Source organism: Saccopteryx leptura, chromosome 3, assembly GCF_036850995.1.
Source record: "Saccopteryx leptura isolate mSacLep1 chromosome 3, mSacLep1_pri_phased_curated, whole genome shotgun sequence".
Taxonomy (NCBI): Eukaryota; Metazoa; Chordata; class Mammalia; order Chiroptera; family Emballonuridae; genus Saccopteryx; species Saccopteryx leptura.
In genome coordinates this window covers 29,988,104-30,132,282 of record NC_089505.1, presented here as the reverse complement: position 1 = coordinate 30,132,282, position 144,179 = coordinate 29,988,104, and the positions used below count along the sequence as shown (strand labels likewise).

General features: G+C 40.8%; 3 protein-coding genes and 1 long non-coding RNA gene across 6 annotated transcripts; 2 read left to right on the top strand and 2 right to left on the bottom strand.

Annotated features, from left to right (window-relative positions):
* The first annotated feature begins 10,408 nt into the window (after nucleotides 1-10,408).
* On the top strand, nucleotides 10,409-13,410 carry TCF21 (transcription factor 21). The gene is made up of 2 exons (XM_066371763.1): nucleotides 10,409-11,093; nucleotides 12,864-13,410. The coding sequence occupies exons 1-2, from the start codon at nucleotides 10,644-10,646 to the stop codon at nucleotides 12,951-12,953; spliced, it is 540 nt and encodes a 179-aa protein (XP_066227860.1). The 5' UTR covers nucleotides 10,409-10,643; the 3' UTR covers nucleotides 12,954-13,410.
* Nucleotides 13,411-42,301: 28,891 nt separating this feature from the next.
* On the bottom strand, nucleotides 42,302-49,322 carry LOC136398794 (uncharacterized). Its single transcript, XR_010750045.1, has 3 exons — nucleotides 49,248-49,322; nucleotides 43,071-43,239; nucleotides 42,302-42,675 (listed from the first exon to the last, which is right to left on the bottom strand). It is a non-coding gene; the product is annotated as an uncharacterized lncRNA (long non-coding RNA).
* A 102-nt stretch (nucleotides 49,323-49,424) lies between these two features.
* TBPL1 (TATA-box binding protein like 1) lies at nucleotides 49,425-84,695 on the top strand. 2 transcript variants are annotated; one of them, XM_066373182.1, is made up of 7 exons: nucleotides 49,425-49,676; nucleotides 71,560-71,632; nucleotides 72,923-73,005; nucleotides 73,168-73,231; nucleotides 74,673-74,776; nucleotides 74,878-74,972; nucleotides 84,161-84,695. In XM_066373182.1, the coding sequence occupies exons 1-7, from the start codon at nucleotides 49,555-49,557 to the stop codon at nucleotides 84,238-84,240; spliced, it is 621 nt and encodes a 206-aa protein (XP_066229279.1). In that variant the 5' UTR covers nucleotides 49,425-49,554; the 3' UTR covers nucleotides 84,241-84,695. The 2 variants fall into 2 exon arrangements, with proteins under 2 accessions (XP_066229279.1, XP_066229280.1); XM_066373183.1 differs by having other exon boundaries at nucleotides 49,538-49,676; nucleotides 71,454-71,632.
* On the bottom strand, nucleotides 64,433-143,824 carry SLC2A12 (solute carrier family 2 member 12). 2 transcript variants are annotated; one of them, XM_066373181.1, is made up of 5 exons: nucleotides 143,544-143,824; nucleotides 120,206-121,546; nucleotides 101,896-102,018; nucleotides 95,795-95,927; nucleotides 64,433-64,536 (listed from the first exon to the last, which is right to left on the bottom strand). In XM_066373181.1, the coding sequence occupies exons 1-5, from the start codon at nucleotides 143,656-143,658 to the stop codon at nucleotides 64,491-64,493; spliced, it is 1,758 nt and encodes a 585-aa protein (XP_066229278.1). In that variant the 5' UTR covers nucleotides 143,659-143,824; the 3' UTR covers nucleotides 64,433-64,490. The 2 variants fall into 2 exon arrangements, with proteins under 2 accessions (XP_066229278.1, XP_066229276.1); XM_066373179.1 differs by lacking the exon at nucleotides 64,433-64,536 and adding an exon at nucleotides 86,745-88,830.
* Nucleotides 143,825-144,179: the final 355 nt, after the last annotated feature.

Below are 144,179 nucleotides of genomic sequence, written 5' to 3'. Positions count from 1 at the left end.
TAAAGGTAAATATCAGGATAATATTTTCAACAATATGGTGATTATTATAATCACTACAATATTTCAATATAATAATGTTCTCTTACTTTCAGAAGACCCTTAAATTATTATTTTGTAAACTTTTAACAATGGAATCCTTGATTTGACTACAACTTTCTTTCATTTATAACACTTTGTAATTATTTGATTTACTTATTTTCAATTTTATAATTAATGACTACAAGAAACAAATATTCATTCTTTTTTTAATTTATATTTGTCAATTTAGAAGAAAATGTTATATACACAAAGGTTTGCTACATCTTGACAAAGAGGAGAAATCAGAGTTAACTGTCACCTACTGATTGGTGAGCTGGTTGTGTGAGCAGAGAGAGAACAGGACGGAGGAGGGCTGAGCAGCTGTCTGGAGTGACCAGGTCCTCCCTGGCTCCCACTTTCACCAACCAAACAACCAAACAATATGGATGCTTGCCTGTGCCCAGAACAAATTTTCATCAATTGTATCATATTTATGTCATGTTTTAAATTTAAAATTTGTTTAAAAATCTTAAAAGGAGTATATATTCTGGCCTTTTAGGGTATGTGTAGAAATAACAACACCAACTGAAAGAACCAAAAGAAATTTTAAAAGATATCTGTTTGATCAAGCTTCTTTTTCTTCTACAGCGAAAAGAGCATTTATTAATAGAATTGATCACTTTTTAAAAATCACAAAAAACTCAAAAGTGATGCTAACCTAATATCAATTTAAAAATAAATATGCCAAATACAAATAGTTGTATCTGTGTTTTAATCTTTGGTAATAGTTGTTGTTTTTTTCTTAAGTGAGAAGCAGGAAGCAGAGAAAGACTCCTGCATGTGCCCAGACCAGGATCCAGCAGGCATTGTTTTTAATGTGTAGTTATGAACATGGCAAAGAAAGTTGTTGTGATTTTTACCTCCAAGGTCAAGTCTTGGTGATATCAGTCACCGCTTGTGAGGCCCTTATGAAACATGCTATATTTTATTCTTCTATGATCAGGAATTCATAAATTTATTCTGAAGCAAAAAGATAATGATTATTAATGAAACAATCATATAAATCACCAGAAAGTGAGAGGAAAAACTAAAGTAGTTAGAGCTTAATCCTAAATAGTTTTTTAATTCTGTGATTGAGACCATGATTTGCCTCTCATCCAAAATAATAGGATTCTAGATTTGATTGAAGTTTCTTCTCTTTCTCCTACATTTTTTAGGGCTTAATTTTTACAAAAGGGGTTCCTTTTGTTTTTGTTGAAAGTCTTCTATTCTTTATAATCTTATACCACTCTAAAGTGAAACTCAGAAAAATATGTAAGGTTATTGTTACAAAGGGCTACAGAGATATAGTCAAAACAATAATCACTACAACAACAACCAATATTCATCAGTGCTTACTATATGTTAAACACCAAACTAAATCACTTTACATATGTTATCCCAATTAACACACCCAAAACACTATTGAACCTATTCCTGCTGTCACCATGTTAAACAGGAGAACACTGAGACCCAATGAAATTAAGGGACTTGTCCAAGTTCACACAACTAGTTAGTTGTATAAGCAGAACTTGGACCAAGTCCCTTGGTGTTCTACTATGCCATAACATCTTAAGAGAAAAATATAAAAACAAAAACCATAAATCTATTGAGCATTTTCATGTTTTATAACTTAATAGGATGTTGGGATGTGAGCATTATATTTTCCATTCAATATTCCTCTACTCAAGTCCATTTGAGAAGTGTTATGCCCTACCCTTTGGGGGCAGACTGCCTTGTTATGGCCAGTTTCAGCTGGGTTAAAAGAAAAAAGAACTTCCTTATTCATGTGAGAGGCAGATTAGTATCTCCCTAACATTCTCACTAAAAATAACATTGGCTTTATCAAAAATATGTCAGAGTGACCATTTAAAAAGACCCCAGGACAGTCAATCAACTGTTCATTTTGTTTATACACTAACCCAAAAAACGTTTGCCAAATTTTATTACCGAATTGATGTAACCCATGTATATTTCTGTGTGGGAGCCGAATGATATACTCAAATGCCCTGGATGAAGAATTCCTAAATTCTTTTTCTAATGAGTTCTTTAGAATTGATTTAGAGCTTCTAACTATAGAATGATCCTCCTTTCTCTCTTTCAGAAGATTGTCTTTTGCAAATTTTAGAAATGAGTACCAGATGACCCTTCTCATTATTGACCATGAATCTGGATATAAAGCTCTTCATGTATATCAATTCTGAAAGAAAGAAAGAAAGAAAGAAAGAAAGAAAGAAAGAAAGAAAGAAAGAAAGAAAGAGCCCAAAAACTGAACTTGTTTTTCTTATTGTTGTCATTGTCATTAATATAATGACTTTGGAATACAGTAAACCATCAAATGAAAGAAGAGTACTAGGCAAATTCTCTATACGTTGAAAACTGAAAATAATAATAAATAAGAAAAACTATTTTTGCAGTTATAATTTATAAAAATAAATGTTATAGAGTCTATAGCATTTAGACTATATCAAAAATATGTGGGGGACACTGATTTGTGTCCCCCACTCACTCCCAATTTATGTCGAAGCCCTCAACACAATATGACTGTACTTGGAGATAGGGCTCTTATGAGGTAATTAAGGTTAAATGAGATCATAGATTGAGATACAATAGGATTAGTGAGTGGCCTTAAAGAAGAAGAAAAAGAGATCTCTCTTTCTCCTGAAAGTAAAGAGAAGATTATCTGAGGACAGAGCAGAAAGGCAGCCAACTGCAAGTCAGGAATAGAGTTCTTACCAAAAACCAACCATGCTGATTGCATGATCTCTCTGACCGCCAGAACTGTGAGAAAATAAAGGTCTGTTGTTGAAGCCACCCAGTCAATGATATTTTGCTATAGCAACTCAAGAAAATAAACTATTATCAAACCTTGAAAATGTATTTAAAAAATGAAAACTCTAAAAATAACTTTCTACTTGCTCTAAATCAACCTTTATAAATATACTTGCAGCATGAGCAGATTGATAAAAATTAAATAAGAAACTTAGAGGACTTCGGTGAGGTTCTGTGTTTTGTGTTTTGTTTTGTTTTTTGGTAAATAGTTTAATAACCTGCATATTTTTACTGGTAATTCCTCAAAAACAGTAACTTTAATAAGTCATTTTATGGAGCGCAAATTAGTAACAATATTAGTTGAAATAGACCACATTGATGAGTGTTCTCAGATATGTAGTCAGAAGTAGGTTGTTCAATATTTTGCAATTAATTCTGAACTCAAGATCAGAAGTGAAGCCCACTGGTAATTATAAACTTCATAAAGAACTTGAGCTGTGCATTTTCTCTCAGGATCAAACAAAATATTCTACTCTCTATATAGCTCACTTGAGCCTTTATGCTACAAATACACTGGCAGAAACTGAACTTGGCTCCTTTCCTTTTTACTAATGGATCCCCAACTCTGAGTTTTAGCAGAGTATATTTAGAGACTCTATTTCCAAACTTTTCTTGTAACTAAAGAGGCCAATAGGATAGGAGCAGAAGTGATATGTGTAACTCCCATACCTCATTATTATAAGAAATCTGCCTGCCCTTCAGCCTCTTTTCCCCCTTCTTGCAGGCTGGTGAGGGTAAGCTGACTTCACTTATGTATGTGAAGGTACTTCCCAAAGGATGACAGAGAAACAAGATAGAAGAAACCTGGGTCCTTGGATGTCCTTGTATAAGAGACTCATCCATCTACTCTGGACCACCTACCTAGTCTTGCACTATAAGAAAGAGAAGTACATTTGTGGTTTATATGAGCCACTGTATTTTAGGTTATGCTGGTACTGTAAACAATGCATATCTTACAGTATTCAGTGTATCTTCCATATGCTAAAATGTAGAACATCCATACAGTTATTTAACTATTTATTAAGTGTATATTACATATCAGCCCTGCTCTAGGTTCTAGTCAAACAACTGAGCCAGGCATACAAAATCCCTTCACTAATAAACCTATCATAATAATAAGGGGTAAAGGACAATAACAAAGGAAACACAAACAAAATAATTTCTAAACAATAACAGTAGTTTAAAGTGAAGGCAATAGAGTCCAATTATTTGTGTTAAATCCAGGCTCTGTTATTTATTCATTTATTCACGTAGTAACCATCTTCTGAGAATGACACTCCTGCCACACACACACACACACACACACACACGCACACGCACACGCACACGCATGCAGAGCCATATCTCCTAGTATTCAGGCTCTTGTATAAGCCCCTCCTCTTAAATCTGGGTGGACCCCCTGACTCACTTTTGACCAATAGAATAAGATTGAAATAATATTGTGACTTTTGAGGCTGAGTCAGAAGAGGACTTTCAGCTTCCACCTTAGTCTTGTGTAATGCTCACTCAGAAGGTCAGCTACCATGTAAGCAGTTCAACTACCTAAGGCTGCCAGGCTGAGGAAGCCATGTGAAGAGGCTGTACAGAGAAAGATGCCCTGTCAGACCCTAGTTGCTCTAGCTGTCCTAGCTGAGACCTTGGGTGTGTGAATGAAGAAGTCATCTTTGATGTTAAGCCTGATTAAGCCTTCAGATGATTCTAGCTCCAGATGCCATTTGACAGCAACATGAAAGACCTCACATGAGAAACAACCAGCTGAGGCCAGTCAACCCACAGAACCAAGAGAAATAATACCTTAAATCACTCATTTGGACTATTACACAGCAGTCAACAACTGGAACCAATTTTGTGAATTAAACACATCTTAATCTCTCTGTACCTTGGTTTTCTTATCTGTAAGGTTCCTATCTCATAAAGTTGTTGTTAAAACAAAATGAGTTAATCTGGAAAGTGCTTACAACAGTGTCTGGTTTTGATAAACATTTAGAAAATGTTGGTTACTGTATATTTATTAGTAATAAATAAAATAAGATGATGATGAGACAGAGATATTCTTAAGTGGATGCTCAGGATAAAGATGGAGAAAGAGACAGAGATAGGGACAGACAGCCAGGAAGAGAGAGAGATGAGAAGCATCAATTTTTTGTTGCAGCTCCTTAGTTGTTTATTGATTGCTTTCTCATATGTGCCTTGACGTGAGAGCTCCAGTTGAGCCAGTGACCTTTTGTTCAGCCAGCAACTTTGGGCTCAAGCCAATTACCATGGGGTCGTGTCTACTATCCCATGCTCAAACCATTGACCCTCAGCTCAAACTGGTGAGCCCACACTCATGCCAGTAACATCAGGGATTCAAACCTGGGTCCTCTGTGTCCCAGGCTGATACTCCATGCACTGTGCCACAGCCTGGTCAGGCACTTTGAGCAGTTTTAAGCAGAATGACTTGGACCACTCCATTGAAAATGGACTTTAGAAAGGCAAGACTGGAAACAAAAAGATCTTTAAGATGACTTTTGTAGTCATCTGAGTAAAAGATTCTGTTTACCTGAACCAGTTTTACTGAGGACATGCAGATAAGAGGACAGATATGAAGATGTATTCATTGATCATATGGCCCTTGGGCTGCCTATTAGGCCCCCATGGTAGAGATAAAATTTTATTCTAACAATGTCATTCTGAAACTATATTACTTAAACCCCCTTAGACAGGATTCCAATCATTATACCCCAGGATGGCTCAAATCTACTTCATTTTATATAATTCTGGGTTCAGTTGTTACAGTTTCTTGTTATTATGTACAGGCTAACAAAATATAAATTATCATATACATTTCTTATTATTATCAAATAATAATAATTGACTTAGTGGAAGGAGTATTACAAGGCAAATCACATCACAGGTTCAAGTTACAATACTGTCACTAACAACTTTCTAACCTGCACAGAATTCTTGACCACTTAGGGCCTCCTTGTCTCTCATCCCCTTCCATTTCTGACCGTCTATTGCTTTGGGGTTCTCTTTAAAGTACTACCTCACCTAGAAATATTTCATGTTCCTAAAGTCAGAGTTAACACTCAGTACTTTCCTGCTGGTCCTAGGAGCAAAACTCCATGACTCTTGGCTCCTCAAGGCTAAAAGCACCTGCCACAAGGATATAATCACGAGATAATCACCAGTAAGAGTCTCTGATTCTAGTGCCCATCTTCTCCTAACCTGATGGGGAGGAAGCTGACAGCAAGTTTACCTGCATCTGTTTTCTAGCCATCAATTAACCACACTTAACATATAAGTGCTTTAGAAGTATCTTTCATTTAATCTACAGATTTATTCTTTTTAGGAAATCTTAGGAGGCTTTATTCTCAGACTTTACATTAAAATACAGAAAAGTCATCGCTCAAGCAAGTTTTTCTAAAACTTTGTTGTTATGGCGGAAGTCTCTGGCACACATTTCTATTAAAATTTTAGTTTCATATAGCAGCTTTTTCTGTAGTGGTAACAACAGAAAAGAGAGATTCTATATTTAATGAGAGAATGGGGACTTGTTCAATTTTTTCTCTTTTTTTTTCTAATATTAAGTGGGTCTAATAATAATCTCCTAGTATTAGAAGATAGGAGAACATTAAACTGGATTTGTAAAGTTTTTATTCTCACTGTCTGCCTGAGGTTCCTTCAGCTCACTTGCTCCCTGAGGTAAACTCAGTCCTTCTTGTGCACAGCCTTGCCTGCTTTCCAAGGTTGTATTATGGAGCTTGTAAGACTCAAGATTGCCTCTTGGATTTAAAGAAACATGGCGAGTCTTTCTTTAAACTGTTTGGTTGTTTGCTGGGTTTAAATCTTAGTGTTATGGCCTCTGACCTACAATTCATTGGGTTACATTTAAAAAGAGGGAGTTAAAGTACAGTGAGCACAAAGAAGATTTCTGATAAACTGAATGCATTTATGACCTGTTGATGATAAATGATACCAGGCAAAGATAACAGCAACACCTCATATCACCATTATTGACCTTCGTAGCTAGCCACTAATCTTATTCGCTAGTGCTGTATTCACTTTGGTGGCCAAAATAACCGACCAGCACCATTACAATTTGATACAGTAATGGGAGATAATGCTCACTTCGTAATAAAGTTAAAATTTAATAAAACGGAGTCAGATTTCAGCAGACTTATGAGCAGAAGATGAAAACCTATCAGACAGGAGCAAACCAAAGGGACAATGACAAGTCTGGGGAAAGAAGCACCAATTTGCATCCTAGGTCAGCATAACGTTGCAATGCTGGTGGCTACCATCAAATAAAGAGAATGACACATCAAGAAGAGTTCATTAGAAGTGGAGAAAAAAGAAGAAATGATCAGTTTTGCTAATTTGCAAGCCTGTGTGCCTGCTGGACAAATGATTAAAAGTATGAGAAAAAGATTAAAATTTGAATTCAAAGCATATTTTTTATCCCTGGGAAAGAGAATTCAATGGCACATGAAGTCAGTTCAAAAGAAGCCTATAATGTCTTCTCATAAAAAAGAAGGCAAATTACTCCATCCATGTGCAACTGAATCAAATTTGAACTTCCTGAAAATTTATCAGTTGATAAACGAGGATTTAAGTTCAAGGATACATTCCATGCCTAATCTTCATTTTACAACTTTAGGAGATAAATTTCCCTCTGCACTGAAATCTTTCTGAGATAGCCTTTCTTGAAAAACAAATTGTTAGAAGTGTGCAACAAATTGGCCAGATGTCTCTGGCACATGCACACTCTCTCAGAAGAAAGGTAAGATCTTCTAATGACTACCTTGTGCTTTCAGACCACTAGTTTTCCATCTAGTGCTTTGAAACAGTAATGTTCAAAATATTTCTCTTGTTATTGAAAGAGTTGATACACTTTCTCCAAAGTGCTTCTCTTCTCACAGAATACAGTTTATATTTTAGGAGAACTTGGCACTGCTTTAGTTACAACTTCACTGATTTTCTTAGTAGAATCCAACAGTAAGTCATTTCCCTCACCCATTTGTCCTTTAATGTTTATCAGCAGGAATAGACACAAAACGTCAAAAGCAAAAAAAGTATTACTCACAGTAATCTACTTTCTTCAAGACTTCACATCAAGATACCTAAATAACATCCTTCTTCACCTCTGACTCCCAAACTGGCAGCTATTCCTTAGGGAGTTTTTACAAATACCCAAAGTTCATTATTAATTTACTTACCCTGCCCTGCCCAAATGCATCACTACAGGATAAGTGTATTTAATTCTTGATTATCTAAAAAATAATAATAATTGCTAAGGACAAAAATCAGCATGTGGCATAAAGCTAATTTTGCTCCCTTCTAGAAATTGGTACCTTTAAGTTGCAGGCCTTGAAAAAATAGCAGATATCTATACAGTGGTATATATAACTATGATGGCTACTATTCCCCAAATAGCCTGGCCAGCCTACCAATTACAGTGTAGCAGACAAACATGCCCTCTCTCATTCCCCCAAAATCAGTGGTTCCAAGAATCAAAGTCCTTACAGCTCAATAGTCTGATGTATGGTAAGACCATTGTTCTGATTCTTCATCACGATCCCAGTCTGGAGCCCAACTAAATTATCTGTGGTTATTTTACATATATTACAGCAGTTACACACACACACACACTCACACATTTACAAAGTATTGGCCAATTGGCTAATGCCCATTTCACGTAGTTCTTTTAGTCTAAAAATAACTTTAACTTTCCGTCTTACCAAGATTGAGAAAAGGGAGGGCAAGTCAAGGAAAACTAGTTTGGGAATCAGTGGGGGAAAGTTTAATAGGCCTGCTGGGTGTTCTCTTAATGCCGTCTTGAGTCTCAGATTAAATTATTATGCTTTCTGCATTCTAGTACTGGGTCATTTGTGCATGAGGACAAAGGAAACTTCAACTTGATATTTCTGTCATTCCTGCTGTGGGAAGAGTCTTTTTCCTGGTTTATAACATCAATCACTCTTGCAATAAATCTTGGTGGTGGATATGGTCATTTAAATCTCCACCTGCACAAACAACAGAAAATAAGAGAGCTCATAAATCTCTGCACTGGTGATTAACAAATTTTGAATACTGGGCAAAGATATTATGGTGGTGAGGGGGGAGGTCTCACTAATTCATTAATAAAGACTGATTTGCTGACAATCTGTTTAGTTTACAGCATAGGGGGAAAGCAAACAAGACCCTGCTAACAAAACAAAACGTTAGGGGTTAGTGAATTCCCAGCTGAGCCCAGGATTAGAGATAGGATATCTTAATGTAAGAGAGGGGCGCAGACTGCCAGTCGAAAGCTCAGATGCCACTCTCACACTGTGCTTCAATACCTCTTCTTCATTCCTAATTGCAAGGAAAGAAAACCTGGCAAAAACTAGTCAGAGTGATTCAAGCATTCTGTCTCTGCAATTTTAGCTCATCAATTTCATTCTAGGCTTCCGTTTCTGGTTCTCTGCTTTTCTACTTACTCCCCAGATTTCATTCTCTCGGAAAGATGGTCTAGGCTGGTGTCAGGAATGGAAAAGAAACTTGCCCAAAGGGATGATACTGGTTAGTGTTTTTGGAATATCAGCTTTCCCTGAGGAACCCTCATCACTAGAGGATGGAAGGAGAAGGCAAAGACAGCAGGACTGGAGGGAGAAAACAAGAAGCCCCAGGCAAGGTCTGAGACATCTGAGAGCAACTAAGATTCTGAAGATAATATTAAATACATTGCCAGGAAAAAAAAAAAATGCAGGAAAAAGTTTTTAATTCCATTAAGAAAAGATTATCACCTAACTAACAAAATACTTTTCACACACTTATGTTACTCCACTTTATTACCCCTAATCCCACGACGTGTGCAGTTCCCTGTGAGTGTGCTTGGGTAATGGTGGTGTGTTTGTGTACACGCACACAGTTCCTTGATATCTTTCAAGTGAACAGATTCAGGTGAATTTTTTGGTACTCTCTCTGACATCACCCTAAAGATTCTATAAAGCACTTGTTTTCCTAAGTTACATCCGTTAAGGCTGGAAGATATCTTGGTAAGCCTGGAGTCCCATGGGGTGTTGGCAGGAGGTAGTTGATCTCCACCTGATTTTAATTGGTGTTTTCTTGGGAGAAAAGGAGGCCAGAGGGGTGCTTGCAGAATTTGTGGGTGGAAGGCCCAGAGAGAACAAAAAATATGATCGTTTTTTCTGAAGTTCGCTAGGTACAACCAGCTATGACCTCGTAAGAGCGCAAGCAGGCCTGGAGGTAGGCGATGGGTGAGCAGAGGAGAGAGGCTGTTGGTGAGTCCTGCTCCTTCTTGGCCCAGCCCGAAGTAGGAGAAGGTGACTGGTGTATTCGTGTTGCAGTTGAGTTGATTTACATTACAAGTTGGAAATCAGGGCCTGTGAGTGAGAGTTTCCCTCCGGTTGTGAAAGGGGTCTAAGAGCGCGGCTGGGGCCTGGCAGGCCCCTCCCCTGGGCTGCAAGGACCCGCCTCTCTATTCCCCAGATAAATTCCTAGTGTCCACCAAATTCCTCAGCGCTCTCTCACACTCCTCTACGGCCACGACTCCGGGGGTGGGGAAACAGAGCGTCGGTTTCCTTCCCAAAGAAGCCCAGGCGGCTCCTTCTCACAACTCTGCGAAGGGGAAAGGCGTGTGAGACCCAAGCAGAACCCCAACTCCAACTCCCAATACGAGGTGGCTGCTCCAACACCGCACACTAGGGGGGCCCATTGGTTTCGGGGTCTCTCTCTCTCCTCTCTCCCTTCCATCCTCTCCCGCAAACATGTCCACCGGCTCCCTCAGCGATGTGGAGGACCTCCAAGAAGTGGAGATGCTGGACTGCGACGGGCTGAAAATGGACTCGAACAAGGAGTTTGTGACCTCCAACGAGAGCACCGAGGAGAGCTCCAACTGCGAGACTGGGTCCCCCCAGAAGGGCCGCGGCGGCCTGGGCAAGAGGAGGAAGGCGCCCACCAAGAAGAGCCCCTTGAGCGGGGTCAGCCAGGAGGGGAAGCAGGTCCAGCGCAACGCGGCCAACGCGCGCGAGCGGGCCCGGATGCGGGTGCTGAGCAAGGCCTTCTCCAGGCTCAAGACCACCCTGCCCTGGGTGCCCCCGGACACCAAGCTCTCCAAGCTGGACACGCTCAGGCTGGCGTCCAGCTACATCGCCCACTTGAGGCAGATCCTGGCTAACGACAAATACGAGAACGGTTACATCCACCCGGTCAACCTGGTAAGTCGTCCGGCGCGGCGGTGGCGGTGCTGGCGCCCCGGCCCAGCGCGCCCGCGCTCCTGCCGGCGGGGTGAGTGTGCGCGCCGGGCTGGGACTTCCGCGGCTCGGCCCCCGCCGGCCAAGCGCCTCTAGGGACCCGTGGAGGAGATCCCCAGGCGGCCCTCGCTCTCTGCCCTACAAGCCGCAGGAGCAGGGATGATTTATGCGAGTGTTTGACGTGGCAGCCCAATTAAGAGTTTGTAAGTGTACTGAGCTGGCAAAGAGGAGGAGCCCTTGTGCCCGCGCCAGGAGGGCTGGAATGCGGGGACCGGCGCGGTACCGGGACCACTGACAAGATGCTGCGCGCCAAGGAGGCATGCTATTTATCCCTTTATTCTTCTTTTAGCTAAAGAGTAGAACTCGATTTTTCCCTCTAATCTTTGTAAATAAAACCACCAAACTGGTTTTTTTCCCCCTCAGGCATATACAAGACCGTGAGATAGGGACACGTCATGTGCCCCATAATTGTCATACAACTCCTCAATTACTTAAAACATTCTGCGCTTCGCCTATAGGTGGATTAACATTTTGAAGTCCCAGAATTTCTAGCAAATCTCAGTATAATCAGTATATTCTCACGAATATCCGTGTAATAAATAATATTTAAAAGGTCACTTTCATCGGAGATTTAAGATCACTTAAATTTTTTTTTATCTTACAACGGAATGCTCAGTGACTCTAATATTTTTCTCAAATGCATCTTACCGTTTAACAAATACATTTGATTCCTTTTTCATTTGATTTCATGTTAACGCAGGCTCTAAAGAAAAACAACTTACTAGCACCTCTGTTTATATATGATAAGGACGAGAGGTTTTCCTCTTAAAAGTCGTCTTATCTGCCGGCACGAGTGAGAGAGGTTTGAAGATTTGAATTCTCTTCTCACTGAGTTGGTTTGAGGAATTGGGGGGAGGGGTGCAAAACCACATTTTGCCTCAAAAAATATTTTTTTTCCCTCCAATTAGAAGTTTATTTTTCGAATGAGATGCGTAAATAGCTTTTCAAAAATCTGGAAGTCCAATGGGAATTGTGTCTCCGCTTATTGCTGCTGCCTTCATCTTTAAACAAGAAACTGAAGTGAGCTTTATTATAAACTTTCACGGAGAAGGGAAGAGGAGGTGACGTTTGCTCAGCCCAAGAGGAAGACGAGCTTAAATAAAATAGTCACGTTCATTCTTTCATTGGTCTTATCTTTTTTCCGTAAGAGGCAACGATTAGTTTAGAAACTGTGGTCAAAGCCCGCATCTGTGAGGAAAGAAACGAAAGTTGGCAGGGGGAGATGGATGGGGGTAAGAGCTGGAGGTCCAGGAAACCTGACCACGGCCTCAGAAAGGGGTAAAGAGGACGCTTCGCCTCCAGCCCGGTTCCTGGTTGGCCAGAGGTCCTTCTGGGTCACACTGATCAATTTCCCAGTGGCATCTGCCTCCTGGCTGTGCCCTGGCAGGAGCCACGTAGGGCTTCTTTCGAAGGGCCTCCTCTCCTGGGTTTCACTTCGAACCCAGTAAGCAGTCTCCTCTCTGCTCTGCCACCCTGAGCTGTGACTTGGCACCAATGCTACTTTTTGGCTTTAGCCAGCCTGGGGGCTCACCGGGACTCAGCGTAAATTGCAGAGATAATGGGTCTGTCTGTCCGATTCACTGCCTGTCCCTCTCCTTCCGTCTCAGCCTGGGAGCCCATCCCACCCCTTCTCTCCATAACCACTTACCTCCTCCACCCTCTTCTCTCCTGCAGACGTGGCCCTTTATGGTGGCCGGGAAACCCGAGAGCGACCTGAAGGAAGTGGTGACCGCGAGCCGCTTGTGTGGAACGACGGCGTCCTGACCTTGGAGGTGCGAGTCTGGGAACGGCGCGCGCCCGGGGGGAACGCGCCCCGGGAAGGCGACCCCTGCCCTCCCCGCTCTCTGTCTCTGCTTCCCCCTGCAAAGCTCCTCTCCCTGTCCCACCCTGCGAGAACACTTTACAGCGACGAGGAGATTCGTTTCCAAACCAGAGGAGACCAATTGTACTTACAAAGATTCCCATCTATTTAACTTTATTAATTTGTACCGTGAATGACTCCGCGAGCCTTGCTGGTCCAAGTGCAATATGTAATTATAAATATATGAATAGATGATAAGAGCCTATCAATGTGTATCTTTTGTACAATATGTTGTAAAGTGTAGATCATAGAATAGCTGACTTTGACAGTCACATTTATAAAGTAATTCACTCAAAGATATATTTTTTTCAAACAAGTTTTCTACTTTCGAAAATAAATCTTTCTTTATATTGCTAAAAAGCCCTGACATTGGTGTGATTTAAAAAAAAAAAATTATTTGTTAGAGCAAAAAAGGGAAGAAGTATGGGGAAGTTTGATTAAAAAAAAAAATGGTTCTTTTGAACCTTAATCCAAATTTCTAGAGATAGAAAAGGATTAAGAAAGAAAGAAAACCTCTGAACTCTCAGGTTTCCAGGCTACTTTTAAGACAATTCGAAATAATGTAGTTATAAGTAAAGAAAGATCAGGATTAAAGTTAATAGTTGCACAGTTCAAGAGATAAGCACACCGGGAAAGGAAAGTTTGATTTTCGTATATTCCATGGTATAATTACTGACACGAGCAGGAAGGTCAACTCCGCGTTTTAGAACTTGACGAGGGAGAGCATGAAAGCCACGGTGACAAACCAATGAAGAAATAACAGGAGCTATGAACAATGTAGATTCCAGAATTCTCAGGAGGTATTTTCCGATTTTCAAAGTGCTGCGGCATACATTGTGTCTTTCTCACTAATAATGAATTTTAGCAGCGCGTCTGCCTGCCTGCCTTTGGGTAAAGGTTAGCCAGTGCGCAGCCAGCTCCCCTCCGCGACTTCCGGCGGACCCGGCTGTAACTTAAACAGCGTCCAGGCTGCGGAACAGCTCGTTGGGGAAGATTAAGTTGAGATAAACAGAGAGGCGAGGCCCGGGAGCCTGGGCCCGGGTTCCCGCGCTGCCCCAGCGCCGCCCGCGGCGGCCGATGAGCCAGATGCCACCGGGGCTGTTTAATGTTCGGGGTTATGACCGCAGTGTTTACAAGACGTCTTCGGTTATTTATACTGTTATTCCTCGCAGAGGGCCTTGAAACTTCCGTTTCATTTGCTCTTTTTTTTTTTTTTTCGATTTATTTTTTTCTTTTTCTCGGCTCAGTGTGGTACCTAGAGTCAGAGCTCCCCCCGCTTCCCGCCTCGCACTTAGCTCCTACCGACCCCCAAGGCGGCTGAGGGGTGGGGTGCTCAACTGGGCCCCCGCGGAAAGAGCGTGTCAGGAAGAGGGAACCGCGGCGCCCCTGGGAGGTTCCCTGCCAGCGATCAGTCACCACCTGACCCAGAGCACTTCCCTCTCCGAAGGCTGGGGCCCCCGCGGTCCTCATCCACCTGCCCGGCCGGCCCCTGGTCGCCAGCCCCCTCAGGGTGTCCCCCCACCACTCCTCCACCCCACACTGGACCTTCAGGAGCGCTTTGCAAGCCTTGTCCGCCTCCTTGGTCCCCAAATTCTCGCGCTCCTCCGGTCACGCCTCCCACAGGACACTGCCCTCGCCTCCACTGGTCCGGAGTTCAAGTCAGCGATGAGTCCCAGAGGAATTCGACTTTGTATGTTTCAGTTCAGCAAATTTTCTAAGCTCCCGCTCACGTCTTTTACAATACAAACCAAAAGCCCAAAATTCTGAGCACGCGATGTAGATGGTCCAATATCAATGCAGAAGGCCCGAGAGAGAGAGAGAGAGAGAGAGAGAGAGAGAGAGAGAGAGAGAGAGAAAAGAGAAAAAAAACACCCTCCTGCTCATTCTCGGACGATCTCAAAAACTGCAAATGGGGTTGTTGTTGTTTTTAAGCTACCGTGCTTCCTACCTATAATTTGAAACCTTTGCTTTAAACTTGAGTTATGAGGCTATGAACATGAAACACGTGGGTTAAACCCCAGTTCTGTGTCCAGCATTTTCGTGAAAGGACGAGATCCTCGGTTTTCTCGCCTCTGTGGGAATAAAGGTGGCAATAATAATTTCTTCTTTTGCTTCCCTGAGCATTAATGGGGTTCAAATGGGATTTTATTTGTGCAGTTAATTTCGAAAGGCAAAAATACATGAACTTTTCTTCAGTGAAGGGTGGTGAGCTGTTAATGCTAGACCTGACCTGAAAGTGTCTCGAGCAGGAAGCTCAAAAGGGTGTATGTATACTTACAGGCGATGGTCTTTCTCTTGCACACATCGAAACATGGCCCTTGGGTGCTAAGAACCTCACAATTCTTTCTCCCTCCCCCTCCACACACACACACCTTTACCCTTCCCCAGTGTTCTCAGATGTGGCCATCGCTCTTTATACATGTGACTGTTTCTCAGAAATCTGGAATCCAGAAAATTCAGAGAACAAAAATCTGCTGTCGAACCAACAAATAGAAAGGCTACACAGGTGTCTGGCTGCTGGGAAGCCGCACCCCAAGGGGCCTCGGCTCTGGGACATGGGTGCGCTCTAGACTGCACGGTGCCACTGGAAACAAGCAACACAGTGGGAATTACTGCGCTGTGGCTGCCACCAGCTCCAAGTCTGAAAACGTGACCGCTCACACCACTTCACACAGTCATCCACAGTCTAAACATCTGTCCTTCCCCATGGGCCCTTCTCTTAAACTGGATCATCAGCACTTCCACAACCACCACAACCTTTACCCCCTGTCTATTGGCTTCCTGGAGTCAGTCCCGACAGGGTTCCACTGACAGCCCACCTGTACCCACCCCTGGTACTTGGTGTGTCTTGGTTTGAATAGGAGGGTAGGCTGCCCGAGAAGGAAAAGGGGACCTCCTTTGCCACCAGCCAATACAGTTAGCAGCGAGGGTGGGAGAGTTCTGTCTGTGACGTCTCGGTTATGCAAATTGTGTTAGAAGATGCTTTCAGAAGGAACCAGGAAAAGATCTCAAACAGGCTGTAGAAGCCTGGAAGGAGAATAAAGTGTTTCAAATTAGCATGCGTCTGGGAGTCCTCAGGAGGAGTGGACAGATATTGAAAATGGACTTGTTGCTGGGGAAGTTTCTCTCCATCTCTCTCTCTCTCTCTCTCTCTCTCTCTCTCTCTGCTTATATAACTTTTTACAAGTAACTCATCGGTCTAGCAGGTTTTCCAACTGTCAAATCAGAGACTTCTTTCTAAAATGAGATGTAGTAAACAAAGTCTGGAGCTGGCTGGTTTTGTTCAGTGATCAGTGGGAAACACTGCCCAAGCAGGCCGTGAGCCACCGGTTTTCCGGTGTGTATCACAATCACCTGGACGGCTGGTGCCAGTCGATTGTTGGGCTCCATCCACCTCAGTTCCAGATTCAAGAGATCTGGCTGGGGTTGGGGCTCCAGAATTCGTATTTCTAGCAAGTTCCCAAGGGCTGCTGCTGCTGCTGGTGGCCCCAGGACCACGCTTTGAAAATCACTGTTTTGGGATCTGTCTCATCAGAGAAACACAAGAAGTTAATTCAGAGGGAAAGAAATGTTTGGAATATTTTTCATAAGAGGGTGCATGCTCTGGGCTCCAGTTTCACTTACTTCGCTATTCACTCCACGATGGCATGCACCGTATTCTTACTGCTTAAAGGACAGTCGGGAAATCAAACCACCACCCATCCTTGGAAAACAAAAGGTCACTGCCACCCTGGTGTGCGGATGTGTGTATGGTCACGTTGGGCGCCCCAAGGCAGATTTCAGTCATCAGGTGACCAAGTGAATACCTGATGGGATTTGGGCCTGGCTGCTGTTGCCTCTGTTGCGACCCTAAAAGGGAGAGAAATCTGGACACCCGGTACTCAAGCCTCTTGCGACCCCTTAATTGCATAGAGAGTCTTTGGGTCAGGCCAGCAAAGGTTTCCCCTTCATCCCAGTGAGAGAAGGCGGCTTTTTTAATTTATTTATTTAATTTTATTTTTACTGGTTTGGGGCCCTTTACATCCAGCTCATTGGCAGAGAGTCTTTGGGTCAGGCCAGCAAAAGTTTCCCCTTCATCCCAGTGAGAGAAGGCGGCTTTATCTATCTATTTATTTGTTTTATTTATTTATTTATTTATTTATTTATTTATTTATTTATTTATTTATTTATTTATTTATTTATTTTTACTGGTTTGGGGCCCTTTACGCCCAGCTCATTGGCAGTCGGTCTGCGGCCGGGGCGCAGAGGCCCTGGAGGCAGAGCCAGCGAGGAGCCGGCGCAGGGTGGAGGGCGTGGGCAGGGAGGGACCCGAGCCTGGAGGCAGACACCCGAAGGACTCCTGCGGCTTTTCTGCTCCCCGCCGGCCCCCTGCCCCTCTCCCGAGGGGTTTATGGAAGCAGGCGGGGGGAAAGGGAAGCCGGCGCGGAGTTCCGAGCCCCAGCACCCCCCCACCCCACCCCCCCAGGGTCGCGGTCCCTCTCCCGGCGCGTGCGCTGCTGCGGACCCGGGAAGGTTCTGGGGCTCCGACCCCACACCTCCAGGGAGGGGATCCGCGGATCCCACGCAGTTGGCCAGCCCAACTCCCTTTCTTAGTTTTTCACCCTTTTCTCCAAATGCTGGCTGGGGTCCTGGACGCTCGCGTGGTGCCAGCGGCGTTTCTGAGATCCCATCTGGCTTCCTTCAGGGTCTTCCTCCACGTGCCTTTGATCCTCGGAGCTGCGCCGCGCCACCCCCTGGCCGGGTCACGGAAGGAGGAACCGCCCCGAGGAGCTGGCGTGAAGATCCCCTCCCGGGGCGGAGGGAGGAGACAGGGCAGGAGAGGGCGGAGAGAACAGCCGCTTAGAACGTTCCAGGAGTTGTGAGACTAGACTCCCGGGGAGCAAGCGGCATTACACCGTTTTTGGACCCATCACCCATCGTGGTACCTGACACCACAGTCAATGTGGAAGCGTTCACGCAGGCTGCGGTGGAGAAAGGAGATAACGGAGAGGCCAGCTGGAGCTAGGCATCGACCACGGGCTGCTGCTCTCCTAGAACTGAAACGGAACCTCTCTCGTCTTGAAATCTAGGTGCATATTTGAGAAAAGAATGAAGCAAATGTTCAGTAAAAATAATTTTTAAAAAAGAGTAAAGCAAACAGACATAATGGAGCTAGATACACGGCATCAACTGGAGGTGGCATGTTTGTATTCCCCTCCCTGATACTCAGCTGAAATGTGTTTTTTCCCTTTCCATTTCAAGATGGTATTTCTGGTTTTGAATTGTTATGGCCCTTAGGTCAGAATAATTCACTTAAAAGATGCTTTGAAGAGTAGAAATAACCCAAAACAGTATAAGAATAAAATGTCCACAGGAAATTATTTTTAAATTGATCCAGTGAGCCATAAGAAAGTAATTATTTTGCCTTTTAAAGATGTACAGTATTTTATACCTACAGCTAGTGAATGATACAGTGGAGAAAACTTTTGACTGAGTCCTTGGACAAGGTATATGACCTTTCAGGACCTTGTTTTTCTATCTATAAAATGGGTATAATAATGACTAGTTCAGTGAGATCATGTATGTGGTCAATGTCAGGTGCATAATAAGCATTAATTAATTTTGGTTTTCTTCCCTTCTTCTTTCTTCTTCTAGTCATTAGATTACCAAAGTGCCTGGAAGAATGATATGTATTTCTCCTAGATAGTTATCTAGTCAACAGTAAACAATTATTAAATTCCTGTGATAATCCAGTAGCTTCAGGTCATCTTAAGTGATTAAAACAAGTTATCATTCAGTCTTGTCTTTCTTCAGTGAGACCTTGCCACGTTATCTTCAGTGGATCCTGCTCCTAATTCTGGTTTTGTGTTTTTTTTTTCCCCCAGCATTTATCACCTTATCAATAGCAGGTCATTATTTTTTGTTTCTTTGTTTACAAAGTTTGTATCTTTTTTCACCCCCTCCATGACTGGCTGGTTAATCTTGGTTTCCCTAACACCAAGCACAGTAACAGGCACGTGGTAAGAGCTTGAAGAGAAATGAATGGATAAAGCTTATTAATGAGCTCCTTAGAGAAGCTAAGTAAGTTCATGTTGCATTGCTATAACCACAGGCTGGTTCAAATATATTGTCTAATTTTAGAATACAGTAATGAATACTTATTCTATAATAAATGAATCTATGATTTTAAAAATCACCATGAATTCTGTTGAAGGGAAATTAACTTAAAACATTGATTGTCACCACATGTGGATTCTTTATTCTTAGCACTAATTGTATCTTTCAAAATAATGTATATTTCCCTTCAGCATTCTTACTATTATTGGGGGACAGTTATCTCTAAACTTTCTCTTTGGTTCCTGGGGATATTCACTAATGAATCTCATTGAATATTTTTTTTTCTTGCACTCTATGTGAGCACCACCATCTTCTGCTACCTTCTAATGTTTTACTTTCAGGCATTCCTCACCCATTCAATACTTCCTTCTACCATTTTATTTCTTAACAATAATTCTTTCTCCCCCCACCCCCCACCAAGAACTAAAAAAATTTTTTTTTCATGATATCTCTAAAACCAGGGGGATTTTTCAAGCCAGCAGGGCTCATCTGGTTACAAGAAACAAAAATCCCTAGGGGAATAACTCATTAAAGATAATGCAAGGAATCTGACATATCCAGGCAGAAAACAAACAGGGAAAACCTGTTGGGAAACTGAAAGGCCCAAGGGAAAAGCTCTCTTTCTAAGGCTCTCTGAGCCCATTTCTCTGCCAGTCTTCTCTGCAGGTTCTCCTCTGCAATTGGACTTTCTGTACTGGCTCACTTTCTACTCCTGAACTTTCTATTTCTTATCAGGTTGGTTTTGTTAGGTTGCTAATTGTGGTCCCAATTCTACAAGAACATGCAGTTGCAGACTCCACTATCCAAAATCTTACTCTCCGCATCTCTTCATTTAAATCCTCAAAATAGAGACCATTATACACTTGTTCTAGGAGAGTCTGATTGAATTCTTCAGGTCAGTTGTATGTTTGCCTCTTGTCCTATCAGCTACAGTTGGCTGGGGATGAGCGACCAGGTTGGCTGCTGGCTGGGCAGACTTTTTGGAGATGGAGGGTCTGGGTACAACAAGAACCCCAGTTTGTTTTCTACAGATGTTATCTGTTGCAATCAGGGCTGGGCTGTCTGCATATGGGCCACCTGGTTTTATTCTGTGACAACAATGTTGAGCAACATGTGTTTGGGAAAAGGTCATATTCACAGGCTATTGTCTGAGATGGGGGAAGGAGTATGGAAAACAGCATGAAAATATATATCCATATAGCCTAAATGATCTGCTTTATGAAACAGCATAATTTTGTTGAAAAAATCACCACTACTCTTTAGCCAACAAAATGCAATTATTGGGCATATATAAGAAATACCAGCATAATTTAGCTCATTTAATTTTCTTTGTCATTTAAATTACAGAGAGCACATTCAGATTTCATCTTTAAAACAAGCCTAACTGGAACTAGATAGAAGGTGACAGAGGACAATCTAACTTTGGGTGATAGGTATGCAACATAATTGAACGACAAGATAACCTGGACATGATATCTTTGAATATATGATATGTATCTTGATTTATTGATGTTGCCCCATTAAAAAAATAAAATTATTAAAAAAAATAAAAAATAAAACAACCCTAACTGGGAATATAATCATCATCTCTTTTCACATAGGGCAACTCAAGGAAGTAAACCTTGAAAAATTATATGGTGAATAAGTAGCAGAAATCTGAGTACAGAATTATTGTATATTTTTTCTTTTTTATTGAATTTATTGAGGTGACATTAATAAAATTATATAGGTCTCAGGTGGACATCACTATTTATCCCCTGGGACCCTGTCATTCTCCCCCAACTCTCCCTTTCCCTCTGGCAAACACACTGCTGTTTGTGTCTATGAGTCTACTCTCTCTCCCTCTCTCTCCTTTTTTTGCTTAATTTTTTTACCCCATTCATCCAGCCCTGCAACTCCCATTTCCATCTGACAGCTGTCAGTCTGTTCTCTACCTTTGAGTCTTTTGCTTTTCTGCTTGGTTTTTGTTGTTGTTGTTCATTAGATACTGCCTATGAGTGAAATCATGTACTTGTCTTTCTCTGAATGGCTTATGTCACTTAGCATAATGCTCTCCATGTCCATCCATGCTGTCACAAAGAGTGCGATTTCCTTCTTTTTTATGGCCAAGTAGTATTCCACTGTGTAAATGGACATCAGCTTTTTTATCTACTCTTCTACTGATGAATACTTGGGTTGCTTCCAAATCTTGTCTATCGTAAATAACTCTGCAGTAAATGGAGGGGTGCATATATTTTTCAAATTAGTATTTCAGGTTTCTTTAGATATATTCCCAGAAGTGGAACTGTTAGGTCATAAGGCAGTTTCCCTTTTAATTTTTAGAATTAACTCCATACTGCTTTCAACAGTGGCTGCACCAATCTGCATTCCCACCAAGAGTGCATGAGGGTTCCCTTTTCTCCACATCCTTGACATCACTTGTTTGTTGCTTTATTGATAATAGTCATTCTGACAAGCATGAGGTGATATCTCATTGGGATTTTAATTTTTGTTTCTCTGATGATTAGTGACATCTTCTCATCTATCTACTGGCCATCTGTATGTCCTCTTTGAAGAAGTGTCTATTCAGGTCCTTTGCCAATCTTTGGTGTTGATTTTATAAATTATTCATAAATTTTTTATATTAAGCCCTTATCAGATATATCATTGGTCAATATGTTCTTCCATTCAGTAGGTTGTATTTTCATTTTGTTGATGGTGTCCTTTGCTCTGCAAAGGTTTTTTAGTTTGTTTTAGTCTGTTTGCTTATTTTTCTTTTGTTTCCCTTACTGAAGGAGATATAGCAAAAAAAATATATTGCTGTGAGAAATATCCAAAATTTACTGCCTATATTTTCATCTCATATTTTTATGGTTTTGAGTCTAATATTTAAGTCTTTAATCTATTTAGAGTTTATTCTTGTGTATTGTGTAAGAAGGAGGTCTGGTTTCTTTTTTTTTTTTTTTTTTTGCATGCAGCTGTCCAATTCTCCCAATACCATTTATTGAATAGATTGACAGCATTGTATATTTTTGCCTCCTTTGTCAAATATTAATTGACCATAAAGATTTGGGTTTATTTCCAGGCTTTATATTCTGGTCATTGATGTCTGTTTTTATGTTGTTTTGATTCCTATGGCCTTGTAGTATAGTTTGTAATGAGGTAACATAATTCTTCCAACTTTGTGCTTCTTTCTCAAGATTTCTATAACTATTTGGGGTCTTTTGTGGTTCCGTATAAAGTTTTGGAATATTTTTTCGGGTTCTGTGAAATATGCCATTGGGATCTTCATAGAAATAGTGTTGAATCTACAAATTGTTTTGGATAGTATGGACATTTAATGATGTTAACTTTACCTATCCATGAATACGGTGTATGCTCCCACTTGTTTGTGTTGGGTATGAGGCCACTCAGCAAATGTCACCAGGTATACCAAGTCTAGCTGACACCTTTGTGTTGGGGTAGAGGTCTCATGGAATTTTCAGGATGAGGCCAGCAGAGTTTATCAGGTCTAAACTAACCAAGATTTGCCCATGTGAAGAAAGGGCTCTGCTCTGGTCATGCATATGAGAGAAAAAATGGCCCCTGTCATAAAGTCACACAACTCAGTCTGTCCCAGATTCTGCTAGGAAGAGACAGAGCTCAGCAGGATGGAGTTGTTGGAAGTCAGGAGGATGGGGCTAGTGTATCTTCCATGAAAGGGAGGTGCGATTAGGCTTCAAGGAAGGTGGGAAGTGTGGGTCCCACTCCAGAGCCACACAATTCAATCTGTCCCAGATTTTGCCCTGCCCTTGGCAAGGCAGAGATACTAGGAGTTAAGGGTAGAGCTTCTGGAGCCCAGAGTGTGGTTCTGGCAGATCTCCCAAGAGGGGAAAGTGCCAGTCAGTTTCATAAGAAAGTGGGGGAAATGGCCCCCATGCAAAGTCACACAACTAAGGCACTGACAGCTCTTGAATCTGTCCAGATCTCTGCACCCTGGCCAAGGCAGCTGACTCCTCAGCAGCGTATAAGCTCTGCAGCATGGATGAGAGGGAGTCCAGAGGATGGAGCTATTGTTTTCCGTAGGCTGATGCCACATGGAAGGAAGTCCTCCACCCAAGAAAGATGGCATCTGTGGCATGGGAGTATGACTCAACACAGACATCCTGGTGACTGTCCCTTCAGTTCTCTCCCCAGAACCACAAACCCCTAACTCTCCTCACACAACTCTAACCTGCTCTACCCTGTCTCCGCTGGAGCCCAGAGTGAGTGGCCACCAAAAACTTTTGTGCATTGGCCCATTAAGAGAGTATCTGTATCTCTAGTAGAATTCTGTTTCTTCCTTTCAAACAGAAATCCTGTTGCTTTTCACACAGCCAGATATTATGTGTGAGCCTCTTCCCAACTCTGGTGCTCTGGGCTGAAGAGCCTGGCTTGGGGTTTAGTCACCCACAGCTGAGATATCCCTCTGAAACCTCAGCCACCGCCTGTGGGAGCAGCGCCAGTCTTTTTCACATCTCTGCCCTTCCTACCAGTCTCCATGGAGCTTCTTTTATAAATCCTTGGGTATAAGACTTCTCTTCAGCTAGTTTTCAGTTGGTTGATCAGGATGATTATTCTATAATTTAGCTGTAATTCTAGGTTGGGCCTGCGAAAAGGTGAGTGTAGCTTCCACCTACTCTGCCATCATCTTGGACTCCCTCCAGAATTGTTGTATTTCATTAAAACTGAAACGGGTTCCTGCCTTAAACATAGGTTAGTCCTCAGGATAAAAGAAATAAAAGATGATTAGAACCCTAAAAAAGAAACAAATATTTCCCAAAAAGCATAACATCATGCTTATTTTTTCAATTAGAATTTTTATTTTGCATTTATTTAAAGATCTCTTCTAGACTTATCTTCTATCACCATTAAGGATTTAAAAAATAAAAAGAAGAAGAAGAAAAAGAAAAAGAAGAAATTATAAGCAAAATAAACTAGTTAAAATATTCTGAACACTGTTTCATATTCAGAGTCCAATTCATTCCAAGTTATTTATTCACTCTGGAATTAAAATCTGGTGATTTTCCACCATCAAGTATCAGTTGGTTTTTGACATATGATAAACCATTCCTGAACCTAATGGCTTAAAATAATAAACATTTGTTATTGCTCATGAGTCTGAGATCAAGTTGGCCAGCTCTGATGATCTGGGATGACCTCTGTTGTTCTCATTGGAGTTAGTTATATCTCTGTGGTCAGCTGATGATTATAAGACTTCTCTTATATTTGTCTGAGAGTTAGCTAGTCATGGATGGCCTCACTCATATGTCCGGTAGCTGAATAGCCATTGACTGGAATGAGGAAGGTGACTGATCCACATGTTTCTCACCATCCAGTAGGCTAGCTTGTACTTGTTCTCAGGGAGTCTCAGGAGGGAACAGAAGTTCATAAGGCCTCTTAGACTTAGCTTCAGAACTGGCATAGCATTACTTTAGCTGTGTTTTATTGGCTAATGCCAGTCACAAGGGCTTCCTATATTCAAGGGATGGGGAAATAGGTTTTACCTTTGATGGGAGAAGCTGCAAAGTCACATTGAGTAAAGTGTGGGTACAGAAAAGGTGGAGATTTGGGGCCATTTTATAATTTATTGGCCATATTAAGATTTCCCTCTAACTTCTTCCTACTGAGAGTCTAGCCTTTGAGAATCATTTTTCACTTTGAATTGTCAGTATCTAGTAATTAAGTACCCAATTTTGTTCTCTGGGTTATTAAGAACATTTTTTTTTATCAGAGTTCTCCCCTATTGTCACTGTAATTTTTTTCCAAGACACTGATACTTATTCTGTCCTTTCTTGATTTTGTTAGATGGGAACATGAAAGAAATACCAACATAAATCAGTCACCCAAACCTGTTTTTCACCTCTTCTTAGAAGTTTGGAGGCTTTTCAAACTCTAGTTCTGTTGCTTCTCATGTGTAGTGGGCTGAATGGTGGACCTAAAGATATCAGATCTTAATCCCTGGAAACTGTAAATGTTACATTATTTGGAAAAGGGGCCCTTGCACATGTGATTAAGTCAAGGATGTTGAGATGGAGAGATGATTCTTGATTATTTGTGTGGTCACTAGATGTCATTACAAATGTTCTTGTAAGAGAAAGGAAGAGGAAGATTCAATATACAGGAAAGAGAAAGGTGATGTGACGACAGAGGTAGAGATTGGAGTGACACAACCACCAGAGGCTAGAAGAGGTGAGCAATGGATTCTCTTCAAGAATCTCCAAACGGAGTTAGGCTGTAGCTACACCTTGATTCTGATGCAGTGCAACTGATGTTGAACTTATGGTCAACTAAGAAATAATAAGTTTCTGCCTTGCTAAGGCACAACGTGTGCGGTCATTTGTTATGGCCATCCTACAAAACTTAAACAGCATGTGATAGGTAATCCTTTGCACATATCTCAGTAACAAAATGTAACAGGGTCATCTATTTATAGTTTACTTCCTTTCTTAATTCTGTAAAGCATTTTAATGTTACTTTCTAAGAAAATGCAAAATTATAGATATTCCTTCAGTGATGAGTGCCTTTGTTCCAACACACTATTTTTCTACTCCCTGCTTTTCTGTGTATAACAGAATAACATTTAATATCAATTATTTATATAACGAAATAAGATTTTTTTCCCAATACTGAATCATAGTGTAATCTTTTAAAAGAAAATTTTAAGGACAACTAAACCCAGCATGGGTAATACCAAAAATCTAAATAATTCAAACAAAGAGACCAATGTTGAGATGCATCCCAATTTTAGAAAAATGTAAATGTGAGAAACAGTGCTTCTGAGAATGGTGATATACAATAGTTCATCCCAGGCATCATCACTGAGTATACATAGCATGTAGGACCCTGTGCACTGGAAACGGATGAATAAGATGATACCCTTCTGACCTCCAGCTTGGATCTTCCTCTCCAGAAATTGCAGAATCTCTTCTATGCAAGGACCTGGAAGGGTAGGGCAACCTTGTATTCTGAAGAACACCAAGTGTACCAGTTTCCAGAAAGGCGGGCTACCAGGATGAGCTGCTTGTCCCTGCCACACTCTGTTCACCAGGCTACAGGCACCTCAGCCTGCCATTTATGAAGCTAGTCCAACATGGAGAGCTTCCAGCTGCCTCTACCCCAGACCAACTCATCTCCCAGTAGTGAGGAAGTAGCTGGGGAAGTTCCTTTCCACAGCTAAGGGACGCTTTTATTTTCCTAAGGCAAAAATTAAATCTCAGGCCGTTTGGAAATGTGCTAAGTATGGTGGGCCACAATTTTGCTAGACTGATATAGCCAGCCATTTTACAAATATATGCTATCAATTCTAAGAAAAAAATAGTATATGTTGGTGCATTAGCAAAAACGTATCTTTACTACTGGAAAATCCACACCAAAATTATAAACGATAGATCATCAGAGTCTGCCATGCTCAGGGATAACTGAGCATATCTTTTCATTTCTCACCTGCTGAGCCTTCTGCATCATCTCAGAGACCTTCCCCTCAAACAATCTATAAACTTTCCAGATCATTTGTCTCCAGAATCTATTTTTTGCTTTTCCTTCTTAAGCCAACTCACAAATTACATATCCCTGAATTTCACTATCTTTCTCAATTTTTCATATTTGGTACATTCTAATTTATTAGAATAAAAATTTTAAAAAGTGATATTTTCCAAAGTTTATAGACAGGCCTGGGTTGGGGGGGCTTCGCCACACATTGCACTGACCCCAAGTTAATTATTTCATCTCCCTGTGTTTTGGTTTCTTCTCCAGGAAGAAGATTTCTAAGTTCTTCCTAGCATTAAAAAAAAAAAAAGTCATGACTCTAGAGAAAACTTCCTGTGGTTTTTAAGCCAGACTGCTGGTACTCGGCCAGATAAATGCCCGCCCATGTCAGTTGGATGTTGCTGGAATTCCCAGAAATGTTGGTGCCGTGACGTGTTTGGGAACCTCTGCTAGCCCTGACTATTAAAACCAAGAAAAATACAAACAATTTTTCTAAAACTCTTTTATTAGAATGATTTCCTTTTTTCACCAGTTACATACTATTTAGAGAAAATTCAAATAATGTGTTTGTATCTATTTAGTTTCCATTCTTAACTGAATCTGGGGTTCATTTCCACCAATGGCTGGAGAAGTAAAAATAAGAGCATGGCCCAAAGGCATGCCATTCTCTGAAGATTTATTAAACCTTCAAAAGATTTAATATTTTTTCATGTTTTGTTTATCCCACCCACAGTCTAGCTAACTATTCCATGTTTTTAAACATTCAGACTGTGCTTGACCATGCACTGTTTCACTTTAGGCTATGACGCCCATCTTGGATCTTTGCCTGCATCTTCCAAAAGTAGAATTCTGGGCCAATGGATGGGACCAATTTTAGATTTTTTAAATATACTACCAAATTGCTTCTCATTTACACCTCACCAGCAAGTTCCCAGAACTCTACTTAAACCGAATTTGAAATGTAACTTTTTTTTTTTCCCACATAGCGAATAAAGAGAATAAGGGGTTGGAATAAATGAGTTTATCTCTTCTCTACTAATTCATGTTATCACTCCTTTTCAATCAACTTATAATTTTAAAAAAATAATATTTGTACTTGGGCAAGGTCTGAAGAAGAACATGAAAAAATAAAAACTATTGTAATTTTGTAGCTGTTGGGCAAGAGAATAAACTTGTCTCCAAATTTTGCCATTCTGATTAATCCTTTAGAACCTTTAGCCTGACCTGTGGTGGCGCAGTGGATAAAGCGCTGACCTGGAATGCTGAGGTTTCCAGTTCAAAACCCTGGGCTTGCCTGGTCAAGGCATATATGGGAGTTGATGCTTTCTGACCCTCTGCCCTTCTCTCTTGCTCTCTCTCTCTTCTCTCTAAAATAAATAAATTTTTAAAAATCTTAGAAAAAAAAAAGAAATTCTCTTTAAAAAAAAAAAAGAACGTTTAAAAATGAAATTCTTCCTGACCTGTGGTGGCTCAGTGGATAAAGCGTCGACCTGAAACACTGAGATTGCCGGTTCAAAACCCTGGGCTTGTCTGGTTAAGGGACATATGGGAGTTGATGCTTCCTGCTCCTGCCCCCTCTCTCTCTCTCTCTCTCTCTCTCTCTCTTTCTCTTCCCTCTCTAAAATGAATAAATAAAATATTTTAAAAATAAAATTCAACTTTGTATGACTTACAGGAAAGGATTTTATCCCCAAATGAGAAACTCCCAAAATGGGTTGTTGCCAAATTAAAACAAATGCTGCTAATATTTTTGAAATAAAAATAATCTGATTATTTTAAAACATTTGGAAAAACAGGTTACTTCCAGAAAGATAGATCAACATAACAAAATAAGGTTAATATTGTATATGTAGTTTATATTCTACTTTTGTTAAGTAACTTTATAAAATAAGCTTTTTGCCACATCATACATTTTTTTCTTTTTTTCCAAATGCCTGAGGAGGGGAGATAGAGAGACAGACTCTGACATGCATCCCAACCAGGATCCACCTGGCAACCCCCATCTGGGGCCATGTTTGCAACTGAACTATTTTTAGTGCCTGAGGAGGAGGCTCCACAGAGCCATCCTCAGCACGTAGAGCCAATACACTCAAACCATTGAGCCATGGCTGCTGAAAGGGAAGAGAGAGGGGGAGAGAGAAGAAGAAAAGAGAGAAGGGGAGAAGCAGATGGGTTCTTTTCCTGTGTGCCTGAGCAGGAAATCAAACCCAGAATATCCACACACCAGGCTGATGCTCTACCTCTGAGCCAACTGGCCAGGGTTCATAGAATTTTTCTTGAAACATAGTTTTTTAAAGATTGGGCCACTTTTTATTTTGTGCATAAACCATTTAAGTTGTTCCCAATTTTTCCTATGATAAATAATATTTCATTGAACATCCTGACATCTTGATTATTTCTTAAGACATATATACAGAAGTGATTCTTTATAAATATTGCATAATTGTTTTACAGGAAAGCTGCACTCAAACTCTCCCCAGCAGTGTATGAGAAAGTGCACTGTAATGAGGTCTTATGAACACTTAATATTATTCTTATAAATCTTTAATAAAGACATCTTATTTTTCCAGGCTGCTTACAAATCAGGTTTTGGTAACTTTATTTATTTATTTATATAGCTTTTATTGAGAGAGATTGAGAATTTCTGGCCCCAGCATTGTTTAAGGATCGATTGCTCTGAAAGTTATCTCCCTTCATAGCATTAGGGTTGAGTAGTAGCTGAGCTATGCAGTCAACTGGAATTAGGCACCAGAACCTTCTAGAGGTTCCCTAAATGGTCAAACCTGATAACCGGTAGGTCCCCAAAGTCATCTGGAGTGGAGGGAGGACAGTAAAATCCAAAAGAAAAAAATTACCTTGAGTGAAATACATAGATTGGAGTGGAGTGGCTAAGCTGCACAGCAGGGCCTAGATAGCGAAGAGAACATTTGCTCCATGGAGAATGAGGAACTGGGCTAAAATACAATCAATGGGTAGAGCCAATGGCAGAACAAAGGGCAGAGAATAAAGAGTCAGTGAACTGGAATAAAGGACAATAGAAATTACTTATTCTAAACAAAAGAGGGAAAATATATTGAAAAAAATTTTCTTAGTTCCTTTTGTTTTTTGAGATTATAACAAAAGATCCAATATCTGTATTATCAGAGTCTCGGAAGGGAAGAAAAAGGAGAGCAGGACTGGAAAAGTACTAACGATATAATTACTGAAAACTCCCCAAGTTTGGCAAGAGACTGCAAACTTGCAGATTCAAAAAGGTAAATGAACTTCATATAGGGGAAAAAAGAAAAAGGAAAAGAAAAGAAATCCAGGATAAGATTTGACTAGGAAAGAAAAAAAAAAAGAACACTGAAAGTTTATAATACTAAAAAGAAAAAAAAGTCTTAAAAGCAGAAAAAAAAAGTGTATATATGATATATATATGGTACCTTAGCTATAAGAGTAAAAGTGACTGATAGTGGACTTTTCATTAGAAAAAACAGGTCAGGAAAAGCTGACTTTTCTAAATTATGTTTGACAGTTGAAGCAAAAATTACTAAAACATTGCCAGATGTGGTTCTAAATGTATGTAAAGGAAATATTTAAGGCAGGCATATTTATTATAAATAAGAGAGGGTAAAAGGACATAAAGGGAAGTAATAAATCTATATATTACTTGAACTGATAAAATGATGACATAAGTATATTATGTATATATTATATATATGGTAATGTATAAAAAATTTACTGATATATCTATACAAAGAGATACACTGAAAACACTATAGATAAAAAAAAAACACAAGAAAATTCTAAAAACATTTGAATATCCCACAGGAAGGCATAAAAAAACCCCAGAAAATAGAACAAAAAAAAATAGCAATAATTACATTAAATGTAAATGATCTAAATATACCAATTAAAAGACAGATCACAACACTAGACTTCAGAACATGATCCAACTATATGTTGTCTACATGAAACTCGCTTCAAAAATATAATATAGGTAGGTTGAAAGTAAAAGAATGAAAAAAGATAAATTATGCAAACAAAACAGGAGTGACTATACCGTAAAACATAGATTTCAAAGCAAAGAAAATTATCAGAGAGGGACATTAATATAATGATACAGAAATCCATCAAACATATATGAAAATCTTTAAAGTATACTGACTAAATAGCAGAGCTGAAAAATATGTGAAGCAAAAATCGATAGAACTGAAAGGAAAAATCCAGAGTGATACAATATTCTCACTCATTCAACCTTTTTACAACAACTAGATACAAAATAAATAAGAATTATAGACTAACCTTAACTGGTTTTTAAGAAGGCTTTACTTACTATAGGATTATTATTAAAATATTCCCTCAAATTTGTCTATTACATTTAGAGCTTTTTATGTTAAAATTCCACTTGGAAATTATTTATTAATATTATATAAAAAAGAGATTTAACTTATTTCTTCCAAGTGACTGGTCATTTGTCCCAAAATAATTTATTAACTAATTATTCCTTATAACTTCATTTGAAATGTCAATTTTATTACATATACAATTTCCACATATACTCATACCCATTTCTGAATTGTCTATGCTGTTACTTGTATGACAAGGTGAGAGGGTTTCTACTTAGTAATGTATTTATATCCAGCTTTTTATTCATAACAATGTGTCCTTTTTTCCCCATCTCAGACTGTTAAAGCAAATTTTTGTCACTTAAATGACAGCACAAATAGTGTACTGTATGTGAATCTAAGTTGAGATAATCAATAGATAAAAAGAATAGTGAAAAGCATGCACAATCCATCCTGTCAAATACTCTAAAACCTTCCCTTGGTTGTACAATGGAGCAGCAAAGAGCTAGTTGTGGACCATAACACATTGTCCATGGATAGGAATTTATTTACTCAACTGTGCTGGTTATGTACAAAATATTATGCAAAATAGAGTTCTATCATTTGCTACTGCGTTTATTGTAAGGTTATTGTTGCACACCTAACAAGGTATGCTTAGCAGTTTCACTAATGTCCCAGAATACCAGGCATGGTTGTGCTTCTACTGCCAATGACTTTGCTTCTCTTCTTAACAACTGTAAATGGCATAACTTGTCTCCCTTTGCACAGATGCCTGAAAGATCATAGGCAAATCATCAACAGAAAGATCATAGCAAATATTCAGTGTCATGTAGCCAATTTGGTGCGCTGACTCCACCATGGGTTTCATCTTAGTTTTTTCACCCTCATTACTCATTTTTTACATACTCTCCTTTCACTGATTTTTCCTTCTTATCCTGCATTGTATTAGCCATATGCAGGAGGCAGAATAATGGCCTCTCAAAGACATCACTTTTGAATCCCTGGAACCTATAAATACATTATCTTACATGATATGATGGTGTTTTGGAATGTCAATTTGGCTAGCCTAAAGTCCCCAGTTATTCAATGAGTCGCTAATCTAGGTGTTGGTGTAAAGGTATTTTTTGGATGTAATTAAAATTCATATTCATTTAACTTTAAGTAAAAAAAAAAAGATTGTGTGGATAAAGTGGGTGGGTCTGATTCAATCAGTCAAAAGACCTTAAGAGCAGAGCTGAGGTTCTCCAGATGAAGAAAAATATTCCACCCTTGGACAGAAGATTCAGTCTATGCCCAAGAGTAAATTTATACAATGAATACCTTGTCGTTTGTCATGGGATTCCACACAGTATTGTTTCCAATCAAGAAACTCACAGCACAGCAAATGAAGTACATTAATGGGCCTATGCTAGTGGAAATCACTGGTCTTAACACATTTCCCACCATCCTGATGCAACTAACTCGATCAAATGGTGGAACAGTCTTTTGAAGACTCAGTTACAGCACTAGCCAAGTGGCAGTACCTTACCAGGCTGGGGCAATGTCCCCCAAGAGGCTGTTGATGCTCTAAACTAGCACTCAGTACATGCAGTGCTTCCAACAACCAGGGTTGGTAGGTCCAGGGATCAAAGGGTAGAAATGAAAACAGCTCCATACAGTGTTATCCCTAGTGATTCACTATCAAAATTTTGCTACCTGTCCACATGACCTTAAACTCTGCTGGTCACGGTGTCTTAGTTCCAAAGGGAAGAATGGTTTTACCAGGAGACATAACAATGATTCCATTTGACTGGAAGTTGAGACTGTCATCCCGCCACTTTGGAGTCACCATGCCTCTGAATCAACAGGCAAAGCAGTGGTTACTCTATTGGCTGGAATGATTTGTCTTGATTACCAAGAAAATTGTGTTACTACTACACAATGGACTTTAAAAAGAACATACAGGAGATACCTAAGGGCATCTGTTAGTACAGTCAAGTCTCCTCACTTTTGGTAGTTATGTTTTATAAAGCCACTGTAAACATTAAGTTAGAAAATATTGAACCACTGTTTCTAGGGGAATAAAAGATTATATTGGTATGGGGCTAAAGTGTGAGCTCCATGCCACCCCAATCCCAAGGGGAAAAGAAGGAACCTGCTCTCTCCTGGGGTTGTAGAGGTCGCCCCAGGGCTACTCAGCGAGCTTTGTGCGTCCTTTGGGGATGGCAGAGTGACTCCCTCCTGAGGTCATAGAGGTTCATTTCTTTTGTGCAGAGCCAGGACTTGGATACTATGCTGGGATGTACATATCCAGAGCTTGTCCCATATTGAAAAGAAAGAGCAGACACGAGATCATCCTAGGCCCAGTCCAAGCAGACCACCTGGAGAGGCAGAGGGACCCAAGCAGTAAGTTCAAATCCTCAGATAGAGCCTCAGATGATCTCCAGAGTGGAGATGCATCTGCCTGGGACAAAGGACAATGCCCATAAGAGAAAGCTTGCCTCTAAACATCTGTCAGGTCTAGAGCACATTAGAACAATACTTTATTCTTTAAGATCTTGTATGGGTCTCTGGACTGACTCCTTCCTGTTCCAGCTTTTGGGAGTCAGAAAGTGGCAGGGCTAGAAATAGAGGAAGAGAAAATAAAGGGAGGAAAGACTGTGATTAGGCAACCATAGTTTCCTTTTCCACTTCTAATCTCAGGTAGGCCTGTTCTGGGGAGTTAAGTTTTAACACATAATTAATTAGGTTCAGAACTTCTATTAAATATCTTGGGTTGTACAGTCAACTTACTGAATTTTGACTCCATGACATTTAGAAGTGTATGCTATCTAAGAATAAGCACAAATTTATAGAACTTGCCAAATTTTCATTCAGGAGAATAAGAAGGACTTCCCTCACTGAACACTTTTTAAAGAGGCAATAGGAGAATGGATAAATAAATAAATAAATAAATACGAAAATAAGCATTTGGAAAACATCAGCATACCAGTTAGATTTACTATAGGGACTTGCTTCTCCTTGCAATATATTCCAGTTGAAAAATTAACACTCTCTCTCTCTCCATGAGGCTGTACCACATGCAAATTGAGCACCTAGAACCATCAAGATTTCTTTTGTTATATCCACTGAATAGTGTATCCTTCCTTTACATACTGTTATGCATTTATTCTTTCTTTTCCATTTTTCCTAGCTTCCATTGCTCTACTACAGGTCCAGACTGTCTCATATCTTGGTAAATATAATAGTTTCTCATTAGTGTCTTTGATTCAGTCTTAGGATCGCTTTCCCATTGGATCTATACTATATTAGTACCAACTCTTCCTGAAAACATACCATATTTCCCCATGTATAAGATGCTCTCGATGACTGGATAAAGAAGATGTGGCACATATACACTATGGCAGGGGTCCCCAAACTACGGCCCGCGGGCCACATGCGGCCCCCTGAGGCCATTTATCCAGCCCCCGCCGCACTTCCGGAAGGGGTACCTCTTTCATTGGTGGTCAGTGAGAGACGCAAAGCATGGCATCGCTCACATACAGTACTACTTCCAGTGACGTGGGATGCACGCCTCACGGCTCCGGAAGCACGTCACATCACTTGTTACATCTAGCAGTGACAAATATGGAACCGGACATTGACCATCTCATTAGCCAAAAGCAGACCCATAGTTCCCATTGAAATACTGGTCAGTTTATTGATTTAAATTTACTTGTTCTTTACTTTAAATATTGTATTTGTTCCTGTTTTGTTTTTTTACTTTAAAATAAGATATGTGCAGTGTGCATAGGGACTTGTTCATAGTTTTTTTTTATAGTCTGGCCCTCCAATGGTCTGAGGGACAGTGAACTGGCCCCCTGTGTAAAAAGTTTGGGGACCCCTGCACTATGGAATACTACTCAGCCATAAGAAATGATGACATCGGATCATTTACAGCAAAATGGTGGGGTCTTGATAACATTATACGAAGTGAAATAAGTAAATCAGAAAAAAACAGGAATTGCATTATTCCATATGTAGGTGGGACGTAAAAGTGAAACAATGTCTCTTATAAGAGACATTGATAAGAGTGTGGTGGTTACGGGGGGAGGTGGGAAAGGGAGAAGGAAAGGGGGTGGGGGAGGGGCACAAAGAAAACAAGATAGAAGGTGACAGAGGACAATCTGACTTTGGGTGATGGGTATGCAACATAATTGAATGACAAGATAACCTGGATTTGTTATCTTTGAATATATGTATCCTGATTTATTGATGTCGCCCCATTAAAAAATAAAATTATTTTAAAAAAAAAAGGTGAAAAATAGAGGTGATGGTTGTACAACTCAGTGAATGTACTAAATGCCACTGAATAGCATGTTTTCATTAAATGGTAGATTTTATGTTATATGAAAAAAAAAAGATGCACCCATATATAAGATACACATTAATTTTGGGGCCTGAAATTAAAAAAAAAAATGTATTACACAAAGTTACTGAACTCAAGTTTTATTCATCGTAAAATTCATTTCTGTGAAAAAGCAGGAAATACAAGTAAAATAATCTACAACCACTGTATAAGACCCATCCAGTCTTTATACCCCGAATTTTTCAATAAAGGGTGCATCTTATACATGGGGAAATATGGTAGTATCTCTCCATGTTTCCTTGCTTAGCATTCAAGGCCTTTCATTATCTGACTCTACCTTCCTTCTAACTCTCTCTACTCCTACATCTTCCCTGTCCTATGTGTTTCTTCCAGGTGAACAAGTAAGCCCCTGCATCTTTCCCTTACGTCTGAGATATCCCATGGTTGTGGCTATATTTTTGTTCTTTAAAATCTTATACTTCCTTCAAAGTCCAACTCAAATGCCACCTCCTCCATGAAGCCTTTCCCAAACACCTCAGCTTGAAGGTATTATTTGCACTGTGAGTAGGGTGGATTCTGAAATGGTACAAATCAACCTAATTAAAGCAACTAGTAGCTGAAAAGGCATAACATTTGCAGATTCCCACCAATATTGATTTGACCATTTAGTAAAATGTATAATCTGAGCCAAGGATGGATTGACAAAAGTGACATGATTGACATAAAGAAGCAAAATCTTTATTCTATATTCAGGATTTCCAGGAAGATATGAAGGATAGACTTTATTTTGTCACCAGAAAGGCATTTTTTGGTAGAATAGAATTTTTGGGTTTTCATGGAGGTTGGAACCTCCCTGGTGGTCTAGGGTTTAGGATTCCGCGCTCTCTCCTGCGGGTTGGATGAAGGACCCCGCCTGACAGTCCATGTCTAATTAGAGGGCAAAAATCGGAACAAAGAAAGTTTAATAAGTTCAATTTAAAAAGTTATTAACTACAGCAGAGGGTTAACTATCAATAGAAAGGGAGAGCCCTAGGGCTGAGGGAATGCCCATGGAGGGAATAAACTTGGAAGAGAAGCCCCCTTCACGCGGCTAGGATACAGGCCTTACTGGAGAAGTCCACTGCACAGGGAGGATCCCTGGGTTGTTCTGGACCAGAGCCGGTCCACAGCTGGTCTGAGCAGAGGCTGGCAAGCAAGAAAATCGAGTAGGGACCAGCATGCGCGGAACATTCTTCTGGGACCCAGGCAAGCAGAGACTGACAAGCTCGGAGCCCTGGCTAGGGATTTTGCAAGGGAAAGCCATCCACAAGAGGTACCACCAGAGCAGATCCTGCGTAGAGGTCGTCACAGGGAAGTACTATGTTTTATTGGCCACCAGACACTGCTGGCTGCCCTACGTGCTCTAGGAGGCTAGTCCGCAGAGGCTGCCCAGCCTCGGAGACTGTTGAAAGGAGTGTCATCTGCGAACCAGAAAGACTAGCTATTTCCTCTTGCAGTGTCCCTCGAGCGCCCTCTACTGGCCAATTTAACACGGTGCCAGCTGCAAAGGAGGATGCTTAGAAAATCGAGCTCTAATGAGTGGATTTGGAGCTGAGAGGCAATACCTTGATAACTGGAACACAGCAAAGACCATTCTCTTTTTGTGTTTTTATTTCCGTAGTAAACAAACAAAACGGATTTGCAAATCAACTCAAGTACCCAAATCCCAGGATTTCTCTAGATATCGCCAATACCAAAAAATACCAAGGAAACAGAAAACATTATTGACACTTGCTCTAGAATAGATGCTCACCTAAGAATATCTCCCAATGTACGATAATGTAATATGCACTATATTAGAAAGTAAGCAATATGTAAGTGCATGCTACTATTCTTTTTATTTTAATATATAGGGAAGTGAAGTTTGAGAACACACAGTAAGTGATAAACACAAAATCTGAACCTGGGAAAACAGGTACCTGTTCACTAACCCGGCCCGAATGTCTTGCCAAGAGACTAATTTTGTGTGTATGATGTGCTAAGAAATTTCAGGTTCTAGACTGAGAATGTGGTATCTCAACTAAGGCCTTTGAGTAATCTTGCTGGCAATCAATTGTTTCTTTTGAATGACACATTTAGATGAATGCCTAAAAAATTCAATAGAAGTTACAGTTTTCTTCATGAAATTGGATAACTTCACGGTGAGCACACTTGTCTGGCTGTCCACGCATCTCCGGCGCCGCTGGGGGATTCTCGCAGCCTCCCGCTCATGGAGCACTCAGTGAGTGCTGGGCATTGTGCTAAGTGCTGCGCGTGCCCTTTGCTGTGTGATCCTGCCCACAACCCAGTGGGTAGTATTACTGCCCCATTTTTCTCAGACGTGGAAACTGAAGACTGGAGACGTTAAATATCTTAACCAAAGTCATCGCCTAAATGGTGACACTCAATGTGAATCCAAACAGGTCTGATTTGGAGCTCAAGTTCATGACCATACCATGAGGTCACCCAGTCACCTTCTGTTGTTTACCGTCTTTATTTCAAATGGTCTAGAATTTTACGTTTTAAAAATATAAAATAAGGGCCCTAGCCGGTTGGCTCAGTGGTAGAGCGTTGGCCTGGCGTGCAGAAGCCCCGGGCTCGATTCCCGGCCTGGGCACACAGGAGAAGTGCCCATCTGCTTCTCCACCCCTCCCCCTCTCCTTCCTCTCTGTCTCTCTCTTACCCTCCCGCAGCCGAGGCTCCATTGGAGCAAAGATGGCCCGGGCGCTGGGGATGGCTCCTTGGCCTCTGCCCCAGGCTCTAGAGTGGCTCTGGTCACAACAGAGCGACGCCCCGGAGGGGCAGAGCATTGCCCCCTGGTGGGCGTGCCGGGTGGATCCGGGTCGGGCGCATGTGGGAGTCTGTCTGACTGTCTCTCCCCATTTCCAGCTTCAGAAAAATACAGAATATATATATAATAAGGTTAATATACTTTTCAGCTTCTTTCAGTTAATAAAGGAGATTGCTCCTTTGTGATTATTAGGCCCCTTTAATAATACTAAGCTGTCTTACAGGGTGCAGTCCATTACGAACCCTGCAAGATCAGTAGGGGAAGAGTTACTGATACAGCAGCCTTTGCCCATTCTCATTAATTCCAGATGAGGCGCCAGAGACCTGTAGGAACCAGGTATGAGCAATGTGCAATCGTGTAGGATGAAGCTAGTGGCTGACATAGTAAATATTTCTGGAGGACTTACTTTTCATGGTCCTGCTTCTTACCCTGGGTGTGCTGGCTGGAAGCATCATATCCACAGAGGGGTCTCTATGCAACCCAAACAGTGTGTCCCCTTTTGCCTCCAGTTTATGTTTAACCAGAAATAGAGCTCAGTGCACATTTCTGTGACACTCAAACTAGGGCAGAACTTACATAACTATTGAAATAAAATCTACTTAATGTTTAAATATTTGCTTCACATACCATTCATTAAATTCAAGTTTATTTATATAGCATGACTATAAATAGGAACAAAGAGAATTTCAGAAATATTCTATAATGTATTATTTTACTTAATTCCATTTTATAAAATAAAATTGTGAATATATACACCTATTTTTAAGATAAAAAATGTTTTAAAAAGCATTGTAGAGATGGCTCAATGCTGGACATCTGTCAATTACATATGTCTTCCTGGGAAGTCAGGCATAGGTCTAACTAGGAGTTCCTGATGTAGTCTAAAGAGGATATCACATTATCGGAAATCTCATTAAATGAGTTGAAATAACAATTACAGAAGTTGGTAATTGATGTTCTAATCAATGCAAAATCACCTTGCATGCTTTCCTCAATTCATACACTTCTCTGTGGAATCCTCTCCCTTCGGTTCTACTGTCGTGCGCTAGGTGGCAGCCTTGTTTCTCATTTCCTCTTCTGTATGCTGATTGCAGAGATTCTAATTGTTACTGTATGGGTCTGTGGATGCAGAACCACATTCTGGAGGCAGCTAGTAGGAAAAGTAGTGTGGGTCTTTGTTTCCTTATTTGTAAAACTGAATTGATCTCCAAAGTGCCTTCTAGGTCTAACTTAGGATTCGGAAACCGACTTGACACTGAACCTCAGTTATGGTTGTGGGAAGAGGATGGTGTGAGACAAAGCCTTCAGGAGCAAGCTGAACAAGCATACACAGAGACGAGGAAAGTAGGGAGGGAGGGCATGAATTGAGGGTGTTCCCAGCATTTCAAATGGAAAAAGCAGGAAAGCAAGCCCATCAAACGTCTTAAATGGTTGAGGGTCTCCAGGATGAAAGAAATGAAGAAAGATTGTGATGGAAGTTATAAATGAGCTTGAAAACACTTTTGATGTGTTGAATTTCCATACTCTAGAAAATGTGCTAAAACCAATCCTTATGTATAAAATTACCATCTCATAGAATTAACTAGAATAAAATCAATTTCTAATGAAAGTAACTCTATCAGCTTCTTAGAGGAGAAATGCAAAAACCATACAATCCAATCACGGCATAGTTTCAGGAGTGAAAAAGAAACAATAACTGATCACTATTGTTAATTCCTCTGAAAAAAAATAATTTAACAGAATGGCAGCTGTTGGCTACCTGCTTTTATCAATGGTGTCTGTAAAAGGGGATACAGAGGGTTAAAAATGTCTTCTCCAGCATTGTTCAGGCGAGAAAGTTTTGGTCACATTGCATATATATTTGGTCCTTTTGAGGTGACTGTACTTTTAAATAAGAGGTGCCATCTTTATTTGATAATGCTTGTCACTTAAAAGTGTCTAAGAATTTTATATATTTATTTGGAAAAATCTTCTGATTAGCAGCTATCTCTGTAATAGATGAAATATCTTATTTTAAATATTTACTTGGAGATAATATAACAAAGTGTTTCAGAGTACATGCTTTGGAATCAGACAAAGCAAGCTCCAACCACCCTGCCACTTGAGCCAGTTATTCAACCTAAACCTTTTCCTCATCACTGTAGAGGTGTACCAACATACCAGAGTGCTGCTTGTGAGGGTTGATTGAGGTAATGAATGGAACTTGTGGAGCAGCTGCTGGAACATACTAGACACCCAACAAATTGCAGATATTTCTCACTCCTTTCCCTCATCCCTAGGGAAGCACTGCTCTGATTTCTATCACTATACATTAGTTGTATTTCCTGGAACTTTATATAAGTGAAATCATACATATGTACTCAGTTTTGCCTTTTTCCCTCAGCATAATTATTCTCTGATTCGTCAGTGTTGTTATTGCCTGTATCAATAGTTCATTCCTTTTTACCTTCAAGAAGCACTCAATTTTATGGAGATACCACCATTTTTTTACCCATCCACCTGATGATAGATGTTTGCATTGCTTCATTTGGGGCTGTTACAGGTAAAGCTGCCATGAACATATGTGTTCAAGTCTTTGTATAAACGAATGCTTTCGTTTTTAGGAGTGGAAGAGCTGAATTATGTTGTAGATAGAGATTAAAATTTTAGCATACTGCCAAGTGTTTTTCTAAAGTGGTTTTTACCATTTGCATTTGGCCTCGTTATCTCTTTCCTCTTTTTTCTGGATTCTGATTAAATGTACATTAATCCTTTCTCCTCTGTCATTTATGTCTCTTAACTTCTCTTCTGTGTGTTCTTTTTGTTTCTGTTTCATTTTATTATCTAATTTTTACTCTCTACTAAATGGGAATTTATACACTCTTTTATATTCTCTTTATAATAGCAGTGGTCTTCTAGTACTCTTATTTAACAACTCAACAAGATCTAAAATTAACCCCCTTAACTCCTCCTTCAAACAGAAGTCTGAGGACACTCTTCTTGAATCAACCTCCGCTCCACTTTCCCCCAATTTATTTGAGTTGCTAAGGATGCATGATAAAATTTCCAGAGTTGAAATAAAGTAAATAACTTCTCCACTACTAAAGAATGAGATATATTTTCAAACTAATTTTCATTGTCTAAATTTCCAAATAATGTGTCTTAGTTTTAATTTGAATTATTTATCAAATGACCTGTTGAACTTTTCTTTCAAGAAGGTGAAATAATAAACACATATTTACCTCTTTAACCTTTCAAAATTTAATAAAATTAACAGAAGAAATACAAACATAAAAATTAATTCATAACACCGCTAAAAATGAATTGGGGTGCAACTAGAATATCAGATTAGTGGAGAATTTCTAAATCATATAAATTAAATGTCACCTTATAAATTCTGAGGAGGGGAGTGGAATGCAGAAAGAGGGGAATTAAAGGAACCCCCATTTGTATGTATGATTTGTATTGTCTGAATTTCTACAAAAAAAATGTAACTGGGTATTATTTGTGTAGAAAGAAGTTTATACAGTCATCCCTAAATAAACTATATGGTTAGAAATTAGACGATATAACCTAACACATCTGAGGATCTTTGAAACCCATTCACTTGACAAATGTCCTAAAAACCTTTCCAAAATGGAGTTAAAATAAGACACAGTGGAGACCTTTAATCCATGTGGAATTTACTTTTGTTATAAAGATCCAGCTGTATAATTTTTCTCCAGAGAATAGCCATCCATCTCAATACCATGTATTGTTTGTTTACCCTCTTCCAACAAAGTTGAAATGTCATCTTTATTATTTACTAGATTCCTTTAAATACATGATCTATATATCTATTCTTTTCCACTCATTTTTGTCCATCCCTGTCCAATTCTATACTGTATTTATTACTATTGATTTATAATGTTTTTATATCTGGCAGTTTAATAGTCTTCTTTTGCAAAATTGTCTGTTATGCTCCCACTTTTTCTTTTTCAGATGAAACTTCTGATTAATTTCATTAAAAATTGTCATTAGTTGCCTGACCGGGCGGTGGTGCAGTGGATAGAGCGTCGGACTGGGATGCGGAAGACCCAGGTTCGAGACCCTGAGGTCGCCAGCTTGAGTGCAGGCTCATCTGGTTTGAGCAAAGTTCACCAGCTGAAGCCCAAGGTCGCTGGCTTGAGCAAGGGGTTACTCGGTCTGCTGAAGGCCTGCAGTCAAGGCACATATGAGAAAGCAATCAATGAATAATTAAGGAGCCACAATGAAAAACTGATGATTGATGCTTCTCATCTCTCTCCATTCCTGTCTGTCTGTCCCTATCTATCCCTCTCTCTGACTCTCGCTCTCTGTAAAAAAAAAATTAAAAAAAATTGTCGTTAGCTATTGATGGAGTAATATTACATTTATAGATGCATTAGAAGAGAATTGACTTTACACCATTGATCCCTCTATCCAAGCAGTTTTGCACTTGCTTCTCTTTCCTCTCCATCCTCTGTCTCTGCGTCTCTCTCCATGTTTGTTCAACGTTGTTATCTTCTAGTGAGTATCATCCTTTTCCTTACAGAAGATGAGTCAGCCTGTTAACCTTAGTCCACACCTTCCCAGTTTCACTAAGAGAAAGGGAAATGTTTTGTTTTTGTTTTTCCCAGGTACAATTCAGTGTATCCTGGAATAGGACACTTTTTTACCTGGCTTGGTCATATACTGTATCCTCAACCCAATCAATCACACGAGCCAGGAAATTGGGAGTAGTGAGTCCAATCAGAAGACACAAGCCATACACTAATTTGAGCAGAGACAGTACAATATAAAAAAAAAATTATAACACAAGGGGTTGGGGTATTGAGATTGGCTAGGAAGAAAGCAAGCTCTAAGGACTATAGGAATAGCACATGTAAGGGGCAGCCACCACCCTCAGAATTGAGATAGAGCACCCACGGGAGACCCACCCCTCTAACACGGCTGAGCTCCAGACCTTGGTGGACAGGTTATGGCCATGGCTCACCAGATAATACAGCCTTTGCTATGATGCTGATAGGCAGAATTCACTGGAAACCCATTGTCTAGGCGTGGGGAAAGCAGTTCAAAGCGTGGTGTGTCCTGGAGGGATGCTCCTACAAAACCACACAAACGGACGGCGTGGGGGACGAGCTGCAGGAGTGGGCACCGGGGAGCTGCAGAGGTCGCAGGAGGGGAGGCAGACACCTGAGAAGCTGCTCGCATTGTGGAGTTTCATGCATAACAGGAAACTGCCTGACTACTGACCTTCCCTGTGCCCCTTTCTTCAACAAAACAATGCTGTGTTCCTCTGTAAGAAGATACTGTTAATATCTTCCAAGTGAAGTTCTCACCTTTTCCCAAAAATAAAGGGCACAGAGTCCTAGAAGTCTTTGAGTCTACTGCTGGCTGTATCAATTAATCCTCAAATTCAGTCCCAGTTCTAAAAATCCTGTCACCTAAAGATTAATTGTAAAGTTAACTTCTGTAGTGGGTTGCACTGTAAGCTCAGAAGTATATGTCGAACTCCTAGCTCCCAGTACCTGTAAATGTGACCTTCTTTGGAAATAGGGTCTTTGCAGATGTAATTAAATTAAGGATTTTGAGATGAGATTATCTTGAATTTAGAGTAAGCCCTAAATCAACAACTAGTATCCTCATAAGAGAAAAAAGAGGTGGGATTATTTATATAAATATATGTATTAATGGTTTATTAATTTTTATGAGTTATTAATGCAATACATACTTGTAGAAGAAAAAAAAGTCACTCCAGCTAGTAGATTATTATTCCTTGTTCTCACTTTGTGTTTCAGGGATAAAAGGAACCCCAAAGGACCACGTGATAGACTTATCTTCCCTTTTTGTGGAACCATCGCTGCATCTCCTGAGAAAGAAGCATTCTCTCCATGGGGACTAAAGTTTCCACCCCAGTAGCAGTCCAAGTTTCCAAGTAAGGGAGGAAAATTTCTGAGAGTGGATTATTAGGTGAAACTCCCACTGCCATACCTTGATTCAAATATATTCTGGCTATGGGCGAAACAGTACCATACAATGGTCTCTGCTCAAAATACATCCTGTAAGAAAGAATCGCATTTTCCCAGGGGGTTGCCTCCTGACTGGGCATTAACTGAGTCTTCAGCAAGGCATTTCACCGTTCGGTAGCCGGCTGCTTCCATGTGCTGTGTATGTGGTAAGATCTGTTCATTTCGTAGACATGGCCCTGCTGCTGCACTTCACTTCCTGTGAAATGAGTTCCCTGATCAGATCAGAAGTGGTGTGTGGAACACACTGGTGGTAGATAAGCCATTTTGTGAGTTCACAGGTAGTGGTGCTGACAGAAACATGACCACTAAAGGCCAATCCAGTTGTACAATGTGATGATTTTAATGATGAATCTTTGCTCCCTCAATGATGAAAGAGGTCTAATGTAATATACCTGCCACAAGATGACTTGTTCTTCACCTTGGGGAACAGGATCACGTCAGGGATTCAATGCTGTTTATTATTCTTGACAAGTTAGGCACTTGGCAGTAGTGTTAGCAAAGTGAGCTTGGTAAAGAGAAACCCGGGGGCTGAGTCAATGCAGTGTGTATCCCTACCACCATGGCCACTGTGTTCATGGAACCACTGAGCAAGCACTGGGGTGGCTGGGGAAAGAGGCTGGCTGACATCCACCGTGTGGCCCTCTGTCCACCTGATTATTAACAGTCTCCTCAGCACTGTCCATCCACATAGGTCACAAATACCTTCATAGTCTGTGCTCATTCAGAGCAATCCATCTATCTATATACCTCTTCCCCAAACTTCCTAGTCACAAATCTTCCAAACTATTTCTTGCAAGCCCCTGTCCATCTGGAAAAATCATTAGCAACTGCCCATTCTGGTCATCTCTCATTCCAGTCATAGTAGACAAAGAAGGCAGATTCTAAAGAAGCCTTCCATGTTTCAGGAGCCTGAGACCAAGAGACAAAACTTTCCTTCTTCAATGTCTCTCCAGCACTTCTGACAAGTTTAACACTGTGATAGCTAGCAAAAGAAGCATATTTAAAGGGTTAAGATTCATTTCACAGAGCAAACATGGACAGTGAATTTGGAACTGAGAGCAATAACTCAGTTATAACACAGGTGCTATACAGCTGCCCCAGCGTAGCTCAGACACAGCCTATCAATCACTGTGGCTGCTGCACCTCCTATTTAGACCCGCATGAGATTGGAGGTAGGCAGAGTAAAAGTAGTTTCCTCAAATAAGAGGGGAAAGTACTGGGCCCTGGCCAGTGGCTCAAGTGTCATTCCAGTGTGGCAAGGTCCCAGGTTCAACACCCACCCCGCCGTGTCAGGGCACATATGAGAAGCAATCAATGAATGCACAACTAAATGGAACGAGTTGATGCTTCTCTCACTCTCTCTCCCTTCCTATCTTGCTCTCTCTCTCTCACTCTCTCAACTCAATGGGGAAAAAAATAAAAATAAAAAAGAGAGAAGAGTCCTCTTCCCAAAAGAAAAGTTCTGGCCTGACAAAACAATAAGTGTTCCGTACACTCATTAGCTGCTTTGTGTACACACACACTGCTTTTGCCACTATCTAGTTTATCTTAGCATAAAGCAGCTATTACATATGCAGTTGGAAATCTCTACCTAGTAAAAGGAGAAGCTCGATGTCACATCCAGCCCAAATTCAGGCTCTCTGAGTGTAGCCAATCTTGACCAGATTCAAATAGAGCTAAATAAGGAATAATAAAACTTTGCCCAATGCACAAATATATAATAAAGGGGTGTGGGGTGAGACAACAAAAATTCGTGAGAAAGGGCAAAAATGAGGTTCAATGTGCAATGACTGTGAGCATATACATATCCTGTTGGACAAGAGTAATAAGAGTAAGAAGGACATTGCTTCTCCAGCAGAGAAATGAGATCTTTGGTCAGTGAAGCTGCCAAGACTTCCTTTGTCTATTATCCTCATAGACTCTGCCGTAGAGTAGTGAGCAGGAATATCCTGGGACTGCCCTGACAACTGAATTCATCTTTTTACAGACACCAAGACTGGGACATTGTCTTTGAGGCAGCAAATCAGTAGGTATCTTTTGCCAGGCTGACTTCTGGCAATACCTTAAAACTTACATGGCTGCCAGCCAGTGTCATTGGGGGAAATCCATTAGCTTGTTATCAGAAATCTCACTGAGACATGAGCTTTGAATATGGACTCTGACCTTCTGGCTTCTATCTCTTGGAAACTGGCCTGGCAACTCTATCAATCTCCCTAGATCTTAGTTCACTATCTTTGGCATGGACTTTATCTGAGGCCAAAGTCATAAAGCCATGCTACAGCATCAGACTCTATGCCCAAGCTGCACACCACTCACCTGGCATAACTGCTAAGGGGCCACAACAGAAGATGGGCAAGAAGAGTTCTGAGGAAGGAGGCATTCCTGACTCCTACCTTGCTTGCTCTGCTGGGTCTTCACATTCCTAGTGCATTAACTTTATGTGGGGGCAGAAATTTCAGCTGTTTCCATTGACCGAGTAGGTATTATCCGATCCCTATCAGTACTGGATTAACTAAACCATGACAGAAAGGACTCCTAACAATGCCATGTAAGTATCACCCCACTGTTGTCCATCTCTTTCATAAAGGCCATGCTGAACCAGTTTGTCTCTAGGGGAGGCAAACAGTAGCTAACATATCCCAATAGACTGATTTTTTAAAAACCAAGTTCATAAAAGCTAGAGCCTTAGTGGGCATGACTATCTGTGGTGAAGGATCAAGTTTTTTTTTCCTTTTTAGTTACCAACCAGATAAATGCCTTCATAAACACAAAATCACATGCTAAGTTGTCAGTGATATCGAATTATTAGGTTTCAAAATGTTCCTCTCCATTTCTATACCTATTTCATTGATGATTGGTACAGTCTGTAACTACCTTTGGTCTATATATCACATTTTAAGTAGCACTGACTAATCTAAGTAGTAAAGTTAACTATTTGCCCAACTTGTGTAGCAATTTCTGTATTAATTGAGTCTTATTCAGAACACCACTCTATTTTAATCTTACCAAGCACCTGAAAAATGGGGTTGTAAGTCCAGTGGAGATCATGGCATTTATCTCATTGTCTTACTTCTTTTATTGTGATTTCCTTGGTCATATATCGGCTAATGTGATAGTGTTTAAGCATTCAACAAGTTTATGGAGTATGTTGCTTGCAGCAAAACCAAATCCAATTCCAAAATGAGCAACTGTTATAGTGAGACAAATTGTTGACTGATTTATGACAAAACGGAGTTTAAAGTACGTAACTGATGTTCTTGATACCAGGTATCTTACTTGTCCCATGAAAAGAGAGTGCCTGATAAAGACCTCAGAATTGGGTCACTGTTGCCGTAATATTGATTTTTCAACAGTAGCAGTACTCACCGGAATAGAGCCTTTCCCCTGCAATTCCTTGGTAAGTCAGACCATGTTACTGTACAGCTTACAACCCTTCCTGTCCCCTAGCACTTGAAAAGTTTACAAGGAACTAAAGGTTCAAGACTTCAGCTTTTCTCCAACTTCACCTCATATTGCTCTTCTTGCTCTGATCACAATACCATCTACATTAATACTCCAGCTCAGCGAACTCTTAGCATATCCTGTTCCCTCTGCCTGGAACACAATCCACATCCCTCCCACTCCAGTTCCTTTTAGAGAACAGCTAAAATGTTACCTCCTAAAAATTGTCTCCCTATTAACACATAGACATTACTTTCTAATCAGCCTCTTGTACATTTTCTTCACTATACCCAGCACAAGCTGTACTTATTTAATAGTTTGAAAAATAGTTTAGTGCAGAAATTGAAACAAAATGGAAATTCTGTAATTCTACAGAACTTTTAATTGCTTAGATATTTTTCTTAACAGAGTGGAAAGGAAAAGATCAGGAGGCATCCTTGGAGACTCCCTAAATAATGAAATGTCCAAAATGGTTTCGTACACCCACCTCTCCAGAAAGTCAGCCCCTGCCTTCTTTTTCAGAAGTAGAGTGCCATCATCATTTTCTATCAATGATTCATATCAACTACTGGCCGGGTTTCCATAAGTCCGCCTCGTGGTCTTTTATAGGATAAAATCAGAGCTACCCATTGGCCTCATCCAGGGCCAGAGGCTCTGGGCCACGGCCCAGCTCTGGAGCAGAGCCCGCGCCGGCCTGGGAGCCGGCTCTGGGGGCGCCGCTGGGCTCCCGGGCCGTTACTCGTCTCGCTCCCGGGCAGCTCTCGAGGCTCCGCCGGGACGTCCCGAGGGCGCACTCCGACTGCAGCGCGGCCGTTCAAACCGGCGAGTGTGCACTCCTCGGGGTTCCCCGGGTCGTTTCAAGGCGCAGAGCCGTGAAGGGGATCTCAGTCCCCAGGGGCCCAGCTTTTAGGTGAGCGCCCCGCTAGGCCAGTCAGCCCTTGCCCGGCATCCCAGTCCCAGCCTGCAGACGCCCTCTCCCCCCTGCCGGTCCTTCCAGCCTCCGGTCACACGGCGTCAAGGCCGCCCGAGTACCTCGCGACTCGCTAGGCAGAGTCCCGACCGCAGGCTCAAAGGAAGTAAGGAATCTCGTAGGGAAAGGAAAGAAGTGCGACCTAAACTCCCTGCTTATCTATCTATCTAATCTATTTTATCTGTCTGTCTATCTATCTATCTATCTATCTATCTCTAATCTAATCTAATCTGTCCATCCATCCATCCGTCGTCCATCACCTATCGCCTATCACTCTACTTTAGGATTGGGATTAGGATTCCTTAATGAGAGGTTTACCACGACGTAGTAAACACGTTTAAGCTGAAAAAGAGAAGTAGGACTTTATAGTTGATAAGGTCTAAGCTTTTTGCTAATTATGTTAAATGGTGAACCTTTTCTAGAAATTAAATGATCTAACGAGAAAGTTATAAGGTTTCAACAACAACAACAAAAAAAGGCATTTATATTACACTTTACGCCAGAAATTACGTGCTCGTTTAGGTATCAGCTAAAAAGGTATAAGGGATAGTTTTCTTTTTCCCACCTTTATTATCTTTTTCCATCACCATTTATTCCCCCTTCCCATACCCTCCTCCAACTCTCCCTACCTCCTAGTTTCTCTGTGTTGTTCTTTTTATTTCCCCAAAACCTTTTTAAGCAGATCCAGCAAATGTCTAGCCCAACATTACCGAACCGCCCCTACCCTTACCAAACTTTGCCAATCTCATGGCACGAGGGGCCTGACTTCAGGACCAGGAAGGAGGAAGCGGAAGTCGAAACAAGGGCGTGGAAAGTGACGGGAGCAGTGAGAGCCGGAAATGAACGGCTAGCGAGGCACCCAGAAGCGTCCCGTTCGTTGACGCTCTAGTCTCTGCGCGTTGTCTCTATGCTCCCCCGCGTCTAGTCTATTTATTGTCGCGGGGAAGCAGCGGCCGCCCCGTACCCGGAACAACAAAGCGCGAAAGACGGATCTCGAGCCTCGGGGGCTCCTAGCAACGGGCCGGGGCGGGAGTTCCATGGAGACGGGGGAGCGCGCCCGCCTCATCATCATCCTTGTCCTCCAGCTTATCCTTCGCGTCCGACGCAACCGGCATCAGCGCTGCCGCCGCGTCCTCTGCCGCCGCCCCCTCTTCCCACGGTAACCCCACGGGCGACCCCGGGCGGGGGGGAGCGCGGGTGACTGGGCGGCCCGAGTGCCGGGGACCGGCGTCCAGGGGCCGGGCGGGCGTGTGCCGAGCCGGGGCCGGGCGGCGGGGGCGGGTGACTGGAGGAGGGGCGCTCAGGTTGGGGAAACCGGTCCGGGAGCCGAGGGAGGGTCCAGTTCTCAGGACAGGGTGACATTGGGGGGCTCTCGTTGAGGATGATGAGGTGGGGGTTGGGCGTCACTGCCGGGGAGCGTTATTCAGCGGGGTGTGGGATGAGAAAGTGGTGTTTCCCTTTCCGTGTTAGCCGCCGCTGGGAGAGACTGGAGATGGGAGATTCCCCGTCTGTCTCCGTGGAGCACTCACCCCGGGGAAGCGCGATCGTGCAGAGATGCTCCGGCTCCGTTGTTTCCCGGAAAACTTGAGCGGCCTCTGCCGCGGTGGAGGGGGGGGGGGGCTCCCAAATATCGCCTTTGTCGAGAGCCCAGCTTTATATTATATAATTCTGTATTAACCAAAAATGTGAAGAAGAGTCTAGAAACTGAGGAAGATAAAATAAATTATGGGTAGGGCTGAGCTGGGGCTAGAGTCGGGATAAACGCTTAGTAATATTAGCCAGAAAGAATCCTAAAAGTAAATTTAATTGGGAAGGACGGGTTTTTTTGAAAACGCTCTTCTTCTGCCGCGATGTGCATTTGCGGGCTGTGTCAGTGTGCTCCTTACAATACGGCTCAGACTGCAGCCAATCCACATCTGTGAGCCCTCTGACTGCATCTGTCACCTGCAGTTCCAGAGCGACACTGGCAGTTAACCAGCGTGGGCTTGTGTGTCGAGGGTTAATACCGGTGCCTTAAAATTGGCTCAAGAAAAGAAAAAGGAAACAAGCCTGGAGTGATTTTTGTGTGAAGAAACAATGGCAGATTCCCTGGGGAAATTGAAAAAGAAATATAAGGAGAAGGTTCGGCTATAAACAGCAGTCTCTTTGAGAAAGTTTGAGAAAATGGCAGTTCATTCAACTGGAGAAGGGACTTTTACCACTACAGTATCATGCTTAAGAAATTAGTTTGATATGTCCGTTAAATACTTACTGGTTTATTCTACCTCTTTAAGCCTTACATCACTAACTACTTAAAGGTTTTATGCTTTCCAGAACTATTTTGTTCAGTAAAGGAGGTTTTCCTGTGGCGTACTGAAAGGCTACTATACATACTACAATAATACCATTTTTGTGTTCAGTGAGAACAAAGCTCTCACATAGACTTGAAGGTTAAAGATGAAAATAAGACTGATACATCAGAAACAATTAGGTCAGGCCGTTTCTGTTTGTCCCCCACCTCTTTTGCTAAGCCTGGCTTCTCTTAAAAAAGTGTCGTTCTTATTTCCAGTCCCCTCTTTTTATACTCTTTGCTCTCAAAATCAGTCTCAGAAACTGTAGTGTAATCTACTGTGTGTTCTTGAATATGACTGATGCCAGAAGAGAGAGTTTTTAACTCGGACTTTTTCATGGAATGGAGTTTCCTTGTCTCTTGTTAAAGGAATTTCATGTGCCATAAGGTGGACAGTTTCCTTTAACAGAGATGGGAAGTGTAAATAAATATATATTGGGAAACTTAAAATTGCGTTTTAAGACTCTTAAGAAGAAAAACCCAATATTGTCATTTTTAGGTTAATGAATGAAGGACTGTTGCATAGTCTTTCCGTATGGCTTTTTTGGTGAAAGATATGCTGGGAGATGACCATACTTGAGGCTGCTGGATGTCCAGCCCCAGGATTTTCATAGTGCATGTGAGACATGTTGAAATCAATTCTCAGTATCAAAGCTGCCATCACAGTCAGTTCATCTAGACCAGTGGTTCTCAACCTTTCTAATGCCGTGACCCCGCAATACAGTTCCTCATGTTGCGGTGACCCCAAACCAAAAAATAATTTTGGTGGCTACTTCATAACTGTAATTTTGCTACAGTTATGATTCAGAATATAAATACCTGATATGCATTATGTATTTTCCGATGGCTTTAGGCAACCCTGCTGGGGTCGCGACCCACAGGTTGAGAACCGCTGACTAGACCTATTAGCTGTTGCCTGTGTACCTTCTGTGTTTGAGTGGCAGGTGTCATGCCCTACTGTCCACCTTGATTAACAATACAATTTCTGCTTTCCCTGCTCTCTGCTGCAACACTCCTGATATTTGGTGCTGCCTTATTTCCTCTCCTTACTTGTGTCCTAATCAAAAAATAACTTTTTAAAAATGCTATTTGTATTACGTCTTTTTCTCAGGGAGTTTTCATCATAGGTCCTTGGCCTTTCCATTAATGTTATATTCTTTTCATTCATGTTACTTTGTTGCATTTTCCTTCTTTCCATATCCCTCCCCTTTATTTGGAGAATTTGAGTGGTCATGTCAGATGTTCTGTACTCATTCTGAATAACTGTTGGTTGTGCTTAAAAGGTAAGGGCCTTATGCAGAGATTGTATTGAAATAAGGCATGTAACAATATTTGAACTTTTAGAATAAAAGGTGTTTTAGAAGTTCAGAAGTAATACTGTAATTGTAGACGTGGTTACTTTTTTAAAAGATAGAGGACTATTGTAGAGCCTGCTGTGAGTTTTTAGTTGAACCTTAGATTTTCATAATTTATAGTCTAAAAAACTTTTAACATCAGTATTTTCTGATCATTTTGCTTCTGAATATTAGACTAAAATTACACTTTGACATATTGGGGGGACAAAGTAATTCCCATAAATTTTTCTTCATGTGGAAAATGTATATATATGTGTATAGAACTTGTTATAAAGTATACTGAATACATATGATATACACAGCTGAATATTTTTGGAGAGTGCTGTTTCATATGGATGTAGCATGTTATTTAAAAACCAGAAAATATTGTATAAAATACTTCAGTGGGTGTCAGTGCTGTTTTTAGGTGAAAGAGGCCCCATGATAATCTTGTGATTGATTTCCTTCTGTTGCATCATTGGCCGTGTGATGACATTATTATTGCTATGAAAAATAAAGTTTAAAGTTTTTTTTATAGTAGAGTGTTTGTTTCTGTGTCAAAACCTGTGGTGTTGTGAAAATTTAGCTGTATTGTGACATTTGAATTAATAAAGATTTCCTGCAGTTTACATCCATATTTGTTGCACCTTTTATATGCCTGATGCCACATCAGGTGTGCAAAGCTAGACAAAAAGTGTTTCTCTTCTGGTGCTTTTTGTGAACTTGTAAATTGCAGAGAAATAACATGCATGGAGATCAAAATACAACAGATACAAATTTGAATTTTAAAACCTTTATTACATCTTGCCTGGTGCTGATATAGTTACTAGTGTAGGGATTTCTTCATGCTTGCAAAATTAGAAGCTTCTTGAGGTTCAGGACTGTGATGAGTGGCCACCATGTTGTATGTTCCTGCGTATTTTGAAGATTAATGTTTATAGAAAGATATATATTTTTATTTTACTTGAGAGTTACCCCAGTAAATAAGGGGAACCATTAGGCATCTAATCTAATTAGTAGTCTAATTCTTGATCCCAAATTTTCAACTTTTTATACTGGCTGCTAGTTATAAGCCACAAAAATTTCTTAAACGTGATTAGGGCTTCTTTTATTTTCAACCAATTCAAACAGTAAACGTAATGGCTAGTGCCTTGAGTAGATACGGTATTTACACTGTCACATTCCTCCTAGTTTGGGAAACTTCAAAAGGGTGAAAATATATACCTATCTGACATCTTGCAGGCCACAGACACAGTCAGCCTTTTATTCAGAAGAGAGGTGGTGTATGTGTGTGTAATTGTAATTGTGAAAAAGCAAGTTTTCAGAAATATGTCATTTGAAAGAGATTAGGTCATGTCAGAAATTGTGCAATCTGGTTTCATCTTGTGACTAAAGGATGGAAAAATATAGAATTTGATTCTGATGGCAGGTGTCATACTGGAAGCATGCTTCTGGAGAGCCCATAACATGTTAAACACACACGCACATACACACACACACACACACACACACACACAAACACACTAAGGTGAATTCTGGAACAGCTGATACCAGCCTTCATGTAGGAGTCAATAATGAAACTTTATAATTTCACCAAAAGAAATGCAGCACAAAAGTTTCGCTGGCGACTTTGACTATGCAGTATTCATTCAGCAAGAAAGAATACGAAAAATCACATTGTGTGTTAAGGACAGAGTTTTCTCAGGACATGTGTAGGTGACTTTAGTACTTTGTGTTTAGCATAAACATCGATCTATAGATATTGGTCTATGGTAGGCTTTTGTTTTTTAACACAACTTGTTTAAAGAAGTAAAATTTTGTCTTATTGATTAAATGGTGTTCACCTTCCTCTTCCTGATAAATTACAAGTATTTTCACTGAGACAGAACGGTTTTAATCACAATTAGCTGTACTTTCTTGGGATTGGGGGTAGTATAGAGTAAAGAGGACGGACTCTTAATACAACCTGCCTGTGTTCAGCATGGTGGTTATGCTGCTCATTATGGCCTCGAGCAAGTTACTAAGTGTAAAGCACTGAGAACAATGCTCAGCATGGTTAGATGAAAAAATATTAGCTGGTGCAAGTAGCAGTGGTACTTGGCATTACATTAAAGGTGAACCATTAGACCACTTGAATGCGTTGTTTTCTTTCATTTGGAGGCTTTCTATTAAAGCATTGAAATTCTTTGTGATTACTAACTATTGGACTCATCTCTTCTGTTAGGTTTTGGAAGCGGGGAAGCACTTTTGTTTTAATTTTGAATTGTCACAACAGGCATCTGGTTATCACTTATGGCAGATGGACTAAGTAAAAGACATCTCTGTTTCTTGGAAAAAGAAGGCCAACAAAGCCTTGTCTGGCACTGTGTTGAAGCTATTGAAATGCTATTTCCCTGTGGACTTGACTGCTTATTTAGCTGTATGGGACTTCTGAATAAAAGCAATAGACTCCAATGGTTTCAGTTAGCAGAATTAGTCTTTCTTTAAAAGACACTATTTTTTATTTGTATAACCTTATATGATGGTAAACTTGAAACTTGTAGGTATCATTGTTAAGCCATTTAACTTGAGTTTTCTGTGTCACTATAAATGTTCTAGATAGTAGCCGCCTTGTAATTTTAGCAGTAGCTGAACTACTTGCTCTGCTCCAATAATTCACGTGGCTCAAGAACAACTGCATGAAATTGCAGAATTACCTGTTTATGGTAAGGCTAACACCGGACCCTCGGGCTACCTAGTCAGGGGAATAACTTGATGATTAGAGCTTTTTTTAGGCTGCTACTGAAATGGCTAACTTTAACGTCCAAATGTTAGTTTAGTTTTAGTTTTAGTGTGTACATTTGATAATTCTAAGTAGAAAATACATATTATGCTTAAATACAATGAATTGCAGACTTTTTCCTATTTTGGCTCCTACTGAGGTCTTAGTTTTTAGTTGAAATAATATTTTTATAAAATATGTATAATATAAGTTCATATAAAATAGATTATTTAAAAGTATGTTTTGCTTAAATGTACAGGGGCAAAGTTTTATAATCCTTTCTTCCATGTTGTGCTGTTTGTTTCAGATGGTTTTTGTGCCCCTCGCAAAAGAAGGTTGGCAAATATGCATATATTTAGAGGTGTGTGTTTTGTTTTTCTGTTTAAAGAGAATAAAGTCTAGTTGACACTGTTGATCTATTTGAATAATAACTACGTTGGCCAGAATAGATTTAGTATTGATATAATATTGTTAATAATATTTCCATAGTTGTCATGGATTCTGGATCTAAAACATGTTGATATAAGCAAGGAAATGATCATGGCTATTTTACACACACACACACACACACACACACACACACGTTCACACTATATTAGGGGATTGTTAAGAAAATAAGGCTCCAAGGTGTCAGTACTATTGTCCATAATAAAGCCGGCCTGTTTTGAGATAAAGATTGAACACATTGTTAATGTGTCCCAGTGTTCTTTCCCCCACACTATCTCAGGGACAGATGTTACAGTCCTTCAGATATGAAGCCAATAAAGCCTAAGCGTGTAATCTAGAAGTGCAAATACGGAGATGGGTATTTGGTTTTTCACTTTGGTCAACATTTTATAGAACCTATTATTATCTGCACCTCAGCTAAAAATCATAGTGAACCTGAAACTTTTGTGGGATAAGAACAACTCATTCCTTTTAGTTTACCAGATACTTTTGTCGAGCTACAAAGTCATTTTCTTCTTACCTGCTGATGGCTACAGTGAGCTGCTTGCGTATCGAGCTATTTGTATGCAGGGGCAACCTAGTGAAGTTGTAGTAAGCATCCCTTAATTGCTCATGGGTTGAACACATCCCAGCATCTCTGCTGGTGGCAGCTTAGGTAGTTGTAGGAGACACAACCATGTTGAAGGCACAGTCACCAACTTATTAGATCTTTCCCAACACAAACTTTGCTCATCTCAAAGGCACACTAGATTTCTTTTTTTTTTTCTTTTGTATTTTTCTGAAGCTGGAAACGGGGAGAGACAAACAGACTCCCGCATGCGCCCAACCAGGATCCACCCGGCACACCCACCAGGGGGCAACGCTATACCCACCAGGAGGCGATGCTCTGCCCCTCCGGGGGCATCGCTCTGTCGCGACCAGAGCCACTCTAGCACCTGGGGCAGAGGCCAAGAAGCCATCCCCAGCGCCCGGGCCATCTTTGCTCCAATTGGAGCCTCGCTGCAGGAGGGGAAGAGAGAGACACACTAGATTTCTTAACGCGGCTCTCTACTGTTTTTGGTGGTGGGGGGGAACCTGAGGTAAGGGATGTGACATGTTTTAACAGTTCACAACTGATAAAAAGCTATATTAATAATAGTTTTATCATTTTCTCAACAGCATATTGCTTTTGTAAATCTTTAGATTAGTACAGCAGAGAAAAACCTTTGACTGGCCAGTAATCTTGAAAATTCTGCTTCAGTGCTTAGTGTAAAATTACTCAGATAATTATTCATTTGTTTGTACATTAAGATTATGTGCCTTAATTTTTCTTGTGTTGTATCCTCACCCTTACTTTGTGAAGAGAGGGATATCATCAAACTGTTTACTTGGATGGTTGCCATGCCGAAAGTAACTGACAGGGTAGCCAGTCTTGACCAGCTCTCATGGAATAAGCTGAGCATATGGGTGAGCTAAGACCCTTAGGGGAGCCGTGGAGAGCATAGCTCTTAGGGGAGAGGAAAGGAAATATTCATAAAAAGTGCTGGGGGTCTGTATGTGTGTTTTAATTAAAAGAATTCTTTCCTTACATCAGAAGTGTATTATATTTCCGTATTTGCAGAAGCTTCTGGGGTACAGTTGTCCTTCAGGATTTGGGGGTTTGAACTAAAACCAATAATAACATGTTAGGTGCAGGAGCACTCAGCGGAACAGACCAGAAAGCGACCTATGGGAGTAACAAGATACTGTTGGAGAATTTGAGTGGTTTGGGGTTACCAAGATTTTCTTTGTTACAGTAAAAAATGTTTACTCTCCCCACTTTTTCCCCACCTCCATAATTCTTTTAATTGCTCTTAAAGTGTTCCTTTAATTCACAGCTGTTTATTGAGTTGATAACCAAGACCCAGGTACTAACCCAAATTTTAAAGACACACATTTATGTTGAACAGTTATCTTCAAGGAGCAGGGTGCCCGCAGTCTAATCGACAGCAATAATACCACAGTACCTTTGTGTTTGCCGTACCCTCTGCGTGGGGTATTCTTTCTCAGTCTTTCGCGTGGCTGGCTCCTTATCCTTCAAGTTCTGAGGTTAAGAAGTTTTCATCTTTGAGGAAGTTAAGAGGCCTTCCTGGATTATCCTTCTAAAGTTTCTCTTCTGTCCTCGTATTTCCTGTATAACATAGATCGCTGTTCTCTATGTTAATGTGTCTCTATTCCTTGTCTGTTTCTTCCCCTCTGATACAACTGTCATGAGAGTCCCTTGCCTATTTTGTTCTGAGTTCAAGTCCAAGTGTCTAGCCCCAGTGCTGGGTTCACATTAGTTACAAACTAACTGAATGCAATTACGAGTAATAATGTGTTAGTTGAAGGAGTGGGAAAGGGCATCCTAGGCAGACATAGAATCAGGAAAGGGTCTGCTACTGCAAGAGGATTGAATAGAAGTTGAGACTGTTAAATGTATTGGAAGTAGAAGTAGTATATTGCAAACATGAGCTTGTAGCATTCCAAGCAAAGCAAGTTAGATTCTGTTTTGTCCATGTAAGAGAGCCAAGAGATGTTTCTTTAAGCAGGGTGTGGCACAATTAGGAAGATCATTCTGGTTACATATTTGGTAGATGGACCAGATTGCAAGCAGAGTTCCATTAGAGGGCAGTAGCTGTGGCCCTGGCCAGGTGGCTCAATGGATAAAACGTTGGCCTGTTGCACCAGAGGTCACAGGTTTGATCAGTGAGTGAGTACACAACTAAGTGGAACAACAAAGTGAAATGAGTTGATGCTTCTCTGTCTCTTCCCCTCTCTTTCTCTGTCTTTCCCCTCCCTTCCTCAAATCACTGGAAAAACATTTTTTTAAAAAGCTCTAAAAGAATGATATGTGAAAGCCTAAAATAAAAAACTGGTGCTTTGGATGCAGAAAAGACGCTAGATCAGAAAAGTTAACTGGGTCTAAGAGAAAAAAGTGATGGAGGATTATTCTGAAACTTCTGATTCAGATGTGTGAGTGTTGGATGGTGGCTTCATTAACTAAAATTAAGAATCAGGAGACAGCAAGTATGTTTGATGAGAATAATTAATTTTGGATGTTTGGTTTAATTTAATGAACATGCCTACCAGACAGGACTATGGGTTCAGATCTCTGATAGGTCAGGATTGATGGTAGGAACCAAACACTCATGTTTAACAATTGAAGCCTGAAAGCTTAACAAAGAAGAGAATGTAAGGCAGTGAACTTAAACTTCAGGGATCTAAACTCATTTGTGAATATGAAGGACAGTAGCCTGATCATGTATACATCCAGGTTTGTGTGTACATACAGTGTGTCCCTAAAGTCATGGTGCACTTTTGACCGGTCACAGGAAAGCAACAAAAGACGATAGAAATGTGAAATCTGCACCGAATAAAAGGAAAACCCTCCCAGTTTCTATAGGATGATGTGGCAGCATGTGAGCATGCACAGATGATGACGTAACATCGTGTATACAACGGAGCAGCCCACGGCCATGCCAGTTGAGATGTGGACGGTACAGAGCAAAGTTCAGTGTGTTCTGTGGCTCGCTAAATTCAAATTCGTGACCAAAGTGCAATGTGAATATCGGCACGTTTATAACGAAACGCCACCACATAGGAATAACATTACTCAGTGGGATAAGCAGTTGAAGGAAACCGGCAGTTTGGTGGAGAAACCCCGTTCTGGTGGGCTATCAGTCAGTGATGAGTCTGTAGAGGCTATACGGATGGCTACCTAAGGAGCACTAAAAAATCTGTGCGTGAGCCCACATCGAACTGCACTGAATAGGTATGAAACTGGGAGAGTTTTCCTATTATTTGGTGCAGATTTCACATTTCTATCGTTTTTTGTTGCTTTCCTGTGACTGGTCAAAAGTGCACCATGACTTTACGGACACACTGTATATAATATCAAGGGGTTCCTTGCCTCTGGAACCTCTTGAGCTCTTCAGGGCCTGTTATGGAATCTAAGGAAGAACTTCTGATTTAAGGAGCAAATGGAAACGTGTTTGAGATGGGAGGAGACCCGAGGACAAAGTGCCTCAGAAGCCAGGGGTGGGGTGGTACCAGGGGGAGGATTTTGAGCATCAGGGTTTCCCAGTGCTGTATGCCCTGGAGAGCTCCAGTAGGAGGTAGTTGCAACTGTGACGTTGGATTCAGCGGCGAGCCATTCATTCATAACATTTTATACCCTGCAGAGGCAAAGGGTGGATAGAGATGATTTAGTGCATGAATCTGAGTCAAGGAAACAACTCATGGTAGACAGAGTGCAGAAATCTTGATGTTTTCTATGATAAACAGATCTGATATGAGACGATAGCCCCTTAAAGACCTGTTTACTGAAAGGAAAATTCCATTATTTTGATGACTATTGTGGCATCGTGTTTCAGCCCAGCATTTCTTAACTAGGTGGCCATTAGAAACAACTTGGAAGTGTTTTAAAAATCAGGTCCCTACAAAGGTTAGTTAATCAATATCTTTGGAGCTTGAGCCTCTTCCATAGTTTTTTGTTTGTTTTGTCTTCTTGTTAAGAACCAGTGTTCCTGACCTGTGGTGGGTGGTGCAGTGGATAAAGCATTGACCTGGAATGCTGAGGTCAGTGGTTTGAAACCGCGGGCTTGCTGGATCAAGGCACATATGAGAAGCAGCTACTATGAGTTGATGCTTCCCACTCCTCCCCCTGCCTTCCCTTCTCTCTCTTCTCGCTAAAACCAATAAAAAACAAACAAACAAAAAATAAACAAAAACGAGTGTTTTAATCAGGACACTTCCTTATCACTCATGTGGTGTATGTAAGACTCTTTTACTTGTATGTTATTAATTGCTCAGTTTACTATCGTACCAGTTTTAAATCAGTCCTGCAGTCTTTCTCATAGACCTTACTTTCAGTTTTAAAAGTTATGGCTTTCTTCTGATCTTTAGCCAAATTCTTTATATGTATCATTTTTGGTGATATATCTCTGAATCAAGTAAAATCTAGCCAGTGCTAAATAAAATCATAAATTCTTTATTGTGCTTATATGTGGAAAGAGTTTTTATTCTATAACCGTATTTGCTTTTATTTATGTTACATTTTCTACTAAATAGTAAAAACTGTTTTTAACAAGGACAGTTTGAGTTCGATACGCTATTTTCCAAGGAGTTAATTTCATAGTCTCACCTTCCTTTTCTAACATGGCAGTCATGCATGACATAGACCTTTGACAGGTTGTCTACATAAGCACAGACATTTTATATGAAGGATAAACTTATGAAGGCAGTTGAAAGGAAACTGTCAAAATAGGAAATTTTACCTGTTATGTTTTTATCATGCAGTGCATTCTCTGATTAAATTCCTGGTGAGCTGTCAGCAGTTCAAGTTTAGACCCTGAATTCACATTTTTTAAATATAAATCAGAATAAAAAGAAATTTGAACTTTAGTCATGCATGCCAATCTTGACACCAACCAGAAGCTTAAAGAGTGTTTATTTGTTTTGTTAGCTGCCTAGTGAATTAATGTTTACACTTGCAAAGACAGTAATAATCTTTATAAAATTATGCTGTTTCATTAGCATCAGCGTAATGGCAAATTAGTCGCACAAACTGGAGTTCCTTCTCAGTAACTTGAGACAAATATGAAGATTTTCTAGGAAAAGATAAACTTCCTAGTTTTTAAAATGATCACCCATAATATGAGGAAATCAGGCACATGTGAGGCCTGTGGAGAAAACTGATGCCTTTATACTTGGAATGAACATGATAAATTATACTTTAAATGAAAGAAACATGGAACACAGTGTTGTTGCAATTGAATATCCAAACCAACAACTATTTGTTTTTGTTTGAAATGACTTTGTTGTTACTGGGGACTTCTTAAAAATTCACCGTTAAACTTAGTTATTTTTAAAATACTGATTTCATTTACCACATACATCAAATTGTATTCTTTACTTTTACCCCCTCTCTTTTAGACTAGAAGGAACATGATCTGTTTTTGTGTTCCAAAGTTTGAGGACCTCAGTGAATAACTGGAAATTCTTTTTATTTTTGAACATTTCTCTAACCATGGAAGAATGAAGAAAGGAGAATAATAATAGTAACAGTGAGACTAGTTAAATTTGAATGCTTATTACCATGTGCAAGTACTATGCTATGTGCTTTGCATAAAATTTCAATTTTCACAACGCTCTGTGATAGGTAGTGTTATCTACCGTATTTATAGCTGAGGACAAGGAGGCATAGAGGCATTGAATAACTTACCCAAGGTCACATGACTGATAAATGGTAGAGTCTGGATTTTTCCCAAGCAATCTGCCCCAGAGGCTGAGCTCTTAAACTTGTGTCTATGTGTAGCTAGTGCTTTTTAATAATCTCAAGATAATAGTTAAGCTCTTACAGACATTATATTGAAAATGGTTAGTGCCCTAGGAACTATGCCAGGGCTAGGGACAAAAATAAGATTTGATAATGCATCTGAGAAGCTTGTTGGAGACATATAGAAATAGGAAGTTTCACTAGGTTATAGAAAAATGCAGTGACAGTGGTATGCATAGCAATATGGTAATGGGACTCAGAGTGGGATATTCTTTCTCAGTCTTGGGGATCAGATGGCTTAGTCCCTTTGATTTCTTATTTTACCCATCATGGTTTGAAAATTCTCCTCTCCAGTCTAGACCTAGACCTGTCCTGAGTAATGGACTCTTATCTGATTTTTCTCTCTCTCGGATGTTTCCCAAGTTCCTTCAACTCAGCATGTCTGAAACGGCACCTTACCCTCATCCTTTTACTGTCTCCCGCAAACCTGCTGTCCCTCCAGTGTTTCTGTTTCAGTAAATGGCATCCCAGGCTACAAGCCTGGGCTCATCCTCCACCTCCCTCTTCCTCTTCCTGTACCAATTGCAAAGCTCTGTTCACTGTCTCCTGGAAGTGGCTCTCCTCCCTCTGCTGCTCCGCGTCGTCCTGCGCCCTGCCATTGCTGCACTGCCATCGTCTCCGGGGACCGCGCTGTGGGCCCTGACTGGGCTTCTGCCCTTCCTGTCTTCCAGCCACTCTCCTGTCACTGAGGTGACCCTGAGGTGTTTTAAAAAACAAAAACAAAACAAATATACCATGTCATCTTTTGCTCCTCTTTTAGCTCACCATGCTCTTAGGATAAATATGAAAAAGTTTTAACGTTGCCTAGAAGGAACGATTTGACCCCTGTCTGCATCTCCGGCGGTCTTACGCCAGTCTCCCACACCCTCGCCCCACTCCAGCCATGCTGTCCTCCTCTGGTCTGAACGGTTTACACTGTTAACTCACCTCGGAGCTGAGGACACGTGCTGGGCCTTGTACCTGGACTATTTCCCTTTTTTTTTTTTTTTAATGTATTTTAGTGAGAGGAGAGAAAGAGACAGAGAGAGAGGAGGTGGGGGAGCAGTAAGCATCATCTCCCATATGAGCCTTGACCAGGCAAGCCCAGGGTTTTAAACCAGCGACCTCAGCATTCCAGGTCGACGCTTTATCCCCTGCACCACCACAGGCCAGGTGTGTGTACCAGTCTTGTTCACTGCTGGACCCTACTCCCTTGCCTGGGACAGAACACTTAGGTTTCCAGCTCACTGTTACAGACTTGATTGGATGGGGGTGATGCTGAATTGTAGAACAAGCAGGAGTGTGCCTAGACTCTAGAGCAGGAATCCCGAAACTTTTTACACAGGGGGCCAGTTCACTGTCCCTCAGACCATTGGAGGGCCGGACTAAAAAAAAAACTAGGAACAAATCACTATGCACACTGCACATATCTTATTTTAAAGTAAAAAAACAAAATGGGAATGAATACAATATTTAAAATAAAGAACAAGTAAATTTAAATCAACAAACTGACCAGTATTTCAATAGGAACTATGCTCCTCTCACTGACCACCAATGAAAGAGGTGCCCTTTCCAGAAGTGTGGCGGGGGCCGGATAAATGGCCTCAGGGGGCCGCATGTGGCCCGCGGGCCGTAGTTTGGGGACCCCTGCTCTAGAGAGAGGTCATTTTTAGCAGGAAGAGTAGCATAAGCAGGCAAAACACTAATATTCTTTACGTATAAGAGCCTTTATAAATCAGTAAGAAATCTCAGAAGGAAAATGGACAAAAGATTTAACAGTTAACACAATAAATACTATTGGTAATATTGGGAAAGTTCACCCTCTTTTATCATTCAAGGAAAATCAGTCAATTCAGTATTGCTGTTTTTTTATATCTTGGGCTATAAAAGATTTTTACACAATTCTTTGTTGACTAGATAAGTTAGCATATGCATATGATCCCAGTCTTGTTTAATGTGCACAGAAAAATGTATAGATTTAGTAGCCTCAAAACATGTCTACATAAGCATAGCAAAATATTGGTAATTATCACTGTGGTGGGTTTATACATAACTTTTCTTTGATTTATTTGTTTGTCTTTGTGATGGAGGGACAGATAGGGACAAACAGACAGTAAGAGAGAGAGAGATGAGAAGTATCAGTTCTTCGTTGCAGTACCTTAGTTCATTGATTGCTTCTCATATGTGCTTTGACCAGGGGGCTCCAGCAGAGCCAGTGGCCCATTACTCAAGACAGTGACCGTGAACTCAAGCCAGTGACCTTTGGGCTCCAACCAGCCACCATGAGGTCATGTCTATGATCCCACGCTCAAGCCAGTGACCTCTGGGTTTCAAACCAGGGTCCCCTGTGTCCCAGTCCAACACTCTATCCACTGCACCACTACCTGGTCAGGCTGATTACTTCTTATGTACTGAGAAAATGGTATGCTGTCTTCTTTAAAAGCCATACATTAAGACATTAATTTTAAATACTAAATCTGTCCAAAATTTTGCTTTTACATAAGAAATTGATATGATAAAATTCTCATCTTTGGGTCTGAATCCCCAAATTTCAGGTTATATTCAGTAAAATATACTTTTATTTCCTTGTTATCTCTAATCAGACATTAGTTATAATTAATGGTAGCACTGACTAATATGATATGACTTTAATAGAGCACTTTTTAATTGGTGAGGTGCTCATTATTCTCAAAACCATCATGTGGTGAGGGAAGGGTGGGGTTGACCTTTTACAGGTTAGGTAGGAACGGTTCAGAGCTGTCAGGGACTTCATTAGGATCCAACTCTTAAACATCCGTGTTTTCTTCCCTTCTGGATACATTGTAGTACCTTCTGAGATAGAGGGTTAAGTAGGTTACTGTTTAAACATTAATATGGTTTGAGTATTGGGTTGTATATTCTTAAATTGCCAAATACTTTTTTTTTTTTTTAAACTGGAACTTCTTTATGAGAGTGTAAACCACTGACTTACCTTTCCTTAAGCACTCAGTCAGCAAATCAGCATCATTAAAATTGTTCTTTACCACCTTTTAGGTATAATATTTTTAAAGACTGAAGCATAAAATACACTTCTCTTTATTATTTTTTTAAATAGGTAGTCGCTGGCAGCCTTCATGGTTATTGTTAATTAATTTCCATTAGACATTTTTATAGTTTTCTTAATATGGATTTTTAAAAATTGTAGCAATTCATTTTGATGCTCACTATTCACATGAATGCTACCTGCTTACCAGTCTTCAGAATTGGTATTTGATTGAGTCAGAGAGATAGTAGTTGGAGACATGTAATGAACATAGTTTGACTTAATGTAATGATTTGGTACATCAAATACTTTTGCTTTTACTTAATCGTTTCTTAAATGTTTTATATTATTCATTGGTATAATAGGTAATCTTTTCCTTGAGAAGTACAAGGGTTTTTGTGACCAGACATACTATTAATAATTTTTTTCATTTGGTTCTAATACTAAAATGCCAACCCCAAGGATTGATTCCTAAAGTATAAGCTCATGATAGAATGTTACCCTGCCAAACAAATGAAAGGTTTTGCAGTTTTGATCACTGTCTATGCCGTCACCCTTTACTGCATCTAAATTTTTTTTTTTTCTTACTGCTCCTTTCAACACAAATGCATGGTGAAAGGAAGTGGGAAGTTCAGAATTAGGGTGTTAATTTCACTTCACTAACATAATAACTCTAGAATTAAAGTACAAATTTAGTCTTGGCTGGATGCCTCAGTGATAGAGCACCGGTGCCCCGGGTTCAGTTCCTGGTCAGGGCACACAGGAGAGGTGATGATCTGCTTCTCCCCTCTGCTCCTTCCCCTTCTCTCTCTCTCTCTCTCTCTCTCTCTCTCTTCTCCTCCTGCTACCATGGTTTGATTGGTTCAAGTGTATTGGCTCTGGGTGTTGAGGATGGCTTTGTGGAGCGTCTGCCTCAGGTGCTAAAAATGGCTCAGTAGCTAGCATGGCCCCAGATGAGCAGAGATGATTCCCAGACGGCTGTTGCCAGGTGGATCCCAGTCAGGGCACATGCGAGAGTCTGTCTCTCTATCTCTTCTCCCCTCACTTGGAAAAAGAAGGAAAAAAATACAGATTTAGTATATAATTCCTAAGTTTGTCTGTAGTGTGTCTTCATCTAAGATGTTAGAATCGGGAAATTTAGAATTAGATGGGATTTTAGAAACTCTCTAGTCTCATTTCTCACTGAACAAAAGACTCATTCTATAACCTTCCTAACGGTTGGTTAATTTGTAGCCCTATCCCCCTTCGTTTTTTTTGACACTCTCTGTGGGGCCCCTATTTGGCAACTATTTGTTTTTTGGTGTGGCTTCATGAGATCTACCTCTGTGTGATCTCATAAAATAAAGTTTCATTTTTGTTCAGATATTTGAGAACTGCCGTCGTTCCTTTCTTGTGCTAAATGTCCTGAGACTTTCCTCATACAACTATTTTTATATCTCATATCGTCCTATTTTCCTCTGGATGTCAGTGCCCTCTTTAAGTGATAAGGTTAGTATACTCTAGATGTTTCAATAGCAAAGAAACTATTGTTTCCTTTTGCCTGGACACTCCTATATAACCTAGGCTTTCATTTTTGTGTGTGTGTTTTTTTGTTTGTTTTCCTTAAAGTAATAGAATTAAAACTCCATATTGTCTTAGTGTGACCAATTATGAAGAAAATTCTCTTAAACAGCTTTTTAAAATTAAGGAGATTTTCAGATAGTAATGTAGGGAGGATAGTGTAACAAATATACTCATATTATCTGTCACCTCAATTCAACAATTGTGAGGAGATAAAGCAGTGATATGGCATTTTTTGTCTTAAAATACAATTAACTCTGCTATCTAAATCAATTCTGAATAGATTATCTAAATTTGTTTGGTTCCTATGGCGAGATTCCAGATATCAAGGGAGTCATCTGAAAATTTATTCAAATCTATTTGTTACTGAGGTCAGACAGTTGAAAAATGACTGTATTTTAAAGTAAATTACAGACATGACATTTTCCATTGAATATTTCAATGTGCATGGCTAAGGAAATAAGCATATTTGTCTATATAATCAGTCTTTCATCTAACATAATTAACAGTAATTCCCTAATACTATTTATCACTAAGAATTTGTATCTCTTACAGCTGTTCTCTTCAAACTAGGATCCAGTGAAGGGCCATGGTATAATACAGATGTTTTGGTCATTTTAATAAAAATGTGAACTTCACATTTATTTGTGTTAAATTTTATTTTATTGATATTGCATCATTGAACTCACCCAGAAATCAGCAGACTTTTCTTTAAAAGACCAGATAGTGACCATATTAAGCCATGGGTCATTTGTTCTTTGTCAGAACTGCTCAGCTCTGCCATAGTTGAAACATACAAGCATGGTTATGTTTCAATAAAACTTTTTTTTATAGAACAAGCACTGGCCCCTTGCCTGTGGTTAGCTGACTCCTGCCTGACCTATTATGATCTAGGTTTTCTCTGTCTGTTAATGTGGCTATTCTCAAGCTTTATATCAATTCATTAAATAATATGTGGTTATAATATTCAACTATGTGGATTTATCAAACAGTAATAGCTGCCATTTAATAAACATAATGCATGCATTGTACTTGACATAGATAATGAAACTAAATCTTTAGAAGCACCCTGGGAAGCACAGTGGTGTTACTACCCATTTCCAGAAAAGAAAAGTAAGATATGTGCTGAACTATTAAAACAGGTGTAAAAGAACAAAATGTTTGATTTTCTCCATCCTGGTCACAGGTATGTGTTGAGAGACTGTCAAGTGGAGTAACCAGTTGGAATCACTGTACAAAATGTCTTTTCCCTAATCTGCTATTTTGGGAGCTTTATGAAGAATAGTTGGTTTAAATGGCATGTGTTTCTTTTAGAAAAGAATGATCCCTAGCAGACCATGTAGGTTCATATTGTGTTTGCCAGTTAGTCTATATCCAGTCTTCCCGTTCTGCCATTTCTTAAATCATGGATGGTAATTTTGGGGTTAAATCTGTTAGGCCCCTCCCTCATTATCATCATATGTAACTCAAATACATTTTAAGTAGCTAGAATCTAATTTTCTGTATTCTAAAGTTTATTTAGTTTTATTTATTGTTTTTTGTATTTTAATTAGATTTTAGAGTAGTATTTACTTTGTTTTATGACTGTTTATTGTGACCTTTTTAGTTTAAATATCTTTTCTGGTGTGGAAAATTTAAAATGTAGTAGTCTTGGGTGCAATTTTCTTAAAAGCCAGGAGGTGGCAATGTTTTCCAGGTGATGCTTTAAAGTTACGTGATGCTGAAGTAATAATGTTGTTTTTTTAGATATTTTTTATTTTTTTTAATTCATTTTTAGAGAGGAGAGAGAGAGGGAGAGAGACAGAGAGAGAGGAGAGAGAGACAGAGAGAGAGAGAAGGGGGAGGAGCTGGAAGCATCAACTCCCATATGTGCCTTGACCAGGCAAGTCCAGGGTTTTGAACCGGCAACCTCAGCATTTCCAGGTCGACGCTTTATCCATTGTGCCACCACAGGTCAGGCTGAAGTAATGTTTTTAAATAGCACTAGAAAGTCAGGAGGACCTAAAGAACATAATGTATTCTTGTTCATAAAAGCATGTGTCGAGGAAGATGTTGCCTCAACTTCTACAATGCATTTTAATAGAAAGCTAGAACCAGGACATTTCCTGAAGTTAGGACAACTGCAGTTTTGAACTTTGCTTTTTATTAGAAGTACATATTTGACCACATAGTAGTTATTTACTTCAGAAACAGGACAAAACACCTGATTAAACCATGTCTTAATATTAGGCTTTGGGCAGTGGGAAGACAACTGATAATTGTATTTAAATCAGAATGGAATTAACTATATTTTTCTTACAGTAAATATATGTTATTTAAAAAAAGAAAAAAATCTAGACTCTACAAAACAAGAGAAGAACAATTTTTAAGCCAATCTTTGAGTAGAATACTTGTTAACATTTTGGCTATATAAATATATAAGTACATATATATACATAGATGGCTTTAGGCGACCCCTGTGTTTTGGTCATTCGACCCCCGCCGGGGTCGCGACCCACAGGTTGAGAACCGCTGGTCTAGTGTAACCTTGATTCTCAAACCAGATAAGGAAGGACAGTCCAAGAGAGGTTATTATATGCTTATTCTACTTATGAGCATAGATGTACCAATCCTAAAGGAAATGTTAGCAAACCGAATCCATCAGTGTGTGTTTTTAATCATGACTTACTTGGGTTCAGTGATATAATATAAATATTTATGTAATACGTTTAAGTGAATGATAAAACAAATCAGTGTAGAGGTTTCCTCAAGAGGGAAGGGATAGGATATGGTTTAAGAGAAGTACAGGGGAGACATCAATTGTATTGTAATTTTTATTTTTTTAAGCTGGGCAGTGGGTACATAGATGTTCTTTGTATTCTTTTTGCCCTGTTTTATTTTAAATATTTAGTACTCTAGTGTTAGCATGTATAACAGATTTATGAGTTTAAACGCTGCTATCAAATACTATATTTTTTGTGGGTGCTTATCATTCCCTTGGGAACGACACAAACCTGTTAAAACACTTACATGTATACCAACATTAATATGATAAATATGCTACATATGTATGCATTGTTATAGATATTTTGTTAAGATGCTTTGGCAACTTATTCTCATGGGATATTTGCCAATTAGAATTAGATTTGGCTGCATACAGCAGAAATACAGCATTAGGGGCTTAATACAGAAATTCATATTCATAAAATCTGGAGTTAGAAAGTACAAGGTTAATGAGGAGTCGCACGGTGTCAGGGACTCAAGCTTCTGTGTTACTGCTCTGCCATCCTTACCTCATAGTCTCAGGATCCCAGATGGCTGCCTGAACTCCAGCTCTCACTCCCAGACTCCAGGCTACAGGAATGAAGAAGGGCAGTAAGGCAAAAGGGGCTTTTGCTGGTTTAGTTCAGTACCTCTAGGCAGACTTTCCAAAAGACACAAAACCATTTTATTTTACATTTCATTGACCAGACAGAGTAATGTGGCTTTTTCTGTTGCCCAGAAGCCTGAAAGTGTGATACTTTATTTCTGCCACAGTGTATGCAGCTCGCCATCTGGGTTCTGGTCATCGTGAAGGAAGGGTGGAATGGATGTTGGGGTGAGCAGTCAGGAGCCTCTGTGTCACAGCGGATACACTCATGGGAAGTGATGCTGACAAACCTCTGTTCTGCCCGCCCGTTGACTTGAACTTATTTTATCCCTAATCACGGCGTGTTTGCGTTATTTCCCAGATATAAGTGCAAAGTACTTTTCATACATTTTCTATAATCCCCACAACACTATCTCCTAGGCATCATCTATTATTACATTTAATAGATGCGAAAACCAAGACACGAAGAGATTGCATCACTTTCCCAGGTTCTCATAACTAGTTAGTGGTTAGTTAGACATACTAACCACTGCTTATTAGCCTGCTGCTTATTAAGATCAGTGTTGATAACTGCCTGTCCTCTACTTATTAATATACCCATATATCTATACATCAGGGCCACTGACACTGTTGCCCCACACTTTGTACATAAAGATCATTTAAGGTTGCTTAAAAATACACAAGCTAAGCAGATTGAAGGGAGCGTAAAAGTAAGAAAATACAGTGAAAATACTGACACAGAGAATTGGTATGATTCTGTGGAGGCGCTGGATGTCTTGGTCTGACTCGTCATTGAATTCTAATACACCGAAGGGCAGAAAAACAAAATTGAATTCTCTTTATTTGGACTCTTAACATCTTCATTGTTTTAGTCACACAATAATTTGAATCCTTATAAAGAATACTAGTTCTTTATATTATGGCTACAAGTAATCTTAAAAATAATTATAATAGAATTGTTACTGTTTTCTGGATTTTCTCTTTCTGGGTTAGATAAGCTGAATTATCATTACATACTTTTTTAAGATGTAGCAACCCAAAGAATTTTTTTAGCTGGAATATGGATGCTTAGTTCAAATTTAGGATTCATATTGTTTGTTTACAGAAATGCTCCTATCAGTAGTTGTGAAACAGTACATACCTGGAGATGGTGATCTCAATAAAAATGTGTGCTCTTTGTCAGAGCTCCTCCCTACACATGCAGGTCTATGAGCTCCTTAAGAACAAAAGACTGGGCCTTAATTATTTTTTCTCTAGTATCCTCAGCACATAATAGGTGTCCAGTATGAATAATAAACGAATGGCTAGTAAGTGAGAAAAGTTTGTTTATAAATGTTATAAATAATATTTCTTCTTCTTTAAACTTAAGTCAATTACTCTACTGGAAAGAGAGGAAAAATAGGTCAACCTTTTCATAGCCCTCCCTATCAAGTATGAGATGGGTTACAGTACCATTAATGATTAGACATTGGAACCACAAAGTCCAGCTCTTGAACTGGGTTTGTTTGGAGACTTGCCATAACTTGGAACACCTGGAACATAATGGTTGTGAAGGCAAGTAGCAGAGATAGTCTGGCAGCCTCCTGGCGTGTAAAAGTTACTTATTAAATTTAAGGTTATGAACGTTAGATTTTATGTGACATGGTGATCTTTTTTGAAATGGCACATTTAGTGGGGAAAAGAAAGGACGTGATTTGATCTGAGTAACATTTAAAAATAAATAACAGATTTATTTTCTGCATTTCAGTTTTCAAGATTATCTGTGAAAAATTCAGAAAACATTTAAGTTTAATTACTTTATTTTGTTTTGTTTCTCAGGATGTGATCTTCGTGGTGGGAAGCTAAATTTTTAAACTACCCCAATGGATGCAGACAGTGATGTTGCACTGGACATTCTAATTACAAATGTAGTCTGTGTTTTTAGAACAAGATGCCATTTGAACTTACGGAAGATTGCTTTGGAGGGAGCAAATGTAATTTATAAGCGTGATGTTGGAGTAAGTGTCGGAACTTCAGTATGTATGCTACGTAGCCTAATTAGATAGTGCTATGACTGATGAACTAAAATGTGCGCATTTACAGATAGATTATGAGCACCTTGCCGTGTGCTAATTGTACTGGATACAACGGTGAGCCTTGTTGAAGTGACCCCTGCTTTCATGAAGTAGCATTTTGGAGATAAGCATACTTATCTCCATGTCTTAACAAAGAACTCATCGGATACTAGGCATTTCATACTGTTATCTCAGTTTCTTTTGACTGAAGAAGGGGACTTTTGTACTTTTATGGATACTTATGCAACTATAATTATGTTTAAATGGTGCCTTAATATAGAGATAGATCAATCGATAGATAGATAGATAGATAGTCTCCCCAGATTTGACAGCTTTCTAGTTTGATAATATAGCGTAGGACAGGAAAAGGAAAACCTCAGAATGTAACAAGGATTTTAAGGAGAAATACCTGATTTATTTATGCGTTACATTATTCAGTAACTGTTACATGTAATGGTCATATGATATGTATTTCCGTAAGTGAAAAGTTGCAATGAAAATTTAAATTCACATATGATCTTAGAACTTAGTCCTTTACTTATTTATAATCTCTGTAGGTAATTTTATTTAGACCCATAGCTTTGAAGTGCCTTTTATATCTAAGAAATCTAAAATTACATCTCTAGCTTCAACTTTTCTCCTGCATTCAAATTTTGCATATAAAACTTGAGTAGGTAATAGGCATTTCAGCGTAAGACAATAGAGTGAGGGATACCATGAGGCAGAATAAAGCAGGGTTAGAATGTAGAGCGATGAAGGGGTGGGTGTTTGGGTAGAACAGTCAGGTAGAACACCTCTCTATGGAGGTGACATCTGGTGACAGACTTGAGTGAAATGAAAATGTGAAGTAATATCCCGGATGAAAGGAACGGCTACTGCAAAGCTCCTGAGGTGTGAACAAAAGTCTGATATTTGAAGATCCATGCAAACTGTAAATTCCAGTTTTGTGACTGGAGTGACATGAAAGGTGAAATGGGTACATACTTTGTAGTTTGTTGGTTTCAAGTATTAATGAAAGATTTATACAGACCATGTATTTTTAACTAATTAAATGTCCTTTTGGATTAATCCATTCTTTTGTTCAGTATGGCACTCGATTTCAGAATGGGTGGGTGATAAGAGAACAGTTATTTTGATCTTGGTTAAGCTTGGAACAGTAGTTCAACATTAAAATAGCCATCTAGAGCAGAACCATATATGAAAACTCATCCTTATTGTGTATTTTTTTTCCAGAAAGTATTAATGAAGCTTAGGAAACCTAGAATTACAGCTACAATTTGGTCCTCAGGAAAAATTATTTGCACTGGAGCAACAAGGTAAATCTTACTTGGATTTTTTTTTTTTATATATATTTTCCCTGAATTCATGGAAGAGATACTTATAGACTTAAAAACAAAGTTATATGTACAATTTTTCATGTTCTTTGGTATAAAATTAATTTCCTCGATACTAACCTTCTTCTTTCCTTAAAACCACAGTGAAGAAGAAGCTAAATTCGGTGCCAGACGTTTAGCCCGCAGTCTGCAGAAACTAGGTTTTCAGGTAACATTTTCAACAATATCCAAACTGCAAATATTCAAGGATTTATTTTTGTAAAGTTAAAATTGTGAATTTAATAGACTAAAGAAATCACTAAACTACTCTCATGATTGAGCTTCTTCTAGATTTTTTTTTTTTATATATATTATTCTATGGTATAAAAATTTAGTAGCAATACTTGTCCATGTGGGTATTTTTGAAGGATTCTGGCGTTTTTTTCTATTTCTTTCTTACAGAGAGACACAGACTTGTTTTCTTACAAGCTAACTACCTTTTTAACTTTTCAACTTTGGAAGTTCTTTTTGCTTCTAAACTATCCTCCACCCCCCAGAATGATTTCTGGTCTTCTCCAGGGTGGTCGATGTGTGAGGATGAGCAGGCCGAAGGGTCCTGCTGAGCGTGCACACTGCTGGGCAGGCGCTTACACTGCACAGGGACCGTTGCTGGCAGTCAGCCTCATCAGATATAATTTTGTAGAGGTATACGTTTAAATAAAATTAATACATATTATGGACTTGCTAGGTCACTTGCAAATAATGAGTAAGTGACAGGATGATAAAGATGAGCTATAGTCCCTAAAGAGGTGAACTTAGGCTCTTTGGATTTGGATGGGAAGCAATGGGAAGCTGAGTTTCTCTCCGATGACTTCAGTCTCCTCCAAGCTAGAAAGTGAGGGTGGGAGCGAAGTGCTGGTGGGAGTGGGGGTGTTGGTGTGTGAGGACCGCAGCAGTATAGAACCACGGCTAATGGCGGAGCCACTTGGCACAATTGTATGTCCTTCTTCAGCTCTCCTGTGCAGGTACTGAGTTGGAGGATAGTTTATCCAAAATTGTTGTTTTTCTAAGAATGTTTGAAAAGATAAGATAAAACCATTCAAGATAGTGAGGAATTGCTGAAGTTATAAATTTGAGAAAATACTATTTTTAGCCTTGGAGCATCATCTTGAGCATACAATTAGAAATGTTGAGAGAAATCCCAATGAGTTAAAAGCACAATTTTATCACTTTATCCCTCACCCTGTCCCCCTGAAGAAAACACACATCTAGCTAAACTCACAGGAAGGTCATTTTACCGTGCATGTAAGAAAGTCTGGTTTTTGGAGCTTAATATATATACTATGTACTGAGTTTTAAAATGACAACTTTGCCATTTTGACTCTTAAAAGGAAGAGAGTGCTTTGATTTTTTTCCTCACCATTTGCTTTCTTACCTCAGGCTAACTATCCCATTTGCTTTTTTTTAATGATGTTTTTCAGTCTTTTTCTTTAATTAAGACATTTAATAAGTTACTGATAACTTAAAATACTGGGTCCATACTTAAGGTATTTGTTTTATCTTATTTGTTTTTAGGACTAAAACTTAATTCTTAATTATTAAGGATTTCTATGATGAGATTTTTTTTATTGTTTCAAAATAATTCATTGAGTTTTAATTCTCTCCTAAAGGTAATATTTACAGATTTTAAGGTTGTTAACGTTTTAGCAGTGTGTAACATGCCATTTGAAATCCGTTTGCCAGAATTCACAAAGAACAATAGACCTCATGCCAGGTAGGTTTTTGAAAAATGAAGATAACTTACCAAATTTGAAATTACTTGTCAAGCTATAAATATTTATATTAATTGTGGCTTTTTTTTTGTTTTTTGTATAGCTACGAACCTGAACTTCATCCTGCTGTGTGCTATCGGATAAAATCTCTACGAGCTACATTACAGATTTTTTCAACAGGAAGTATCACAGTAACAGGTATTTTATGACATTGAAACCAAACTTGTCAATTATGTATTGAGTAAGATACAAGGGCCCATACTGAGATGGAAAACACGTCTCATTTGTCCCAGTCACTCTGCCCTTCAAAACAACCAGTCTTCTGACTTGAAACACTGCAGATTAGTTTTACCGGCCTATATTTGCTCTTTTCTTTTGTGTTTCTCTTCTTTCATTCATTATTATCCTAATGAGATTCATCCTTATTGTTCCTTGTTGTGGACCACTCATTCTCATTGCTGTGTAGTGTCATCCAGTGTGGGAATACACTGTCCACAGCCATTTGGATAGTTTCCCGTTTGGAGCTGTGAAGAACATTCTAGTATATATTTTCACAATACAGTTTTTTTCATTTATGATATCTTGCACTTAAAATACTCAAGAGAAACCCACTTTATGAACTTTAAAAGGTTTTACATAAGCAAAATATTTCTATATAATTGCTACTTACTCACTACATATTAGGTGTACTTTGTTACATCTTTCGAGTTCTTAAACATTTGGAAGGGGTGGTGTCAGAACACGAGGCACAGTGTCAGTGGGTAGCCTTAGCTATGCAGGTGTTTTTAAAGGAGGCTGCATGGTTATAAAGTGTACAGAGAGAGACATTACTTAGGAATCAGACCCAACTTTTGGCACAATTGAGTTAAGGGAAATTTCTTCAGTATTCTTGGGTTGTTTTTGTTGTTATTGTTGTTCCTCCAGTCTTCACAGGAGAATAAATATTAGTAACACTTTTAAATGCTCGACAAATAAATTTGAGTTTTGACTCATCCCATGAGCTTTCACACCTCAGAGACTTTATTTTTTTTTATTTTAATGGGGTGACATTGATAAATCAGGGTACGTATGTTCACAGAGAACATCTCCAGGTTATTTTGACATTTGATTATGCTGCATTCCCATCACTCAAAGTCAAATTGTCTTCTGTCACCTTCTAACTGGTTTTCTTTGTGCCCCTCCCCTCCCCCAACTCCTTCCCTCTCCTCCCCCCCCCCACCCCATTACCACCACACTCTTGTCCATGTGTCTGAGTCTCATTTTTATGTCCCACCTATGTATGGAATCATATAATTCTTAGTTTTTTCTGATTTACTTATTTTGCTCAGTATAATGTTATCAAGTTCCAGCCATGTTGTTGTAAATGATCCGATCTCATCATTTCTTATGGCTGAGTAGTACTCCACAGCATATATGTACAAAAGCTTTTTAATCCACTTGTCCACTGATGGACACTTGGGCTGTTTCCAGATCTTCGCTATTGTGAACAATGCTGCCACAAACATGGGGGTGCATTTCTTCTTTTGAAACAGTGCTATGGTGTTCTTGGGATATATTCCTAAAAGTGGGATAGCTGGGTCAAAAGGAAGTTCGATTTTTAATTTTTTGAGGAATCTTTGTACTGTTTTCCACAGTGGCTGCACCATTCTGCATTCCTACCAGCAGTTCACAAGGGTTCCCTTTTCTCCACATCCTGGCCAGCACTTATTCTGTGTTGTTTTGTTGATGAGCGCCATTCTGACTGGTGTGAGGTGATATCGCACTGTGGTTTTAATTTGCATTTCTCTAATGATTAGTGATGTTGAGCATTTTTTCATATGCCTATTGGCCATCTGTATGTCCTCTTTGGAGAAGTGTCTATTCATTTCTTTCGCCCATTTTTTGATTGGATTGTTTGTCTTGCTGGTATTGAGTTTTACAAGTTCTTTATAAATTTTGGTTATTAACCCCTTATCAGACGTATTGTCAAATATGTTCTCCCATTGTGTAATTTGTCTTTTTATTCTGTTCTTATTGTCTTTAGCTGTGCAAAAGCTTTTTAGTTTGATATAGTCCCATTTGTTTATCCTGTCTTTTATTTCACTTGCCCGTTGAGATAAGTTGGTAAATATATTGCTGCAAGAGATGTCAGAGAGCTTACTGCCTAATGTTTTCTTCTAAGAAGTTTATGGTTTTATGACTTACATTTAAGTCTTTTATCCGTTTTGAGTTTATTTTTGTGAATGGTGTAAGTTGGTGGTCTAGTTTCATTTTTTTGCAGATAGCTGTCCAATTTTCTCAACAACATTTGTTGAAGAGGTTGTCTTTACTCCATTGTATGCCCTTACCTCCTTTGTCAAATACCAGTTGTCCATAGAGCTGTGGGTTTATTTCTGGGTTCTCTGTTCTGTTCCATTGATCTATATGCCTGTTCTTATGCCAGTACCAGGCTGTTTTGAGTACAATGGCCTTGTAGTATAACTTGATATCCGGAACTGTGATACCTCCCACTTTATTCTTCCTTTTCAAGATTGCTGAGGCTATTTGTGTTCTCTTTTGGTTCCATATAAATTTTTGGAATATGTGTTCTATATCTTTGAAGTAAGTCATTGGTATTTTAATTGGTATTGCATTAAATTTATAAATTGCTTTGGGTAATATAGACATTTTAATGATGTTTATTCTTCCTAACCATGAGCATGGTATATGCTTCCACTTGTATCTTCCCTGATTTCTTTTATCAATGTTTTATAATTTTCCAAGTACAAGTCTTTAATCTCCCCAGTTAAATTTATTCCTAGGTACTTTATTTTTTTGGTTGCAATGGTGAAGGGGATTGCTTCCTTAATTTCTTTCTGACAGTTCATTGTTAGTGTATAAAAATGCCTCTGATTTCTGAGTATTAATTTTATATCCTGCCACCTTGCTGAATTCATTTATCAGGTCCAGTAGTTTTTTGACTGAGACTTTAGGGTTTTCTATATACAATATCATATCATCTGCAAATAATGGTAGTTTTACTTCTTTTCCAATTTGGATGCCTTTTATTTCTTTTTCTTGTCTTATTGCTATGGCGAGGACTTCAGAACTATGTTGAATAAGAGTGGTGAAAGGGGCACTCCTGCCTTGTTCCTGATCTTAAGGGGATTGCTTTTAATTTTTGCCCATTGACTATGATGTTGGCTGTGGGTTTGTCATAGATGGCTTTATCATATTGAGGTATGTTCCCTGTATTCCCACTTTGCTGAGAGGTTTGATCATGAATGGGTGCTGGATTTTATCAAATGCTTTTTCTGCATCTATTGAAATTATCATGTGGTTTTTCTCCTTCCTTTTGTGAATCACATTGATTGATTTGCAAATATTGTACCAGCCTTGCTTCCCCAAAATAAATCCCAGTAGATCATGGTGTATGATTTTTTTTCATATATTGCTGGATCCAGTTTGCTAATATTTTGTTGCAGATTTTAGCATCTAAATTCATCAGGGATATTGGCCTATAATTTTCTTTCTTTGTGTTGTCTTTGCCTGGTTTTGGAATAAGAATTATGCTCGCTTCATAAAAAGAGATTGGAAGTCTTCCTTCCTCTTGAATTTTTTGAAATAGCTTGAGAAGGATAGGAGTTAGTTCTTTGAATATTTGGTAGAATTCACTTGTGAAGCCATCAGGCCCAGGACTTTTCTTTTTTTGGAGTTTTTTGATAACTGTTTCGATCTCATTTGTTGTAAATGGTCTGTTTAGGTTTTCTGATTCTTCCAGATTAATTTTTGGAAGATTATATGTTTCAAGGAATTTGTCCATTTCATCTAGGTTGTCTAGTTTTTTGGCATACAGTTCGTCATAGTATTTTCTTACATTATTTTGTATTTCTGTTGTGTCAGTTATTATTTCTCCACTCTCATTTCTAATTTTATTTATTTGAGTCCTCTCTCTTTTTTTCTTGGTGAGTCTGGGTAAAGGTTCATCGATCTTGTTTACCTTTTTAGAGAACCAGCTCTTGGTTTCATTGATCCTCTGTATTGTTTCTTTAGCCTCTAGGTCATTTATTTCTGCTCTGATCTTTATTATTTCCTTCCTTCTACTACCTCTGGGCTTAAATTGCTGTTCCTTTTCTAGTTCTTTTAGATGCAGGGTCAAGTTGTTTATATGAGCTTTTTCTAGCTTTTTAAGGTATGCCTGTAATGCTATGGACTTCCCTCTCAGGACTGCTTTTGCTGTGTCCCATAAATTTTGAGTTGATGTATGCTCATTATCGTTCATTCCTAGGAATTTTTTTATTTCTTCTTTGATCTCATTGTTAACCCATTCGTTATTTAATAACATGCTATTTAGTTTCCAAGTGTTTGAGTATTTTTCAGTTTTTCTGTTGTGGTTGATTTCTAGTTTCATGCCATTGTGATCAGAGAAAGTGCTTAATATGATTTCAATCTTCTTAAATTTGTTGAGGCCACTTTTGTGCCCTAACATGTGGTCTATCCTAGAGAATGTACCATGAGCACTTGAAAAGAATGTATATTCTGCTGCTTTAGGGTGAAAGGTTTTGAAGATATCTATTAAATCAAGTTGATCTAGTGTGTCCTTTAAGTCTGCTGTTTTTTTTGTTTTTGTTTTTTTGTATTTTTCCGAGGTTTGAAATGGGTAGGCAGTCAGACAGACTCCCATATGCACCTGACCGGGATCCACCCGGCATGCCCACCAGGGGGCATCGCTCTGCCGCAATCAGAGCCATTCTAGCGCCTGAGGCAGAGGCCACAGAGTCATCCTCAGCACCCTGGCCAACTTTGCTCCAATGGAGCCTTGGCTGCGGGAGGGGAAGAGAGAGACAGAGAGGAAGGAGAGGGGGAGGGGTGGAGAAGCAGACAGGGACTTCTCCTGTGTGCCCTGGCTGGGAATCGAACCCGGGACTCCTGCATGCCAGTCCAATGCTCTACCACTGAGCCAACCGGCCAGGGCCAAGTCTGCTGTTTCTTTGTTAATTTTCTTTCTTGAGGATCTATTTAGTGATGTTAGTGGGGTATTGAAATCTCCTACTATTATAGTATTGCTGTTGATCTCGCCCTTTAAATCCATCAAAGTCTGCTTTATATATTTAGGTGCTCCTATATTAGGTACATAGATATTTATAACGGTTATATCTGACTGTTGGGTTGCTCCCTTTATCATTATGTAGTGACCTTCTTTATTTCTTACTATAGCCTTTGTTTTAAAGTCTATTTTGTCTGATATAAGTATTGCTACCCCAACTTTTTTTAATTTCCATTTGCGTGAAATTTTTTTTCCATCATTTTATCTTTAGTCTGTGTGCATCTTCTGTTTTAAGGTGTGTCTCTTGTAGATGGCATATGTATGGGTCCTGTTTTCTTATCCACGCAGCTACCTTATGTCTTTTGATCGGATCATTTAATCTATTTACATTTAAGGTTATTGATATGTAGTTGTTTATTGCCATTTTATTCTTTAAAACTGTATTCCTCTTTTGCTATTTTTTTTTTTTCTTCTTTGATCTGTTTACAACAGGCTCCTTAGCATTTCTTGCAGCATTGGTTTGGTTGTAGTGAATTCCTTGAGTGTTTTTTTGTCTGGAAAGCTTTTTATTTCTCCTTGAATTTTAAATGATAGCGTTGCTTGATAAAGTAGTCTTGGTTGTAGACTCTTGTTCTGCATTACTTTGAATATTTCTTGCCATTCCCTTCTGGCCTCAAGTGTTTCTGTTGAGAAGTCGGAAGTCAACCTTATGGGGGCTCCTTTGTAGGTGATAGCCCTTTTTTCTCTAGCAGCTTTTAATATTTTCTCTTTATCACTTAGCTTTGGTATTTTAAATATGATGTGTCTTGGTGTAGATTTCTTGGGGTTTCTCTTTAATGGAGTTCTCTGTGCTTCTTGAACTTGTGAGATATTTTCCTGCCTTAATTTAGGGAAGTTTTCAGCTATGATATGTTTGAACAAAGTCTCTATCCCTTGTTCTTTCTCTTGTTTTTCAGGAACCCCTATGATGCAGATGTTATTTCTCTTCATGTTGTCACAGAGCTCTGTTTCCTCAGACTTTTTGAATCTCTTTTCTTTTTTCTGCTCCGCTTCCATGCCTTCCATTTATCATGTCCTCTAACTCACTGATTCGATTCTCAGCTTCATCCATCTTGCTTTTAAGTCCTTCCATTGTGTTCTTCATTTCTGATATTGTATTTGTCATTTCTGACTGATTCTTTTTTATTATTTCAATGTCCTTTTTTATATTTGCTATCTTTATTTAGGTGTTCATAATGACCATGTATTATTGTTCTAAGATCTTTTTTTTTTTTTTTTGTATCTTTCTGAAGCTGGAAATGGGGAGAGACAGTCAGACAGACTCCCGCATGCGCCCGACCGGGATCCACCCGGCACGCCCACCAGGGGCGACGCTCTGCCCACCAGGGGGTGATGCTCTGCCCCTCCAGGGCGTCGCTCTGCCGTGACCAGAGCCACTCTAGCACCTGGGGCAGAGACCAAGGAGCCATCCCCAGCACCCAGGCCGTCCCTGCTCCAATGGAGCCTCGGCTGCGGGAGGGGAAGAGAGAGACAGAGAGGAAGGAGGGGGGTGGAGAAGCAAATGGGCACTTCTCCTATGTGCCCTGGCCGGGAATCAAACCCAGGTCCCCCGCACGCCAGGCCGACGCTCTGCCGCTGAGCCAACCGGCCAGGGTCTGTTCTAAGATCTTTGATTATCCTAACAATTGTTATTTTAAACTCTGCATCTGGTAATTTGGTTATATCTGACTCATTCAAGTCCTTTTCTTGGAATTTCGCTTGATTCATTTGTGTTGCGTTTCTCTGCCTTCTAATTTTGTCTGTGTAAAAGACGGTTTTGGCCACTGGAGTCCACTGCATGTGGCCTCTGTGTTCCCTAGGTGTGGTCTGTCTGCAGGCCCACCACCCCCTCTGCTGCTGCAGCCTAGGGCGTTGGGGTATGGGCATTTCCAGTGCCAGCCTACTGGGGCTGTTGCTGTGGTTTCCGCCTCTCCTTCACGGGAGGAGCTGTGATCATGTGCTCAGGTATACAAGCTCGGTGGCCTTGGCCTTCGCCCCGCTCCTGCAGGTGGGGTTATGCTCGGCCCTGATGGCAGGGGTGAGCACCTTTTGCTCAGCTGCGGGTCTCCGCCTGATTCTGGGCTTTCACTCCACCCCCACGGAAGGAGCCGGCTCCCACGTCAGGCCACAAGCCTCGGTTCCGCAGGCGAGGCGAGGCTGCTCTCCTGTGCCCTTGCTGAAGGGTGTGTCTCCACCCCTTCTGGGGCTCCTGCCCTTCTCCCGCAGGCTGGATTGCAGGCAGCCCACAGCTGGGCTTGACCACTTTCGCATGTCCCCTCCTCCCCAGGCGGGCAAGACCAATCTCACACCTGGGCCTCAGTGGTGGCCAGCCGGCTTCTGCCCTTGCCGACAGAACTGCGCTTCCGTGTCCCGTGGCCTCCTGCCCTCGTGTGAGCCCTGAGCCGTGTGGGTGCGGGCGCTGCAGTTCAGACTCTAACACTCAATACTGTAGTCCCAAAAGCTCCCTCCTTTTAAGTGACTCTCCTCTAAGTACTGCGGGAGAGCTTGTTTGGCTAGTGTCCTGCTTCCCTTTGCTGGTATTGCTGTTTCCAGGGGAAATACTCACTTCAGATTTGGGGAGTGACTCGTCCCAGGGGTTAGAGTGGCTGTCCCTCAAAGTGTTTCTCCCTGTGCCTCCTAGATTACACACTCTTCCTGCTACTCCAGTCTTCTCCTCTTGCCCATCCCCCAGAGCCCCGGGTGAGTGATTGTGAGAGAGGTTTTCTGCGCAGTCCCTTTAAGAAGAATCCTGGGTCTGAGAAATCAGTCTCTTTCTCACAAACAGTATCCTGTCTTGTTTCCAGCTAAATACTGTCCATATGCCTCTTCTAGGCTCTGGGGCTGTAGGCTGGGGCTTTGTTCCTGGGGCTCAGGACCCTCTCCTCTCTGCTAAACTCACTTCCCGCCACGTGAGTCTCTCCAGGCGGGCTGCCGTTCACTCAGGGGAGCTGGGCAGCCCTCTCCGCGTTTCTGCTTTTCCTACCAGTCTCAGTGTGGCTTCTTCAGTGTTCCTCGGTTGAAGAGTCCTCTTAGTTTAGTCTAAAATTAGTTTTTCCAGATGATGGTTCTTAAAATTAAGTTGTAATTCACTTTGGTTCTGAGAGGTGGAAGTTGGTATGTCCACCAACTCTATCGCCATCTTGTCGCCTCTGCCTCAGAGACTTTTAAAGCCAATTGCCAGGGCTGTGCCTGAATCTTAAAAATAGAGTGGTGAGAAACAAGTCTTTTTGTTCCCTTTTTTCAATAATTGGGAACCCAGACTCCTGAGGGGGCCCCAAAGTCTATGGGTAAGTCTCTGCTAAGTATAGAATAAAATGATGCGGATATAAAGTCTGTCTTTATTGGGTTAATAAATAAACAACCAAGTAACAAACTGAAGACAAGTGACCTGTTTAATTAGTATGCATTATATATTTACATCTGGAATATTTTTTGAAATGCGATAACAATCAGTGAACACATGGGCAAAGCACTGTGTTATATGGAGGGATAAACTGAGTCAGAAAGGAGTGGATTAGCGTAGACGTGGTCAGCACCCTCAGAGTACACAGTGAGTGCGTATGTATGGTTTTAGGATCCTTCAAAGGAGGTGAGTATCATTAGCGAAACCATTTTTATTCAAAATAAATTTTATGAAAATATTTCTGTTGTCCACTTTTATGTTTCTTTTGAGCTATTTAAATGAGTGATTACATTTTTTAAAAGTTATTCTTAGCGCTATAAGGATGAATTAATATATAGCATCACCTCATTCCTTATACTTTCGATGTTTTCTGTTCTCTGCGTAAGCTGTGAGGGTGAATGGCCAGGTTAGTAGAAAAATGTTGCTGCCAAGTAGTTACTCTGTGGGCGTTTTTAGACCATGTTTATATAACAACAGCGTCTGGTTTCCCAACACTTGGGAAGCAGCTTTGTTTCCTGTCCCGGAGACCCAGATTTCTTGATAGCCGTGCGAGCTTCCGTCGGAGCCTAACTTAGGTCCAGACTACAGTGAGCGAAATGATAATAGTCCTCTAGGCCCACTTGTCATTTGTTCCTCTAATAAGCATGTTATAGCACTTTTTATTCCCTTCCATGATTGTTTGTGTGCAGTTTTACACTCTTTTCACATTGGTTCCTTAAACAAGATGAATCACATCATTTTTGTTTCAGATTTCCTTTAATTGTCTAGAAAGAAATTTATTATCTTGGTTTTTAGTATGGTAAGTATATAATTGTATGTAGATTTTAAAAAAATAATAATAAAATCCCCAGAACTACTTGAGTATTTTTCATTCTGAGAAACGAGCTTTTCCTAGTGCTCTCTGCCTCCTCTCACTGTGCCTCCGTGTGTTTGTTCCAGGGCCCAACGTGAAGGCTGTTGCTACTGCTGTGGAACAGATCTACCCGTTTGTGTTCGAAAGCAGGAAAGAGATTTTATAACTCACCATTTAATTGGTTAGAATCCCTAACTGAGCACCTTTTAAAACCTGCACATTGGACTCAAAACAAAAGGAAAACTGGACCAACAGTAATTGAGGAAATAGACTCTTTTATTCCTTCATGGCTACAGTGTAAGCTCCAGTCCCTTTGGATTTTATTTCAAACTTTGCTGTAATATAAAAAGGAAGTTTACAAGACATGACATTGCTGCTTTTCCAGAAGGACATTCTATTTATTTCCGCAGTGATTCTCATGTCCCCATAAGCAGAGCTGTCACAGTGTGCACTACCTTAAATTGTTTTATTGTTATTTTTTGCCAGTTTGAGCTAATGTGTTTTATTTGTGAATAGTCTTTTACATTTTTGTATGCTGAATATGGGCACCAAAGAACCTGTAAAAGTTATCTTTTTCAATTGAATGTGCACAAATAAAAGTTTGGAAAAGGTCTCTCTTCATATCTATTCTAACTTTTATTCCCCATTTTCTATTTTAATAAAGTGATATTCATAATTCTTTTTTTTTAAATCTATGCAAGGTTAGAGTTCTGCTAAAGTATGTTGGCTTCTTTTTGAAGTGTATTTTGTAAATATACGTGCCACATGTATATAGTATCTTTTAATGCTCTGTTACCAAATATCAAATAGGGATTTTTTTTTTCTTGCAGATTAGAAATAAAAACATGTATATAAATTCTAGGGAACCAGAATAGAACTTAATAGATTAAGTGTAATCTTTTATGTTGCTAATTTAATATGAGAGAAAATGTAAATATCTTTTAAACATTATAAAATTGTAGTTTTAAAAAGAGAAACCTCTTATCTACAGATGATATGAGAAAGAAGCTGTAATGAGTTAGTTGTACCTCAGATGTACCATATATCCTGAAAAGACTCAACTCTAGTTGTAGGAAAGTAATCTTAGGTTGGTACTCAAGGCTATATTAAGAGTCTTGTCAAAAATTGGTATTTTGTGCTGTTTTAATAAGAAGTGTCCACTAGCTGCCTCTGTACCATGGTGTCATTATACTCTAGTTCATCTTGAACTTGAAAGCCATTTTGCAAATTACATCTTTCCTTGTTGTGTCTTATTTAATGGAACTAAGAGTGACTATTCTGGTACAGAGGATGGCTACTCTTAAAGTTACAATAAATATGCGTTTGTGGAGCAGTGGCTCTCTGGCTCACCACGAGCCTGGAACGGTGATGCAGAGTCAGTCTGCCGCCTACGTTTAGGAGTGGAGTGTAACCAACAGTGATTTTGCTTGGAAATAAAACTGACTCCAAAATAAATGAGCTTCTCAGGGGAGGCAATATTCCAACACAATCTTCCACTAAAATCTAATTTCCAGAGTGGTTTGAAACCTTTCTGAAGAATTTCAACATCTTACCCTCCCCATTCTAGTACATTTTCTTACCATATTATAAAATCTTGAAAACTTAGCTTAACCACTGTCCTGAACAATACATATTGTTTGTATCTTCTTCTCAGTGCATCCCCTACCCTGTCTTTCACTCCCTCAGAAGCTGGGGGCCAAAGACTAACCTTGACCTTTTCTTTCTTGTAAAAAGCTGTGATTATCAGACTTCTGTTGTTCACTTTCTCTCTACCTCTCTGTTGTTTTTATTTTACATTTGTGTTTAATTGCTTCACTTAAAGTTCCAGTAGGATAGGTAAATCTCATAAAATAGAGAATAAACTTCAATGAAAGAGTTACAGCTTGTGGGGAGACTTAAAAATCTGAGATTTTCCACTTAGATCTAACTAACAGTAATTAATAAGTAGCCTCCTGTTTCACTGTGTTTCCAACAAAGAAATATGAAAAAGGGGGAAAACTTTACATGGCTAAGGTACATTCCAGATGTCATAACACTTTCAGTATTTGGGTGACTTGAGAACTGGGTAGATCAGTAAATAGCTCATCAAAATGCCTTCTCGAAAAAGAGGAAGAAAGACAATCTGACCAGCAAAGCACCGTGGATAACCCACCAGACCTAGCAAGGCGGGAAATGAGCGTGTCTGATGTCTTCTGCTGGCTTTTCACAAGTGCTGTAATTTTTTTTATGAATAAAAACTGTAAATATACACATACAAATTACAAGTATTTCCCCTTTTTTATTTTTGAAAATCAAAAAGCTCTGATTGGGGGTATATTGGGTAAAAATTAGCTTGAAGATAGAAATGTTTAGAGTCAGAATAGTAAAAGAAAAATATAACAAAGTATTTTAAGATACTGAAGTTGAAATCACTAGTAATAAACCTAATAGGTTTACAAAGAGTTTCCTGTTCATTAACAAAGAATGGCTAAACCAAGAAATACCTAAAGTATATATAACATTTGAACTTCAAAGAAAACATGTAATAATTTTGTTAAATATCTTACATTCTATGATGCTTGGCAAAGAAAATTTTATATTGATTATATATCTTGAATTAAAAAAAAAATTCTCAGGGCCCTGGCCGGTTGGCTCAGTGGTAGAGCATCGGCCTGGCATGTAGAAGTTCCGGGTTCGATTCCCAGGCCCACAGGAGAAGCGCCCATTTGCTTCTCCACCCCTCCCCCTCTCCTTCCTCTCTGTCTCTCTCTTCCCCTCCCGCAGCCGAGGCTCCATTGGAGCAAAGATGGCCCGGGCGCTGGGGATTGCTCCTTGGCCTCTGCCCCAGGCGCTAGAGTGGCTCTGGTCATGGCAGAGCGATGCCCCGGAGGGGCAGAGCATCGCCCCCTGGTGGGCGTGCCGGGTGGATCCCGGTCGGGCGCATGCGGGAGTCTGTCTGTCTCTCCTGGTTTCTAGCTTCAGAAAAAAAAAAAATACAAAAAAAAAATCTCAGAATTTCCACTGAAGATTCTTAATGAGTGTCTTAAATTGCTCATCTACAGAACACACTTTCCTTTCTCCTTCCAAAATAAAAGGGGAGGAAAAAACTGCATGCTCTAACTTACATGTGAAATGTACCATTACGGAATTAAGATCTCAAATCTCCTTTTCTCATAACTTCCCCTGCCTGTTTTAATCGAGATAGTACATTTCAGAACCAGGACTTTCATTCTCCTGAGTCTCTGATAATGTATTTTTGTGGCTTCTTACATCAATTCGTCTTCCACCTTGTTACATGGCAATGTAGTCGGTCATATACCCATATATGAAATTTGGGGCAATTTGTTATGCGCCAGTAGGAAAATTCCTGGCTATAAGAAAAGGATTTTTGTTTTTGAAGTGACATTGCTCATTAAGTTTTTTTTACTGTCTTCCATAGCTTATACTATTAGTAATTTAATGGATTACTACTGAAGTGGTTTGAGCTTCTGTATTGTAGGTTTTCTAGCATATCTAAATTCTCTTGGTAAAATGCCTGACCAAGTTTTAAGATTCAAGTGGAGAACTGCAAAAGAGAGCAACCCATTCTCATGTGGATGAAAACTCAAGTTTCTGGCACAGTTGGCAATCTCTGTTTTATAGAGAAGATCGCAGTGAGGGAATTGTCCTGATGTCTGAATGTCATTTATTATGTCTGCAGGCATCTAAAAGTTGGCATCCGTTACAGCCTGTATTACAGCTTGTTTGCTGTAACCCGAGGTAGTGATAATCCTGAGGACTGCAAAGAATTGCAGGAAACTGGACTGCTATTAAGTTACCATGAATGCCTTACAAAGAGAATTTTATAAGCTTGGCTTCAAAAGTCAAATACACTTGCTTAGAGATTTGGATAAATAATACTAACAGCTACTTCTAAATAAATATGGTCCCAGGAATCTCAATTTTCCTTTCTATTCATATTTTTTAAATAGATGGGAAAAGGTTTATTTTTCTCAGTGGTTGCAGAATTGTTTCTCATATTATTTTACAATGCTAACATTAAATTCATTTAAAAGTAAGATATTTTACATGACATTATTGTTCATAATTCATAAAACAATACATAATCTTTGTACCTGTTAAATTGTAATTAGAAATTATCACTAAAATTCTAGCCAGGACCCTATCCTAATCTAGAACATATGTGCAATTGTCCATTGAGCGCTGGTTCACTGTTACACAGGACCCAGTGCAAGCAGTGTCTTAGTGTAGACCACTTGTGTATTTGAATAATAAGCTGCAAGTGGCCTCTATACAAACGTACCTTAAGGCAAGAGGTGATCGCATCCTTAGGTCAGTCTTTCAAAGCTGCTCTGTGAAAAGGCGGAAAGTGTTGAACCAGCCAGTATTTTTTTTTTTTACCTGGGATCCTGCTCAGGGTGATGAAGAGATGCCATGGGGCCTTATACCTCATTTACCTATTGTGGGTAGACATCAAAGGTTGCCTTTGTAATTTCAGAGTGACCTTTTACAACTAGCTCTATGACACTCAAGACAGCGTGGGAGTGGCCAGCGTATACTGGTAGGAAGACACTGTGCCCAGTGTTCTTCCACTGCCTCAACATTTGTAAGGGTTCCAGGCCCTTAAGTGTCTGGACAGTGCTGCCTCGGTTGGCCCCTACCACACAGCTTTTTACACTCCAAGAGCTGCTCTTGAGGTTTTCGTTTTTGGAGTTGTTTTGGGGCTAATTCCTCTTGGTGGTGACTCATAAAACAAATGTTGTTTTTCACATAGTTCCTGAAAGAGAAAGAGGCACTAATGAAAATGTCATTCTTAGTTTACAGTAATTGAAAAAAATGTGCAGGCTATTATTTTTTGAATTCCCTCTGGGCTTGAATGTTTTAGCTATGCAAAAAAAAAGATTTTTTTTTTTACTGCAGGGCCTTGATGTGTCATGATATTCTGCATACCAAAGAATGCTGGTCAGCCTGACCAGGTGGTGACGCAGTGGATAGACCATTGGACTGGGACGCAGAGGACCCGGGTTTGAGACCCTGAGGTCGCCAGCTTGAGCGCGGGCTCATCGGGTTTGAGCAGGGCTCACCAGCTTGGACCCAAGGCCGCTGGCTCAAGCAAGGGGTCAATTGGTCTGCTGTAGCCCCCTGGTAAAGGCACATATGAGAAAGCAATCAATGAACAACTAAGGCACCACAATAAAGAATTGATGCTTCTCATCTCTCTCCCTTTACGTCTGTCCCTCTCTCTGTCTCTGTCTCTCTCGCATGCTAAAAAAGAAATATTTTAGTAGCTTTCCATTACACTAGAATAAATCCAAACTCACGCAGCTTACAAAACCCTACTTACCAGCCTACCAACTTTCTAACTGAATCTCAGAGATTGCGACCTGGATTTCATTCAGTTCCTGTAATCAGTCAAGTGTTCCTGTTTTATCCTTTGCACTAACTCTTCTCTGCTGAATTCTCCTTGCTCCTACCTTTGCAAGATTGGCTCTTCATTATATCACCCAGATTTTATCTTAAATGTTACCTCTTAGCATACTTTTTCAGCTCACTCAATCAAAAGTAGCCCCAGTCATTCTATCAGTTCATTTTTGCTCACTGATCAATTATAGCACCTAGAACAATGCCTGGCACATAATAGATGCTCAGTAAATATATTTGAGTAAATGAATTTAGATGAAAGAGGAAAGGAATGACCACATAAAATTATTTTAACAATTTTTTTTTAATTCAGTGAGAGGAGGGGAAGCAGAGAGACAGACTCCCTCATGCGCCCTGACTGGAATCCATCCAGCAAGCTCACTAGGGGATGATGCTATGCCCATCTGGGGTGTTGCTCCGTTGCTCAGCAACCATGCTTGTCTTAGCACCTGAGGTGGAGGCCATGGAGCTATCCTCAGTGCTAGGGGCCAACTAGCTCCAATCGAGCCTTGGCTGCAGGAGGGAAAGAGCAGAGAGAGAAAAGCAAGATGAGGAGGGGCAAAGAAGCAGATGGGCAGTTTTCCTGTGTGCCCTGAGCAGGAATTGAACCTGGGACAACCACACGCTGGGCAGATGCTCTCCCACTGAGCCAACCAGCCAGGGATATTTTAACTATTAAAAGTGAAAAATAGAAGCCCTGGCTGGATAGCCAGTACTACCTGGTGGGTATCCAGTGCTATCCAGTATGTTAGTGTCCTACCAACACACAACAATTGCAGGTTTGATCCCTGGTCAAGGCACATACAAGAATCAACCAATAGTGCTGAAGTAAGAGAAACAACAAATCTCTTACTCTCACCCCCCATCTTTCCTCCCTCCGTCCCTCCCTCTAAAATCAATAAATAAAATTTAAAAATCTTTAAAACAAAAATTGAAAACCAGGCCTCAACTAAAATATTTATGAAACAAGAACTTGTTGGCTTTCTCTCTGTTTCCACTTAAATTGGAGAAAAGTCACAGCTGAAATAGCATGTGTGGCAAATGTCCCATGTTGAGTTTGTAACTCACAAGGCAGAAATCGAAATAAAATCCTTTCAAATTACATTATTGCTGAAATCTTTCCTGACCTCTCAGCTGAGTACTGTTGATTTTATAAGAAACGTAACTTTGGAAGAGTATTTGTTTTCTCAGACTGGTAGCAATAGGAGTAAAAGATCCCAACTCCAAATACCAGAGATAAAAGTGGTAAGCAATGTGTAACATATCAAATTTGGAGTTAATTTTATTAAAATGGAATTAATATTATAGTTTCCTTTCTCACTCAGTAGCAAATCATTGGGACTCCGTTTTCCTGGTGACAAAAGTCGATTCATTGTTTCCCTGACTCTTAAATTCATAGACTCCCTTCATTCAGTGCTGTTCTTCTGCAGTCTCCAAGTTCACTTCAGCTTCCACCATGTCCTTGCAAATTCTCTGGGCTTTCTGCCACCCCACCTATACTTCACTAGTTCAGTAACTTCTCAGTACCATCATTTTTTTTTAATTTTTATTTCTGTCTCTGACATTTCCCTCCAGGGAAACTTGTTTAACATGCATATTTCATACATACTTTGATCAGTGTACACAATTCAAGCTGCTTACATTTTCCCTTTTGAAGCCTTTGCCAGCCGGCCGCTTCAAGCTAATACATGCCCCAGCCTCTCTTAGGCTGCCTAAATAGGAGTTCGCCAAAAGTTCTGAAAGCAACTTTGTTTCCTGACTGACATCAGTTTGGGCTATTCCATGCACGAGGATACACCCCAGCAGATCCTGCTCCTGCTGCTGTACATGAGCTTAAAATGCAGAATAATGTTGCCACTTCATCTTTCCTAATTCTCTGCTTTGTTCTTCAGTACCAAGCTCCCAGTACTTGTGTACTCTGTCTAGAGTAAGGAGTCCTTTGGCTTGTAGATCTCTCCTACTTTGCATTTACAATTTTCTTGGAGAGGGTCTTGATTTGTTTGAGCCATTGCACACCTCAAAAGTATCAGAAATGTTCTTTCAAAAACATTTCCTAATAAAGAGTGTAATTTAGATTTCTTCCCCACTGCAGATTCTGACTGCATAGTTCCGTTCCGGTTTTAGATTGTGTGTTCCTCCTATTCTGGAGGTCCACTAGGTGGAAAGATGGGCTTTTCTTAAGTTTTGCCTTCAGATTTTCCTTTGGTTTGTGGTTTGATACATTCTGACAGCCCCATCAAAAAGAGATCTAGCCTGACCTGTGGTGGTGCAGTGGATAAAGCGTCGACCTGGAAATGCTGAGGTCTCCGGTTCGAAACCCTGGGCTTGCCTGGTCAAGGCACATATGGGAGTTGATGCTTCCAGCTCCTCCCCCCCTGTCTCTCTCTCTCTCTCTCTCTCTCTCTCCCTCTCTCTCTCCTCTCTAAAATGAATAAATAAATAAAAATAAAAATAAATGAAAAATAAAAACATTAAAAAAAAAAAAAGATCTAATAGTTTCTTAAGTTTAACTCATCCAGAACATTCTGTCTTCAAGTCAAACTTTATTAGAAAGAGTGCAACACAGAGTGATAATAGGGTAGCTTCCTTTGATTAATTCATTACTACTTTCTCCCTGCCTCATTTTTTTTTTCTTTCTAGTATTGCTCACAAGGATTTTAACAAACCTTTATTTTTAAAGGAAGTTTGCTCCCCCGGCTAGCAGGTGGGTTTCCATAAAGTCAATGATACTTAAACCCCAGGGCTCTTCATCTGCATAGCCTCTTCCAAAACCCACCTAGCCATGTCTAAATTTGCATTCATAATTTATAATATTTTTTTCTTAAACTGGGCCCTCGAAAGATTATTAGGTTTCACAAAATGTGGATCCGCCGCTGCTTGTGTACCTATGTGCGGAGGCCAAATATGTTTCTCCAGCGTAGATCTTCGTCCTCAACTCCAGCTCCCAGTGGACATGTGCCTTCTTCCCCTCCACTCGCGTGTCCCCTGGGCGCCTCACAATCTGTACAAACTGGACTCAGGGTTCTCCCCAACCAGCCACCAGACTTCGCCTCCCAAACCTGCTTTTTCTCCTGCTCTGGGTCTCACTCCAGTGACTGTCCTGCTGTACACCGGACCAGGTTAACTCTCCAAGCTAGAGAGAGGTCCCAGGCCCCTCTGTTCCCTCAACTTCCTTTTCCAATCTAGCTCCAAGCTGTGTGGGTTCTATTCCTCCCACTCCCCTAGTCACCTCCGTAGTGTCCTGATTCCTCCAACGCATTCCTCAGAGGTCTCTTTCATTTGGCATCTCCCCTTTCCCCTGCCCAGACCTTGCCAGAGTGCTTCATCAGAAATCAGGTTATTTCCCCACCCTGCTCTGTTGTTTTAATCATGTCCCACTACTTCCAGGATAAAATCCAGATTCTCAACCGAGATGAGTAAGATCCTCCCTGACTGCTCTCTGCCAGGTGCTCTGGGCTCATCCCTCCATCCCCAGATCACAACCTGTCCTCTGCATCCCGCACCACCTGCCTCCCACACAGTCCTCCCTGCCGGATAACTCTCAAGACTCTACTCTGGGCCCTGGCCGGTTGGCTCAGTGGTAGAGTGTTGGCCTGGCGTGCAGGAGTCCCGGGTTCGATTCCCAGCCAGGGCACACAGGAGAAGTGCCCATCTGCTTCTCCGCCCCTCCCCCTCTCCTTCCTCTCTGTCTCTCTCTTCCCCTGCCACAGCCAGGGCTCCATTGGAGCAAAGTTGGCCCGGGCTCTGAGGATGGCTCTGTGGCCTCTGCCTCAGGTGCTAGAATGGCTCTGATTGCAGCAGAGTGAAGCCCCGGATGGGCAGAGCATTGCCCCCTGGTGGGTATGCTGGGTGGATCCCGGTCGGGCGCGTGCGGGAGTCTGTCTGACTGCGTCCCCGTTTCCAACTTCAGAAAAATACAAAATAATAATAATAATAATAATAATAAATAAATAAATAAAAATACAGACTCTACTCTGGCATTCTCTTTCCAGGAGCTTTTCTAGATGAAATCCTCTAGTATACTTCCCTTCGTGCTTTCCAACATAGTGTATTACAATGGTCTGTTTTCTTGTCTGACTCTTAAGTAAAGGAGCAGTGGATTCTTTGGCTCTTATATCTTCAGTTCTTCCCCCCTATGCCTGGGCCATAGAAGACCGTCAACAAAGAGCTGCACGAATAGTGTCTGAAGTGGGGGGATGGGCAGTACGGCTTCCTTTGGGGACCACAGACTTTGTCCTCTGCGTCGCTCAGACGACAGATTAGGTCACAGCCTGGGACTCACAGAGAAGCAGCAGCCTTCCTGACAGTTGTATTTCTCTTTGTAAATAGATATTTCATTTTAATTTTATCAAAAACTATCTTTATCAAAAACTAGCCCTACATTTTAACATTTAACATATGACTTGAATTAAGAGGAAGTTTTTCTGCTCACTAAAGTGATATGTTTCTAAAATATGAACCACTGAAAAGTAAAGTACAAAGTAAAAAAATTTTCCACAATCTTGCTTACTGTGCACACTGATAAACCAGGATTAACCGTTTGGTCTATATAAACATATATACCAACCATCATTACAGGCTTATTCTTCCTTCAGGTAAAAGCTTCAGAATCACTATGGCCACAATTTCTGTAGCAATCATACATTTCTCTCTAGTGTATTGGAAGTATTTTAGAAGAAAGTCACCCTATAAATATGTAGTTTCCTTCCCATTATATTAAAACCCAAGAACAAAATGTCTTTACACTTCTAAGTATAAATATAAGGACTGGATCCAAGGAAGAGTAACAGGTTTCCCCTCGTTCCCGGGCCCCATGCAGACCCCTTTCTCAGGCCTCAGAATCACTTGTAAGTTAAATTGTTAACACGGTGTCTCCATGTGACATTTATTTAACCAGTTTTCTAAATGCCTATTTACCTAAGAAACTCTTCATCTTTCTTAAACTTACTTTGTGCCATATTTGGAATTATTGTAAACATTTAAGCCTGAATTTTCCTGATAATATCAGCTGTAACAAGTATTTAGGGCTTCAAGAGACCAACAAGTATGATACAGATGGAAGAACTGAAGCCCGCGAGCTAGCGCAGAGTGAGCCTGACATTCCAGGGTCTACCCTGCCCCCCCCCCCCGAAAAACAGAAAACCTTCCGAGTGGGAGGAAGCTAGGGAGATGAGAGGAGTTCTTGGATAATTGCTGAAAAGAACTTGGAAAGATTCACTTGTTAGAAGGCACCGGTTATTCTAATTCCTATCACTCGAACGACTGTATTTCCCATGTATAAGACGCACCTTAATTTTGGGGCCCGAAATTAGGAAAACAGAGAACAAGAGCAAAAAAGCGGGAAATGCAAGTAAGAAAATATACAACAGCCCGACTGGGTGGTGGCACAGTGGATATAGAGCATGGGACTGGAACGCGGAGGACCCAGGTTAGAAACCCCCAGGTCGCCGGCTTGAGTGCAGGCTCATCCAGCTTGAGTGCAGGGTCACTGGCTTGAGCACGGGATCGTAGACATGACCTCATGGTCGCTGGCTTGAGCCCAAGGTCACTGGCTTAAAGCCCATGGTCACTGGCTTGAGCTCATGGTTACTGGCTTGAGGCCAAGGTCACTGGCTTGAAGCCCAAGGTTGCTGGATTGAACAAGGGGTCACTTGCTCTGCTGTAAACCACCCGCCTCTGGGGTTAAGGCATATCTGAGAAAGCAATCAATGAGTAACTAAGTAGACTAAGGAGCCATAATGAAGAATTCATGTTTCTCATCTCTCTCCCTGCCTGCCTGTCTGTCCCTATCTGTCTCTCTGTCACAAAAAATAAATAATTTTTAAAAATTCTACAAGTGCAAAAACAAGCAGGAAATGGGGAAATGCAAGTAAAAAAAAATCTACAACCACTGTATAAGACACACTCAGTTTTTAAAGACTGAATTTTTCGGGAAAAAAAATGGTGCGTCATATACATGGGGGAATATGGTAAGTACCTGGAAGAGAAACTGAAATATGCTTTGGAATGTGGTTCCACACCAAAGGGAACATCCCAAAGTAATTTCAGATATTATTATGATTTAGTTGTATATAAAAGCTGCATTTTTGCCTAGGCTGGATAGCTCGGTTGGTTAGACTCTAACTTAGAGCATTGTCCCAAATCACAGGGGTTGCTGGTTTGATCCTCGATCAGGGCACATACAGTGACAGATCAATGTTCCTGTCACCCTCTCTCTCTTCCTCTCTCTTTAAAATCAATAAAATGAACATTCTGTTTTTTAAAAAGCTGCAATTCTGACCAAAGAGTGACATTCAAAGAACAGTGCACATCATACTTACGCTTTCGCCAGCTCCATTGATATTTGTTCCAAAGAGCATCCCTTTGTCTCAGGTATAAACACAACAACAAACACCAGGGCTGCGAGACTCATGGTTGCATATATAAAACACACCGATGGCAGGCCAATGAGATCTACGAAGGACAAAAGAAATTGCTTAGAAATGTGTTTTGTGTTGCTTTGAGCCCACTTGTGGACAGCTGCTTCCTAGAGAATATATAAAAACGTGCATTTTCAAAAACGCAGATAGTACCCGGGGAAACAGCAATCACAAATGAAAAAAATAGCCAGCCTCTGAAAGCTTCATGTTCACAAACTACCCCAGCTTTCTCTGGTGGAATGAATAGCAGTCTTGTAAGCATCACAATTTAAACCTAGTGCTACCTTTTTTTGTGAGCATGCTTTTCTTTCTGTTCATTGCAAAACGAGAACCTGAAGCAACACAGAAACATAAGGCAGAAGGGGACAGAGCTCCTCTCCTCACGCTCCACAGCTCCTCTCTGCCAATCACTGCTGTAGCCATTCGGTTTCTATTAATGGACATTTTTTAAGACATTGATACAGATGGATTTTCTTGAAACAAATTCACCCTTCTTGACTCTGATTTGAACAAATCATTTCATGTTGAGGCTATTGTATCATTTAGTAGCTAACATGTTTGCAATGCTTCCTGGATTCAAAGGGGAAAAAATGCAATAATGGTTCTAGAGGAAGGCATTCACTTGCTCAGACACGGCAGCAAGAAGCAGGATGGATTTCACCTGCTGGCCTAGTATTCCCTCTGGCCACCTCTAGCCAAAGGTACGGTCCCTTTGTAGTTACTGAGGTCAAGGTACGTTGACTTGAATCTGCATTTGCATTGGGCCACCCTGGCTCAGCAATGGAAAGTCCAGTGTGACAGAGTAGTGACAAGGAAGTTGGCTCTCTCTATGAACACAGGTTCAGACCAACCAGAGGCTGGAACCAAGCATTATAGCCCGTCACAGCTGCAACCAGAAGTTACGATCAGTCAGTCAGGAAAACTGACCGAATAGCAGTGTATGTACAAGGCAGTTTTGTACGTGCATTGTGGAAGGAGAAAGCGCATTACCCACTAGTCAGCCAGTTGTGAAGCCGGAAGGCAGACGGCACTGCTGTACTCGCATTTTGTTTAAACTAATGCTTCCGTGTTCTTATTGCTGCTGGCCCAGGGTTTTGCCCAGATAAGTGCTTAATAAAACACTTGTAGAATTGGTTCTTCTTCCTTTCTGGGGCATAAAACCAGGATATAGAAAATAAAAATATCTTGCCTAACCAGGCATCGATGCAGTGGATAGACTATCAGACTGGGATGCTGAGGACCCAGATTTGAAACCCTGAGGTTGCTGACTTGAGCCCGGGCTCATCCAGCTTCAGTGAGGCTTCACCAGCTTTAGTGTGGGTTCACCAGCTTGAGCGTGGGACCATAGACATGACCCCATGGCTGCTGGCTTGAGCCCAAAGGTTGCTGGCTTGAGCCCAAAGGTTGCTGGCTTGAAGCCCAAAGTCACTGGCTTGAGCCCACGATTGCTGGCTTGAGCAAGGGATCACTCGCTCTGCTGTATTCCCCAGTCAAGGCACATATGAGAAAGCAATCAATGAACAACTAAGGTGCTGCAACAAAGAATTGATGCTTCTCATCTCTTGCCCTTTCAGCCTGTCTGTCCCTGTCTGTGTGTGTGTCTCTCTCCCTAAAAAAAGAAAAGGTAAAAAACCCCAAAAGGTTATCTTACCACGCTTGTCCCCTGTTCTGGTTGAGCATTGTCAATAACAGAGGCTCACGACTTTACGGAGTTTCTCTTCACAGTAAGCCGGCCCTACCTTTTAAAAAGGTATTGGTTACTGATTCCTAAGTGCAAGTTCCAGGAACTTCGGTTCAGGAACTCTGGTTCAGAGGTCCTGCTTTGTTCTCTACATCAGCTTTCCCCATCCCTTCTTCAAGACCGGGCTTCAATATTTCTATGCACCCCCATCCCTTCCCTGAGCATCCTCTGGTCCAAGCCAAACATCCTGAACTCTTGCAACTATTCTTCACAAAACACAGTGACAGAGAGGACAAGTGTCTCAAGGTGTGGGTCATTCTTATTAAATGCTCTTCCTGCTAAATGTTAAAATGTATCCCAGTATTATATGTATATTATATATAAGGAGGATAAGCTTGACAGGTACCCAATCTAGTAAGTGTAGCAAGATGTAACTAAATAAAGAGTGTATATAAGCAGTAGCTGAGCATCCCTTTGGGGAGGCAGAGCTTTGGATATTAATCCCATCTCCTTTATCTGCTACAAGTAAATAAAACTACCGTGCAACAAACAAGTCTCACATGTCTCAATCTTGAATAAAACACCCAACTGAACCCTGTGAGTTCAGCAACAAGTGTCACGCCCATGTCATCCAGATAGCACTTGCTTGGTGGACACACTGCAACCCTCTTACAAAATTTAAACAACCCTCTTAAAGTATTTCTCTCAAAGCCATTGGTGTCCAACCATTTCCTTTATTTGGAGAATTGATTTTTGAAAGTAAGTAAAGAATGTCAAACTTAGCCCAGTTAAATGTCATCTATTATCCCAGGGTTTTTAAAAAGTACATATGCTTTCTCAACATTTGTTCAGAAAAACCCAAGAAGAACTCTGGGATCTTCTTAGCTCATCTTACATGTTTGTTGTCCTTGGAGGTTTGTGCCATCTGTTTTTGTCCTTTCTTATTGCTGTTCTTATTTTTATATTTCTCCTTCACATCAAACATCAGACAAGGGTGTGTGTGTGTGTGTGTGTGTGTGTGTGTGTGTGTGTGTGTGTGTGAAGGTGAAGGGCACAGGTCTCTCTGGCTGTGATTTGAGTAGGAGAGGTATGTTTGGAATTAATGACCAGTTTCTTTGTTTCCTTACAGCTTGGGCTATTTCTAAAAAAGTAAGGATGTAAATATTTAAAATTCTTAAATAAAAACTCAAAACCATGCTTATTTAACAACTCCAAAGTTCCAAAAATATTTTATCGCTTCACATTCATTTTGAAATATCCCCTAATTTTTGTTAGTAGTATAGATGTACTTTTTGAAAAAGTGGATCCTGGCCAGGCTGCTCAGTGAATAAAGCATCAACCCAGCAAGCCAGAGGTCATGAGTTTGATCCCCAGTCAAGGCACATAAGAGAAGCAATCAATGAGTACACAGCTAAGTGGAACAACTAAGTGAAACAATGAGTTGACACTTCTTTCTCTCTTTCTCTCTCTCTCCTCCCCCATCCTTCTCTCCTCTTTCTGCCTTCTTCTCTTTCTCTTTCTCTCAACTCAATGGAAATTTTTTTTTAAATCATAAAAATAGAAAAAGTGGTTGACAAGATTCAAAAGTACTATGTATATCAAGATATACATTTTTGAATATACATCCTCTTAAAAATTTATATCATATATACATATTATTCACATTCTCCCAATGGTCTTATAATTATTTTTTATACTTTGTTTAAATCACGATCCAAATACTTAACTTAAAATTGGTTGATATGTCTCTTAAATTTTGTAGGTTTTATCTCCATTTCTCTTCCCTTCCCTTCTCCTCAATTTATATTTTTAATGAAGAAACTGGGTTTTTAATGAAGAAACTGGGTTTCTTCATTTGTTTCATAGTTTTCCCCAGGCAAGATTTTGCTAATTATCACATCACGTGACCTTCTGTCCTTTGTATTTCCTGTAAACTACTATTTAGATAGAGAGCACCAATTTTCGACCTTTTTCATCTTGTGGCATCCATAAACTAATTACTGAAATTCTGCGGCACAACAAAAATATATTTTTTGCCGATCTAACAACAATATCAAAACCACTTGGTTAAGAGTATCATCCTGAAATGACAAGGTTATAGGTTTGATCCCTGGTCGGGACACACACCGGAAGCAACCAAAGAAAGCAAGAAGGAGATGAACAGGAAATGGATGCTTCCCTTCCTCCTCCTCTGTTTCTCTCCCTTCTTCTCTCTGACTTCTTTTAAAAAAAAATCAATAAAAATTAAGCCTTGGTCAGATTGCTCAGCTGATTGGAGTGTCATTCTGGGGCGTGGAGGTTGCCGGATGGATTCCCCCAATCAGGACACATACTGGAGCAGCTCCGTGTTCCTCTCTCTCCCCTGCCTCGCTCAAACAAAAAGGATATAATTTTAATTCATTCACGACAGATGGCTGTTGATGTTTTGACTGTTGTTATTTTTTTACTTGACAATCTAAGGGAACAGAGGTCAGCACCCATGACTTATTGCATGCTTTAAATTTCAACCCACACCAGTTGAAAATCACAGCCTGATCTAGAGGCTTGAGGAGATTTAGATTTCCTTGTTTCTCTGCTTGCAGCGTGGGGTGTGTGTGTGTGTGTGTGTGTGTGTGTGCGTGCGTGTGTGTGTGTGTGTAAAGGGAAAAAAAAGAAAACTGAACTCCTTGGTCAGTTCTGGAGGATGATTGGGAACCACCTCATGATTTCAAAAATTAAAAAATCAAGAGGAAATTTTTTTTAATGATTTTTTTAAATTTTATTTATTCATTTTTAGAGAGGACAGAGAGAGGGAGAGAGAGAGAGACAGAGAAGGAGAGAGAGGATAGAGAGAGGAGGGGGGAGGAGCAGGAAGCATCAACTCCCATATGTGCCTTGACCAGGCAAGCCCAGGGTTTTGAACCGGCGACCTCAGCAATTTCAGGTCGATGCTTTATCCACTGCGCCACCACAGGTCAGGCAAGAGGAAATTTTTTTTTTTTTTTTTTTTTTTTTGTATTTTTCTGAAGCTGGAAACGGGTTGAGACAGTCAGACTCCCGCATGCGCCCGACCAGGATCCACCCGGCACGCCCACCAGGGGCGATGCTCTGCCCACCAGGGGGCGATGCTCTGCCCACCAGGGGGCGATGCTCTGCCCCTCCGGGGCGTCGCTCTGCCGCGACCAGAGCCACTCTAGCGCCTGGGGCAGAGGCCAAGGAGCCATCCCCAGCGCCCGGGCCATCTTTGCTCCAATGGAGCCTCGGCTGCGGGAGGGGAAGAGAGAGACAGAGAGGAAGGAGGGGGGGGGGGTGGAGAAGCAAATGGGCGCTTCTCCTATGTGCCCTGGCCGGGAACCCGGGTCCCCCGCACGCCAGGCCAACGCTCTACCGCTGAGCCAACCAGCCAGGGCCGGCAAGAGGAAATTTTATGTATGTATCTTCCCTTTCTTGTATGACCCATAGTTCAGGGTAGGCAAATAACTATTAGTTATTAGAAATTTCTTCTATAACTATTAGAGAAGTATTGCAGGTAAAAATTTAGACAGAATGATAGAATGGACAACGATCTTCCAAGAAAGCTGAGGTGACAAAGTGGGAGACAGGCAAGCCGGACGCGCTCTGCTGGCCAGACCCATGCTGTCACCAAGGAAGGGGTGTGCAAACAAAGGAGCAAGACACTCGAAATCTCGCCCAGCCTCTCGGTCGGTCGAACTAGCTGTTGCAGGAAACACAGAGGGCAGAAGGCCATGTGCTGTGATGACTCTCAGCAAAATCCCACCCGGGGAAACTATGGAACAACTGACCCGGTTTCTTCATTAACAATATAAAGTGAGGGGGAGGGGAGAAGAAAGGAAGATGAAACCGACAAGTTTACAAAAGACCTATCAGTCCATTGTAAGCTGTATATTTGAATTGTAATTCAAACAAACAAAATATTTTAAAAAATCATTATAAGACATTTTGAGAATGTAACGTGAATATAGACTGGCCATTGATACCAAGGGACTTGAATGAACATTTTTAGGTTGATAATGATATTGTGGTTCTAGTTTTTGAATGTCTTATCTTTTAGAGGTCCATGCTGAAGGTTGAAAACAAATGACATTCTGTCTGATGTTGTGTCTTAAAATAACACAGGGGAAAGAACGGGTGGGATTATAAAATAACTAAGGTTGACCACTCGTAAATTGGGCGGCAGGTGCCTCAGGTTCCTCGCTGCCGCTCTCTTTACTTTAGCATGCGTTTGAAAATGTCCACAGTAGATGGTTTTTAGGTGCATGTACTTCCCTAACATCGGTCCTAAGATCACAGAGACATGAGAGGGAGAAGGACACATCCTTACCAGTCACGGTCAAAAACGTCAGAGAGATGAGGAGGTTGATGCCCCAGTTCATGCTGGAAGTTAAAGCCATGGCACGTCCTCTGATTCCACCGGGAAAAATCTCGCTGAGCACCAGCCAGGGCACTAGGGGAAACGGCAGAGGGGGCAGCACAGCAGAATGATCAGAAACCTATTAAAACTGAGGGAAGCGTCTGCTCCCTAGTCCCGCGAGATTTGTGGTTGGGGCGCAGGGCCACGTGCTTTCTCTTTACCCCAGCCAGGTGAGAAAAGGTTCAGGAGACACTCTGAGAGAGCCCTACTACGGTTGGTATGTGACATGGGCCTGACAAGTGCAAACGAAAGGGACAGTGGTGGGGCCATCTGCCAAGCACAGATCTTCAATGTCAGCCTCTAACTCTACCTGCTATACCTCTGGGCTCTTTCCTGTGATTTTCTTTGTCCCTGACCTCAGAGAGATCCAACCTCATAGCTACAGAGTGGGTGGGAAATAAAACTAGGAGGGTGGGAGGAAGGAAATGGTTACTCTCACGTCCACCACTTGGGCTTCCTGGCCTGGGCAAGTAGGTAGAGAAAAGCTCTGAATTAAATAGGGCTCCAAGGGGACTCTTCTTGGCATGAACACTGATCAGAGGACCTTTTATTATCTGTGAGTGACAGGGAACCATACAGGAACTGCCCAATTAAAACAGAAAGGAAGTAGAAGAGAAAATTAACGTTCTCCTGCTCACAGCCAATCCAACTGAGTTTGCTCAACAACTCGGCTGCGAGCTCCTACAAGGGCAGGCACTTTACAAACCTTATCTCACTGGATCTTCACCAACTCCTACAAGACAAGAGGTATCACTATCCCTCTTTTCTAGAAGAGGAAACTGCGACTTAAAGGAGTTCATAACCAACCAAGGTCATGGGGCTCAGAAGTGGCAGGGGTGGCATTAAACCCTGGCACTCAGTCTCTGAAGCTCATGCTTTTAATTACAGTAGTGACTCAATAAATACTTGTTAATTAGTAATTAACTGTGGAGTACAAACACATCTGACTCTCAGGAAAGAAGAATTTAGGAGTTGCCCCAGCCCTGGCGCACTGCTAAGTCACCTCGTGCTGGAAAACCAGCTTTCTGTACCCACCCGCTGCATTGTCCTAGCCCGGACAGGTGGAGGGTGGGGGAGGCGGAGCAAGGAGGCAGGGAGGGGCCCCACTGGCCAGCCACCACTCGGGCCGCCTACACCAGCAACAAGCAGTCAACTGTGCCTCTGCCTTAACAATGTCCTTCATGACACTATCACTCTCTATAGAGAAAATATCTGCTTGTGATAAATTTGCAGTTTCAAAGTAAGAAAAATAAAAGAAGGCAGGACAAATATTTTTTTCTTGATTATCTTCTCCAAGTAAATCTATATGGGGTTACCTTTAGGGCATGGAATAAAATGGTAAGAAAAGGAACATGATTATTATTGTTCTAATTGATAGGGAATTCAGATACAAAAGTCCACATCCCTGCCCTCCACTTCCTGCCCCCAAAGACCTTCACGAGGTTGTTGCAGAGTCTTTCCTTAGAGAGCAATGCAATGTCCAGGCAGCCTTGCCCGGGGCTTTGTAAGACTGGGGGTCTGGCGCAGAGTAGACTGACAGCTGCGTGATTCTGGTGAAGCCTTTGTAATGACCTGTTCTTGGGCAGGTGCATGATAAAATTATGTAAATTCAAGTTTTTGAAGCTAAACAAGTGATACCACAGACCAATCCCCCTGTGTCTTTTGTCGCCATGGGATGCAACATGACAGGGTAGAGTAGAGGGTCCTTTCTGCCTTTTGTTCTAGCAGCCGGGAGGAGGAGGTGAGGGAAGGGGCACTCTCATTTCCTTTTAGTAGAGCAATTAACACACGTTCTCTTGATCTACTTCTATCCCATCCTCATCACCTCCGAAACCCCCTCTTTCCCCTCCCGACCTTTCATCACGGTGGCCTCTTGGAATTATTTGATGGGGTTTTGGGAAAATCATTGCTGCGATCATCAGAGCCATGTTAGCCACAGATAAAAATGAGGGGACCCTGCTGTTGCAGCAAGTGATGGGTCTCAGTAGCAAAGAGATGGGACAGAGGCACACAGTACTAGTTATAAGTGTTCAGATGGAAGTGTCAAGGGCTTGTCCAAGAACACCCAAGATCCATACTGACAGCCTTTCCCAGGTGTGTATTCAATGCAGCTCTGAGCCAAGTCCTGGGGCAGTTTGACTAGTCAGTGAGCAACGGACTGAATATTGAAAGAGAGACTTCTGTCAGTGTCTCATGGAAACTTGTCAGGCAAACCTCGCCCCTGACAATTCAAAAGATAATGTATCATTGCTGAAAGCTTCTACTTCTTTTTAGAAAGAATTTTAAATTCTACCTGCAATAGAAAGATTTCAAGAATTGATGCCCTGGTTTATCTAATGGATTGGATGTTGCAACAATTGGCAAGTGTTTCGACAAGGACAATTTACCTCTTAGTATAGAGCCTGTCAAGCCAAAATAAAGAGAATATTATTTTTACTATGATTTCAGAACCATAAAAAAAATCACACATTTTCAGATCTAGAGAGAGTGAAATAAAAACCTAAGTGGCACTCACAGCAAGCTAGAACTTACTGAAAGGGTAAGAGCCTTCCCTGGCAGGCTTAAGAGCAAGATAGTACCAGAATCTCACAGGCCCTTGTGTCCCCTGGGAATGGACTGTGAGTGCCCCAAACCGAGGACACAGAGAACCTTTGTTTCACTCAGTTCATAAGTAAGGAGCCCAAAGGTATATCGCCAGGGGATTTACTATGTTGATATTTATAATGACAAGTATAAAATTATTAAAATCACTGATTTTTTTCCCTATCGAGATGGCCTAATTTCTCCCACAATGAAATCAAGGTATTGCCACATGCCAAGTTAAGAAGTAGTGACTGTCTGGCTGTCCTCCTGTCCCCTTCCCTGAAGAGAGGCCCACAGGAGATGCTGTGTGCTGTTTGCTTGTGGGGGTCCGCAGAGTATTCCGAGATGGTGAACGCGACAGTGAGTGCAGCCACACTAGCTTAGCAGGTCCTGAAACAATTCTTCCTGACCCCTCTCATTCCGCCCTTCTCCCCTCTTCCCAGGACTCCCTCAGCGATCTAGGTCTCTGTAAATGTCAGCATCTGCACGTGCCTGTAAGGCCTTCTCTGTGCTGCAGGGACGGGCTGGGAGATAACTGTGCACAGAATTTCACGTGGTGTTGAAGCAGGCTGCCTGTCAGAACTTGCCTGGTCCTGTGGAAATCTGCAGTGTTTACGGCTGCACAGAGCGTCATAAAAGGCCCATGGAGGACCGATAGGTTGAAGTGTGTCCGTGTGCAGTGGAGGACATGGACTTGCATTAACAGGGGCAGTCAGTGGAAATGACTGAGCCCTGCCACGTGTAAACCGCCATGCTGATCCCCTCCCCCCTGCCGCTGCCACCAAGGTTTTCCCACGGAGGCTGTGCTGTTACTTCCTGGACTTTGGGATTTAAGCCCGTGGTTCTCCAGGCGCACTCTCTGGGCTTGGGCTCTTCCTGAACTCTGAACCTGAACTCCTTCCTGAACCTGGGGCATGGTAGCCCCGGTGTGAGAGTCCCACGGAGGTCCTGAACCTCTTCCCAGACAACTCCTCCCAGTGCTGGGGGAAGTTCTACGCTTAGGCTGCGAAATGTTCAACAACTTGATTTGCCCAGGAGCCTGTGCCTCACAGGAGGGAAGCCTACTCCCATGGCTCCCAGCGCCTTTGCAAGTAGCATGCGGCACACTTACTTCTCTCATTGCAGAGGGCCATTCAGATGTGAACTTGAAAGGGAACGTGCCCAGTTTCTTTAGAATCTGGGATCCTAAATTCCCTAAGTGGGAAAATTATATACTTTAAAAAAATATATGCCACCATAGCCAACATCTCCCACATCAACAATGATGTGGTAACTTTAATTTATTTTACGTATTCTCTCTTCTCTCCGTCTCTGAGTTTTGTTCACTCCTGGCTTTGTAAAAGAAATACTTTATTCAAGAATATGATCTTGGTTTTCTTAAATAACAAACCAAGATATTCCAGGGTAATGTCACTTACTTCTAGACTAACAATACATTTCTACTCTTTAAATAGATGAATTTATTGTTCTGAAGAACAATGAAAATGGATGGGGAGTTGAAGAAAGGTTCTGATAGTACATTCATCCAAGTCATCCACTTAACACCACCAGTTATTTGTAATATCAACTGATAACTTGAATAGGTCATCCTTCAGTTTTGTTGAAAGCAAATTGTTGAGAACATCTAGGTATATGAAAGGATTATCATGTAGTTATTAGAGTCATTTTTCCACCCTACACCTACACAAATATTTCCAATTGTCTTTTTAATTAGTGTATCTGAGGTTTTTACAATGTGTGACACCTATCCTACAATGTCTGATGGGTAATAGGTGTGTTTTCTTTTAAGTGGGAGAGCACATAACTTGGGAGAAGGAAGAAGAAATGTTAGGAAACAGATTTTTTGAAATTGAAATTGATTTCATTTGAAGTATCTTTAAATGACCACTCTGGAAAGTGCCCCCCCCTGGAGTATGCATATCCTAATTTGCAGACCACTTAACTAGAGTTCAAAATAAAAAATAAAAAAAAAGGAAAGAAGTACAGAGATTAGCCTTTTCTTTTTTCTTAAACTATAACCTGAATGTTATGTTTCAGATGTAACATTTTATGTTGTGTTTTTTTTTCATGATCGATGCTTTGGATTTCAATCAGAAAAAGGTATTACCGTTTTTAATATGGTACATGTTCTTAGAAAAATTCTTAACCTTGTGATCTAGAAAATAGTGAAGTAAAAAATGAATGTGTGTGTTTATCAGGTCGTATTAAAACCTTAGTCTGTTCCTTTACTATCTTTACTGTCCAATGTTCATAATTTTCAAGGGCATAGGAGTATGGTTGTGCTGGGCTGAAGAAAAGGTTTAACATCAACGTATTATGTGAACAGTTGCTAAGGGTAACAGAATTGATGGTGTCATTCCACAAAGAGTTGAGCTGTGCTCATGCTACAAAATGTGTTTTAAGACCCTGGTTCTGTCAGGTACTACTGCCTCATCATCTAACTCCACAGAGAAAGATGGGATTGAATGAGCTGAGGTAGCCACTTTCTCCCAGTGCACCAGGGCACACCGTTGTGCCGCAAAAACTTTTACAACATGCAATACCTGACTGTTTAGTGAGGGCATTGACCTGTTTTCTTTTAGATTGCCAATCACAAACTGAGAACAGCAAAAACACAATAGCTCTTTGGTGAGAATGAATCAAAATTGTATCTATTTTGTTGTCAGATCGGCAAAAGATATATTTTTTGTTATGCCACAGAATTTTAGCAATTAGTTTATGTGTGCCATGAGATGAAAAATGTTAAAAAATCACTGGCTAAGGGCACATATTTCTTTTTTTTTTTTTTTTTTTCATTTTTTTTTTCTGAAGCTGGAAACAGGGAGAGACAGTCAGACAGACTCCCGCATGCGCCCGACCGGGATCCACCCGGCACGCCCACCAGGGGCAATGCTCTGCCCACCAGGGGGCGATGCTCTGCCCATCCTGGGCGTCGCCATGTTGCGACCAGAGCCACTCTAGCGCCTGAGGCAGAGGCCACAGAGCCATCCCCAGCGCCCGGGCCATCTTTGCTCCAATGGAGCCTTGGCTGCGGGAGGGGAAGAGAGAGACAGAGAGGAAAGCGTGGCGGAGGGGTGGAGAAGCAAATGGGCGCTTCTCTTGTGTGCCCTGGCCGGGAATCGAACCCGGGTCCTCCGCACGCTAGGCCGACGCTCTACCGCTGAGCCAACCGGCCAGGGCATAGGGCACATATTTCTTTAAGTTTTTCCTCTTTTGCTTGAATGCAAATTTAATGTAAAACCATTCGATACCATTTTTTGTTTATTTTGCATTATTTTAATGATAAACACTAGAGGACCAAATAATTCACCATTTTAATCAAGCAAAATGACCTTTAACTTAATTAGCTAAACAAAGGGAGCAGAGCAATGTGAATATTGGTAAATTGAGAACTCAGAGTTAAAAGAAAAAAATTTGCTAGATCTTAAAAGTAGATGCTGACACTTAACACAAACCCAGCATGTGAACATGATTGTAAAACAGCTACATTTAATAACAAAATTTACCTGTTTAAGGAATGATAATTTGTGCAATATACCTTTTCTCTAATGATATGCCATTATCCTAAGAATGGCGGAAAAGGATGGTGAGCACTGCTAAAACCCTTGATTGTGGTGGTTCTGAACATTAGGGGCCTGAGGTCTAGGGAGAAATATGAAGAATATTAAAATCTCTTTCTGAAACACTTGATGTCCTTCTGGTCTGTATGCCTCTCTGCTCTAAACCAATATATATTGGAGTAAGGCTGCTAAGTAAACTTCTGAATTAGAACTTACTGTTCCACATCCCTGGAATTGTCAAAATCTTCAACTGTGCAAACATCACACGAAAAGTTTCTTTTTGAAGAACTAAACTTATATAGGTATAAAATCTAAATGTAAATGTTATAGCAAGAGACCCTGGGCTTGCCCGGTCAAGGTACATATGGGAGTTGAATCTTCCTGCTCCTTCCCCTTCTCTTTCTCTCAATCTGTCTCTCTCTATCCTCTCTAAAATGAATATATTAAAAAAAAATTTATACTGTTATAGCAGATGAGTCTTATGCTTCCGATTGATTCCCATCTTTCAAAAGGCTGGTTAGACTCCATAATAGGAAACCAAACAAAGCTAGGCTCTATAATCTATGAACCTTAAGAAATTCTAGCTTCTTGTTGAAAACAAAAAAGCAGCCTTTTTATGATATTTGAGGTGAGTGACAATTTTCCATGGGTCTCTTGCATTTCTGCATGTCTTACAAACAAAAGCATTGACTTCCACTGTTTCAGGCTTTCTTTCCAAGGATGTTTGTTATACAAACAGCAAAGGTGTGTTTACTACCCAATAAATTAAAGATGAAGTCTCCCTGCAGGGAAGGACTCAAGTTGGCTTACTGTCTATTTAAAAGATTTGGGTTCCCTAGGCTTGGGGCTCCTCTCTTCTAAAATAACACGTCATGTGTCATCTAGCCCTCTTTATGTGGCCCTGTCTGTATTGGAGCAAGGGGAACTGGTGCATATGCTGACATTCTGGCTATTGTTATTGCAAGGAGTAATAAATAGTTTTTTGCCTCTGACCAAACACTTTTTGCCAACATCCATAAAACTGTGACAGGCCAACTTGCTAACTTATAAGTGGGCCAAAATATTATCCATTTTGCAGTTCTTGAGGGTTTGTTTACTTGAGCTATGGTATAATTTTTCTACAAAGATCTTTATTGCCATTATTAACTTTGGATTGCCCTTTCATATATGAGGGATTTAATGTAATTCTGAAGCCTGAAATAATCCATTGAAATATATCTGTTAGCTCTAATGCTAATTAAGTAAGCAAAAGCAACCAGATTCCAGGTTCAGATTTTCACACATTACTCTTAGGAAAACCATGAAAGAATTACCTTAAATTATTCATGATAAAGAGTCAAGTTTAAAAACATTCAATTATTTTAAAAAGATAAGAATAATCAGCTCATGATATGGTTAATCTTAATCTCTTTTTTTGTTTTTCTAGGGGAAGGGCTGGGTCATATGCTTGGAAATGAATATTTTGTCTAACACCTTAAATTTTTTTAATTACTTTAATTTTGGTACCTTTTATTTATTTATTTATTTTAGTAAAAAGACAGAGAGAGAGAGACAGATAGGGACAGACAGGCAGGAAGGGAAAAAGACAAGAAGCATCAATTATTCATTGTGACACCTTAGTTGTTCATTGATTGTTTTCTCATATGTGCCTTCACCAAGGGGGCTACAGCAGAGCAAGTGATCCCTTGCTTAAGCCACAACCTTTGGGTTCAAGCCAGTGACCATGGGGTCATGTCTATTATCTCACGCTCAAGCCAGCAACCCTCCGCTCAAGTGGGTGAGACTGCACTCAAGCCAGATAAGCTTGCGCTCAAGCCAGTGACCTCAGGGTTTTAAACCTGGGTCCTCTGTGTTCCAGTCTGACACCCTATCCACTGTGCTACTGCCTGGTCAGGCAATTTTGGTACCTTTAAAACATAAACTTTCTTTAGTCATCAGTTGAATTGGAGATATCCCTGAATTCGCAATTGAGTAGTTTTTCTCAGATATAATTTTTGGTCAAATGTCCATAGGGTTCCACACAAACCACAGTTATCTTTCATTCCCTAAACACTGACTCAGATTCATGCCAGAGCAGATCAGGATGCATCAACCCCAGTCTAGAGAGAGAACTCCCCTTTCATCACAGAAGCTAAGAGAGTTCCAGAAACAGCTCTCTCTTTTTTTTTTTGAGATGTTTTTTATTCATCTAACAAATATTTATTAAGCCTCTATTGTGGGCCGGCCTAGGAAACAACAGTAAACAAGACAGTTTTTTGGGTACATAAGACATATCATCTAAATTAGTTGTGCAAACTTAGAAGAGTGGACCTTTGGGTGTTTCTCAGTCTAAATCACATCCTTCACTTTTCACCAGAACCTTGGGATTTTCTGTACAACCTGTCTGTTTTTCTAGGAAGCTCTGTTTACTGCAGGTAATCCAGAATTGAACCATACTTCAAGCCACAAATGTATTTTTGTAGTCATGACCAAACTAGAATGGTTTATAGAAGGGAAGTGAGGAAGATCGTGGCATCATAATTCAGCAGAAGGCTACGAAGCACTTCCTGTGTGTCCTGACATGACTTAAACAAAATGCCTGCTGAGGACAGTGCTGCCATTATCAGAACCACCCATCAGTTTGACCATAGCCAGATACTTAATTGAGTTCATGCAGCAAACCGGACACTAAACTAAATACACTTTATACAGATTGCTTCTGTATAAATCACCATGGGACAGGATTGCTGTATTTTTTAGATAAGGAAACTGATGCCTTCAGAGATGCACTGACTTGCTGAAAGTCCTACTTTGTGGAGTTGGGACTCAAAATGATGCCAAAGCCCTAGTCCAAATTCAAACACCATGTAATACAACCTCAATAAGCTTTCTTGCTGTTCTCCTAAAGTTTTAACTCATGTCTTCCTCAAGGCCACTTGACCTGCCATTCTCCCTGCTTAAAACTCCCTCCTCCCAGAGTTACACACTAGTTTCTTCATCCAAGCCGTAGCCCTTATGTTATCATCTCAGAAAGGCCCTTTGCTACCACCTGATCTGATAGAACCCACATCCAAACACGCTGTTTCATTTGTCTTCATTTTTTGTTATCATTCTTAACCTCCATCTAAATTGTAACACTTCTCTTTTCCTGAAGTGACATTATACATGTCTTCATTTCCTTGCTTATTTTCTGTCCCCACACGAGCTCTATAAGGACAGGATGTAGGTTTTGTTCAGCCATCCCTGGCTCTCCAACACCTGGTGCTATGCCCGCTACATCATTGGTGAGCAATACACACATACTGCATGAGTGAGTGAATCAATGAATGCCCCAGGCTTTCTCCCTCTCTCTTTTCTTCTTGGTCGCTCCAAGACGATGTCTTGCTGGAACTCCCCCTTATGTGACAGAAGAAATTGGGGGAGGTAATTGGATGTCATCTGTCATTCAGTCTTCAGTGTAAGATTCTATTTCAATATGTGAATACAAAGGTAGTTTAAGGATGACAGTTACAGTCTTCTAACTGAACTTAATATGTGACCTTGAACAAATTCCTTTCATATGCTCATAATGAAAATATATTAATCATGAGATGAAAGAGGATGTTAACTAATTACAGATGTAGGAATCTGTGGATCTGAAAAAGTCCTGGTAATTATTATGAACAGAACAGCCACACACATTTTTCTGAGTTACAGTGGCTATTTTAAGAAGAGCTGGGTTTCTATACAAGTATCACCTCAAATGAACTTATGAGATAATAACTTTATGCCTTGTATTTGGGCTCATTTTGGCTTTACCTCGAAAGCATGAATAGAAGAAATCTTCACGTGGCTCTAAGTTCTCCTGATGTCAGGACTCTGGTTCTACTGAGAAGTTTGTACCATAACAGAAAAATATTTAATTATTAAAAGAAGCTAAACTGATAGTCAGGATCACCCCAGAAATACCATGGAGAGTAAGGTTAAGATTTTGAACACATTTGGTCTGGCCAGTTGGCTCAGCAGTAGAGCATCAGCCCGGCATGTGGAAGCCCTGGGTTCAATTCTCGGTCAAGACACACAGAAGAAGTGTTCGTCTGCTTCTCTATTCCCCTTCTCTCTCTCTTTCTTTCTCTCTCTCTTTCCCTCTTGCAGTCATGGCTCAAAATGGTTTGAGCAAGTTAGTCCTTGGTGCTGAGAATGGCTCCATGGTTTCACCTCAGGCACTTAAAATTGCTTGGTTGCTGAGTAACAGAGCAACATCCCAGATGGGTAGGGGTCTTGCTGGGTGGGTACTGGTTGGGGCACATGTGGGAGTCTGTCTCTGTCTCCCTGTCACTCATTTAAAAAAAAGATTTTGAACACATTTGAAAGTGAAATATCAGGTATGGAAAACAAAATATTTAATAGTAGTCTCCAATATAAACTATAGAGCATATATCCTAATTTTATTTGATGGAAGAAATTTAGTATTAGTTAAAGAGAAATGCAAGGCAGAGGTTCTTAACCTCTTTGGGCCATGAACCCCTTTAGCAAGCTGGTAAAGCTATGGATCCCTTCTTAGAAAAATATTTCAAATATATCAAATACAATATGTAAGATTACTTGGTATCAAATTTGTTTCCTCTCCTGAATTCCAGACTCTAGCAGGGGTCGTCAAACTTTTTATAAAAACCGCCCACTTTTGCAGTGCTGGTCAATCTGTTCCCTCCCGCCCACTAGTGGGCCTTCCAGCTTTCATGGTGGGCGGTAGCAGAGCAACCAAACTGTGCCGCAATTGGCCTAGAGTTGCTAGGGCAACTCTATTCTTTTACGGTTAGGGAGAAAGAGAACCTGAAAGGAAAGTGATGTAGGACAAAACTGTAACCTAAAAATAGAAATGCTTTTTTGGCAGAAGAAATTACGATATGACTTAATACAATTAAGAAATGTTCTAAGTCAACCCATATTTAAGAAAGCTCATAAAAGATGGTGTAATCTTGCTTTTGATTTTACTTTAGAACAGCACGAGTACTTTTTTGTTTATACCTCTATTTACAGAAAGGATTTACTTTATTATAAGCAATCAACTCTCTAAATGAAATACCTGAATAATAATTACATTAGGTTAATAAGTTATAGATGCATTCAAGATCTGGTATGAAAATCTTACTCCTAATAAAAATATTCTTTAAATTTGAATTGGTTTCTGCAGTTTATACCAATGCTCTAGAATACAGTTTTGGTAATTGAATTAGAATTCCTATAGTATGTTTTCTTTAGAAAAAATAAACTACAACATGAATACAGATTAAAATGACTGACTCTTAGCAAGAAAAAAAAAAAAGGACAATGATTCAAATCCCTTCTAAAAGCTTAAGGAGAATCAATACCTAGCCCCAAATCACAGATGGAAAATAATTGCTTGTTCTCTTCGACAGGCTGGTTCAGAATTCTATCTCATGCTGCATGCTCCCCAGCCTCAGGCAAGTCCTGGGAATTGCAATTATAAGTTGGAGAAATCACAAGATGAAGGGTTATTTCTGTTTTCCATACCCAAACCTCTTTCAACTCTGAGATTCTCTATCTCACTAGTATTGGTTTTAGTCTAAGAAATTCTCAAAGAAGCTCTCTTCTCCATATTGTAGAAAAACGCAGAGCTGTCCAAAAACGTGTGCGCGTGCGCACACACACACACACACACAACTACTTTTAGGTCCTCTGTGTCTGAAATTCTCAAATAACTATGACTTAACAAAGAAAACCCTTAAATACCTCCCACTACTTGTTTCTAAACACTACTGACTCCTCTGCGTCTTTTCTCATGAACAAAAACAGAAAGAGATTTTTAGAACACATGCCCATGTGATGAATTATTCTGCAAAATAACTCGTGATGGTGTTTGGCAGAAGCAGGCACTTCTTTGGCAGCCTCGCATTTCTAATTTATGTGGCATTTAGTTGGCCCTGCAGGTAGCTTGACACGTGTAAGGAAGCACACTTTACGATTTCTCCTATTTCTGCATCTTACTTTTCAAGTCCTTCTTCTTCGTCTCCTTCGAAACCCAAAGGTGTTCTTGCATGCTTTTCAGATTTATTCAGGGCTCCCTTAAAGGGAGGGAAGAAGAAATAGAAGATATCATTTTTTTCCTCAAAGAACTTATAATACAGCCATCATATTCTGGCTAATAAACCAAAAGAAACATACAAAAGCAATATACTGTATCAGTAAGGACTAAATTATATAACACTGTGTATTATGCTGTGTATGTATCACACTGTAATTTCCATTTATATCATATTCTATAGCATACAAAACACACATGAGTTAGCTCACATGATGCTCAATCTGTAAGATAAGACAGGTATTATTATGCCTGATTCATAGATTAGAAACAGCTTCCTGAAGCTAAATGACTTAAAGATCACACAGCCAGGTGTACAAGTCCTGGATTAGAACCAAGTTTTCTGACTTTAAATTTAAGCTTCTGATAGCCCAGAACTGACCTACTCTATACTAGAAATAACTAGTAATTCATACAAATAAAGACCTCTAAGAAATGAAGTGAATTAATAGAGGAGAGAAGAAGTTCACTGAGCTTTAAAGACAGGAAGGATTTGGGTAGGGCAGAGTAAGCGTAAAGCAGTGAAAAATAAAGAAGCCCAGAGCGGTAAGCCATTGCCTCATTGCCCAATGTCAGGGGTCCTCATTCACTTTGTAGTCTACGTGGAATCTGTATGTACTTCTGCATGAATGGTGGCCCTGGAGCACAACTCTATAAACTACAATGTAAATGGTTCCCCCTGGAGTTCTGCAAATGCCCTAACATCGTTGCGTGAGATGATGGAAGGTTTGAAAGTCATGCAATTTTCCCTCAACGATGAGTGATGCAGCAATAGAGATCACGGAATTAGGCTTCCGATAACCTGGGGTTTTATTTCTAAATTTGTGTGATCTCAGTCTCCTGGTGTTTCTTGTTTATTTTCAATAAAAACAAGATGTTAGACTCAATCATTTCTAATCTCCTTTTCATCCTGCGAAGTATTTGACTTCTCCGATGCGGTAGAAAGTAGGACACCATGGAAGGTGCGTGCACACTGGTGACATGAAGAAAATAGTATTTAAGGAATACTGGTATGGAGGATGGGCGGTTATGAGAAAGGCTTGGGACAAGAGAGAACTGCGTTCTCCTAGCAACCTCAGAATGACCATAATGGAGAAGTAAGAATGGCAGAAATGGGAAGGGAAAGATAAACATAGGGCCATTTGTGAGAGAAAACCCAAGAGCATTTGGTCACTGCATTGGACACAGGTCCGAGAGCATCAAACCTGAGTGACTGGCAGACTGACTCCCCCCAGAAAAAGAAAGGGAAGGTCCCCTGGTGACAGGGAATAAGAATTCACCATCGGGTTTCTGGTGTTTGGCTCCCAGAGAAGCATCCAAGTGGGAGAGTCCAGGACTCTGCGGAAAAAGGAACTAGAAGTCATGTGAGATGATACTCCTGGAGACCAGTGAGAGTCATCAGCTCAAGGGAGATAATTACTGTTCCTGAGAAAAGAAATATGAAAGCTTTCCGAATGCATTAGCAGAAGAGTGGTTTTGGTTTTATAAAGAAACAAACGCCAAGAGGCATTAATGAAATGACCTCAGGACCTCTTTTTTAGAAGTAGATGGAATGAAAGCTAACCATAAATTTTAGCAATTAATGTTTTTATGAAAAGACATAAATGTCTATCACAGCAACTGAAGACAGAATACAGGGCCCTTGACCTTCTGAAATATTTCTTTCCTTATTCTGTCTGGCAGTTCTGTACTGCCAATTTCGCTAAGCTGGAACTACATTTCCCAGAATTCCCTTCCCTGTATAGTTCTGGTTTAGGGATGGCAAGAAGAGAAATTTGCATGAGACTTGGGAGGTCCAAGTGACACCTCAGCCCTGTGCGTGGGGGGTTTAAATCAGGGCCCTCGCTGTCACTGCAGCCTGCGCACACTGTTGCGACCTGCTGCTTCTCCTTGGTGGTGCGGGGGAACAGCTAGTGCGACCACATCTCCTTTTTCAGCGTCTCCAACTACTAGGCCGGCCACACTGTCAGGGCTCTAAGGGAAAGGACACCAGTGTTTCCCTGGGAGTCCAGCATCTTCGAAGTCGATGCGATGAGAGACTGATGTGGGTTTTAGTTTTCTTCTTACAAATTCCACTCTGGCCCGGCAAGGTCTGCTCTGTTGTCCTTGCTTCCCTCCGAGGGCCCAGCTTTCCTCCTGCGGCCCCGCGGCCCTGCACAGACTGCCAGCTGCACACAGATGCAGAGACAACACCCCTCCGCAGACACTTCCCCAGCCTCCCTCCGTGGCTCTGACCAGGGTCCTTCTCCTTTTCCTCCAACCCGCCCCTTCCGACCCTCGCTTTCTCAGCGTTTCCCACATGGTGTCAGGTCTGATCCCGCTCAGAAATCCTTATCCTCTATCACTCACACCGGTTCACACTTTATTACGCAGGTGTCTGTACACCCAGCCTTCCTTTAACTGACTCTGCTTTGTGCATTCCACTTATTCTCAGGGACCAGTAGCTACCAGAAAAAGGGGACGAAATTTTAAAATGCACATTCATAGTTTAAAATAGCCATCGTGATAGAATGAGAACCAATATTACAATACTGGCCACAGTGAGATCTGGGGACATTACCTTTAGGCTCTAGGTGGCTGATCCCGGGAGCCTCGGCAGCACCTGGAACTAACTACCCAGCTCTGGTTGTTAAGTGAGAGACAGAAAGAAACTCCTATCTTGCTTAAGCCACTATTTTGTGGTCTTTGTTATAGTTGAGCTTGAATTCTAACCAAAATATGCATTTAACAGTCTTTTAATCGAGTTTGGTTATTCAAGTAAGTGCACATCAAAAACTTCTGTATTCTTATCATTGTCCTTCTCTTTCAGCCTGTAGCTCAGGCTTATGAAAAATACGTGCGTACTTATTTAACCAGGCCTCAGAAAAAGAGACTGTCTCCATCTGGAATAAAATGCAGGGTGGCCCATTTGATAGCCTCATGTGATGGACAGTGATATACTCTTTTTGTTCATTCTTACATCTAAGGCATCTTCATGGAGAAGATTGAACTAAAAATAATTAACCTTTACTATCAAGACCAGCACAAGACTGCCTATTCTTGTCTTGAATTGGGAATTAACACTGAATTTCAGAGGACAAGAGATGTTTTCATTTTTTGAGCAAGTCACTTCTCTGATGCAATGTTATCATTTGTAAAATTTGGTGAATACTCCTTCTTCACAGGCTAGTTATGAAGGTAAAACACAGTATTTGACATAGTGGGTATCAATAAATATTAGTTGAATCTAAAGCTTAAATTTTATTGTAACAATCCATATAGAATAGTATTTAAGTAATTTTAAAGGGTAAGCAAATAGTCTTCAATAATTTTTTTCAAAATCAGATTGAATTTTCTGAAAAAGGGAATTCTTGCTCTACTATAATAACATATCAAATGATATGTTGGTGACTAAGAATTTGCTACATTTTTCAAAATTACCCAAAATCTAATGAGAGAAGAGTAGAATGAACTTAAGAAGATTCTTACTATGACTGGGTTGGTTCTGGAAGTAACCAACATCTCTCATATTATAATATGCAGCATGTCACAATCTCTACCATATTGCAAGTTTCTCTGAATTAAAACAAAGAGGGCATCCCTTCCTTCATGTTAACCTTTTCTTAGATTCTTAGTTGATTGTTCATATTTTAAATGGTTAGGTCAAGAAAATTGACATAAAAAGAAATTTTTTTTTTTTTTAGTTTTATGATGAATATATAGGAAATAAGATGCTGGCATTGGAAATTAATAAAACAATATCTACCACCTGAATTTCTTCAAAAGAGTAATATTTCTTATACTTATTAGTATAGCAAAGTTCACAAACAAGGTTAAGTTGTTCCTGGGTATAAGATAGCATTCCTGTCTTGCCCTTTTCATAAAGTTTAAAAAGTTTCTGAAAATAAAAATTTAAGACCCTTGCTCAGATTTCATTAGCTTTAGATATCAGAGTACCCATATAAGTAGTGTGTAGACTTCATTTTTGTGCCCCGCTATATGTTGAAACATTAATTCCCGATGTGATGGCTTTTGGAGATGGGGCTTTTGGGAGGTAATTAGGTCATTAGAATTAAGCCCTCATAATGGGATTTGTGCCCTTGTAAGAAGAGACACAAAATAACTAATTAGTTCTCTTTCTCTTTTTTTTTCTCTCTTTCTCCACTCCCTCCCCTTTTTCTCTCTCTCCTTTTCTCTACCATGTGAGCACACAGCAAGAAGGTGGCATCTACAAACCAGGAAGCAGAATCTGCCAGCCCCCTGATCTTGGCCTGCCCAGCCCCCAGACTGTGAGATAGAAATGTTTATTGTCTAAACCATCCAATATTTGTCCTAGCAGCCAGTCAAAATTAAGGCAAGTGCCTCACAGATACACACTTATGATAATTAAATCCTGGTCAAAACTTATTTCCAGGATACTGTTCATTAATGACATTTATCATTGTTAAGGCTTAAAAAAGCAAGGTCAAGGTTCAGGAGATCTGAGGCTAATGGTCTTGTTGTGTTTTCTCTATCTGACCCTGCACAGTCCCTTATAGAACAATCTTTCTACTAAAGTGCCAGAGGAAGGACCAGCTTCTGGCCATCAATGTTTTGGACCATGTGTCCCAATCTTGCCATTTCTGATTAGACCTATGACTTGTCACAGCAAAGAACAGAGTCCCTCTCTCGCTCTGGCATTTGAACGAATTAATATGTAGAGACCGATCTCATTTAGAAATGGGAGTAGACTGAAAGACGAAGAAGTAGAGTTGAAAGAGAGGCCGTGTCAGCCATGTGCAAGTCCAGTTATTAACTAACTGAAATTAAATTGGCCAAACCTGCTGGTTGCTAACCAAAAAAGAAGCAGACACAAGAACACAGAGCTCAGTCCATTCAACTATAGTCTCCTTGAAGACAAAGACTCAATCTGCCTTGTTCATTTCTGTTTCCCCAGCATTTAGCATAGTTCTTGGTTGTTAAAGAATTAGCCACTAAATACTGATAATTAACGCAGTCCTAAAATGACTTCTTATCCAAACACACCATCCAGTTCCTGGCAGCAGAAACCCACAGTTATCTGTGAGATTCCTTTTCCTTCAACACAGTCCATGTCTTATTATTCTTAACTTCCAAAATGTCCTTTTATTTGAGCAGGTTTGCTTGGTTCTTGATCCTTGTTAACAAAGGTTTTAATACCAGCTCTGTGAGAGAGCGAGGAGGAGAGTTGAGAATAGAGATTAAGCACTTCATTTTCTAGTGAGATGTACAAAAGACCTTCTATAATTTCTCCACAGAGAGGTTTAGGCTTTCAGGCTGAAGCTAAAAGACTAGGAAACTTTAACAAACAATCTATTCTAGCAAACCCCTGAGAGTTTGCTCCAGAGTAGGGCTTAAACATTGTCACTGGAGTAGCCAGCTACACAAAATAAAACACCCTTGTAGCTATCTCGCTGTAAATTATTTGTACTCAGTTTAATAGAAGTAAGTTGACTCCCTTTCTGTTGTTTAACAGAGGAGAATGAAGTGCCTGGGAGGTTACTCTAGTGATAAAATATACTTAAAGAACAATGCATCCTCCTTTCCTACTCATAATTCCCTTCTTATTCATTGTACTTAGAAAATATCCACTATTGTGTCTTTAAGAAAATCTGATTTTTTCCCCCTTTCATTTATGAAGAAACTCAGGAATGACACCTAAAAACAAAGTTACCTCAGTTAACTTTGCTTTCATGAAACAATATATTCTCTTGAGCAATAAATATCTTTCAAGGTCTGGTTCATCTCCAATCAGTTGGTGTTAAAGTATCCTCATATGACAGATAATGGCAAACTTACCCTTCAGGCAAATACTGGTCCTGAACATTTCATTACGCAGGTATAAGCCAAGCATCTTTTCTGCATTAGTAGAAACATCAGGTCGCCAATATTATCCCTGCCTATTTCTAATAGTTCTGTGTATGAGATGCTATAACAGTAGGATGCTCTCACTGGTCAAAAGAAATTCATTAACATTTATAAGGGGTGAGAAGGAAGAAATAAAAAATAAAATACTTACTCGGTCCTAGACCAATTGAAAAAGCAGCAACATAAACAAGCAAGCTGGCTAAGGATAGCCATTTCAAAAAAGGTGGGACTTCTGCAGGATCTGTGAGTATCTGGTATTCAGTTTGGCTCAGTCCAGTATTTAGTAAGAAGGTTGATGCCATCTCATCTCTCTTATCCACATCATTTCTTGTAGGCATCATTGAGCTTCTGCTGTGGGAAGCGATCCCCTTAAAGGACTCCCTAAGAGTTTCATTGATGGCTGACAAGTTTCTTGGTGCATGAAACAGAGACACATCCAAGGACTGGTTGAGAAGATTCTGGCTTCTGCAGATATTGGTGAAGTTCATGTGGATGTTGAGATTCACAATGCCCATGGTCACCAGTGAGGCTGTCATCACGGAAGAGCCAACACAGAGGAAAGTTTTGCCCCCAACATGGTCTACAAGAAGAGTGGCCGGGATGGTGCTGATGACCTTGACAACCCCAACCCCTGTGGAGGCTAAGCTAGCTGCCTCATTGCTTTGGAAGCCAACAGATTTCAAAACAGTCGATGCATAGAATAATATATTTGGCTGGCCAGTGATCTGTACAAAAAATACCAGTGTTAAGCCTATTATTATTCTGGTCCTCATATTGTCCTTTGAACGAAACAGATCCCCAAAACTATACTGATATTCGTCTTTCAGGGAAGATTTGATCAGAGTGAGTTCCTCCATTGTATCTGAGATGGCTCTCAACTTTCCAAGAACCTTGCCAGCAGCCTCCTCCTGTCCTTTCATCACCAGAAACCGGGGACTTGGAGGAAGAAAGTACATTCCGATCGCTTGCAGAACTCCCAAGGGAATGACAAGGCCGAACATGTACTTCCAGCCATGGGGAACATTGGCAAAGGCATAATTTGAAATGTAGGCAAAAAGAATGCCAGTGACAATCATCAACTCATTCAGGGACACGAGAAGACCCCTTCTGTGTTGTGGGGCAATCTCAGCTATGTAAACACAAGTGGCAATCGAAGAGAGTGAAATGGAAACCCCTATAGCGATGCGTCCCACGATCAGAACCGTGTAAGATAAACTGAGTATCAATACTAGGCTTCCAAGTCCAAGGAGGCAGGACGACAAGATGATGGCAGCCCTTCTTCCATACCTGTCAATTAGGACTCCTCCCGTGAGAGAGGCTAGGAAGGCGCCAATGAGAAGGGAGCTCACAACCATTTCTTGCTCCTGGCAAGACAGGGCTAATAAGGTTCTTATCTGAAGAAGAGCCCCAGAGATGATCCCAAGTTCATAACCCACCAGAAGGCCACTCACAGCAGCCGTGACAGATGACAGGAGAGTAAACATGCCGCAACCTACAAGCAGAGAGGAGAAACAGAAGGGTTAGTTTCGAATTGTCATTTTAAACATTTTAGGTCTGAATGGAGACTTCACCTTGCATAAGAAAGTTTTTCATAGCACGAGTATAAACACACCCAGAAGTATAGTAAAATAATATGCTCCCCCCAAATAATAGTGAGCTATAAAAGAAAGAAATCCTTTTTCTTTCATTTTTGGGAGAAGGGTGGGGACCTGTAGAAGGTCGTTTCTTTCTGTTTGTGATGTTTTAAATTTTGAGCTGACAGTTATGCAAGATAAGAAAATGACAAATGATGAGGAGGACTGAACAAACAAGAACATCGTTTCGCTTCTGCCTTGGCATTGGGTCAGAAATTTAGATAACCTGGCTCCTCGGGTCCCACCCTGCCTCTCTAAAGGCAAGCTTGAGGGCAGTATGGAGAGAGGAGGACCCTCTGAAAGTGCTACCCGCTTCGCGGTGTATACCTGGGGAGGGTGTGGGGGAGAAGCACAGCTCCAGCCCCAGTAAATGTTCCTTCTTGTCTCCTTGCCTCTTTGGCCACAACTGGGCCACATTGCCTTTTTCTGAGGCCCACGAGGGAGGGGGCAGACTGGAGGAGATGAGAGTGCCTTATTAAAGTCAATGCTGTGTGAGAAAGGGGGGAGGGAGAAATGGATGCAGGCCAGGGAACAAGTAATACCCAGACTGGTTCAGAGTAAGGAGGAGGGATGGAACTGGGGAAGACGCTCAAAGGGACTGCCGTTGTTCTATTACTATAATGTTAAAATCAAGGAAAATGGCAAAATGGTTGTTTTTGGTGGTAGGTCACAGGTGTTTGTTATGTTTGTAACTTGTCAAAACAGAAACAAAACAAAACAAAAATAGTTGAGAAGAGAACGTTGCAGGCACAGGAAACAGCAGTTTCCAGGGCCTGAGGTCACGCTGCAAACCTGTCTGGCAGCCAGACAGCATGTGAGGGGCATAGCACTAGCCGAAAGGTCAGAGGGGCACCAGGGAACGTGCGTAAGCACAGAGGGGACACTTCACATAGGCCTGGCGGGTGACAGGAACAATTTCTCATTGTTTTCCAACTATAACGGGGTCAATGCCCATTGACTGCTAAGAGGGCGCTGACACTTAGAGCTTTTTGCTGCTGTGTGCAGATGAGTTCTTCAAGGTCAGAGGTGGGTAGCAGGGAGCAATGTGTTGCCTTAGTCTCAAAAAGAGATGATACTAGTTTACACTTGGGTGTGACGAGTGGAACTAAAAGCAAGTAGATTTGAGAATCAATTTGGAGGTAAAAAATGACTACACTTGTTCATGAGCTGAAGTTAAAGGGTAAAGAAGTGGGTCAGGACCCAGGATGGCTCCGTGGTTTGAAGAGCTAGTTGAGTGAAACACTGGGAGATTGGGAAGAGCACTGGGTGTGAATGGGGGTGAAAGGAACAGTGGAAATAAGGAGTTCCATTTTAGACTTACGGTAACGTTTTTCTTTGTTTCACCCAAGTAAGGGATTGAGTATACAGATTTGCAGCTTAAGAGGTAGGCCAAGGCTAGAGATATGTCTTTGTAATTCAGGAGCATGTATTTGGTATTTAAAATAAAGGGAGACAGAATGGAGAAAAAGAAGAAGCAGGACTAGAACTTGGACCTAGGGTACACTGACATTTAGAAGAAGAGGTAACAGTAAAGAAAATGAAGATGAAGTAGAAACGGAATGTATGTAAAAGAAGTAGAAGTGTCTGACCAGGTGGTAGCGCAGTGGATAGAGCGCTGGACTGGGATGCAGAGGACCCAGGTTCGAGACCCTGAGGTCATTGGCTTGAGCGCGAGCTCACCAGCTTGAGCACGGCGTCTCTGGCTTGAGTGTGGGATCATAGACATGACCCCATGGTCACTGGCTTGAGTCCAAAGGTCGCTGGTTTGAGCAAGGGGTCACTTGCTCTGCTGTAGCTCCCCGGTCAAGGCACATATGAGAGAGCAATCAATGGACAACTAAGGAACCGCAATGAAGAATTGATGCTTCTCATCTCTCTCCCTTCCTGCTGTCTATCTATCCAGGTCTGTGCCTCTCTCTGTCTCTCTTTGTCTCTGTGACCAAAAAAAAAAAAAAAAAGAAAAGAAAAAAAAAAAGAAAGAAAGAAAAAAGAAAAAAAAAGAAGTTGAAGTAAGCGCTGAACACAGTAATCACAGGCTAGGCTAACCTGCTTCAGCAGGGTTCAATAGCCTTAGTTCAGCCTGGGTTTAGCACTAGTGAAAGAAGCAGGTCAGATAAACATGATCTAAATCTCTTCCCACCACAAATACCCAAGGTAAATACTTTACATCTCCAGGATCCTGATGGGATATAGAAAACTGGGAGACTCCAAAAAATAAATTAAAAGAATTGAAAATTTAGATGGAGGAGCAAATGAGAATGTAATAACCTATAAAAAATAAAAGTAATTTATGAACACTCCAACACAAACCATTGAAATGAAATTAAACCAGCAATTTATCCAGCTTATCATAAACACTTGTAACATTACATGACAGGTATTTTCCTAGGTACTTGGGAGCACATATATAACAATGAAACAAAACAGATGTATCTTTGCTCCTCAATAAAGTTAACATTTTAATGAGTCTCTCTTATCTATCATTTATTAGGTACTGTTTTAATTTTTACACGCAAAATGACTTTATTCTCTTGTAGGTTCACTTATGTCATCAGTTTCCTCATATTCTTTTTCCCTTGTGATCTGAAAGTCCCCAACAAATATCTCAATCTCAAGGAGAACTGGGTCAAGTTCTCACATTTGGATGAGAATATTATTATGTTGCTTCATATCTCTGCTTGTCATTCTCCATTTTACTTATGTTTGCAGTGGTGATTAGCGTTGTGTTTTAGCTATTGGTCTGTGGTATTCTGATTGAAGAGATGGTTATTTGGACAATGAAACTCTCAGGGAGCGGCCTGAGTGAGGCAGCCCAGAATGGATTTAGAGTGCAGGGGACAGCATGGGGACACTGAGGCAAGGATTCAGGGAGATGAAGGCCAGAACGGCTTGAGCAGCAGACTGTCCTTGCCACCTTGCCTGCCCCTTCCTTCTTCTAGCTTCCCCGCTGTGTTAGATGGGAAGGAGTGCTTCCCTACAAAAGGAAAGAGCCCCTTGAAGTACCCGAGTCCCTTCCTTTGATGCTTTATTAACCTGCTTTAGAGAGTATAAGGTGGCAGTTCAGGGGGGAATGGGGTAAGGGGCAGGGCAAACCAGCTTCTTGTAGTCTGGAGAAAACATCTTCTGAGAGAAGAGGGAGCCAGCTTGTTCTTCTGTGTTCCCGACTTCACTTCAGATGCCTCGTTCTTCCCGCCAGGGCTCACAAGACATTGACAAGCTAGGATGTGTGCAAAGGGTCTGGAAGCCATCCAGTTTGTCAGTGTCCCTCTTGAGACCCAGCAGCTAGTCCTGAGTATCATTCTTCAGAGATAATAAATTATTTCTCTAAGAACTGGTTAAAATGTTTTTTACAAAATTAAAAATAAATTTAAATTACAGTGGTACCTTGAGATACAAATTTACTTTGTTCCATAACCGAGCTCGTAAGTCAGTGAACTCGTATATCAAACTGCAGATACTGGACCCCTGTGCCAACGTGCCAACTAACGGCAGCTCTGAATCACGACTCGTATCTTGGAATTTCGCTCGGATCTCGAACAAAAATACGGACCGAGTTGCAGCTCGTATCTTAAAAATAATATTTGTATGTTGTTCTGTTCATATCTCAAGGTACCACTGTATATTTATATATAATTTAAACATTTTTATAAAATTATATATATAATATTTATAAAATTATATATATAATTTTAAATTATATATCACATTATCTGCCTGTCTAACTTATCTCAGGAAATTTGCCTTTAAAAGCTTAAAAAGTTGCACTGGGCTATTCTATGACCCTATTCTGATACGGGGGAGAATACCATCATGGGTTGTATGCTACAGAATTAAGCTCAGGTCTTCATTGTCTGAATTTTATTTAAGAGGTATACTTTCCCTTCCCTGTTGGATGCTTTACCAGATACTGCCCCAAACATTGATTTGTTGTTTCACCTATCCATGCATTCACTGGTTGACTATTGTATATTCCCTGATGGGGAATCAAGCCCTTAACATTGGAGTGTCAGGACGATACACTAACCAACTGAGCTATCCGGCCGGCACTTTAGATTTAAATTAGGAGTTTGGCCCATGATAAGAGCTATCGCTAAAAATAACTTTTTACTTACCTGATGCCAAAGCAAGCTATTCATTATTGAACACGCTCTCTCCCTGCAACTGTCTTCCAAAGCCCCCTCACCTCATCCCTCGCTCAGCAAGGTAATATATATTTATACTTAAATTTCCCTTTCTGTCTCTGAATTTCTCACGCACGTGGAGTCTGACTCTCCTACATGTGGGATTACCATCTATGCATATGTAACTAAATGTGGTCACTTGCTCTTGCTAATCTGTCTCGTGTCTCTGTGATTACTAGACCAGCCAGAGGAGCCTGGAGGGTGGAGGACTGTTTGTTCCTTGCCCTCGCTTGCACCACAGGCAGTTTTCCTGGTGCTACTTTTCCACATAAAAACAACAACGGCAGACAGGGAGTGGGCTTTTCCCCATGTCTACATTCCATTGATGATGTTAGGAGCAAGATGTTATTCTATGGATGCCAGAAAGAGAAGAGAACTTTTTCCAAGAAATCGGTCAGGGGATAGGAGGAAAGAGAAAGCACGAGGCAGGAAGGTGGAGTTTCTATTTGCCTAAATACGATGAAGAGACGGGGCCAGCTGCGTGGCCAGAGGAGAAGTGGCCAGTGCTGAAGGAGAGAGCAGGGTGAAGAATCGTAATTAGTCCCTTTTCAAAAACAAAAACAAAAACAAAACACGCAACCCTGAAGTCAAACAGTCTGCACTTAGTGTTCCTGATGACGTTTAGCAATCCCAGCCATTTTGCTCAGGGCCGTATTTTCCAGGGGCCCTATTTGACATCCCTGTGTTCTCTCCAAGTGCCATAAGGAATGCTCAGCTTTCTGTGGACATCATAGAAGTGGTGACTGTCTGGAGACTGGCAACTGGTCCCCACAAGCTGTTGAGTTACACCTATCACCTGTGTTGCTGCTTTGTTAGAAGACCAGCAGTCTGCAAGATGCAGTGAGGATTCTTTAATAAGGTGATAAAGTGAAACTTCCAATTAAAGATGAGATCACAACCAGCAGGCTTTCTGCAAACGAGAGCACTGAGACCCTCAGGGAGACCACGGATGATGGGCAGCCCCACAGGCCAAGAGCAGGCAGCCGCCCCACCGCTGCAACAAGAGCCGCATTGTCTGCACAGCTCACAGTGACTCAGACGAAACCACAACGGACTGGCGTGCGCTGAACCACTCAATTTTTCCACAATATTTGAGGTTCTGCCTGCTTTCTTTCCTTTCTTTCCATATGCCTATCACAGCGTATGTACATAATGCGCGCACAATACACACTTGCTGGCTAAGTCCTGCAGCTGAGTGAAAAGCATGCACACCCAGGTTTTTTGTTTTGTTTTGTTTTTTGGGCAGGCAGCCAGGTAATTATACAGCTTGACCAACACTGAATGCTTCACAGTTTAAAAGACCCCTTTCTCATTTCTTGTTTTGCTTGAGAAAAACTGGCGGTAGCCCCCAAATATCCGTGCAGCTGTGCTGTCCCCTTTCTCTGTTCCCTCCTCCCTCGATACCAAGTCATCGTACAAGAGTCACCTCAAGCGCCACCTCCTCTATGGCAACCACCTTGCCCTGCCTTGTTCAGCTGCTCCCGCCCCCTGCCCTTCTGTGCACAAACTGTGTGTTTAGGGCACCTGTCACTTTGTAAGGCATTCATTTCTTTACCTGTTTGTCTTCCGCACTAGGTGGAAAGTTTCCTGATCTCTGCTTTACTTATATTTGTATTCCCACCTCAAGTCTCTGGCACAAAGTAAATGGTCAATAAACGTGCATTGAGTGAGTAAATACTCAATGAATGTGTATTGAGTGAGTGAATAAATACTCAATAAATGTGTGTTGAGTGAATAAATAAATAAATGAATAATGGCGTTCTCAAATACCTGCCAGGCGCAGTTTTGTTTGCTTACTGAAGTTAATACCTAGTCTTATGTGATAGTTAGCATATAGAACTGTTTACATAAATGCTTAGCATTTAAACAGCGCACTGTTAGCATTACTATAAAGCTTTCAATGCTGCTATTAGCCTGCTAACATCAGAAGCATTGCATAGACCATGAAGTGTCTCATTGTCACTTGTATGTTTATATTTTATTAAATGTCAGACCGGTGCATCAGCCTAGACTCAGTGCTTAGCAGTGGAGGAGGTATTCAGATCCCACTGAAGCTCCAGGCACCAGTTCTCCAGCCTGTCTAGACCACGTGCTGCACACTCTTCCGGACTTGTGCTTCTCCCCGTGCTGTTCCCCCTCAAAGCATGTCCTTCCCCTGATTTCAGAGCCTAGGGAAACCCTATTCATCTTTGAAGATCCAGCTGAAACATCTCTTCCTTTACAGAAACTTTCCAGATACGCTCTCCGGTTAGCATTGATCTTGTTTCTCTCTCCTGCATTTTCACACATGGCCTTACACACCTCGGATTGCACTTGGCTACATCTATTTCCTGACTTAGACTGGGAGTTCTTTGAGAGAAGTGTCTGTATGGGTGAAGGGACTCACAGCACCTGATACAAGAGCTCAGTAGAAGCTGTTAGATGCCACAGAAGGAGGAGTGAAGGAGAAGTGCTGGCTGAAGCAGAAAGCTCCCTCACACAATCTCCCAGAGGGCACGTCCCATGCAGAGAGGAGGTGTGGTGTTTCCAGCAGCTGGCAAGGGTCCCAGATGCTGCCCTTATCCTGGGACTGTGTGTGATAGGTACCCCAAGTGATAGTAAATACTGGGCATGAGCCTTTATTTAACCACTATCTGCCCCCACCCTGTATGTCTATTCTTTCTTTAGAGTACAATGAAACTCAGATCAACAGAAAAGTTGGCCTTTCTCTATACCTACTGTTGTTTGACCTTTCTCTAACAAAAACATAAGGATTAGCTTTCTTTCTTTTCTTATTTTTCCAATCTTAGGTTTGAATTAGTAGTACTTCTCCAGCCACACTTTCCTAGAACTAGACGATTTCATTGGCTTGAGGAGCGTAAGCAGGGGACATTGTTTAAATTTGCATATTAGCACTTCCCTGCATTTTGTTTCGTTTGTAAATATCCTTTTCTGCCTGACTACATGTATGACTTTTCTAAAAAATTATTTTTATTTATTTATTCATTTTAGAGAAGAGAAGGGGGGGAGAGAGAGATAGAGAGAAGAGAGGAGAGCAGGAAGCATCAACTCCCATATGTGCCTTGACCAGGCAAGCGCAAGGTTTTGAACCGGCAACCTCAGTGTTCCAGGTCAACGCCTGATCCACGGCACCACCACAGGTCAGGCTACATGTATGACTTTTATTCTTTTCTTTCCATCCTCTCTTTCTTCTTTTATTCCTTCTTTCCCTCCTTCAATGTAAAACTTCAATGAAGATATAGTGCTTCTTTCTTCTATCTTTTTCTGCAACCAGTTGAGTACTTCTACTCAAAAAAGATTTCTTCCAGTTGTTTTGGCATATTTTTTCTCTCAATTTATTTAAGAATAATTCTTAATGTGTTAAATTTACTGATTTCTTCTCTTATCTCTATCTTTGTCCTTTCACATGCATGTAGAGTAACTTCCCATATTTATCCTGCCCATCACAGATTTCGGGTAATAATTCTTCTCTTGCACATCTAGCCTCCTCCCATTCCTTATGTGTCATCTATAGGTCTATCTGCATCGTCTTCTCAGCTAGCTCCAGTTTCACCTCAGTTTATTCTTGTCATTAGATATGGTCCTACATCTCTTTTTTCAACCTTGATTTTTGTTGTTGTTGTTGTTGCTGTTTTTTAAGTAAGAGGTGGGGAGATAACTAGACAGACTCCTGCATGCCCCCTGACCGGGATCCATACAGAAAACCTGCCTGTGGCCAATGCTCAAATCAACTGAGCTACTTTTAGTGCCTGAGGCTAATGCTTGGACCAACCAAGCCATCCTCAGCACCTGGAGCCATGCTTACACCAATCAAGCCACTGGCTGCAGGAGGGGAAGAGGGAAAGAAAGGGTACAAGGAGAGGTAGAAAAGCAGATGGTTACTTCTTATGTGTGCCTTGACCAGGGATCAAACCTTAGACTTCTACATGCCAGCCCAATGCTCTATGCACTAAGCCAACCGGCCAGGGCTCAAAGTTGATTTTTTTGTGTGTGTGACAGAGACAGAGAAAGGGACAACTAGGGACAGACAGACAAGAAGGGAGAGAGATGAGAAGCGTCAATTCTTTGTTGCAGCAACTTAGCTGTTCATTGATTGCTTTCTCTTATGTGCCTGGACAGGGGGCTACAGCAGACTGAGTGACCCCTTGCTCAAGCCAGCGACCTTGGGCTCAAGCTGGTGAGCCTTGCTCAAACCAGATGAGCCCACACTTAACCCAGCAACCTGGGGTTTCAAACCTGGGTCCTCTGCGTCCCAGTCCAATGCTCTATCCATTGTGCCACTGCCTGGTCAGGTTCAAAGTTGATTTTTAAAAAATTATAGAAAACAGAAATTAGATGCTTTACAAAATTTATGTTTTCTGTAAAAAGAAATCTTAAAATGCATGCATTTCCTTTGTACAGTATTTAAAACATACTTTCCAAAAACCAGATCTGCTGTAGTCTTTTGACCTAATCCTCACAAATCAGTGATGATATTAAACAAGGGCTTAAACACTGGGGCACTTCTTGTTTAATTTTCGAGAAAACCGAGCTGAGTATGGCATCCTCTTCTGTTTCTGCATACTCAGAGGGTTGGCTCTGACCACACTTGTCATCTTATGTGCAAGGTGGTTGCCATAGTATCATACATAAGATTCCCTCACAACCACGTTCAAAGGCAAGAAATAATGGAAGAGGCTGAGGGCAAGACCTCTTTCTTTAATCAGAAAAGGAACTTTCCAGAAGAACCTTGGAAGATAATGAGATTCAAGACACATTGCTTCAAAAATATGACATCTTGGCATATTGAATACTTTAAGCTGGAGGAGTTTAAGAGAATGGCAGATGCAGGATGGTACCTCGGGCTTTCCCCTCACTCCTCCCCCTGAAGCAGGACAGAGAGCTGGGTGAGAAGTGCCTTCCCTATCCTAGGAGGAAAGGAACAGTCTTATCTTCAAGAAGACGCCAAGAAGAATCTGAACAAACAGGACTGGCTAAGTTTCTCCCAGTTTCCTACACTTATACTCCTTCACCTATCATATTTCCACATCAAACCTGGCATGAAAATACTCAGGTTTAACAATTCCTTTGAGTCTTCATTTCCTTATGAAGACTCCTGTATCTTGTAAAACTTATATTAAAAAAACTTTGATGCTCTTCTCCTATTAATCTGTTATTGTCAGTTTAATTTTCAGAGCCAGCATGAGACCCAAATGTAGAAAAACATTTTCTTCCCCTACAAATTTACCCTAATGTCTCACTAATCAAAATCAGTGGCTTCCGTGGTCAAATGTGGCTGCAAGAGAGATGGAGAAGTGAGTATCTGACTCTTTTAGTTCCCCAGGTTGGAAAGGCAGAAAATCAGAAAGGAGTGACAGCAGCTTTGGGTTGGCAATGTCTGACCCCATTGTAGCCACTGGGCTGCAGTGGCAAATTCTCCTTAGTTAGACATGGAAGAGCAATTGATGTGGAAATTTCTGACAGCCAGAAGTTATTTTTTTGGTGTGGCTCCATTGGACTGAGAAAGGAATATATTTTAGTCCCCCAACTATGAATAAGGATATTATTCCTGCATTATTTGAAGCAGCCTGTAGGTCTTTGTTGTCAAAAACAGTACATGCAAAACTACAACTTCTAGAATGTAGCATTCCAGCGGCTCCTCTAGGCTTTGCCCCTACTTAAGCTGATTCATTTCTCAAAATGCAAAGAGCACCGTCTTTCCTACTGAAACCAAAGTTGCTGAAATATTAGAAATTGTAGCCCCTGAAGAGACATAGAAAGAGAAGTGATAATGACGTGATAGGATGGGAAGAATTGCACTGTGGACCAAAAACTTTTGACCTTCTAGAAAAGTGACTCTGGGGACTATGGAGACATCTTCTCCTTCTCTGGTGGGTGAAATTTTTTTCAGTGAGGGAGGCACAGTAAGAATCTGTGAAAGTCTAACACTTTACTGCACTATTTTGTATATTAATGGCCCCTGTTTACATTTAATTTAGGGTCAACTCCAAACTCATTGGTGATTCTAATGTTACTGTAATTTTCATTTCTTTCCACTTTTTTGTGGGGAATTTCAATAGACAGTTAAAAGGCATGAATGTGGAGAACATACTGGCAGCCATCTTTCCTAGACATATATCCTCTAGGATGGAGGCTCTCAAGGTATACGAGATGTGATGAGCTATGGACACTTTAAAATTGACAAGGTCTTTGAAAAGGATCTTCACCCCATCAATGATTATAGACTGCTGGAAAAAGTAGTAACATACATATCTGTACTTCAAGATTTTAAGCATGTAAATGTGATAATTTTTTTTTTTTTTTTGTATTTTTCTGAAGCTGGAAACGGGGAGAGACAGTCAGACTCCCGCATGCGCCCGACCGGGATCCACCCGGCACGCCCACCAGGGGGCGACGCTCTGCTCACCAGGGGGCGATGCTTTGCCCCTCTGGGGCGTCGCTCTATTGCAACTAGAGCCACTCTAGCGCCTAGGGCAGAGGCGGAGGAGCCATCCCCAGCACCCGGGCCATCTTTGCTCCAATGGAGCCTCGGCTGCGGGAGGGGAAGAGAGAGACAGAGAGGAAGGAAAGGGGGAGGGGTGGAGAAGCAGATGGACACTCCTCCTGTGTGCCCTGGCTGGGAATTGAACCCAGGACTTCTGCACGCCAGGCCGACGCTCTACCACTGAGCCAACCGGCCAGGGTGTGATAGTTTTTTAAAATTCAAAGTGCTAGTGAATGCATAATAGCTTTCTATAATTTTGTATTTTCTAATCAATAAATACAAAACCGTGAAGATTATTATGTAAGGATTTGAATTTGTTTTCCCATGAGTCTATGTATTCAAAAATGATTGGAAACCACTTTTAGTACTTTTTAAATTCTTTATGTATGAAAATAAAATGGGAAGAAAATAAATAATTTTGTAAAGCTTGTAGCTACAAAGCTCTTAGATAGAGCACTTCATTTACCAAAAATAAATACCCAGATGGCCACCTGCATGTTAGGGGAGAAGCCCCCTAGGGCTTGTTGATAATATACAGGCAGACTGTGGGCAAGAGGGAGAGAGAAGGAGAAAAAGCCGAGATGTTTTATACAATGTAGAAGCAAAATTTTGACAGGTGTGTGTGTGTGTGTGTGTGTGTGTGTGTGAATGAGAGATAGACAGACAGACAGATAAAATAGCTAAAAAGGTCCAGGAATAAGAGATCTTATTTGTCAAGTTGGGGGGGATAGGGAAAGAAATAAGGGAATAATAGGGTAAAAGGTCTCTGGATTTTTTAAAAGTTGTTTTACAAGAAATTCCCTATGGTGGATTTGACCAGAGTATTTTAAGAATGGGCCCAGTTAATACTTAACAGCACTAGAGCCCTCTTCAAATCATCAATAAAAATCTACAAAGAGCTAGTGTGAATGGGATTTGCCTGTGTGGATTAGAACAGGGCAGAAACTAGTTGCAGGAAGTGAAGTGCAGGGATTTGGTGGAAGCAAGGAGTCAGTACAAGAAGTCCTGGGAAGAACCACAAGTCTCGGAGGTATACTGGGTGTCTGAGAAGAGGAGGGTTGGGAGCAGGGGGACATGTGAATTTAACCTTAAGGGTAGCTGGAGCTATTTTTATTTAAATAGCAAACGAATGATAAGCCCATAGAACTGGAGGATTTGAAGACATGCAGATGAGGTTTTCCAAGACTCCCTAATTCTATCATTGCTTTCAGAAGCTTTCTTGATTTGTCTTAAACTGATACAGTCTTTTTTTAAGAATTCTTCCTCTTATGGTACTTAGCACACAAAGGTTCATGCTATTGTCCTTGTTTACATATTAAAACTCCTCTGTCATCTTCTTTCCCTCCTTGGAACTCGGTGCTTTCATCATAACACAAAATGTGTGCAGTTCCCTGAAAGTGCCATTCTCTCTTCTCCAAACTTGTATCCAAGCTCATTTCTCTGCTCAGAATGCTCTCTGTAAACCTACTGGTTTCAGTTAGTTTCTCCTGACTCAGCTTAGCAACACTGTCTTCCAGGATGCTCTGCAAACTGGCAGTGCTGCCCCCTGTGCACTACCATAGTATTATGCATCTGGACACCTCTTCCATTGTAAGTGTCCCAATCTCTTTCTTCTTTCTATCAATTGCTAATAAGCGTCTGCATTGCATAGATGTTTCTTGTTCACCATTGGACTCAGGTTCTAACATCATGTCTGAATCCTAGTCAATACTCAAAATTTGTTTAATAATTGTCTTGTAGTTACGTAGATTCCTATCTTTCTGATGAGTTAGTAAAATCTATAGACATGAAAAACATTTTAAGATTATTTTTTAACCTTGAAGTATGCACCACTCTGCCTCTCAATAAGCATTGCTAAATTAAAATTCCCTTTAGTTCGGCCCTGGCCGGTTGGCTCAGCGGTAGAGCGTCGGCCTAGCGTGCGGAGGACCCAGGTTCGATTCCCAGCCAGGGCACACAGGAGAAGCGCCCATTTGCTTCTCCACCCCTCTGCCGCGCCTTCCTCTCTGTCTCTCTCTTCCCCTCCCGCAGCCAAGGCTCCATTGGAGCAAAGATGGCCCGGGCGCTGGGGATGGCTCTGTGGCCTCTGCCCCAGGCGCTAGAGTGGCTCTGGTCGCAACATGGCGACGCCCAGGATGGGCAGAGCATCGCCCCCTGGTGGGCAGAGCATTGCCCCATGGTGGGCGTGCCGGGTAGATCCCGGTCGGGTGCTTGTGGGAGTCTGTCTAACTGGCTCTCCCTGTTTCCAGCTTAAGAAATATGAAGAAAAAAAAAAAGAAATGAAACCTAAGATTCCCGACTATTTTTTTTTTTAAATACCCTTTAGTTCAAGTCAATAAACATTTCTTTACTCATTTAACAATTTCGCATGTACTAGGTGCCAGCACCGTCTTGGGCACAGATGGCAGTCAGGTTCATCTGGTGGACAGCACATTCAGCAGGGTGTCATTGTGAGCACTGCATTGAGGCATTTTCTAGGGTACATCTGGATTTGGTGGCACAAGATGGTGACACTTCCGTGATCCCTGATGGAAATGCAGAGAAAAAGCATAACGCTTCCCTCTTATGAATTACACAGTGCTTTCCAAGCACTTGAAGTTGGCTCAGAGCTCCAATAGACCCAAGAATAATATATATATATTATTTGGGGATTTATAATCTTATAAAAAAGACATATTACATATAAAATTGAGAAACTAGCTAAAACATAGTGCAATCAAGTTTGAAATGAGTGTAACTGGGAACCCAAATTCACAGATCAGATCACAGATCAGAGCAGGAAGTAAAGACATCAGTGATGGATGGTTAATCCAATGGGCAAAACCCTAGACTGGACATAGAAAAGTGAGGTTCAGACTTCTGTGCTGTCACCCATTATCTGTGCTACCTGGAGCAGGTCACTTCACTTCTCTCTAGGAGGCACCTGGGCTTAGTGGTGAGGTTACGATCTGGACTCAACATGCCTGAGTGGTTTCCAGTTAGACTTCGATGTGTCTCTTAACCTTTTTCTGTTCCTCTGTGTCATCATTCTTGAAATAAAAGGTGATAATATTACCGACTTTATAAATGTGCTATGAGAATAAAGGAGATAGAAGAGTACCTAGTGCATGGTAGTAGGCACTTGATACACATTAGCTGTTGCTCTCTCTGCCTCAGTTTTCTTATCTGTGAACTGGGGGAATATTACCTCATCGGATTGTTGTAAATCAGGGGTGGGGAACCTATGGCTTGTGAGCCAGATGTGGCTCTATTGATGGCTGCATCTGGCTCGCAGACAAATCTTTAATAAAAAAAAATGTTAAAAATATAAAACATTCTCATGTATTACAATCCATTCATTTCCTACTGCTCATGTTCATGGTTGTGGGTGGCTGGAGCCAATCACAGCTGTCCTCCGGGACAACACCAAATTTTTATTGGATAATACGTAACATACACAGGTCGTTGTATGGCTCTCACAGAATTACATTTTAAAGTATGTGGTGTTCATGGCTCTCTCAGCCAAAAAGGTTTCTGACCCCTGTTGTAAAGAAAAGAAGTGTAAGTAGTAACAAAAGTTCTTGGCCCACAATCATCCAACAAGGATTTGTTAGCCTGAACGATGGGGTAAAATCTCCATAACATGGAAGTAAAACTGCGAAATAGTCTCTCTTATTGACAGCAAAAATGTAAGATGATACCTCATTTTGAGCATAACAATTATGCCTTTTTATAAATTTGTGCATTCCTTTGTTTTTGGCCGTACCTACACAGTTGGGCTTCCAATGTGAAACATTTTTCCTGTGCTTGTGCCTGGGGGTTTCTGCAGTTTTGTTTCCCAGTGTAAATGAAACATTCCGTCAGCTTGGGGATGCTCTCTTACTGTGCAAGTTGATTCCACTTGCAACTCTCCCCCTTAGTCTTGAAAAGCCTTGTGCACCTGAGGCTCAGATACCATTTCAGGCATGTTACTAAATTAGCATTGCACATAGCTCCTGACTCCAACTTCCACAAAATGTGGCAACAGGTGTCTGCAGGAGCAAAACATTTTGGATAAAATAATACATAACTAACTATCCCAGAGCCTGACAATGCCAGGCAAACCTGAGTCATAAGCATTTCTGGGAAACAATTACTTCCAAGGGAAACACAATTTAACAGTTTAAAGATAAATTATACTTGATTTACTTATGGGGAAAAAAACACTCCTATAAGTTAAATGAAAGACTGTCTTTTTCTTCTTAATATTTTGGCAGAACAGGATAAAGAGAATCATGTTCAAGAAGAATGAGACCTCCCAAAATTAGAATACTGTGATAAATTACTTTAGCCTTATTATTACTTCTACTTAAATGGTACAGAAAATCAGTATATCACTAAGGCACAGCCAGTTAGTAAAAGTATAAATGAGTGTGCTGGGGCATAGGAAGGAAAATGATAACTTTGAGCCAAAATAAAATAAAAAACTCATATGAATTTATAATTTACTGTAAAGGTAATCTATTTGACTTAAAGTTTCAGCTTGGAAGTATTGGTGGGGAGGATTCAGATTTTGTGCCTTTAACTGAGATTGAGTGCCTTTTGAAAGAAGGTAGGATGGGAAATCATTTTTATCTGGTCTTTGGACTGAGAGGAAAAAGGGTTTGGTACCCTCAAAGTATGTCTTTGGAATAATGATTTTTTTATTTAGAAATTAAATTTAATGGGGTGGCATTGATCAATAAGAATACATAGGTTTCAGGTGAACATCTCTATAGAATTTGAATTGTTGATTGTGTTGTGTGCCCATCACCCAAAGTCAAATGATATTCCATGACTGTATTTGTCCCTCTTTACTTCCCTCCCATTACCCCCTCTCCCTGGTAACCATGTTAATTTTATGTTTGTGAGTCTCAGTTTTATATCCCATCTATGTGTGAAATGATATAGTTCTTAGCTTATTCTGATTTACTTATTTCACTTATAATATTCTCAAGGTCCATCCATGTTGTTGTAAATGGCAATATGTCATCATTTCATATGGCTGAACAGTGGAATAATGATTATTTTAAGCTGGTTATTTTCAAGAATAGACTCAGGAAAAAGTCTTTGACCTTTCCCTCAACTGCCTAAAAGAACTGACTCAGAGGATCAGGAAGAGAGCTACCATCACAGACAACTACAGTCTAATATGAACTAGGTGTGAGAGAGAAGAACCAAGCAAGGCCTCTTTGAGCAAAGTCTCCTCTGTGTCCCACTGTTAAATGTGGCTTAGCAAACATTTATTTACCCAACATTGCTTTTCATCTCCATATGAACTGCCTTCCTTTCCTATGATGTCCGAAGCTATACAACGCCCTCTCTTCTTAGCTCAAGATGGTTCATATGCCTAACCTATTTCATCTGTTCTCCAGTCTCATATTCTAATGAGGCACCAGTATGTACGTATGTGATCAATTTGGTCACTTTTTCCTGTTAATCTGTTTCATATCAATTTGATTATTAGTCTAGTCAGAACTTAGAAAGGTAAGAGAAAAATTTATATTTCTGACCCCACAGGTTAAACAACTCCTTGGGAATAAGCCCATTCCAACTTTTCCTCTTTCTTACCACCATAACTTGGTGTCTTTTTACATGGCTTTCATTTCCTTATTTTATTCAAGAATTCATCCTCTTGGAAAAGACTGCTCTTGAGAAACAAAACAACTAGGAAACCCCGGGCTCTGCTCAGTTTAAAAATCCTATAGAACCAGTTCTTGCTCATATGATCTGAGAAAATAGCTGTGTAAGCTCTTAGAAGCCCAAGTTAATTGCACTTTAATGGAGGAAGGTTTGGAGTTCTCAGAACTTTTCAACCCTGAAGCTAAATAGGACAAAATCAGAATTGAGCTAACTATTCTTGAAGGAAAAATATAATCCCACACATCTATGGCAATTAAAAATTGCATGTTTAAATCAGCTGGTTTACCTTTGATATATAGCTGCAAATTGAAGTTTCTTCAGGCAGCTCCAGGGTAGCTTCATTGTATTTAGAGTTCTGTTTTTACCAGCTGCTATAGATAGGATCTAGAGCACTACTAGAAAGTGACCCTTTGAGAATTCACAAAGAATACATCTCGAGGTCTCACATTAGGGTCCTATCAGGTGTCATCAGGCATGTTCCTGGAATCTCTGGCCTCAGCTCCCGCTAGCAATCTTAGTGAGAGAAGAGTTATGTTTAAAATAATAAACAGCTGAAACAGGGGCCCTGACCTATCGGAACAGATGTCAGCTGTAAAACCAGTCCACACACACTGGTATCTGCCAGCTAATTTCAGTCAATCCAGGTCAGCAGCACTGCTTGGTGGCAACCTGGCCTGCCTTTATTCATGTTTGCCAGGACCCTTGCCAGCACCAGCTCTCACCAATGTGTGTCTGCTGCTGTGGCGGCCAAAAGGTGGTCAGTGGCAAGTGGCAACCACTCTCCACTTCTTGATGACATGATCTTAAAGGAGCATAAAAGCTCTTTGAGATCTGGGTGAGCCAAACACCAGCCAGAGTTTGTGCTGAAGCAGCTCTCACCATGTTTATCTTGAGCTGTCTCCCTTCCTAGATCTTGGAGAAGCCATTCGCCCAGTCCTTACAGTTATAAAAATCTCAAGTTTAAACTTTTGATGCGATGTCCAAGTGAGGTTAAATGTACAGACACAGAGAGATAAGTGACTAAAGTAAAAAGGGAGATGGTTATCTTTAAATCGGGTCTTATTTTCCCAGAAAAGAGTCTGCAAGTTTCTCATAAATTCACATGTCTATAAATCCTGTCACTTCCTTGGGACTGTCCAGCAACACACAATAACAATTTGTTGCTGTTTGTTTAATTTGTTAAATACATGTTTTTAAAACACAGTCATTTTTGTCGTGGATTTTGTCACTTCACTTTTTAATATATGGAAAGCCTGGGAAATTGGGAATGGCCTCAGCTTGGATCTTGTCAAAGTGACTGGTCTGTTGTGAGAATTGCTCCTCTGACAACTGAAGCTCTGTTATTAGGTCAAGTTAATTGGCCTGCTTCTCTCTTCCTTGGGGACAAATGTGTTTCCCAAAGTCTCCTCGGTCTCTCTTACAAGTAGACTTTCCCTCAGGCTGCCCCAAAGAAGCCTGAGGAAGCTGGGCCTGACTGAATTCAAGGGGGCTAGGTTAAGCTAAAGCTGGAATCTCAACACTCAGTAGGGGCACAGTAAATAGGCTCCACCCAGTAAAACATGGCCTGCCTAACCACAGTAGTGTTGGACCTGTGGTTTACTCATTGTGCTCCCCAACCAGAAGCTTGTCTGCTAAAGGCAACAAGGAACAGGAAGGAACAGAGAAGTAGTCAGGACACAGGGTCTTCCTTTCTCCACCTCCCCTCTTTCTTCTGGAGAAGGCCATGATTACCTTTCTTATGTACTGAGTACCTACTCAACTTCTACTTGTAAAAAGCTTTAAACCTATGTGAGAATGTCTCAGAGCAGTGTTTTTCAACCACCATCTCCTATCTGGTTGGCCAGAAATTTCATGCCAATGCTCGAAAGAGTTAACCACCCTGATCTTGTATAAAGATTATAGGCCAATGATCTTAGTTGAATTCGCTTATGCTCAGAGTAATTTCTGCCTTAGAGGTGCCTGAAATAATTCTCCTATTTTTACCAGTCCTCAAGTGTAAAAGGTTGAAAACCACTGCCTTTGAACATTTATCTGATTAGCAGAAGTGTGCATTTATTATATCTCAGACTGTGGCATCTGGATTTAGAAGGGTCTTAAAGAACATGAAGTGCAGCCCTTTCCACTGAATCAGTGAGCTCCGTTCTAGTGATCTGGGTTCCAGGAGGGAGAAAAAGATGGAGAGACAGAGACAAACAGGAAGGGAGAGAGATGGGAAGTATCAATTCTTTGTTGCGGCACTTTAGTTGTTCAAACTTTTTCATATGTACCTTGATGGGGGGGAGGCAGGGAGCTCCAGCTGAGCCAGTGACCACTTGCTTAAGCCAGTGACCTTCGGCTCAATTCAGCGACCTTGGGCTCAAGCCAGTGACCATGGGGGTTTATGATCCTACGCTTAAGCCAGCAACCCCACACTCAAGCTGGTGACCTCGGGGTTTCAAACCTGGGTCCTCTGCATACAGGGCTAACACTCTATCCACTGTGCTACCACCTGGCCAGGCTGTTCTTGGTTTCTGACCTTAAGGGCATATCCGAGAGGAAAAAGCAGGGCTGTTGGGGTAAAGAGGGGCTTAAGGAAACCTGCCCCCTAGCCAGTTATTTGAATCATGAAATTAGAGAAACCTGGGAGACCCAACACCTGAGATGGAGGAACATCTATTAGGCTGAAGCCAGAAGTGGCCAGGGTCAGCTTTGCACCAACCACTTTATGAACTTAGGCCAACCATACATCTTCTGGCCTCATGTCCTTCTTGGGTGAGATTTTCCAGAGGCCACGTTTGTCCCTTCATCTATATCTATTGTCGACTCTAGACACCAGGATTTCAAGCTGAGCTCAACCCTGCCCTATGAAGTCAAGTATAACATGTCTATGAACACTGAAACATTTACTAAAAATGAACCCACCATGAGTCATAGGTTCTTGAAATGAATTTAGTTCGTTAGCTTCAAGTCATTGAAACAAAGCATTCTTTCCAGGTTAAGAGGGGTTAGTTGAGAAAGAGCTGCCAACACTTTTCATTGTGTGTAATAGCATTAATGGGTGCAGTCACAGAGCTTAGGACTTTTGTTTTATTTCACTTGTCAGTATCTCAAATGATTTAATTACCTTGTTCTGGACTGTGTAACTCATTCCTCTGTGCTTTAATTGTTCCATCTAGGACTAGAGAAAAATTTGCTACCTTCAAATGTTAAAAATGGTAGGATAATTATTAAACATATTTTAAATACTCTGAATAAAACTGTGGAAGTTTAAAAATATCAGGAAGTGGAAAGGAATTTTTGTCAAATAGTATTTCATTAAACTGCAATATGTCCATAGAACATACTAAAATATAATCCTAATAGCCGAGGTGAAGTAACTTGTCAACACTGTAAGGTACGTCTGTACTATACATGCACTATTGATATATATATATATACATATATATATATGTATAATTGCCTTTGGGTACCACGAGATGTTTACAACTTAGAAAATAATTGCAACTGTAATAATAAAAAGTTTGGATTCATCTAATTATAAACTACATATAGCACAAAACAAAGCCATATCCATTTAAACTTTCTTTAGAGAAACAATAAGGCTTACTCTTCTGCACAATACAGTTTCATTTAAAAGGTAATTTATAATATACTGCTCACAAAAATTAGGAGATATTTCAAAAATGAATACAAAGCTATAAAATATACCCTAATTTTTGTGAGCAGTGTGTTTATTGATTTATCTTTTCTTTTCAACAACATAAACAGTTGCACTTTAAACTAAATTTTGCCCATGCAGTCAACCTTTGCAAATATACACGCATCTTACCTTCTGTGAGGATAACAGTGAGCTTGTGTGTTTTAACCTACTCAGAACATACTATGCTTTCAAAGCCATATCAAAATTAAATAGGCAATTTTTAATTGTTACAGTGGAGGTCCCTTCAGAAAAAAGTTTCTTTTCATCTTCTTTGCGTCATGATCACCGACACTATGTTAGTTCGCCTTTTGCCCGTGTCACTGCCTCAGCTTGCCCTTCAGCTCCATCTTGCAGAAGTTTAGAGAGAGCTTAGTAACGCTTTTCCTTTACCTGCTCTTAGACTCAGGCACCAGAGAACACGGTCAGAGAAAGCTCTGCTTGGAAGGGCTAGGCCATATTGAAAGATAAGTCCAGACATTATCCATTCTCCACTAGAAGTGGGACATCAGGAGAAGGCTGAGCAAGGAGCAGGACAGAGAAAATGACAGCTTCTCCGCCCCCCAGGAGGCACCACTCTGTGCCTCCATGAGAGAGGCTGTGGGTTGCATTCCAGGATCAGATAAACCAGGGGTCCCCAAACTTTTTACACAGGGGGCCAGTTCACTGTCCCTCAGACTGTTGGAGGGCCGGACTATAAAGAAAACTATGAACAAATCCCTATGCACATGGCACATATCTTATTTTAAAGTAAAAAAACAAAATGGGAACAAATACAATATTTAAAATAAAGAACAAGTAAATTTAAATCAACAAACTGACCAGTATTTCAATGGGAACTATGGACCTGCTTTTGGCTAATGAGATGGTCAATGTGCTCCTCTCACTGACCACCAATGAAAGAGGTGCCCCTTCCAGAAGTGTGGCAGGGGCCAGATAAATGGCCTTAGGGGGCCGCATGCGGCCCGCGGGCCGTAGTTTGGGGACCCCTGAGATAAACCCACATGCAAAAGTAAGTATACATATTGGGTCCAAGGTAAATGCCCTTTGTATCATTTGGTGCCTTGGATTATTTGTGAAATTCCAATAGATGGCCTGAGAATGTTATTATATGGTTGAGAGAGTGGAGCTGAGGAATGAATGCAATAGGAAGGAGAGAATTATTGGTGTTTGTTTCATGTTACTTACCATCCATCCCCATTCTTTTGAGAACTGAATAAATAGGAAGAGGCAGCGAAAAAGGTGCAATGTGTCTGTGGGAAGCGTAAACGTGGAAGTGAAGGCAAGCATTCGGTGTACCAAAGATAACTGAAATGAATTAAAACTTTTCCCAGTTTCACCCCCAGAAGAATGAGTATTAAACCTCAGCTCAGAAGGCTGGATTTAAAGACGGTTTTAGGCTCCAAATGGAATAAAGCTCCAATTCATTACTAACAGATGCTGGGAATGTAAAAACAGGGTTGTGTTCATTGATTATGTAACTAAAAATTTTATGAAACCTACTTAAAGTACTGATTTTGAAAACGGTGGTTATAATGTCCACTTGTACAGATTGTGCATTTGTGACAACAAATGAAAAAGTGTGTGTGTGCACACGCACATGTGTTTACACATGTGACTATCTTGCCAGTCAATTCTCCCAAATGAAAAAAGATTTACACCTTACATTGTCAGCACAATCGATGAGACCCAGCTTAGCAATTGTGGGACCTCAATGTTCACATTACAGCTCCTTGTCACTCCTCCCACCAGATCCTGTCCCTCTCTCCGTGCACCTAGCACGCTCACGTGTACACACTCACACACACAAGAGTGAGACACGAGTTCAGCTTGCCTCTCCAGCCGGTCACTCGAGCCCATCTTCCTCACTTTACCTGTGGCCCGGGGCGGATGCCGGCTGCCGCTGGCTCTGTCGCTGCCATCAGTCTCGGCTGGTCTCCCCTTCGGGTTCAGCGGACTGGGGCCCTCTGTGTTTTCAACAGGTACCATGGTAGAAGTTACAGCCGTTCCCTCGGCACCAAAGCACCCCGACTCACCCCTGTGACAACAGTGGTCACTTCCCCCATGGTCGCATACTAAAGAAGGTGGAAAAAAAAAACAAAACTTCAGGCTAAGCCAATGTGATTTGTGACCAACTTTGTTTCTATTTCCGAAGGCTTTGCCCTTTTCGGTGACACAGGCTGTTGCTATTCCAAGTAGCCTATCAGCGGCAGTGGGAGGGCCGAGTCTCCGAGGGCTGTTTTTGCCTTCAGATGCCGAATTGGGCGCAGGGGGTGAAAGGGTTTGGGAATAAACGGAGCTCCGACGCTGCGTTTGGCCGCAGTGGGTAGGTAGCGCTTGATTCCTGCACCTTTGAAAAGAGGCACCAAAAAAAAAACATGCAGATTCAAACGTAGGCTGACAGCGAGGGCCCAAAATACTCACAGATGGTATCAGTTAATCTTGCAGAGAGAGGAACAATTTATGCCAACACATACCAGAAGGGAAAGTGTGTCAAATTTTCAACAAGA

Excerpts from the sequence above, each read along its gene's own strand:
- TCF21 (XM_066371763.1), top strand. The coding sequence starts at position 10,644 with ATGTCCACCGGCTCCCTCAGCGATGTGGAGGACCTCCAAGAAGTGGAG. Across the intron at positions 11,094-12,863 it reads ACATCCACCCGGTCAACCTG|ACGTGGCCCTTTATGGTGGC; the intron begins GTAAGTCGTCCG and ends TCTCTCCTGCAG.
- TBPL1 (XM_066373182.1), top strand. The coding sequence starts at position 49,555 with ATGGAGACGGGGGAGCGCGCCCGCCTCATCATCATCCTTGTCCTCCAG. Across the intron at positions 73,006-73,167 it reads ATTTGCACTGGAGCAACAAG|TGAAGAAGAAGCTAAATTCG; the intron begins GTAAATCTTACT and ends TTAAAACCACAG. Across the intron at positions 74,973-84,160 it reads AGGAAGTATCACAGTAACAG|GGCCCAACGTGAAGGCTGTT; the intron begins GTATTTTATGAC and ends TGTTTGTTCCAG.
- SLC2A12 (XM_066373179.1), bottom strand. The coding sequence starts at position 143,658 with ATGGTACCTGTTGAAAACACAGAGGGCCCCAGTCCGCTGAACCCGAAG. Across the intron at positions 121,547-143,543 it reads GCATCCGCCCCGGGCCACAG|GTTGCGGCATGTTTACTCTC; the intron begins GTAAAGTGAGGA and ends CTCTGCTTGTAG. Across the intron at positions 102,019-120,205 it reads TTCAATTGGTCTAGGACCGA|TGCCCTGGCTGGTGCTCAGC; the intron begins GTAAGTATTTTA and ends CGTTTCCCCTAG.